At 45.7% G+C, this 120,452-nt stretch overlaps 12 protein-coding genes across 17 annotated transcripts in view; 6 read left to right on the top strand and 6 right to left on the bottom strand.

Annotated features, from left to right (window-relative positions):
• The first annotated feature begins 7,511 nt into the window (after window positions 1-7,511).
• sap30bp (SAP30 binding protein) lies at window positions 7,512-20,944 on the top strand. Its single transcript, XM_068583993.1, has 10 exons — window positions 7,512-7,628; window positions 8,230-8,342; window positions 9,656-9,700; window positions 13,070-13,109; window positions 16,469-16,557; window positions 18,021-18,112; window positions 18,337-18,449; window positions 18,547-18,605; window positions 19,206-19,296; window positions 20,083-20,944. Exons 1-10 carry the CDS (start codon window positions 7,535-7,537, stop codon window positions 20,262-20,264), a joined length of 918 nt encoding a protein of 305 aa, XP_068440094.1. The 5' UTR covers window positions 7,512-7,534; the 3' UTR covers window positions 20,265-20,944.
• A 1,842-nt stretch (window positions 20,945-22,786) lies between these two features.
• On the top strand, window positions 22,787-47,475 carry itgb4 (integrin, beta 4). Of its 3 annotated transcripts, XM_068583320.1 has the most exons (43): window positions 22,787-22,823; window positions 22,931-22,994; window positions 28,723-28,805; window positions 29,419-29,501; window positions 29,618-29,719; window positions 29,832-30,036; window positions 30,119-30,215; window positions 30,529-30,700; window positions 30,927-31,190; window positions 31,287-31,376; window positions 31,507-31,629; window positions 32,391-32,558; window positions 32,653-32,729; window positions 32,813-33,021; window positions 33,626-33,729; window positions 33,815-33,907; window positions 34,023-34,155; window positions 34,270-34,395; window positions 35,161-35,279; window positions 35,368-35,401; window positions 35,485-35,679; window positions 35,799-35,902; window positions 35,989-36,047; window positions 36,247-36,270; window positions 36,380-36,528; window positions 36,642-36,821; window positions 36,946-37,094; window positions 37,248-37,455; window positions 37,568-37,888; window positions 38,008-38,165; window positions 38,278-38,458; window positions 39,087-39,224; window positions 39,315-39,497; window positions 39,592-39,720; window positions 42,025-42,315; window positions 42,417-42,569; window positions 43,020-43,154; window positions 44,096-44,245; window positions 44,403-44,591; window positions 44,744-44,899; window positions 44,988-45,152; window positions 45,649-45,768; window positions 45,850-47,475. In XM_068583320.1, exons 3-43 carry the CDS (start codon window positions 28,730-28,732, stop codon window positions 45,978-45,980), a joined length of 5,943 nt encoding a protein of 1,980 aa, XP_068439421.1. In that variant the 5' UTR covers window positions 22,787-22,823; window positions 22,931-22,994; window positions 28,723-28,729; the 3' UTR covers window positions 45,981-47,475. The 3 variants fall into 3 exon arrangements, with proteins under 3 accessions (XP_068439421.1, XP_068439420.1, XP_068439419.1); XM_068583319.1 differs by lacking the exons at window positions 22,787-22,823; window positions 22,931-22,994 and adding an exon at window positions 26,229-26,519 and having other exon boundaries at window positions 42,420-42,569; XM_068583318.1 differs by lacking the exons at window positions 22,787-22,823; window positions 22,931-22,994 and adding an exon at window positions 26,229-26,519.
• zgc:194990 (uncharacterized protein LOC568410 homolog) lies at window positions 46,428-53,085 on the bottom strand. The gene is made up of 10 exons (XM_068583325.1): window positions 52,592-53,085; window positions 50,854-50,947; window positions 50,663-50,761; window positions 50,442-50,549; window positions 50,094-50,252; window positions 49,727-49,867; window positions 49,519-49,570; window positions 49,107-49,133; window positions 48,822-48,848; window positions 46,428-48,747 (listed from the first exon to the last, which is right to left on the bottom strand). Exons 2-10 carry the CDS (start codon window positions 50,914-50,916, stop codon window positions 48,188-48,190), a joined length of 1,236 nt encoding a protein of 411 aa, XP_068439426.1. The 5' UTR covers window positions 50,917-50,947; window positions 52,592-53,085; the 3' UTR covers window positions 46,428-48,187.
• On the top strand, window positions 52,833-57,053 carry si:ch211-250n8.1 (uncharacterized). 2 transcript variants are annotated; one of them, XM_068583323.1, is made up of 17 exons: window positions 52,833-53,012; window positions 53,357-53,560; window positions 53,800-53,910; window positions 54,082-54,157; window positions 54,296-54,452; window positions 54,623-54,668; window positions 54,757-54,815; window positions 54,930-54,965; window positions 55,101-55,153; window positions 55,264-55,396; window positions 55,839-56,053; window positions 56,133-56,178; window positions 56,289-56,354; window positions 56,437-56,496; window positions 56,565-56,650; window positions 56,784-56,878; window positions 56,964-57,053. In XM_068583323.1, the coding sequence occupies exons 2-17, from the start codon at window positions 53,524-53,526 to the stop codon at window positions 56,996-56,998; spliced, it is 1,311 nt and encodes a 436-aa protein (XP_068439424.1). In that variant the 5' UTR covers window positions 52,833-53,012; window positions 53,357-53,523; the 3' UTR covers window positions 56,999-57,053. The 2 variants fall into 2 exon arrangements, with proteins under 2 accessions (XP_068439424.1, XP_068439425.1); XM_068583324.1 differs by lacking the exon at window positions 52,833-53,012 and having other exon boundaries at window positions 53,317-53,560.
• A 63-nt stretch (window positions 57,054-57,116) lies between these two features.
• On the bottom strand, window positions 57,117-59,250 carry LOC137789606 (histone H3.3A). Its single transcript, XM_068583327.1, has 4 exons — window positions 59,118-59,250; window positions 58,172-58,312; window positions 57,896-58,049; window positions 57,117-57,818 (listed from the first exon to the last, which is right to left on the bottom strand). The coding sequence occupies exons 2-4, from the start codon at window positions 58,297-58,299 to the stop codon at window positions 57,690-57,692; spliced, it is 411 nt and encodes a 136-aa protein (XP_068439428.1). The 5' UTR covers window positions 58,300-58,312; window positions 59,118-59,250; the 3' UTR covers window positions 57,117-57,689.
• Window positions 58,911-67,865, top strand: unk (unk zinc finger). The gene is made up of 15 exons (XM_068583322.1): window positions 58,911-59,899; window positions 60,420-60,629; window positions 61,511-61,687; window positions 61,809-61,939; window positions 62,812-62,947; window positions 63,041-63,158; window positions 63,253-63,337; window positions 63,455-63,756; window positions 63,873-63,938; window positions 64,085-64,268; window positions 64,381-64,482; window positions 64,581-64,766; window positions 64,846-65,027; window positions 65,176-65,436; window positions 66,001-67,865. Exons 1-15 carry the CDS (start codon window positions 59,751-59,753, stop codon window positions 66,154-66,156), a joined length of 2,445 nt encoding a protein of 814 aa, XP_068439423.1. The 5' UTR covers window positions 58,911-59,750; the 3' UTR covers window positions 66,157-67,865.
• unc13d (unc-13 homolog D (C. elegans)) lies at window positions 67,497-78,137 on the bottom strand. Its single transcript, XM_068583321.1, has 34 exons — window positions 78,050-78,137; window positions 77,205-77,231; window positions 76,896-76,952; window positions 76,730-76,786; window positions 76,538-76,645; window positions 76,378-76,437; window positions 76,129-76,195; window positions 75,389-75,569; window positions 75,257-75,301; window positions 74,595-74,666; window positions 74,377-74,446; window positions 74,185-74,289; window positions 73,847-73,939; window positions 73,658-73,758; window positions 72,801-72,918; window positions 72,276-72,397; window positions 72,088-72,178; window positions 71,946-72,002; window positions 71,772-71,869; window positions 71,347-71,398; window positions 71,100-71,230; window positions 70,703-70,823; window positions 70,328-70,480; window positions 70,137-70,232; window positions 69,836-70,042; window positions 69,658-69,732; window positions 69,496-69,575; window positions 69,264-69,378; window positions 69,079-69,150; window positions 68,898-68,981; window positions 68,686-68,806; window positions 68,474-68,597; window positions 68,156-68,376; window positions 67,497-67,997 (listed from the first exon to the last, which is right to left on the bottom strand). Exons 1-34 carry the CDS (start codon window positions 78,107-78,109, stop codon window positions 67,885-67,887), a joined length of 3,354 nt encoding a protein of 1,117 aa, XP_068439422.1. The 5' UTR covers window positions 78,110-78,137; the 3' UTR covers window positions 67,497-67,884.
• A 2,429-nt stretch (window positions 78,138-80,566) lies between these two features.
• wbp2 (WW domain binding protein 2) lies at window positions 80,567-87,085 on the top strand. The gene is made up of 8 exons (XM_068583296.1): window positions 80,567-80,791; window positions 81,826-81,934; window positions 82,134-82,269; window positions 82,429-82,521; window positions 82,639-82,785; window positions 82,889-83,011; window positions 83,471-83,547; window positions 85,681-87,085. Exons 1-8 carry the CDS (start codon window positions 80,733-80,735, stop codon window positions 85,726-85,728), a joined length of 792 nt encoding a protein of 263 aa, XP_068439397.1. The 5' UTR covers window positions 80,567-80,732; the 3' UTR covers window positions 85,729-87,085.
• A 311-nt stretch (window positions 87,086-87,396) lies between these two features.
• On the bottom strand, window positions 87,397-93,174 carry trim65 (tripartite motif containing 65). The gene is made up of 8 exons (XM_068583295.1): window positions 93,104-93,174; window positions 92,151-92,602; window positions 91,933-92,028; window positions 91,339-91,569; window positions 90,202-90,370; window positions 89,993-90,082; window positions 89,647-89,864; window positions 87,397-89,035 (listed from the first exon to the last, which is right to left on the bottom strand). The coding sequence occupies exons 2-8, from the start codon at window positions 92,598-92,600 to the stop codon at window positions 88,727-88,729; spliced, it is 1,563 nt and encodes a 520-aa protein (XP_068439396.1). The 5' UTR covers window positions 92,601-92,602; window positions 93,104-93,174; the 3' UTR covers window positions 87,397-88,726.
• A 487-nt stretch (window positions 93,175-93,661) lies between these two features.
• mrpl38 (mitochondrial ribosomal protein L38) lies at window positions 93,662-96,909 on the top strand. The gene is made up of 9 exons (XM_068583548.1): window positions 93,662-93,752; window positions 94,100-94,288; window positions 94,376-94,507; window positions 94,608-94,810; window positions 94,977-95,049; window positions 95,157-95,202; window positions 95,875-96,033; window positions 96,405-96,541; window positions 96,691-96,909. Exons 1-9 carry the CDS (start codon window positions 93,668-93,670, stop codon window positions 96,825-96,827), a joined length of 1,161 nt encoding a protein of 386 aa, XP_068439649.1. The 5' UTR covers window positions 93,662-93,667; the 3' UTR covers window positions 96,828-96,909.
• Window positions 96,910-107,304: 10,395 nt separating this feature from the next.
• fdxr (ferredoxin reductase) lies at window positions 107,305-115,432 on the bottom strand. 2 transcript variants are annotated; one of them, XM_068583973.1, is made up of 12 exons: window positions 114,987-115,432; window positions 114,725-114,795; window positions 112,900-112,995; window positions 111,683-111,805; window positions 111,471-111,584; window positions 111,226-111,327; window positions 110,870-110,977; window positions 110,311-110,395; window positions 108,705-108,904; window positions 108,443-108,614; window positions 107,906-108,079; window positions 107,305-107,814 (listed from the first exon to the last, which is right to left on the bottom strand). In XM_068583973.1, the coding sequence occupies exons 1-12, from the start codon at window positions 115,096-115,098 to the stop codon at window positions 107,675-107,677; spliced, it is 1,497 nt and encodes a 498-aa protein (XP_068440074.1). In that variant the 5' UTR covers window positions 115,099-115,432; the 3' UTR covers window positions 107,305-107,674. The 2 variants fall into 2 exon arrangements, with proteins under 2 accessions (XP_068440074.1, XP_068440073.1); XM_068583972.1 differs by having other exon boundaries at window positions 107,306-107,814; window positions 115,017-115,432.
• Window positions 115,433-115,899: 467 nt separating this feature from the next.
• LOC137789873 (uncharacterized) overlaps window positions 115,900-120,452 on the bottom strand; it is a 5,277-nt gene continuing 724 nt past the window's right edge. Inside the window, exons 2-5 of one of the 2 annotated variants that reach the window (XM_068583728.1) lie at window positions 118,114-118,252; window positions 116,788-117,153; window positions 116,566-116,690; window positions 115,900-116,462 (exon numbers count right to left, since the gene is read on the bottom strand). In XM_068583728.1, the coding sequence (XP_068439829.1) occupies window positions 116,319-116,462; window positions 116,566-116,690; window positions 116,788-117,153; window positions 118,114-118,189 (711 nt within the window). In that variant the 5' untranslated portion in view covers window positions 118,190-118,252 and the 3' untranslated portion in view covers window positions 115,900-116,318. Of the gene's footprint in view, window positions 116,463-116,565; window positions 116,691-116,787; window positions 117,154-118,113; window positions 118,279-120,452 lie in introns of those variants that run through there. The other variant, XM_068583727.1, reaches the window with a different exon arrangement.

Below are 120,452 nucleotides of genomic sequence, written 5' to 3'. Positions count from 1 at the left end.
GGGACAAACCCACAGACAATTATCACCCAACTCTGGATTTCCTATACAGCGACTGGCTGGTGAACCAGATAATAGATAATAATAATACACCTCAGTAGTTGGTGTAGACTAAAAACTCGCATAAAAGAGCGATGATACAATGAACACTGAATGAATGATGTGGTTAATCCATCTACTCGTAACATGTCTGACACATCTGCTGACGCATCTATCTGTCTATAGATCTACTCAGTCGGGTCCAATTCGAATGCGTCCCACTTGATGACTTTGCAAAGTTTGTTCAATAAAATGCACTTCATGTTTGTAGTTCCCACGAGCTGACATACGCACAGGCTGCATGACACAACACTGTCAAGCGTAGGCGACCGTTCAAGGTGGAAAGTGTCTTTGTCAAAAAGTAGAAAAGTGGACACAGAGTGTCGGATTTTCCAATGAAAAAAATGGACCAGTTCCCAATGTCTTCACAGATGTAAATAACTGTCTGCCTACAGGCTGTTGGTTGTTTGCTTTGTGAAGGGTTTGTGGAGTGCAGCCCACTCGTCCAACAGGGCTGTTTGAACTAAAATGACCTGCAGTAAACTACAAGACAAGATACGCATAATTACTGTAGTCTTAACATCACCTTTCAACAGCTTCTACTTCAGCTCACTTCCACAACAGGAACTCTGCATGGTGTTGTAGTGATTTTTCGGGAAATGACTAATAGCCATTTGTGGATGCATGGGATTTGCTTGGAAAGTCCAAATATCCTCTTGTGCGTGTGGACGCCCGCACAATTGACTTTCATCAAAGTGCAGGCCAGAAAGGCCAGAAAACAAGCAGCTAAGAGAAAGGAACAGTCTCATTGTTCTTTCCCTCATTCTTTATGAGACCCTTTCCGTAGCGAAGGACACCCAACCTTGGGTTTAGACCTGCGAGGGGGGAAATCTGCCTCCTGACGTATTTAACCAGAGTATCTCCATTGCTGAACGTGTCTGGTGTCCAACTTCCCATGTGTGCACAACTGAGGGACAACAGGCAATCAGCAGCACATGCAAACATGCGGGGCTCTTGAGAAATAGTCAGCTGGCGGGACACCAGATGGATGCACACCCACCCCTTTACTCCTTTTAGAAGGAGCCTCGTCTCCACGGTGACTGGAGACAAAAAAAAGGGGCCCTGCTGGCACAGCTGGCCTTCAGCAAACCGAGAGAGAGAGAGAGAGAGAGAGAGAGAGAGAGAGAGAGAGAGAGAGAGAGAGAGAGGGGAGGAGAAAACAGTGAATGAGTGTTCAGATGAACAGAGGTTGAGGAGGAGTGGGGGACGGCGTAAGCAGCAGTGATCGGGTATGTTTGGGAAGTTGTTTGGAGGGAGGCTGGGTGGAGAAAAAGGGAGGGCGAAAAGAGGTGGAGGAGGAGGAGAGGTTAGGAGGAGGAGAGGTTAGGAGGAGGTCCACAAACTCCCTGAGAATAGGAGTTAGTAAGTGGGAGAAAGTGAACGCGCACCCACAGGAGGAGCAGTTTGCAGAGGGTCAGATTACCTCTGGACAGCCAGAGCTGGTCTTCTCGGTCTGAACTGGATCCGGGCTAATTAAATGAGGAGGAGGCTGAGACCAGCAGGCAGAAGAAACTTCAGAAGAGAAAAAGAAACTAAACAAGTGAGAAAAGGGGGAGTGGGTGAAAACAAGAAGAAGTCTGTGAAACATCGTGTGGACGGTTTTATGTAGAGAGCTGACTTTGGTTCTCTATGCACAGAGGAGTTGGCATGTGGAAACAGTGACGCTCTTAAAAGTGAAGCACGTTCACTTCAGAGGTAAGAGGCTGTTTTCTTTTTTACATATATTGCTTGTCAATAAAGAGTCAGACTTTTGTTTTGCATACAAAGGCAATTGTCATTTTCAGCAAGTAGAAAAAACTTCTAAGAAGGTAGTTTAATGTAGAGGAGCTTGTTTCAGGGCAAACGCTTATTTACACCACATTCAAGTTCAAGACTGGACACAAAGAAGTTGTTGTCTTCGTCATCACAGTGACAGTTCTGCAGCATGTTTTGGTCTCAATGTTCTCTGCTGATGAAGAAACTTGGTGTGGGAGTGCAGTGAAAACAAAGACAAAGACTGGGAAGAGATCACAGAGCAGTGAGGGTCAACAGAAGAGGTCAGACATTTTTCGAGTCAGCTCTGAAAAGAGGGTTCAGGTTTTCATAATCAGCATGAGAAAATGTACACACCCTTGAACAAATATACAAGTTGCATATATGCATATAGAGCTATTGTAATGCACTTTTAAAGAAACATTGAGATGTGTCTGCTGGAACTCAAACTGAGCTTCAAGAACGGTGTACCCATTGGACTCAGTATTTCTGCACTACGTTGCGATGTCAAGACATTGTGGTTGATCCTGTAAGTGCTGCAGACTCTTTCATGGACAGAAAGTGTGACAGCATGCCAACCACAAGAAATAACAATGACAAAAACAACAACTCTGAAATCAACGTGAGGAAGCCAGTCTTGTGCACACACAGCCGACGATTCCTGAACAAATTGATGACATCAAGGTACAATAAAATGTATTTAAATGATCTATTCCTGTTTAATAAAAGCATATTTAACAAAAATATATTAAAAGTACATAGCACGTACAACATGAAGATTGTGTCTTCATATGGTCTATTGATTTATTTATGAAAGTGACAATACAATTAAATCTTTAAATTAATTTGTACAGCCTAAAGTGCCTCGAGTTCCTGTACTCCACCGTAAAAAATGAAACAATAGAAGCAATAACAATGCACACAAGAGAGAATACAAGTAGGATTGTGTTAGCCTATAGTATAATATAGTGTAGCACATAATTACTACAAGCTACATTAGCCGATGCTAAACTAGCTAAAGCCTAGTGAACTGTTGCCTATAGCAACAGCAGGAATTCTGAGGTACAGTAAGACAGTAAGTAACGTTAAGTTAGCTAGCTATATTTTCTGATATTTACAAACATTAAATTAGCTATTTGGTAATGTATTTATCAGTTTGTTAATTAAACGAACAAACTGACATATATTTATTTATATTTATATATATATATATAAAATGTGTGTATATATATAAGTTATATAACAGTTAACGTTATATATATATTTTAATGACACGTCCAGCGGTATATTAATTAACGACCCGTCTGGCTGCGGGCGAGCAACACGTCAAGTGACGTTGACTTTAACGCGAGACCAGTGAACAGGTGAGACAGGAGGTGAGCCTGCGCTCAGACTTACTCATTATCTAACTACTTTAAAACGTGGTAAGTTAGTTTAACTAATCCAACAACATAACGTCGGTGAAACGAGGCAGTGACGTCAGCTGGTTAGCTTAAACTAACGGAACAAACTCTGGTTTACGAGCTGAGCGCTGCAGCAACTGGGTATTATTTTTATGTTTAGGACGCCTTTGAATCGCAAATAAAAACCGAGATGAACTGTAACATGAACTATGGACTGTGAATAATCAAGATATAGTTTATACTCTCAAATAAACTGCTGATTGCCATTCCCTGAAGATGTTTTAACAGGCCGAGTACACTGTGTTTGTTAGATACAACAGGATATATAGCACTGTTGTAAAATAATAAGCTTAAAAGGCTTAAAATTGGGCCTTATATGCTTTTTGCGTGTTTTTTTCCGGCCAGCCTGCAAACTTATACACACTTTTACCAACTTTACTGCATCTGCAGTCGCTGCTTTAACACTTTGAAGTTCAGCAGAGTACAATTTAGCATTGGTCCGACCATGACGTCTGGCAGCCATGACGAGTGGCAGCTTGACTGTGACAACTTGACAGCTTGACTGTGTCTTCGATTCACTGGGTGAATCGAAATAATCTTACTTCAGTGATTTCACTCATTTTGATCATCAGAGTTGATCATCCTGTTCCTGTTGCCACTTTACGGCCCTGTCTGTGGGGATCTCACCCACACACAGCTGCTCCAGTGATGATGACAGGCCTGGGTCTTGAAATACCAGGCCTGAAATAGTCCGCCTTGTTTCTAAATATGCTGAACATGCAGGACGGTGGCCCCCCCGTGTGCGGATACAAATGTCATGGGCGTCCGTAGCGGGGAATCACACGCAACATAGGCCCACGGTGTATCCAGCACATGCGCTCTCTGTCCCAACCCGGGTTAATCAGCAGGCTAATGAGGGGTGCTGCGAGATAATGAGTGAGTACTCAAAAAAGCGCATGGAGTATTCGGGGACGAAGGGTATATGTGCTTGCCAGACTTGAGGGGTAATTGCTGGGTGTAAGGATAAAATTGCAGAAGCGAAAGGGTGGAGCTGAAGAATGAAAATATCGTCTTTGCTTCCACAATCGGAACGTCTTTTCTCAAGCAAGCAGGCCCGCTGTGTCTTTCAGGTGTTGCTGCACGAGAAAATGGACACAAGAATAAGATTGGACTACATGCTGAAGCATAGTTTTGAGAGGGTGTGGGCCAAACTGCAGAATCTCCCACAGGCCGACCCCCTGGAGCTGGGGGCCTTCTTTGTGATCCTCCTGTTTATTGGTGAGTTGTTTTTTTCTCTCATCGTTAAAAAGTGTTTCACAAAGATGCATTTCGCAAATGAAAGAAGCTAAAAGATTTGAAGGGTGTGGACTGCAGAGTCATTTGATATTTCTCTGTGCATTTGCAGTTGACCCTTCCTCTTGTCTCCCCTCTCAGTCACGGTCCTGTTCCTCGTCATCATGTCCTGCGCCCACTGCTTCTTCTACCGAAAGACTAAATACCAGGCGTCCAGAATAAAGCCAATCTGAGGATGAGACAGAGAGCAGACTCCCCAAGTAAATTCAACCTCCGTCCTTTTCCCCCCATCTGTTTGTGTAACCATCCCACACGCACAGTTACTAATCTGGAAATGCTCCTTCACAGGTCGTTTCTTGGAGGAGAAGGTTGGGGACTATCGTTTCCAGCAACCCGGGATGATGAAGACTTGGATCCTTATCCGGAGAGCCATGCCACAAGGAATCCTTATAAATTAGCAGAGTAGCATTACTCATCAACATTCATCTCAGACCAGGACAATGAAATACTGTGTGGCGACCTTTTCCCAACAACAAAAACCTTGCAGTGGAGCGGTGGATCGAGAAGATGCAGCGAGAGAGCAAAGTAACTCAGTGAGTTATTACAAATGAATTGGTTTGTTTATCTGTTAATATTTGAAGAGAATGTGAGAGACAACATGTAAAATGTACAAACATTCCACCTTGTGTATATATAGTAACTTGCCAGTGTAAAAAAGACACAACACCCTCTGCTGGCCAAAGAAAAACCTTATCTTTTTGGGGGGGCAGGGGGTGGGGGGTATATAAGCTGTTCATTGTTTCACATACAACCTTTACAGATGTATTCTTGTTTTATTACATAGTTGTTGATTTTTCTTCGTCTGTATTTTTTACTGAGGCGTTGCAATTTTGTATTTGTGAATATAGCTGAAATGTAAACATGTTTCAATATATATAAAAAACAAAAAAATAATATGGACTTGTTTCTTATTACTCCATCAACTGTAAAGAGTGAACTATCTGCCAAAGCATCTACTTTGCTCCAAGATGAGCGGTGATCTAAATCCCACGAGCAAAATACTGCACTATTGTTTGCATATCTTATCACCAGTCAGTATATTTTGGGTAAACATTAACTCCGGGCTTTTACTTTGCCCTGCCCACACAAAGGCACGGAAGGTGTCAGAAGAATTGGAGCCACTAGAGTTTTTACGGAATGGCTCCGCGGCGCACAAACCGGCGATAAACTGTAATGTTCGGGACGGTTCCAGGCCTGGCAGTGGATCCGAAACCATAGCTGAAACCACCTGCTGTCACACTCACAGTGCACTCAGCCAGTGTCAGGGGTCACGAGCCCTAAGAGCACCACTCAGTGGGACATGACCGTCGAGAGGTGAGTTCCCAAACAGGAACTGTGATTAACTTCTGCAGATTTCTTTAGAACACGTTAATAAAAACATGTCAGCTTTTGAAAGGGCTCAGACATTTTATCAGCGGCATTTGATGTGGCTTCTCTAAAAGCATTGTTAGTGTGCAGATGATGGCATCCAACAATATTAACTCATCGGTTTAATGTCCAGATTCTCCGTTTGAGCTCTTATTTTGGTTTCCCCGCGCAGCGTTTCAGAGCATCGGATCCCCGCCGGGCCGCCCGAGGCCTGGCCGGTTTGGTTCCTGCAACGGGTGCACCAGGAGCCGTGGGCGCTGGGCGGTGTGGTGGTCATCGGGGTGTTCGTGCTGGGGATTCTGTCTCTGGTTGTCTTCGCTCTGCTGTACGGATGCTGCTGCGGCTCAGAGGACAGCCAGAAGAAGAAGAAACCGAAGAGGCGGAAGAAGAAGGGAGGGGTGATCTAAACGCTTTGAAGAGAACTGACTCACGCTGTTCAATGACCGTTTGCCAAAATTGATCCTGTCCACTTTATTTTTTTTGTTTTGTTTTGAGATGTGGTGGAAATGGGATTGATTTCTTCGCTGTTTTCCATTTCTGTATTTGTGCCGGGTGACACCATAAAGAGAGTGGGGTCGCGTCACTGTGATGAAATCTTCTAATTATTTCATTTCACATGAACTTATGTGTTATCAGTTAGCTTCATGAGCTCCAAACCATGGCAAAAAGTGATTTATCAAAAGGGTCCAGATTTAACTAAAGTATATGAAACAATATCACTTTGCTGGGTTGGTGCATGGATGGATGGATTTATTTATAAATATGACAACAGAAACTGAACATACAAAGCTCAACTAATGGCAACCAATTTGAGAAATTGGTACATATTATTGTCCTTTGGCAACCACTTTTAACATATATAAAATAAGGACAGAAAACAGCAAAAATAATAAAAATGTATAGATATTTGTTACATTCGTGATATTGAAAAAAACAACCTAAAAAGCTTCATGAGAGTTGATGCATTCACGTAAGGAGAACAACAACTTGTCAACATCAAAAACAAATATGGGAATTAGATTGACTGACGAATCGCCAGACGAGAGGAGAGCAACAGGGACATGTCAAGTATTGGGAAAAATATACTGCAAAGCATTTAGATTCCATATACATGACATCAAAATAGACTGAAAGTGGCAACAACATTCAAAAGGTAATGTTGACACCTGCAGAAAAAAATGCTTATTTTACTTAAATATGATAGTTGATTCTAGGGAGCTTTGGAGCTTCCGAAATGATGAGTTTTCTCCTCTTGTGTACTCTTTTGTGAGGTACAGTATTTTTCTATTTTGTTTGTGGAGACTAATTGTGGTGCTTTGGTTATTTCGGAGCATATTGAATGCTTAAATGTTGGTCATTCATCAAAAATATTAACATTAAAAGAATATTGATGTGTCAAGTTTAACACTTCCCCTTGTTAAGCCACACTGTAGATTTTCAGCGTCGGCAAATAAACTTAAGGACTACATCTCCCAGTACCCGACGTCTCTTCCGCGGTACGCTATCACTGACGTATTTACTTCGCGACCGGCAGTTTATGCGACGCACAAGGCGACGCAGCAATGGCGAGCGGCAAAAAGAGTGCTCTGCTTTCCTCTTTGGCAGACTATGGAGACGATTCAGAGCCCGACTCGGGGTCCGAGTCGGAAGAGATGGGTATGTTAGAACAAATGTAATAGTCTCGTGGATCCTATATGGATACGAAACGCTGCGTTATGTTGCTGTTCGACGCTTACCCCGGATGTTCATGTGGGAGCTACGGTTAGCTTGGAGCTAACTTAGCTAGTTTAGAGACAGTGTCGAATATATACAATATTTGTTGGTGAAAAACAAATAAACATTAGCCTAAATCCAGCAATAAAACGCTATTTCATTCGTTTAATTTTCATTCGTTGTATTGGTTTAGTTTTGGTCTTGTTGATGTTACATGGCACGTAATACACAAAAAAAGTGAAGTTCTGAACAAGAAAGGTATTTTTGTTTTCCCGTAAAGTTACTGGTTTCTCATCTCCGCTCTAATGCTCACAAAAGTGTTTAATGTTAGTATTAATTTATATTATATGTATTATGTATTACTGCCAGGTTTATCAATGGAGTATGCTTTGTGGTGTCAAACGGTAGCCCTGATAAACTGCTAGCTAATACCCTTCCCTGACATTTTCTGTGGGGTGACCCGTTGCTCTCTCTCTCTCTCTCTCTCTCTCTCTCTCTCTCTCTCTCTCTCTCTCTCTCTCTCTCTCTCACACACACACACCAGGGGCGCGTGGAAGTGGGCTGGTGTACAGCTACGGGGACGATGACCTGAACCGGACCGAGAATGCAGATACAGATATAAAGGTGTCAGATGAAGAAAGCAGAGAGAGCCAGTCGGTCAGTAATTGAGTTCCACATGTTTTTTGTTGACTATTCAGTTGGATTACACTGTTTTGGTTGAACGTTTTATTTAAGTTACAGAACAAGCAGAGCACTTGGTGTGTGGTGGAAGAGAATATGATGCTTTCTGACACGTTCATTATGAGGGGGATGTAATGCTACACACTTGAGTCTTTACTGAACTCTGGGAGGAATGAAAAACTTGAGAGGATCGCACTAACGCTTGTTTGGTTTTGTTATTCGCTATGTCCTGTTTCAAGATGTCTGTGCTCCCGTGACGTTAAACAGTTTTTTAAATATTAACTTTATTAAATGTATAAACTTAATTAAATATTAATCCCCAAAAAAGTACAATAATTTAAAGTCTAGCTAAAACACCATGCAGTCATTGGTCACATTTTCTTAAATTTTCTGTGTTTATATATTTGTGATGTGTATATCTTTTGGTCTTGGATTGGTTGTCAGAGAAAACAATACAGGTTTTTAAGGAAATCCTCTTGGAAATTACTCAGGCAGTGGCTTTTATGCCAGAGGGCCTACATTTCATATATTTACTTGTAGTTCGTAACTCTCATATCCTACTTGTACTTTTAAACGCATATAGTTTAACTATAACATGGTGGGTATGGCCTAAGTACTCACCCTAACCCTCTCTGCATGCCTGCTGAACTTTACACAGAGTGGGCCGAACAAATCAAAACATCGCTATGACGTAATGCTCTACACTAGTCTTACTGTAAATACGGCTTTATGTTGAATTTTTTTGTTTATTGACTCAATATATTTATAGCTGAATCTGTCGTGTGTAATTTTTAGTATTGGACTATATTATATAGACAGATGTTTTTATATTTATTCCTTGTCATTTACATATATAAAGTGGCAAAATATAAGAAGACCATGCAATATAATGCATCAATTCAACAGCATAACTTTCTTCTCAAGAAAGAAACATACAGTTGAAACTCTGACAGTTCTAGAAAGCTTCCACCAGAGCCCTAAGAAATTATACAACTGACTATCTGACTAAATTGGTGGACTGCCCCTTTTCACTTTACTTTCGAGCGATCCAAATCAGCATTGTGCCTTTTTGGGAAAATACTTAAAAGCATCAAAACCCCAAGCGTTTGTAATGTTCCTTTCACAAATACTTTGTAGGACTTTAATTAGCATAATTCATCAAATGGGTTGGACATTTTTGCAGCCTGTTGCTGGGTGTCAGCTGGTCTGTACAGCTTTGTCCCCTCTGCTCTGACCTCCTTTTGATCCTTTACTGCATTTTTAACCTTCTGCATTTTTGTTTTTTACAGGAACTAGACGACTCTGACGAGGGGAGGGACGCAGATGATGTTGAGGTATTTGAACACCCACCTGTTGTGGGATGGATTGGATTTGGGGAAGGTTCCCATTTGTATTGTGACTAACCTAAAGGAATGGCACGTGTAACGCTGTCCTCTCGTGCTATGAAGGGCCATGCTCACCAGGTGGCGCTGTTGCTTTAAGTAAGTCAGACGAATGCTTCAATATCAAATGAGTAACCAGGTAGCATAATAAGTAAGACCAGATCATCTTAATCTGAGTGTTCAACCTCTTGCGAAGTGAAGGGCTTGAACCTGCACACCATACTAACCCCACCCTGTTTGTGCATGTGAGCTGGACAGCACGCCAGCTTCCTGCAAGCACTGTTTGTTACGCGCCAGTGAGTCACAAAGTCGACAAGCAGAAACAGTACAACTCGAACCATGTTTACTCTGTCTGAGACGCTGCTTTGCAACCCGTCTTTCATTGATCACAATCTGATAGGCTGGGGTTTTGGGAGAGTTTTCTCTCTTTGAAATGCTGTGGTGTGAAGCAGAGATTACAGCGCTGGCAGTATGTGGGTTTTGTGACGCTGTGTGTCATGTGATTTCCCAATAGTGCGGGATCGCATATGTGAAGCTTTATTCTCATGAAAGAGAAGCAACATTTCAAGGGAAGAACAATGTGGTTTAATTGGAAGAAATTATACTCAACAATTAATATATTTACGAGCTTGTCATTCAACTGACTGACATCTGTGATTTGTATTGCAGCTAGGGCTTGGCAATATGGCAAAAATCTCCTATCTCGACATAGGTCATTTCCTAAAGATATCATGATATAGCATGTCTTCTCATTTAACAAAGAACTTTGGTCCAAATTAATCAGAGATGCTTTTTATAATAATTTGAAACATGATTGTGTTTCACGGTTTTGGCCCGTCAATGTAAGACTATTTTATGCCACTGATACTGGTGATATAATACCATAATGCAAGTTTACCCAAAGAGAAGTGGAATATTTAAGAATATTCAGACATTGGAATGCAAATAAATATTTAAAAGAAATTAAACGGAAAGCGAATAAATCCACATAAACCAAAACAAGGCATGAAAAAGACTCTGGCTTTGCTAATAAAATTGCCCAATGTCTATGCATTGCCTGAGTCTTATGACGGGAGGAAAAACCTCCGCTGTTTATTCTGGCATCATGTCAACACCAATATGAAGGTCAGCAAAAAATGTCAAGGTCCTCACCGTACAATAAGTAGATAAGATAAAAATGATTGAGGTCATCATGTCCATATATCGTACAAAAAGTCGAAAATGGTCAGATTCCGATCTATCTGAATGAAAGTGTGTTTATATTCGCTCTCATTCTATCCTCCCACTTTCTCTCCTCCTCGCCGTTATCTGTTGCTTGTGAATGGCAGCCTGTGTTTTGATACAGTTCTAGTTAACTGTAGATAAGGTCACCACACAATACCTGGCTCTTCAACCAGAATGAATGGATTCTTTGCAAATCTCCAACAAGTATGCATTTGACACTCTCGATTGTGTTTTCTAATTCCACTGAATCAAGTAACTGAACGAGTTGTATTGTACTCATGAGATGTATTTTTATGGCCTTCTGCCCGGTTACTTGTTCATATATTATTTACGGGTGTGTTTGTAAGCGTTTTTGTTCGCTTTGTTAAAACATTTATGCTGAAGGAGTCCTCTGCTGGATTGTGGATCGTGGTGTGTTCTCTGGGTCCTTTGTGAAGTGTTTGTCTTGTTGATATAGTTGCCGGTGTATTGTAGTTGGGCATTATAGTGAGCACTAGGGACATCTCTCTTTTAAGCTGAGTCTTGGAGTTCCTGTGTCCAAATGGCCAAGCGTCCGCCTCTTTGGACGGCAGTATCAACCCGTCGGTCCAACAACTTTTCCTGCAGCACAACGAGCAGTTTTACAATTGTGACTTTGAGTGAAACTCTTGGATGGATTGCCTAGAAATCTGCTCCAACGCTTTACTAGAATATAACTTTGGGGATCCCTCTACTTTTGGCGAATGACTGCATACCTGACATCCCCTCTAACGTTACTACTTTTATTGGTGGTGAAGTGGGTAAACGTTATACCTGCTGCTAAGCTTCAGCATGACTTTGTTAGCATTTAACTCAAAGCTGTAGAATCATCTTGTTTGAGCAAGACAACAACTGAGCTACCTTTTTTATTTATTTTTCGTCCTAAGGCCGCCTCTGTCTGCTCTTCATGGAGCTTGAGGACTTGGATGCGCTCATAGTTCTGCAAATAAAAGGTCATTTGGTGTCAAAGCATGTTTAAAGGGCTCCTGTTTTCCCTCGTGCCGGTAAAGCGTATAGTGGTTTCAGTAAAATAGATTATAACCTTGATTAGTGCTGGTTGTGTTAACAGTGTGGTCTCATTTCCAGTGTACAATCTTATTTCTGTCGTCAAAATAAGACCAAAAGCTTCTTGTCTTAATAAAGGAATCAGATTTAATTACATTTTTTAAATTTTGATGCCAACAATCAGAAGAACAGTCGATCCCCATAAACGCTCTTAACGTCTCCCTGACATGGATTGCTGTTGGTTATGGCTTGGGTTCGTACTTGGCGGCTAAGTTTGCATTTTTTAATCAGAAGAAAAGACAATAAAAACAGTGAATCACAGCAGGTCCAGTGCTGCAGTTTTTATCGCGCAATGTGACCTCTTCCTCTCCTGTGAAGGGCGGCCAAATGGGAAAGAAACTTCAGATGTGGATCGGTGAACTAAAGTGTATCTTATTGGCTCAAACAGCAGGTGCCATTTATTACATTTTTTGGGGTGGTTTGGATCTCTGCCAGCGGGCTCTGCTGTCTTTCTGTCCACCCCTCCTCTTCCTCCTCTTCCTCCTCTTCCTCCTCGTTATTTGGCCAACTTCAGGACAATTCTTTGAAGTGCCCGTGCAGTTGCTAAGTGACGACAAGTGAATACCAGCGCTGTTGCTTTGTGCTGAACCTGTGTTTTGCCCACAGAGCTGGCACAACAGGCGGCATATTTCAGAGGCTGTACAAGACTCCTCCTCCTCCTCCTGCAGAGCTCAGGCATTCCCTGGCAGCTGCCTAGATTTACTATTCTGGTTTATATTACGTCTTAGAAACTATTCCCCCGTCGGTGCCCATTCGGTGCAGTCCATTGCATTTAGCATCTGTGATTTGTAGCTTTCAGGTACTTGTGGAATGAGCTTTTGTTTCCAGCTCCACGTCTTTCACATGAACGGCCAGTTCACCCCACCAACCCACTTGTGACTCACTGTGTCCACGCTGGGAACACGGTTTGATAAGATCCTCCACTGGTGCTGTTGATGGTCACATTCTCCTGTCCAAAGAAGTTTTTAATATCCCACGTATCTCTTCTTCCCTCTTCTTCTTTTCTTTTTACAGATCCCCGAAGTAGAAAGAAAGGACCCCAATGAGTTAGTTGGTGAGTGTATACTCACGCACACGCACGCACAGAAATACACACACAAATACGCACGCATACATTTGACTAACTCCCCATGTGTTATTGTTTGTGTATCAAAAGCGCGATAGATCATATTCCTCTGTGCCACAAAGCTCCATTGTTGTCCGAACATTATTTAACACGCACACCAAAGAGCCGCACCGGCAGATGGGGTCCATCATTATGATGAACATGGGCACTGAAGATTACTGTCAATCAATCCCACAAACCAACTGTCTGGCTGTCACTAGCTAAATGTGTATCACAGGGTTTCTGCAGGTCTTGAAAAGTCTCTCCTTTTTAAAACGGCCTCAAAAGGTATTAAAACGTCTTCATTTCATACATAGATACATACATACACATACCACAACCAGCTTATCGTATAGTTGAAGCATATCTATAACCGTATGGGATGACACTCGCTTCTGCATCCGTACGCATGTTTAATGAAAATAAAAAAAGTAGTGCGCGGCGTAAGAACAAGACATTGGTATTTTATTGTGTCAGTCGGGTGTTGGTGCACCGTGAACGTATGACTCACTAACTAGACCAGGGTGAGTTATAAAAGCCTCTTTGTCCACTGGCTGACATGCGGGCTCTGACCCGGAGAGCCGGCAGCGGTTAGTGAGTAACGTCTGACCTACACAGGTGTGTAAGCCGGAGTCAGATCCGACAGGATATGAGCGATGCAGGGAGCAGCACTTCTTTTTTTTCGCACATCAGTCCGAGAAACGTCACAAACAGCTCCCGCTGCCGTTTGTTTATTACGAATGCCCGTATATGCCAACTGTGCAGATTACGCAAGGTTGCGCTCAACCTCATCCATCATTTCGCTGCCAAAATACCACCAGGAAGCCACGCAGGAATACACAGTAGCAATGTGCTGCAGTGAGGGGGGAGGACAATAATCCAAATGAACCTCACAGAGAAATGGTTTTATTTTGGAAGGGAATGCCTCAATGATGTATGAGATGATAGACGACTGCACCATGTGGCTGCAACAGTGGCCTTAGCGTTATTTCATAACGCTAATCTACTCCGGCTTGTTTTAAAATAGCGTTAAAGAGAAATTGTTACGGCTTCTGCCTTCTTGCTTGCTGCTAGTGTTTTCTAAAAGTGTACTTAAGTAAGAAGCCTTTTAGAGGGACAGCTCTCGATGGCTTCTCCCCACGGATCATCACCACTTCCACTCTTGCGGCCATAAAAAAGAGAGAAGTCTCATAGGAAATGCTCCAGAGCAATTTTTAGTTTTGAACAGTCCCCCGTCGGCTGTGACTCACAGCCCGGGCCCGGCTCCTCTGTGTCGCCTGTCAGTAAATGTCACAGTGGCTCTGGCAAAATGCCGCCCGTCAGCAGGCTGAAGACGGCTCTTTGTCCGCTCACTGAAGACATTGTCCGTCTGTCCGAAAAGTGCCCTGCGGGGCACAGACTGTGACTTTCTGTCTGTTTTTCCTCGAGCACAGATGGCCATTCTACATAATCTTTTCTCTGTCTGTGAATCTGAAATTAGAAACGGGAATATTTATCACACTTTTCTGTGATTTATTCGCACTTCTTTTGCTACTGCGCAGGCCGCAGACTTTATTCAGCTGTTTTTAAATGAGAGTTTGTCCAACAAGGCTCTTAGATTATCATCTAAATCTGCACTGCCAGTAGATTAGCGGGCTTCAGCGTCGCTGAGCTCCCTGTTGCAGCCACAGCGTGTAACTGTCTATTCTGTGAGAGAGTTTGGTGAAATACCAACCTCACAATAATGCCTCTGACTCACCAGACTTGCCATGTCAACTTTTTTATTGTTAGAGGCTGTGGTATATTCTGCGTTTTAAAATATAGGTAGTTTAGACCACTTAAAGGCATGCAACCATTCATCTCTAACTGCATATGCTATGTATACTGTATGTATACTGTGCTGTATACATGCTCATTTTTAATTTATGTTTTAATGTCCCAAAATGCGTGCATGCTTGCATGGCATGACTTGATGAGTCTCTCCAAAAAAAGACAACACCCTGCTCCTCGCAAATCACACGCCAGCCACACAATATTGCCTTCTTACAGATGTGACATATCTGCGTATGTGTCGACCGATAACTACTAAAGGATTTTCCAAGATATGTTTGAGGTTATTCAGAAAGTCTGTCGTGTTCATTTTTGTAGCTGTGCCTGCAGAACCCTCATCGTTCTCATCAGACTCAATTGGTAGAATGCTAACATGCTAAGCTAATATGTTTCACTTAGTAAACGCTAACTACTGGGCATCCGCATGTTAGTGTCAGCGAGATCTATATGGGACATACTTATTAATAGTGCGTTGTTTGTAGGGGACCCCTATTGACTGTTACACGACCGAAAGGGCATGCTGGGTACAGCTGTTAGCTGCGACGCCACATAGACACTAAACTAGTTCTCATGAGTTACAGGCTCCTTGTGAAAGAATAAATAAAATGATAATTCAATTGTATCAGTATCTTCCGTAAAACATGTCGTCGCTCTTCCCAAAAACATGAAGAAAACCCTCCGGCCCACTTCCCACCACAGATTGCTGATCCTCCACAGCGTAAGAAGACCCGACTGGAATTTTCCTCTTGTGTTTTCTAAGATGGAGTTTTCAGCAAGGCTAAGCCAAAAGAGAGAAAATGATCTTCCCGTGGCCACGTCAAGTTTTGACTTGTCGACAATCTCCCCAAGAAAACCAAGCTCCTGCGTTGTGCATGTGTGCACACACACACACACACACACACACACACACACACACACACACACACACACACACACACACACACACGCACACACACATGCACACTCAAACTTACACGCACACAAATGGCACGCACCTCGCAGCACTTATTGAGAGCGTGATTGACGGCTGCTGAATGGCTGTAAAGACTATGTGTCTGATTGGGATGTCGGGTGACACTGAAGAATGCCTGGCTCGCAGTCAGAGAAAGCGGAGTGAGGCAAGTTGAGCAGGGAGAGGAAAACAAGGGTTTAAAAGGAGGGAGGGAGGGAGGGAGGGAAGGAAGGAGGGGAGTCTCCCTTCTCCTCACAAGCCCAAACAACTGCCACTCCCTGGTATACTCCATACTCCTCACACTGCACTGCCATATCAAAACACTATCATACACATATTGCATAAGGATGAACAACTAGGATGCTCGGGAATTCGCCAGCAATGTGTTTATACCCCTCGTCTGAGAAACTGAGTTTGCCCTCCAGTGCATAGCCACATCCCACCTTCTGTTGATTCAGACGCTCCAAATCGTTTCACTTTTGTCCGAGTGCGACGAAGTGAAAACACACCAGTGCTCACTTTTTGTCTTTTCTGTCTCCCTTGCCAGCTCTGTTCTCGGAGAAGGTGAGGAACATGTCACCCGACGCCATCAGGATCCCCCCCGACCCTCCCGGACGCTGCTCAAGTGCACTGCAGGTAGACACGCCTCCACCCACTGCTGTTAAGGTTACTCAAGCACTTTCACATCGCCACCAAAAAGGCCACAGTTGTGTCTGCTCATCAGACCAGAAGGGGGAGAGAGAGGGAGTGTGAGCGTATCTCGGGGTGTGTGAGCGTAGCTCGGGGTGTGTGGGTTTTCCTGCGAGCTTGCTGGAATGGTCTCGGGTGCCACGCGTTGTGTTTTAACACGTCTGCAGGCTTGTCTTGTGCGCTGGAGAAACACTTTCCAGGTAGTAAATGTATATTACGAAAGGGTGACGACTGCTTTCATAAGCAGTCACACAGTAAACACGGTCTCTCCTCCCCTCTTTGGAGTCGGCACGAGGTCTAGAGTTGGGAGTTCACCACCACGACTTAAATTTTAGAGCTTCTTTTTGGTGTTGATGCACTCAAAATAACCCGTTCCTCCTTAGCAAGTGAGCAATTTAGAAGACGCTCCCATTGCTCACTCCAAACGGTTAGAAACGCATCCTGGTGGCGACATAATTTCTGAGTCTCTCCCCCGTCATGAAAACAGCACCCATTGTCATCTTCTGTCGATTAAGCGTCGCCCAGCGCTGCTCTCGGCTCGTCTCACTGCCATCGGGTTCATCGGTCCTCTGAGGAGCGAAGGCAGGTCGAGACACACAGCTGACTTGGCGAGCGCACAGCTAATGATTCACCTTCACCTGAGCAGCCTGGATATCCCTGCCCCGAGGGCCGCGCAGGAACGTGTGCTTTGAATGTGTTTCTCGCAGGCTTATTTTTCTGCTCCAACGTGAACCACCACTCTGTTTTTTGCGACTGTACCCTGACCCTCAGGTGACATGTCCCTTGAAGTAGAAGTGATGTGGCGCCTCGAGGACAGAGGTTCATGGAGATGGTTGTGTCAACAAAGCGCGTCCACAACCTTTTGTCGCTGTTTTTTGTTTCAATAAGCGGGTAAGAACAGATTCTCAACATACACCTGACTTGAGATCTGTTTCTTTTATTGACGCTTGTAAAGAGAAAGGCTGAATATTTCTCACTGAGCGTCGAAGCCCCCTAAACCTCACCAAATTGCTATCGCAGTGGTGGCAGATTTAATGACCTCTAACCTCCACCTGTATCCATCCTTTTTTCTTTCTTTTTTGTACCATCGTCATTGGGGGGACAGCAGTCAGAGCCTCTACTAAGAGCCACATTCCCGTCTTCCTTCTAGTTCAACGTTGGCCCTCATTTATCAGCCCTGGCAACGCCTGCCAGCTCCTTGTGGCTCAGCAGAACCTGGTTGTCAAATATTTCCCGACCGTATCAGAAAACCCTTCGACACAATAGCGCCATTCACACCGACCCTCGCATCATGTACAGCTCTGTTTATTCTGTGACGCTGCCGGCGCGTCCGGCCAAGTGTTCGGCTGTGGAGGAAACGGCGATCTGCCTTTTCGACCTTTTGTTGATTCATTTATTTGTTGCAACAGGACAAGATCCACAAGCTGTACGAGAGGAAGCTCCATGGAGATTTTGACACAAATAACCACATCCAGAAAAAGAAAGAATTTAGAAATCCGAGGTACACACACACACACACACACACACACACACACACACACACACACACACACACACACACACACACACACACACACACATGCGCACGCCATTGCTATGTACACTTGATGCCAGAAACACTTTCTGGTCTAAACACTTAAACGAGCTCCTTTGTCATTTCCGCCTACAAACACAACAATTAACCACAAAGTGTCTTATCAGCTTTTTCTTTTTTTTTCTTTTTAGCATTTACGAGAAGCTCATTCAGTTCTGCAGCATCGATGAACTGGGAACAAACTACCCGAAGGATATGTTCAACCCTCACGGCTGGTCGGAAGACTCTTACTACGAAGCCCTCGGTAAGCTGCTTTTACTTTTACTTCTCCCTCGCAGCTTGTTTGCAATAAAACTTGACAAACGTGTGTGTGTCTGTCTGTGTGTGTTTTATCCTTCCAGCCAAAGCCCAGAAAGTGGAGATGGACAAACTGGAGAAAGCCAAGAGGGAGCGGACCAAGGTGAGTCTGACAATCCCAAGAAAAAGCTGTCAGATCTCTTCTCAGTTGCGTCGAGGGCAAGTCTCCACCAGCTTCACTTAATTTCCTCTGAACCTCCTCCACCAGACACGCGCACACGGCTGCATTGCCAAGTTCACTGCAGCTCAGGCCCGAACCCGACAGCAGAGCTTTACAGCTGAGCCGTGCCCATCCGTGTTTTTCACTGTTTTTCTGTCAGAGTGCACTTTAAAAAAAAAAAAAAAACACACACACACACACAAAACAAACACCTGAGTGTGTCTTTCTTTGCTATTTCTGCTTTTGGTAGTTATGCTGAATAATCACTCCAGGGTGATGCGTGCTGCTACGATCAGCAACATCGTTCCCAGCAGCTGCGCCCTAGTTCAGAAACCGGACTTGAATGAACACGTATGCCGCAGGAGCTGCTTGATTATTCTCACGGAGACGGAGGGATCGAGTCCCCCCCTCACACCTCCACAGCTTTGCGAATACTGTCACCGCCAATGTGCCCCCTTGAGTTGAGGAGCAGCAACAGGCCGGGTTGTTTGGTTTTAAAGAGCAGCGCCGGTAAACCGTCTAACGTCCTGTGCGTTTTCACAGATTGAGTTTGTCACAGGGACTAAGAAGGGCGCCATCCCCTCCAGCACAGCCGCCTCCACCACCAGCAGCACCGCCACCACCACGGCCACAGGTAAACGTCCGCCCCAGGCGGGGGGCAGGCACTTCTAGTGGGTCATAAGTGAGGAGGAGTCATACATCGTTTTTACACGTTTTTCGCAGGGAAATTCTCAAATAATTCTACTCCCCCTTAAAGCTAAGGCTATTTAATATTTTTGGTGATTCATATAAACGTCACTTGATCATTGCAACTCCTGGTTAAATATTCCTTATGCACCATTTAAGGAACAGAGATCTATGTTTGACTGTTAAAAGCAATTTGACCTCGGGCCCTGTGGAGTTAACTTTATTTTATTAACAAAGTAAATAATAATAATTGCATGTTTGCTAGCCAGCAGTCTTTATTCACACCGCCTTTTTGGGGCATTGTTACGTTTCTTACCCCAATTGACCCTTCGCTGAGCCGACCTCTCCAGGTCACGAGTGTATTACACAATATTACACAACGTTCCCCCCGCGAGCAGCTCCAAGTTCTCCAAACTAGCCCGACGATGCAGACAATCTGAAACCGTTGCGTGAGAGCCTGTCAGGCCCTGGTTTTGAGCTTGCCCGCAGGTACGCTACGATTGGCCGTCTTGCGTTCGAGGGGCGGGTCTTAGCAAAGTGTCAGTTTCCTGGCGGAATAGTGCAGAAGCCCGACGTCGGGACTGGCTCGCCTCAAGTCTGCGATTACGTGCGCACGAGGCAGATACTAAACTAAAACGCACAAATGCTCCACGGCGCCCCCTACTGGTCCAAACGCCACTGGGGGGCCTTTAACGCACCTTTCGCTCACCGTCGCCTCGTTTACTCTCCTCAGCAGAGGCCCAGAAGCGGAAAAGCAAGTGGGACTCGGCCATCCCCGTGACCCTGGCGCAGCCCACCCTCATCACCACCACGGCCACCCTGCCGGCCGTAGTCTCCGTGACGACCACCGCCAGCGGCACCAAGACCACCGTCATCTCCGCGGTGGGCACCATCCTGAAGAAGGCCAAGCAGTGAGCCGTCTGCTTTCACGCCCGGCAATAAGAGCGAGTGAAGCGATGACCTCGCACGCAGCTGGAAGACATGTGCTCATATATATATATATATATATACATATACACATATATATATTTGTGTGTATTTATACACGTATATGTGTATGACGAAGGAAGCAGAGCGAGAGAGGGAGAGCACAAATTAACTTATGGACTCTTAGATTCAACCTACACACCTCCCTCTGCTCCACATGGACTGACCTAAAGACTTCACTGCCGTCTCATCTCGGGGATTACATCGGCTCTGTAGCTTCAGATTTGCAGTTTGGCAAAAAAAAAACTCCTTCTCTATAAAAAAACAACTGAAAGTGTGGCGCATGCAGAGCTCATGCTTATAAAACATTCATTACGTTTTTCTTTTTTTGTATATACTTGTTGGAAACAGTTGTTAGTTGGTTGAAGAGAACAATGTTTGCATAAAGGAAAGGGTCCCAAACAGATCTGGTAGATATCTGAAAGCGTGTATATAATTTTCCATCCATAGTTTTGCTTCAGTATTTCTCTGCATCCTGCAGCGGTCATATGTGCTGGGTCGACATTTTACAGTTTTTTTTCCAATCATTGGCAAATTGACCGACTATAATAAGGTAAGATATTTTTTACACTTGTACATATGTATTGATGAAAAGGGGAATAAATAGATCAGATGCTGTCTTTTCAGTTGGCCTGTTGTTCATTTTTCTTTTTACTATTTACAAAGAAAGAGTGGAGCAACCTTTCCAGCCAAATGAGGACAAAAAAAGCCTTTTTTGCAAAGCTTTAAATGAAATGAAAACTGCAGGCAGACTGAAGAATCTCTCTGACACACGCACACCGCTTGTCTTTCCTCTCAGGGTGTGCATGTGTGCACCAGGTGGAGTTTTGACTTGTGCTCTTCCTCACCTCTCCAGTCTCCACATCTGACTTCTATCGGGGGGGAAATGGGGAGGAGGGGTGCGGTAAGGTAAGAAGTCAGCGTTCTTCTGGAGCAGCACTCTCCGGGGTTAAAGTCCACAGTGGGAGTCGGCCAAAGTTCCCCACTGAGTTATCTAAAACTAAGAGCTTGACCCACTTGTTTACTGTTGCAAGCCGCGAATATTTCCACCAAGGCCCTTTCACACTGTCAGATAGAGAATGTGGGTGCAGCCACACAGAAATATAATCACAAAGAAGACTCATGAGATGAAGAAGGTTGCAACAAAAACAAAAAAAAGGGATCTAAATTCTGCAGTGAGAGGGTGTGGCACTGCAGCCTCCAGGGCTAAGGAGGGCTTAGAGAACGCATTGTGGCATCGCCCTGAGTAATTGATGACTTTGAGCTGAATCACGCCGCCGTTCGGCCGCTGAGCCACGAGGTAGTCGTGTTAGCTGCAGGAGACGAACAAAGTGCCTGTGTTTTTGTTACTTGACATGTTTCTGCAGAGCCCTGGAATTCAAGAAGAGAAACGCAGCGGCGCTTCAAGACCTCGTCTGATGCGTCGGGCCCACGGTGGCCGATTAAGGAATTTCCTCCCGGCTGGATTGATTTGAAGATGGAGAAAATACAACGTGGGTCACAGTGTGCTCGATCATTGAAGGTCAATCACAACGCACACGTATAAACTTCTCAAAAATAAACAATAAATAAGTGACATGTATATTATACTGAAGTCTGGTGCTCAATATATTATTAACGCCTGTCTGGTTGCATTGATGTGGAGCTATGAAACACTTGATACATCCACAAAGATGTAGAAACTACCGCATATCTTTCTGTATACTATTCAGGTTTGTTCGGTATTTATTTTTAATAAGTTCTCCCAAGTTGAAGTGAATAAGTTCCCCTAGAAATATGATATTATGAGCTCATAAGCTGTGACGGAGAGCGTAAACTTAACTTGTGCAACAGATACACAGGATGTCCTTGAAGGAACGCTAACTGGATGATTCAGCGTTATGAAATCTGTGTGTGTGTTTAATTAAGTTCCTGTGAGCGCGCGCACCTTTGCAGGTGAGCCCACGAGACACACCCAAATGTACAACTTGTACTGAACAGGTCGCAACTTTCCCCTCAAGAGGCTGCCGTCCATCCGCTGACATCAAGCGTCGACTCAGGTGTTTACGCAAGACTTATCCAAAAGATCTTTTTTTTACAGATCCATATCATGTAGGCAGAGTTAGCCTGCATTATGCTACTCTGCTAGTTTCATACGCAGCCCCACCAATAACTACACAAACACACTTTGTCCATTTTGTTTTTATTGTAGGCTTTAGTTATTATTCTTTTCCAGACTTTTCTTTAGGATTTGCAATAATGTGAATACTGCATACTGTTTCTTTTTTCTTTTTTTTCACCCTGAAATGTCGCTGGTGTTCCTCTGCACTGTGTCTCTGCACTGGGTCAGATTTATTGGATGGGGGAAAGAAGAAGAAGAAGAAGAAGAAAAAAAAGGGGGAGACTCCATTATATGCAATGAATGAACTCACTGATCCAAAAAAAAAGAGTGCGGTTTTTGTCTTGTAGATGGCGAGGAGTCGGGCACGGACTGGACTGCGTCTGGAAGTGAGAAGGGGAGACTTTCTTCTGGGGATTTTACTCTGTATCCAAAGACGTATACAATTCTTCTTTATTTACTTTTTTGTGTGTGCATTCTTATGGTTCTCCAACAGCTCGTGTGTCGACCGTCATTTGGGCTGACGAGGTCCGGTTCCCCGCTGCAGAACCTTGTTCACGGTAAGTGAAGAAATCCCACAGCTGTGGCTGCTGTCTGCGTGTCAAGTGGGCAATAACCGATTTAATTTCACTTGCTACATCAGATAGAACCCATCCTGTGTGGAGACAATAATAGTTTAGCTGACTAAAAATATCTCTAGCCTGAAGTGAATCTTTTATTTTGGGTAATTTACACGGTGAGGAGTTCCTCGTGGTCTGGTGGCTCCCACACAGCACTGACGTCCCAGGTTGTAAAATTCATTCATTCATTCAACGTGGAAGTTGCTCTATGTTTGAGGTTGGAAAGGAGACTTGGATATTTACGACAGTGACGGCTTTTACATTGAAACAACAAGCCATTGAATTCACATTGTTGAAGAGCCGCGGCACCATTAAAACATGGCATCAAAAGTGTCTCAATGGGCCCGTTTCCCACCAAATGTTTCCCGTCAATTGAGGACTGGGAAACCGACGTTTTAGGCGCCAGTGTGAGAGAGAGAGAGAGCATCAGTATTGATTCATTGTTAGTGCACGATTAAACATAACGAGCACTTTCAATCTGGTTTAAACGTGGCCTCATCGTCATGCAATGGTTCAAATTCAAAACAAAAAGTCATTTCTCGTGTTTCGTCCATCAGGACGCCCCTGCAGTGCAGAACCGGTTGTCAGAGAAAGATGTGGTTTGACTTCGGATGGAGTCTGTTTATTACGCCACTAAAGAGCGTGAAAATAAATGAACACCGACCTTTGCTTTTACACTAACAACCGTCTCCCGGGTGAAAGTCCTGTGTTTGCACCTCAGTTATGTGGGTTGGATTGAAATCACAGTGGTTTAAGTATAAAATAGTGAGAACAGCCTGTAATGTTTCAGCTTGACAATAATTTACTGTTGATTCATCCATATTTAGCTTTTTGGAGGTAGACCCCCTGGTATGATGCATTTTATATTATTATAAGGAATAGGTACAGAGTTCCTCTTATTTTTACCACATTTACAGTAAAGACATTTAGAATATAAGTCCCGTATTGCTCGTACTAACTGCTGAGTCATGTTTACTGAAAGCTCAAGTCCAGCCGGAAAAGTGCAGGATCTCTTCCTCGGACTAGAAAAATAATAAAGTAGGTGTGCCGCTCCCTTCAGCTCCTCCTTCAACAAGTGAAAGGGCTGTTTAGCCTGCCATCACTGCCAAAGTGTCAGCCAAGAAAGGGAGGGGGAGGGGGGAGTGGTCTCTGCAGAGGTTTTGTGTCCCCCCCCCCTCGAGAGAAGTCCGCCATTGTGTCCAACCAGATCTGGTTGCTAGGAGCTCGACTGTGTACGTCCCCGTTGGTATGTACAGTGAAGAGGGGAAAAGGTTGTTTTCCCGTCTTGAGTCACGTTAACTCCTTGAGTCCCACTTTAGTGCCACAGAGTCTGTGTGTGAGTCCAGTTGTGAGGTGTAGCGCGACCTTTTAACCCCCGATGTGTGGTCCGTTGGAGACGGGAGGAGTAAACGGCACCGCTCACACTTGCCCTCCATCTGGAAGTCCTACTGCGTCCCTCCGAGGTTGCAACACAAAGAAATTATCCAACAACCCAAATAGGTTAAGGTTTTAGTTCCAGGAAAAGGCTGGATTAAGAGAAGGCGATTAGCGAGAGGAAACAACGGGAATTTAGTTCATGAGGATCCTGGCCGAATAAAACACGTTGCCCCTTGTGCTCAGCGGGTAAAGAAGTCTGTGCAAAGTTGATTAAGTGCTAATTATTTAAGGGATAATGTGAGCATGATGTTGTATCATACACACATTTTGTATCATCAAGGCTCTGAAGCGCTTCACTAACGCGTCTGAGGCCACCAGTGGTGAAGACATGCACATCCGGGTGTCGTCTGCATGGAGATGAGTATCAGCCGGGTCGAGCAAACCGCCCGAATGGCTTCGTGAACACTCATCCTGTGGAGGAGGTTTCACAAGAGCAGTTATCAAAGCCCGAAGTAAATCACAAATGATTCACCGAAGCTCTGTATGGACGCATAATGAAGAGGAATGTGACTCGTCAAAAAACTAACTTTGAGTTTTGGGGCAATATAAAAGGCTTCAGGGTTAAGTTCAAGGTTTGGAGTTTAAATTGAGGAAATATCTGTTTATAATTGGTCTCAGTTGAACAATAAGTGTGTGTGAGTATCTGAGCTTGATGTGGGCACTGTGGTTCACGTCCAGCAACAGTTCATACAACCTGAGCTCAACCTTTCCCTAACCATATAACCATCACATGCAGTCGTGGTTGCCCAACCCGGTGGTGGAAAGCAACTAACTCAAGTTCTGTACTTCAGTACATTTTTTAAGTACTACATTTCCTGCTACTTTATACTTCTACTCTTCCTCATAGAGGGGAATATTGTCCCTTTTTTTAACCCCATGACATTTATTTGATACCTTTATTTACTCTTCAGATCGAGAATAGTAATCAACAAATACATTATTAAATCAATAATACTTTATTGATGCCCGTGTGGATGTCTAATATAAATTAACCAGATGCAATAGTGAATATTAAAGTGTAAATATTCATTTTAAACACAGAACTTTTACTTGCAATTGCAGCATAATAACTTTTACTTCAGTAGCATATCTGAGTCACTCTACCGCCGCTTCCTAAACCCAACCTGTGGTCCTTTTAGTTGTGGGCTGGTCTCCGCAAGCTCGCAAGTGGCTTTACTCCCATAAGGCGGGAGAAACGATATGTGGCAATCACGATGTTCAAACTGAAATATTTGACGAGCAGGAGACGTGCCCGCCGGTGCGAGCGCGCGATTGTGCAAGCGCGAGAGTCACAAAGCCGTTTCCCGTAGCCTGCGGGCAGTGTTCTGCTCTGCGTGCCACTCCCAAGGGCCGGGGAGGACGAGGCCACGGGGAGGCGGGGCCCGCCAACCCGGCCTCAAGCCCACACAGGTGAACTCCTGTTGGGCTGGAATGCAGCAGGGAGGGGGCCTGACACACGGAGGTGTGGAGCTGTTTCAAACTTCTAACAGGGTGGGGAGGAGACCGCGGCACAGGAAGGGAGTTAACCCTGTCCGTCACCGCCGCTCACCTGGAAAAAAGTAGGGTGTGTGTGTGTGTGTGTGTGAGTGTGTGTGTGTGTGTGTGTGTGAGAGAGAGTGTGAGCTGAAGGAGGGATCAGGTCACAGCACACAGTCATTTTCCCTCGGTTGCTCCGGGTCTCACTGTCTCTCATATCGCTCTCCCGTACACACATAAGAACTCTTGCAGACACACACACACACACACACACACACTGGGCTTAAGGACAAGTAAGTCAATATTTGACTAGACTTCAGCGGACCGTACAGGAACAGAAGCCTCTCTTCTTTTTGGAAGTTTGAACTTGAACACAAGGAGTCGGAGAAAAGTTTTTTTTTTGTTTTTTTTCGACAGGTGGATACAAATGTTTCCCAAAACTCTTGGGTCAAACAAAGCAACAAGGAATTAGTTATTCTTTTCTTATTTATTGTTGGACTCTTGGACTTGGACTGAACGAGAGAGAGAGGGAGAGAGAGAGCGCAGTAAGAGGTTTGTTTGATCACTAATCTCTTTGTGTCCGTTCCTAATGGCTCCATTGTTTTCACCTTAAATGTCTTCTTCTCAGTCTCCTCAACATCATTCCTGAGATTTGTTAAACCTTCGAGCGAGCTGGTTGCCACTTCATCTCTCGCCATGTGGCTTTAGAAATGCATGACCGAAGGCTCCGGACAGATGTATACAAATCATTTGGGAACATTATTGCGACAATATTCTGCATCACATAAAAGATCAGTCTTCAAAGCAGGTGAAAGACGACCGGAACAAACGAGGAGAGAAAACGTCACAGATTTATAGTTTGCTTTGTGTGATTTGTGTCTGTTGAGGTGGGAAGAAGCAACTGCTTCAAAGACGGGGACGTGTCTGCAGAGACAACATCTACGTCTTTGAACTCAGTCTGTCTGTCTAACTGTCTGTCTGTCTGTCTGTCTGTCTAACTATATGTCTGTCTGTCTGTCTGTCTGTCTAACTAACTGTCTGTCTGTCTGTGAGCCAGATCAAAAAGACATAAAGCAGCATGAATGACTCAGTTCTATTTTCTGTCTCTTGGTTACTGTAATTTGTGTCTCCCACATTGTTGTCAGAGTCATAAACCTGCGTGCCGATGGTGGTTTTTGTCTGGAGACGTGAGGGCAAAATTACAAAGTGCTTTTTTCTTTCTTTCTCCTCTCAGCTCATTTATTCTGTGACTGGTGGTCAACTTGTAGAGGATAGGAGCTGCTCTGTTCAAGCCATCTCAGTGATTTATGTGACACCACATTGCATGAACTCATTCACACACACACACACACACACACACACACACACACACACTCACACACACACACCTGTAGTCGGCTCACAGCGAGGTGCGATGGTGCCTTTCCCATGTGTTGACAGACTGTTTTTAAACTATTCTCTCGCCTCGAGTTGTAATTCCTCCTCTGCTGTTGTAAATCCTCACAGTACAAATCATCATTATTCATTTATCTGCCCACTGAGACAATTACTGAGGCATTTCCATGCCACACTGTGCCCTCTGTTCGCTCTCATCTCCTGGCTTCACTGGAGATCTTCTTCTTTTCTTTTTTTTTTTGCAGCTCCCTGTTTCTCAGATTGCTTTCTCTCTGAGATTCAATACAAAATTCTGACGTGGTTTTATTGTGGAGAGTCGACGCAGCGTGCTGCCCAGAATATTTCCAGGTCCCACCCTGCATTGGTCTCTTCATGTCCGTATCGGGTTGTTCATCAAGTCTCAACAGGCTCTTTATAGTTGGGCTCTATCTGAAATGAGATCCAGCAGATGGTGACCAAATAAAAACCTTCTTTGAATTAAAAAGCTTTACTTACAGCACATATATCCAGACATAGAGAGAACGGTCATATATGTATTATTTTATTTAAAGGTCTGGTGCGACCCCGTCACTGTGTTATTGACAGATATTGAACAGTTTTCAAAGCAAGTTTACTTCCATTGTACTGGAGACAGAAATCTCAACAGATGTATAAAACTCAAAAATATGAGAAGCAAATGCCTGTACATAGTACATATATATATATATATATATATATATATATATAATATGTATATATATATATATATATATATGTATATATATATATAATATGTATATATATATATATATTGTATATATATATAATATATACAATATATATATATATATATATATAGTGTATATATATATATATATAATATATACAATATATATATATATATATATATAGTGTGTGTGTATATATATATATATATATATTATATATATATATATATATATATATATTATATATATATATATATATATATATATATATATTATATATATATATATATTATATATATATATATATATATATATATATATATATTATATATATATATATATATACACACACACACACACACAAGGTATGAAAAGAATATGTATGTATTTGAGAATAGAATTGTTATATTTTTATGGAGGTTTCCAACAGTGTTATTGTTCAGCGTCTGTATGATGACATCACCACTCTGTGTGGACGGAGAGGGGAGAGTTTGGGCCTGTTCACTTCCTCCGGGGCTGTACTGAGGGAACGAGCACGTGCTTCACTTTCGGCCTTCAGTCTGCAGCGATATGACATGCCCTCTCTCACTTTGCACCACTGGGTTTTAGCGGTACACACGTGTGAATGAGAAGGTGTGTGTTTGCGTCGGCAGGAAGGAGATGGGGAGATGGACGCTGCATCTCTCAGCGGCGCTCGGGCTTCTCGCCGTCTTGCTGACCTGCTGTGATGCTCAAGGTGAGACACCCAGAATCATTTGATGAGGCTACAAGCTATTCATCCACGCGGCATTTTGCATCCAAGCAGGTCCCTGAACCCACCATATCTATTAGTTTTAGTTTCAGAGAGACAAAGTTAAGAGGGTGTTTTGCAGGAAGCGGGTCATGAACGATTAGTTTAAGTCATTTGTCACAGAAGGATCCTGAAGTCTGTGAAATGTTTACTGTTTATACAATTTGGAGACTTCCCCTCGACCTCGGGGAGGTTGTTAATGGATTTTCTCACTTCTGGAATTATGTCGACTAAATTATGAATTGATCGCAAATATAATACCATGTTATGATGTAATATAATACATAGTCAGCAATAACTATGACAATAGATGCAGCCTTAAACTTAATAAAGCTCACTTAAACCCACGATTTTAGACTGATGTGTGTGTGAGACGTCCATTCAAATATTATTGATGGCGACAGTGATTTGTATCCGTGAAAGATCTTCTCGTTTGTCTAATTGTGTGTCTTGTGTACACTCTTGTTTATACCGTATCGCTGTTGGCACCGGTTTGCTGCTGCTGCTGCAGGTGTTCTGGCTCTGCTGCGTGTGTTTGATTCTCCCTCTGATCCCGCAGTGAACCACTGCTACGCCGCCAGGACCAAGACCTGCTCCGAATGCCTGCAGATGGGGGTCGGCTGTGCCTACTGCACCAATGAGGTGAGAGCACAGCACAGTTTTGCTTCCATTTTCAAGCCCCAAAATGCATCTTCATTTTGCATAAAATGAGCGTGATTGTTCTATGAAGACTCTGATCTAACGTCCCGCCTGCTCAGAACTTCAATGGGCCTCGCTGTGACCGGTTCGAGAACTTACTCGCCCACGGCTGCAAGCAGGCAGACACTCTCCGAGCGTGGAGCGCGGCGACGAAAGAAATTGTAAGGCTTCGCCGCTCTCGCTTCTCTCCCGATCGTTCCCCCGTTCTCAAATCGCGACGTGTGAAGTGCTGACCTCAACGCTCCCTTCTCCCCTCTCTTTGTGCCTGCTCAGAGGCAACCCATCGACATGAAGCTCGAGCAGTCTCAGGTGTCTCCCGAGCAGATCACCATGAACTTTCTGCCAGGAGAGAAGAAGGAGGCGAACGTGGAGGTGTTCGCTCCAACCAAAGGCCCCCTGGACCTTTACATTCTGATGGACTTCTCCAACTCCATGGCGGACGATTTGGACAACTTGAAGAAGATGGGCTCGCAGCTGGGTGAGCGCGCTTGTATCGGTCGACTTGTTGTGCTGACCGCCGAGTGACTTGTCGGTGCTGACGGTGAATGTGTTTCCTGTAGCTACGCTGGTTAACGACCTGTCCAACGACCCCACCATCGGGTTTGGAAAGTTTGTGGACAAAGTGACCGACCCCCAGACGGACATGAGACGTTCCAAGTAAGCGCCACATGAACACGTTGAATACAGTTTAGTTATTGTTTGTCAGCCTTTATCTAACCAGGTCGGTCCAAAGTTTCAAGGTTGATGAGCTCCTTTGACTTTCGAGCTTTTGGCAGTGCATTCCAAGCATCAGGTGCCGGGAACTTAAAAACAGTGCTCGCCAAATTCAGAGTAAACTTTGGGCATATTTAATAAATAAAAGTCATAGGGACGTAAGCACAGTTGAGCACACCCAGACGGTCGATGAACCTAAAGGCCATTTCCTTGTCTCGCTCTCCGTTTTCTGTCTCTCCTCCTTCGCCCTTGTCAGGCTCGAAACGCCATGGCCCAACAGCGACCCGCCGTTCTCTTTCCAGAACGTCATCCCGTTGACCAGCGACACCGATTCCTTCACCAAGGAGCTCCAGAAGGAGAAGATTTCTGGCAACCTGGACGCTCCTGAAGGAGGTTTTGATGCCATACTGCAGGCTGCAGTTTGTGGGGTTAGTAAGCGTGTTGCTCTGGGTGGCAAAAAAAGTTCTTAAATATATAGACGTGTATATATATAAATGAGCATCTGTCACATTCAAGCCCTCGCCAATCGAGTTCAAACAATGCTTCAGCGATTATAATTGTTGCTTTTGGCCAGAATGGCGTCTGCTCAGAAAAGGTTGCTTCTCTTTTTTAATCTCTCTACTAACCACTGTTTCATTGCTATTCTCACTGTAGGATAAGATCGGCTGGCGTGACCACAGCACGCATCTCCTGGTGTTCTCCACGGAGTCAGCCTTCCACTACGAGTCCGACGGCGCCAACGTGCTGGCGGGCATCATGGCGCGCAACGACGAGCGCTGCCACCTCAACTCAGAGGGCAAATACACAAAGGATGTGGAGCAGGATTACCCTTCAATACCCACACTGGTCCGCCTGCTGGCCAAACACAACATCATCCCCATCTTCGCGGTCACCGACCACTCCTACACGTACTACGAGGTCGGTGGGCTTTCTTTGACACGAGGAGTCAGGGTGGAGGTTGAGGGTTGAGGATCCGTGGACTCATGTTTGTGTTGTGTGGGCATCTCTGTTTAGAAACTCCATAGGTACTTCCCCATTGCGGAAATCGGCCGGCTGGAAGAAGACTCAAAGAACATTCTGACTCTCATGAAGACCGCCTTCGAGGTAAAACGTCTCCGCCTCCAATTGTCCGTCGGAAGAGGATGTTTTTTTTTCCGCGGCTTTTTGCCGGAGACAATCGAGTCAAATGGCCGCGCAGACTTCTGCGTGCTGACGTTTGAATCTGTCCCCACAGAGTATCCGGAGTAAGATGAGCATCCGTGCAGAGGACAAACCCAAGGCTTTCGAGGCAGAGTTCTTTCACACCAATGGGAGCCTCGCGCAATACGGGGCCTTTGATTTCAAGCCGGGCGCAATAGTAAGAAACACAAGAAGTTAGAAGACCACTTGTTCTTTTAAACCGATGGTCCTTACTAAGATTGATATCTTGTGCTGACATCCAAAATATTAATGATTTTCTGACAGCAAATACAGAGTTTTTTCATTCACTGGTCAATTTTGAGCTTTGGGGCTCAAAATTGAAAAGAAAACTAGCAAAGAAGAAAACATCCAAATATACATATATTTAAGAGTCGTCGTTCTACTTTGTCTATTTGTGTCAGATTGTTTCAAGAAATCACCAAAAGTTATCATTAGATAATGCATACAGACAAAATAATTGTTTTCATAATGAGAAATGCAACTCTAATAACTCCACTAACTCCAACACAAAAGATAAATAATAACTTTAAAAAGGCGTGTGACATGAAATCCTTTTAAAAGCATGTCCTCTTGCAGTTCACCTCCTTATGAACAGAACCTGTCAAAAAGAATTGTCATCTAAATGTAGATCATATTCTCCCTTTTTATAACTCAACTAAATATGCCGACATTATTCGGCACAGCGATACTCAAATAGTTTTGGACTTGAATTCTAGAAATTCCCTCAAATCTCGTCATTTTGTCGCCAAAAACATTTCAATTATTGTCTGTCTGTACAATACAGACATCAAATGAATAATTAGTTCACACAAAATGTTGCCCAATTAAGTAATGATTGGCTTATATGAGTTGTTATGTCAGACAACAGTCCAATTTTGTCCTAACGTGTGTGTGTGTGTGTGTGTGTGTGCTTGCCAGGGCAAGTTCAAGATGCAGCTCACAGCTGAGCGAATGCTCAATGAGCAACCCGTCTGCCAGATGGCTCCCAACAACAAAGAGGGGACGATCAGAGTCAAACCGACAACCTTCAGCACTGCCGTCAACGTCAAGGCCTCGATTTTGTGTGAAACCTGCGAGTGTGAGAAGGTAAACGCACACAGTGACACCGACGCGACCCAAAAACGCGCCGCGCCTGTTTGTACAGCGGACTCATCGCGGTGTCTGTCACCTTCCCCTCCAGTCGGCCTCCCTGAAAGCAGACAGGTGCTTTAACAACGGAGACCTCGTGTGCGGGAGGTGCCAGTGCTACGATGGCTGGTGAGACTTCAGCTATCACTTCCTCCAAAATGATATTTCTCCCGAGCGACTGCTCCAATGAGGTCTTTGTCCGTCTCCTTCAGGGTGGGCACCTTCTGCAACTGCTCGAGAACGTCTTCAGCTCAGTTCAAGAGCCAGTGCATGGGCCCGGGGATGAAGGAAGCATGTTCGGGCAATGGCGAGTGCCTGGAGTGTGGCACCTGCCTGTGCTTCAACCCGGATCAGTACGAAGGGCGATACTGTCAGTACGACAAGACCCAATGTCAAAGATACGGCGGCTTCCTCTGCAACGGTACGACAACGCGCGCGCGTGTGTGTCTACCCGCTGATGTCTGTGTGCGGTGTCACTTTCGCCGCCGCCGTGTGTGTTCTGTTTTCTTTGCACAACCTCAAGGGCATGGTGTTGGTTTCTGAAGTGAAGGTTTGACTTGTTTCTGCTGCCCACAAGTGGCAGAAAAATGACTTTAAACACGATGAGATGTCTTGAGAGGATGTGAGGATTCTCTTGGGACGGCTCGTTCACTTTTTTTCCCCTTAAAAACAGTTTAAAATGAATCACCCGGTGGCACAAAAGCTTTTATTGTGAAGCATCAGTTTAACAATACCAAATCATGTATTCCTTGCTCATTTCCCCCCCTCCAAAAAAAAGTTTAAAAATCCCCAAAAGAAGAAAAAAATAATACTATAAATAAATGATGAATAATATTGGAAAACATGAATGACTTAAAAACAATAACATTTACAATAATTCAAAACATGCAGACAATAATGCTGCATTTTTCTTGTTTTTCAAACTGTTAGCATCTCATGGTTAGAGAACTTAATAACCCCCGCTTGCCCACACGCCACTTACCGCTCGCAAAACACGGTTCAATCTGATTCCCCCTCCTCCTCAGACCGCGGCTCCTGCATCATGGGGCAGTGTGCGTGCACTCAGGGCTGGACGGGGAACGCCTGCGAGTGTCCCGAGAGCAACCAGACCTGCCTGGACAGCAAGGGCGTGAGTAGAGCCAGACCGTCTGCGTGAGCGGATGACGCTATCGTGTCCCCCTTCAGCAGCCTGACCGTGTCTTTGTCTGCGGCAGGGCGTCTGCAATGGGCGAGGGAAATGCGTCTGCGGCCGCTGCGAGTGTTTCAGCAAGGATATAACGACTGCGACCTGTGACCTCAATTTCCAGGTGAGTGGATGCAATGCAACGACTCGATTGCCTTTTTTTTAAAAAACTTTACCCAGTGCCTCATTCATTAAGTCTTTGTGTGTGTGTGTGTGTGTGTGTGTGTGTGTGTGTGTAGGCCCAGTTGGGCGCGTGCGAGGGAACGAGGTCTTGCGTCCAGTGTCAGGCCTGGAAGACAGGAGAAAAGAAAGACAAGGAGGAATGTGCCAAGTGCGCCTTCAAAATTGTCATGGTGGATGAGCTCAAAGACGGTGTGCACACGTCTCAGTGTTTTCTTTGAATGTTAAACTTAACATACAAACTATCCGCTAGCCACCACACTGGGCCCGTCATCGTCTTTAAGGTTGTGTGTTGTGTGTCTTCAGAAAAGAAGGTGCTTGATTCGTGCAGTTTCCGCGACGAGGATGACGACTGCACGTACCACTACACTGTCGAAAACCCCAAAGATCCCAGCGTCAACAACCTGGACGTCCAGGTGCTCAAAAAGAAAGGTGAGCTGCATGTATGTGTCTCACGTGCTCAGTGCTCTCATTCCAGCAGCTGATGTGTCGTTTACTAAAACACTTGATACAACATCATTGTGTTGGTTTTCTCTGAATTAAGCTTTATTGCTTAAAGTAGATCTCAATACTTCTGCTCCTCCATTTTACGATGAGCAAGAGAGTCTGACATGGACACACATGAGTTTAATTCTGTATTGAAAGGGTGATTTCAAATGGACATTTAAATAAAAAATGTGGGGTTGTTTACTCACATTTTGAGTGTTTAACTCTCAATTCGAGATATTTTTTATGTCATGTGCACACATAACAAAGTTACTCGTACAACGAGAAGCTTATTTTGCTGCCGTCCTCCGAACCAAATTACAATAAAAGGTAAAAAAAAAAAAAAAAAATAAGGCACAAAATATATGAAAGGTACAGAATAAGACAGTATTGCAGAAACAGTGTATGAAGTGAACTATGTACAGCTGGTGTACAGCCAGTAAAACGTAGATTGGTTATCTATTAACAATATAGAGAAATATCCAACATGAGAAACGTGTTCGGGGGCTTTAAAATAATGTCCCCGCAGTGCAACGGCGTGCGCAGTGGGACGTGTACGGCCTTGTGCTCCTCCATTGTGTTGGTGGTGAAGGGTCGATATCTTAAAACCAGGACAATTAACACACAAACTATACACATAGCGAGACAGCTCTGCACAATGCGCTGACAACAGGAGTGATGGGATGTGTACTCTTTGTGCCCCACCTTCAGACTGCCCCCCCGCCAGCCTCCTGTGGCTCCTCCCATTCCTCTTGTTCCTCTTGTTGCTGCTGGCTCTTCTGCTGCTGTGCTGCTGGAAATACTGCGCCTGCTGCAAAACCTGCTGCCAGGTACAAACACTCACGTTCACCCTCCATCGACGATGAGTATTCATAAAGTCTCAGTGGAAGTGACGCCTCCTGTCTTCTCTTGCCACAGAGCTGCCTTGCCCTGCTGCCTTGCTGCCGGAGAGGTAGGACTCCCACGTGACACTTTGTCCTCTCATCTGGGCCCGCGCTGGAATTCAAGTCACCCTTTTTGTCGTGTTGTCTCCAGGTCGCATGGTTGGCTTCAAGGAAGATGAGTATTTGCTCCGCCAGTCTCTGCTCACCTCGGACCATCTGGACACGCCAATGGTGAGGACCGGCCCACTCAAGGGAACCGATGTGGTTCGCTGGAAGGTCACCGATAACGTACACCGATCGCCCAATCACCCCCAGGCTCTGATAAAGCCCAACCCCAAAGAGACCAGTGAGTGCTCAGCAGCTATAAATGTACCTGCTGCACGTGAAACAAAAAGAAGTCAGGAGAGAGAGGATGACGCTGGATTTGAAAATGATTGCTTTCATGCTTCGTCTCTCGTCTTGCAGTCCAGTTCCCGATGTCTCTCCGACTCAACAGGCTGTTCTCTGAGAACCTGTCTCGCCCCGAATCCAGAGATGCCGAACAGCTCCGCAAGGAGGTTGCCGATAACGTGAGTGTGTTGTCCGTTATCTGTGGTCACGCGAGTGTGCGAATGATGACTGCGTCACTGAGCACTTCATTTGTTCTTCTGTCCAGCTGAATGAGGTGTACAAGCAGATCCCCGGCGCCCAGAAGGTGCAAAAAACCTCTTTCAGGTGAGATGTGTGAAGCTACGCGTCTCGTTACAAACAGTATGTTCCTTAAAAACTAACATTTTGATCTGGATGCTTAATGTTGTCAACTGAAGCAATACAATCCCCAGTGTGGGCTTTATAGCACAAGACAGCTGAAACCAAAATGTAACTTAAGTGTCTGTTCTTGCACTCATCAACACCTTTTTTTTGCTTCTTGCAGAATGCAGAGAAATGCTGGGAAAAGGTAACATTCGGATTGACACTCACACAGGGCAGCACCAGAGTTTAGGGTCTTCTGAAGGACGCAGAGGTCATGCATGTCTAACCTCTCTGCCCCCTCCTTTGCTCTTCAGGCAGGACTACGCCATCATGGACACCATCCTATCTGCTCCTCGCAGCAGCTACCCCGATATCGTCAAGCTCACCGAAAAAAATGTCCAGTCTGGAAACGTACATAATCTCAAAGTGGTGCCCGGCTACTACACCGTGGCCACAGACAGAGGTGACTGTTAACTATTTCTAAATTCAAATGTTCAGGTTATGGCTGAATGAAGTGAAACGATTCCCGATCCCTCGAGATAAATCTCGTCGTCCCGTCTGCCCTTCGCTCCGCAGAGGCTGCAGGAGCCGTAGAGTTCAATGAAGGTGTGGATTCGGTAGACGTCCACGTGCCGCTCTTTGTCAAGGATGAAGACGATGACAAGAAGCAGCTGCTGGTGGAGGCCATTGATGTGCCACTGGGCATCGCCGAGATTGGAAAACGTCTGGTCAACATCACCATCATCAAAGAGCACGGTGAGAGCACTCGGACGTCGTAGATTTGCACTTAAATATCCAATTTGAAGCTTTGTGTGTCAGAAGCAGTGCATCGTCTTCACTGTGGATTGCTCTAATGGCGTCTTCTCGGCCTCTTTCCCAGCCACCAGCGTCTTCTCGTTCCTCCAGCCGGCCTACACCTACAGCAGGCACGACAAAGTGGCCAACATCCCGATCAGCAGAGAGATCATAGAAGATGGACGCTCGCAGGTCACCTACCGCACACGGGACCTCACAGCCAAGGACAAGAAGGTGAGCCGATGTCCTGCCCTCCATCTAGAGTGGTATCCTCATACCTACAACAACATTTGGGCTTGCCATCTATAGGTGGCATCTGTGACGTGAAAAGGCCGACACCAGTTTGTGATGACTATGTTCCTCGTGTGTTCTTGTTGTGCATTTCAGGACTACGTGGCTATGGAAGGAGACCTGAGCTACGATCCTGATGAGACCCAGAAAACGGTGCCTGTTCGCCTGCTGGAGCTGAGCGAGAAAGATGGCCTCCTGGACGACAAACCGGTCAAGCAGTTTGTCATGGATCTCAGCAACCCTCGGCAGGGCGCCAAGCTGGGACGCTACCCGAGAACGACTGTCACCATCTCAGACCAGCAAGGTGAAGAAAATACGCAAGAAGCTTCACATTAGCGCCGCGTTCCCTTGTTGCAACCCAAAGCACTGATTGCTAAGGTTTCTTCTCTTCCTTCACATGATCTTGTTTTACCCAGAGCCCAGTGTGATGATGTTCAAAAAGGGCGCCCAGAACTTCAGCACATCTGACCCAACCTACACCGTCCCTGTGGTCCGCACTCGCAACCTGGACAGCCCCGCCACAGTGAAGTGGCGCACCAAGAAGGCCCAACGCTTCGAATTGTCCGGCCCTCTGAAGTTCGGGCCTGGAGAGACGGAGAAGAACATCGTGATCGACCCGAGGGCCCACCCGGGCCCGGTCCAGCCAGAGACCATCCAACTGGAGCTGTTTGACCCAGGTAGCAACGCTACTATCGGAGACAGGAAGACCACCCTTGTCAATGTCACAGACGGAGGAGGTAAGATGCAGAGTCATTTGTTGCGGTGTGTCAGATTTCATATGGAGGAAGAGGACCTGTATCTGGTGAAGGTTTCATCCTGTCACTTCTTCCACTTCTCGCATGTCCCGAATCTCCAGAGATAGCCCAGATGCAGAAGATGGGCTTCGTTAACCCGAAAGCCACATCCCCCGGCGGTCGCCTTCTTGCCCCAGCAAACCTTAAGGCCAAAGCAACTGGACCCAGAAACATCCGCCTCAACTGGGACCCGGCATCTGGTAACCCCATGGGGTACAAGGTACACATCCAATGGACATGTTGAGAAGCTTCAACTCGAGCTCACGACCGTCATTCTCCATCGGTACTGTGGTCCACAAACACCGAGTCTTACCTCTCCTTGTTCGTTTTAGGTAAAGTATTGGATCTATGGCGACCCAGAGAAAGATGCCCAGATCTTAGATGCAAAGACCACTCAAGCCGAGTTGATCAACCTGTACCCCTATTGTGACTACGAGATGAAAGTGTGCAGCTACAACACAATGGGAGATGGCCAGGATTCAGACATGGTCACATGTCAAACTCTTGAGGATGGTAATTACTGACAATTCAGTCAACTGCTGTGGTTTAATGTTGCTATCTTTTAGTTAAAGAGGTTTACCCTGATCACCTCTGGTGACTTCAAAATTTATCTTTAAAGGCTCTTTAAATCCATTTGTATTATTAGACTTTGAGCCAGAAATCTCAACTCCAGTAGCACCTACAAACTCCAAACGCTCAAGTTTCATTCTTATCTATAATCTGAAGGTTTTTCCTGAGGGATTTGTTCATGTATCATTCATAGCCTGATCTATAGAGGATGTATTACTAAAAACATGGCAAAAATTGTTTGCAATGACTGTTGACAGTGTTTCTGTTCTGGAGGGTTCTGCAAATGATCACATAAGTAATAAGACATGCTTCTTAAGCATATTTAAACACCTGTTGTGTTTCATTTTTGTAAGGTTTTTGTCTTACTTTGGAACATACTGTTACATCCATACACAAGCCACACCTGGCAGTTTCCCTGTAGTAATGTTCAGTAACTCGTATCTACAACTACTTTGTGCGCTGCCACCTGTTAGAGTCCAGTGACGAGTGAAACTCATCTTCGTGAACACTTCCGTTACACCGAGGCTGAGTTTGACCTTAAAATCGCTCCCTGTTCCTTTTTCTCCTGCAGTGCCTGGTGAACCTGGACGTCTGGCCTTCAACGTCATCAGTCCGACTGTCACCCAGGTCAGCTGGGGGGAGCCTGCAGAGACCAATGGCAAGATTACGGCTTACGAGGTCATCTACATACCCATCGATGACGAAACGAGTAAGGGGCCGACTGAGGGGAAAAAAGGAAACGCTGCACAGATGTTTGCGCGATGTCATGTTCACCCTCTCGTAACGCTCTCTCTCACAGAGCCACAGGGGCCCGCGAAGAAAGTAAAGATCGACAACCCAAAGAAGCGGATGCTGTTGATCGAGAACCTCCAGAGCGCTCAGACCTACCAGTACAAGGTCCGTGCCATGAACAGCATAGGCTGGGGCCCCTTCAGAGATGCCACCATCAACCTGGCATCACAGCCTGCGAGACCTCTGTCCAGTACGTCAGTGAGGGGCTAACACACCTCTGGGACACTTCCAGTCCAGCAGTTTCATGAAAAGTTCGTCATTTCCCTCTCTTTCTGTCCCTGCAGTCCCCATCATTCCAGATATCCCTATTGTGGATGCCGAGGCAGGAGACGAGTATGACAGCTACCTGATGTACAGCAGTGAGGTGATGAAGTCCCCCACAGGCTCCAAGACACCCAGCGTCTCTGGTGAAGGTGGGTACCCAGAGCCAAAACCACAAGCTACGTATCGCAGCCGAAGGTGTGAACTCGTGGTTCTAGCGCTCGACATTTATTCGCTCTGGAAAGACGGATGCCAGAATGCCAGTGTGAGCTATCGCGACAATACGGATCCAATCAATCCACGTTCTTAGTGCTCTTGGTTACTTCTTGTGACTTCACGAGCCCACGTGTTCATTCAGTATGCGCAGCCTGCGGTGCTGTTGCTTTGGCAGAAGGACAGGGAAGGAAATGTTGGTCACAGCTGTGCTGTCGGAAATCGCCCAACTTGTGAGACTCCTTTTTTGAAAACCTCCGGATTTCTGGCTCTGTCTCATTTCTCAGTGTTTTCTCTCTGACATTAATATTCTTCTCAGGGCCAGTGTCATCTGGCGGGCATTTTGGCCCCCGGGCAACGCTCCCGCCAGGCAGCAACAAAATGTGCTTCCAATATATCCCCTCCACCCCCCAATATATTCCCTCGTCAAATCTGCTGTCACCCTCCGCTTTCTGCAGCCGTTTTGTTGTGCTCTTTTCTCGTGAAGTTCATGCAAAGACAGATTGGGCTTCTGTGACATAAAGCAAGATATATACTACTATAGTGTATTATGCAATCCCATTCATGTGTTTGATAGCTTTTTCTTGCAAAGTAATGTACAGTAAAGCCAACCCTTGACACTTCTTCGCTACATCTATCCTCCGCCTGCTTGCTTCTCCCCTATGAACCCGCAACACAAGGCTGGAAATATGTCAAGTTGGTGGGATCCAACCTGGATCTCCGTCAGGTGTCGTGGAAAAAGCAGGTGGACGTCATCTCCAGACGGCTCAGCACAGACACAGAGACGAGCTCAGAAGAGGCCCCCCACCCTGGCTACACCAAAACGCCCCTGCCAGGTGAAGACCGTTCCATCAGAGCCAGAAATAGACAGACAGGCAGCTAGCATGCCAGCTAGCATGCCAGCTATGGTGCGCGGACGGTCAGGTTCCCGGCAAGCCAACCGGCGTTTCTCTCTGCCTTTTCGGGATTTGATAATGTCAGAAAAATCCACATTTGTCTAATCGTTTCAATTTCGGGCTTCAGTCCTTGTCCCCCTTGTCCCTCGCTGGCACCTATCCCCATCTGTGTTCCCGCCAACTGCCCAGGGAGGAGCACAGGCCTCGGCTGCCGGCAGGCGGGGCCGGCTTTTCTAGGTCTGTCTGTCCTCTCTCCATCCCACTGGGGAGGTAGTGATATGGAGGCATCTTGTCGGGTGTGTGCGGAGGCTTCGTTGCTGTGCGGCTGTACGGAGCTAACGGCTTCTTCCTCAAATACAGTCTCATCACTGCAGAGCAGTTTCAACGATGGCGCCTTTCCTCACAGCTGTTGATTTGTTTTTTCCTTGCAGCTATATTCGTATTCATTTTGTGATGCAAAGCACGATGTGAAACTGGTTTGTAAAAACATCCTCATTCTCATGACAAAGTAATAGCAGCAACCGGTTAGATCTGTAGATCTAAACACGTCGATGTCGCCACCTACATGCTACGAAGGTGGAAATTTCTCCAAATTTCTCACTTGGGTCCCCGGCAGAGCAACTGCTTTTGGCGATGTCAGTTGGTAAAAAAAAGTTGGACTGAAAAATCTGTATGGACAAAAAGTCCCGGTCTCAAGTGGATGAATCCTGAAGAATTTGGTTATTTTTATCTCTTGTGTGAGGTTTACATTTGTGATGCATCAACATATGTTCGCTGGATTATTGTTCAATTCCAGACAGATATCCATGGCTTCCAATTGTCAACTTTAGTTTAGTTTATGCTAATATGGTGAACATGGCCATGCTAATAGAATTTAGTTTGAGTCGCTAATGTGGCTGTAGACTTTTAGTCATGAATTTAACCATCGATGACCCACAAGTTTGAATTATGTGGAGAAATGGTGACAACTCTAGTGAAATCGACGAGCCGAACAGTTCAGCAGCTGCAAAAAGAAAGACAAAAAAGGGCCTTTGTGTCATTCATTGGCTGCAGGTGGCGCGACTGACCAAATTCAGAAGCTAGCTACTTTCCTTGCCTGTAGACGGCACACACATCTGCCAGTCTAAAATGTTGCTGCTGTTTCCATGAGTGGCACAAGTAGGACCGGAGCTGCTGGCGCTTCCTCTGGAGATTGGCCGAGCCTGGTTTTGGGTGCTTGGCATCAATGTCTCTGTTCATTTTGTTTGTTCCAGTCAGTGTCCGAATGCTCAAATGCTAACTGCTAACTGCTACATCGCCTGTTATCCGTCTGTTGACTCTTCTGGCTCCTGTTGTGGTGTTTCACAGATTACACCATGAATGGGAAATGGGATCAGAACTTCCTCTTCCCCGGGGGATCAGGGTCACGCAACTTGTCGTCTTCGTCCTCTCCGATATCCACCCTGAGCTCAAACTACAGAGGAGGGGCAGGCAACTCCTTCATCACCGACACATCCACCACCTACATGCCGGGATCAGGGAGGAAGGACAGCAGCACCTTCTTTACCGACACATCCACCACCTACATGCCGGGGTCAGGGAGGAAGGACGGCAGCACCTTCCTCACCGAAACATCCACCACCTACATGCCGGGGTCAGGTAAGAAGGACGGCAGCAATGGCGTCGAGAGGGGAGGTGGGGGCATTGACAAAAGATCAAGATTTTACTCGTCTTCACGTGTGATCCGTCTCTGTTTCTAGCAGGAAGCTCTCGCAGAACCGACATGATCGGAGGAGGGTTACAGACATCGGATGTCATCATGAGGAAGCGCTCGGAGATCCGGGGTTACGCGGACGAGAACATCCGAGACTCCATCGCCATGGGAGACATTCCAAGCGCGTTCCCAGATCTCGGTGAGCGTCGCAGGGGTTTGAATGTATTGCAAAGTAAACGTTAGATGGGAGTGCGTCTCTCTCTGGTCGAGGAGACGCGCTCCTCCGCGTTGCAGTATCTGAGACGCCGCGGCAGGTAAACTGCTCGCGCATGGAGGCCGGCGGCTTGGACATCTGTTAGCGGGGTCGGGGCTGTTGGCTGCTCTGCAGGCTTATCCACACGGACTTTGCAGGAGCTATGCTGACTATCGCTGTTTCTCCCTCCCTCCCTCCTTTCCTCCCTCCCTCCCTCCCCCCGTCTCAACTCTGCTCTATTCGTTTTCTTTGACCTCTTTCTTCACTTCACTCCCGAAACCCGCCCACCTCTCCCTCCTACTGGGCCCCTCCCGTTCGTCTCCTGTGCCTCCTCTCCTCTCCACCCCCTTCGCCCTCCACCCTTTGCCTCCTTTCCCCTGCTCAATGCGCCATCAGGTGGGTTCGGCTACACTGGGACGCAGAGCAGCTCTCAGAGCCAGTTCAGCTACAACCTGTCCACGGGCTCGAGGGCCAGGACCGAGTCTTCAGAGGTCCATGACGCCCTGTACAATCTGGACAGGGTGCTCCAGGGTGAGTTCGTGGCACACACGCATGAAAGCAGTGGATGTGTTTGCTGGGTGTGACGCCTAATGCAACCGCCCTCCTCCTTCATCTTTGTTCCCGCCTCTGTGTTGGTCTTATACTTTCTGATCTCTCTGAACTCTTTAAAGATCTCATCTGCCGTTTTATGTGCCTCTGTCACCACAAATCACTCATTTTTACAATACCGGCAACCACTTTTCAGATCAAACCATATTTTGTCAGTAGATTTTATGCTTTCTAGATGGTCATTTGTTTTCATTCAGTCCTGTTCCTTATGAAAATGAAAGTTTTTTGTAATCCATGTTCCATGTGTTATATTACATGGTATTGCAGTGGGGTAGAAAACATCTCTGTGACTTCAGAGATGTGAGAGTAGGTCGATGAAAGCAATGCGTTCACAACATATGCCGTGGACAAACCAAACCCAAAACAGCAGGCGAACATAGTTGTTGTCCAACAGCGTCATGTTATTGTGGTTTAAGCTGACGGCACATTTTAGCATCTTTCAGCTCGTTGTTACAGAAGCCCTGAGAGTCAAGGAGATGGGAAGAAGAATCCTGGTGATCCCTTTTTCTAAATCCAATCCAAATAGTTTTGCACCGGTGCACCGCTACTGGAGAACAAAAAGCATTCACGTTTTCTTCCTTGTGAATTTGTCTTCCTACCTGCACTCACAAAACAACTCAGATCAGACTTTTAAAATAGATCAACAGCATTATTATTATTCATCTTTCCCTCCATACATTGTTCAAAAAAGAATAAAGAAGATGTTATGCTTTGGAAGATGGTTCAGAAGTATTGCAAAGTGCATTTTGTCTGAATAGTTTCAATCTAAACTCACCCCTTGTACTCAGAGTCCAAACAGAGAAAGACTCTAGTTCATAGTGCTCGTGTCCAGCAGTATTCTTACTGTCCGTGTCGCCCATCAGATGCTCGGCTGTCCCCGGGTGTACCGGACACCCCCAGCCGACTGGTGTTTTCTGCTCTCGGCCCCACTGCCCTGAAAGTCAGCTGGCAGGAGCCCCGCTGTGACAAAGACATCCAGGGCTACTGCGTCCTCTACCAGCTGCTCAATGGAGGTAAATGCAAGGCCCGTTGGTTGTTTTGAGCGTGTCTGTAATGTGGGATTTTGTTGCATTAGGATACAATGAGTAAACTTCTTTTAAATCTTTTTAGAAATATATTTTTGTGGATTATTTAATGCCGAATCTAAGCAGCCTGCGTCCTCTCCTGCAGGCGAGGGGAAGCGTATTAATGTGACGAACCCAGCGGAGAACTCTGTGATCATCCAGGACCTGCTGCCCAACCACTCCTACCTGTTCAAGGTGAAGGCTCAGAGCCAGGAGGGCTGGGGCCCAGAGAGGGAGGGGGTCATCACCATCGAGTCCGCTGTCGACCCCAAGAGTCCCCTCAGCCCGATGCCAGGTACTGGTCCTGGGATTCTGTGGGGTGTTTTTTAGTGCACTTGTTCAAGCGGTTCTGTGATGAATTGCAGAAAAATCCCGCGATTAATCAGTTGAATTTGTTTCGGTGTCTCTGTTTTTATTTTGTTCTCTTGTTTTGTCTTTCCCCGTAAGGCTCGCCGTTTACTCTGAGCACTCCCAGTGCCCCGGGCCCCCTGGTCTTCACTGCACTGAGCCCCGAATCCCTGCAGCTCAGCTGGGAGAAGCCCCGAAAACCCAACGGAGACATCCTGGGATATGTAGTCACCTGCGAACAGCTGCATGGTGGAGGTGAGGCCTCTTGTAGAAAGAAACAATCTATGGTTGCGTCGTTGATTTGTGCATTTTTACGACCTGCGTTTCTGTTCCCCTCCCACAGGAGACTTACGCTCCTTCGAGGTGAACGGAGACAGTGCCGAGACCAGTCTGACCGTCCCGAACCTGACCGAGAACGTTCCCTACAAGTTCAAAGTTCAGGCTCGGACCACACAGGGCTTCGGTCCTGAGAGGGAGGGCATCATCACCATCGAGTCTCAGGACGGAAGTAAGAAGAATCCTACCCACAAAGCCTTACCAATGACTCTAAAAGCCTCACGATGACACCAGAGGAACGACCACAGGGTCCTAAAACAAGACTGTTTATCCCACAGGAGCGTTATGTATTTAAACTATGGGAAATTACCAGCACATCTAGAACATAGCTTGTAAAGTGTGCAGGGGCCTGAATGCATTAGGTAAATTTCAAAGTAGTTGCACTTTTTAGCCCGACGTTGGCACCAGAAGAAACACCGTGGGGATCGGGCTCATTGAAAGATAAAAAATGCAACCTTAGTTCTGGGTGTTCATACACTGATAGAAGATATAGTTATGGCTTTTAACAAAAACAAACAAAAAAAGATCGCTCTAAATGCTGCAGCATACTCTAAGGTTCATCCTCTGGGAACCATGAATTTCAACAGCAAGTTCTTGAGGAATTATTTTTGTGATAATTTAGCTGACAACATTCAAAGTATTCATCTCATTTCTCTCTCTCCGCGTAGGCGCTTTGTCTCAGTACAACAGCCAAGCCATGTCGAGGAGGGAGGTTTTCCAAATGCCAGGAGAGGTCAGCACGCGGACCAACGTCTCCACCACCATGATCCAGGACCCCTTCTACTCAGGTACGGCTTGGGCTTCAGTTTCACTTCAAGCATAGATACTATACATTCACACACATTAATACCGACGGTCTTTTCTCACAGACGGCACGATGATGACCACGCAGCTCACCGAGACCAGCGGCATGGTGACCCGGCAGGTCACCAAGGAAGTGGTCCAGAGGAGCGTCATGGGAGGAACCACGGTCACAAAGAAGATGTTTTACGATTCGTAAAGGTCTCATTTCAACGACGCGCAAAAACGAACCGGCCAAAGGTCCACCGCGACGACGACAAACCGGGCCCGAGATTCTCTTTTAAAAAGAGCCGGCTTCAGATTACTGTGTGTGTGTGTGTGTGTGTGTGTGTGTGTGTGTGTGTGTTTTGATATGCGCGTGTGGATTCTGCAACCCACAAAAGATTTTATGTCAAACGGAGACGGAGAGCATGGCCACTTTCCCTCCAGAGATAAGGGTCATTTTAACATTTACATACATTTTCACGGCCGCTTTTGATTTGTTTCATTTCGGTTTTCTTTTCAAAATGGACTTACTTCGCCCGGGAGACACTTTTGCTAAAAGGACACTCATTCAGGAGCCGAAAACAAAAAAAAGTTCTATCTTGATTGGGTTTTTTAATCCTCTCTGGCACCGTATTTCCATTGAAAGCACAACGAAACAGCTGATTGTTAATCGACGTCTTTTAATTTTGAATTATAAAAACGGTCGTTTTGATACCCGCGGGCCGTAAGCTGAGTATTACTGACTAAACAAACACTTTGGTCTCAGGCTCCGCCCCTCCGTCGGTGCAGGTCTGGTAACACACTGCAGCTTTAAATCAGCGGGCCAGTAATCTGACTGGTTCAATAATCCAGAGTGACCTTTCCCCCTCGTCTCCTGTCCTCCACCTGTCTGACGTGTGTGGTCTGTGTGCGAGGCGTTTCAACTTCACCGCCTCCTGAGACGCTGGAGAGATTGTCTCGACGTCGCTCCGCATGTTTCATAAAGTCCATCATATGAGTGAACAAGAGACACATGCAAAAGTGGTGGATTTGGGTCTTTTGTTCATATATTTGTATTTTTATCAAATAGTGATTTAGGAAAAGAAGAAGAAAAAAAGTTCCAAGCATATTTAATACTTTTTAAGATTTTTACTTCAGCATACTGACGTTACATGTAATGCCAAACATCGAGGGATTCCCTCAAACACAGGATGGCGCTTGTGTCGCTCATTTATATGCATGTTTCCTTACGACGAGCATGACTTTACAACAGGCACACACATAAAAAACACTATTAGATGTAACGTTTCTCATGTTTGTTTGTTTTTGCATTTTGTATTTTATACTCAACAATGTGGTACACGCTGCTTCAAGTTGATCGTTTCATACGCTTCTTTACTCTGCAAGGCCTTTGTGTTTTTGCATTTTTGATAGATCAACATTGGAACAATCAGATCTTGATATTTTAGAGAATTAAGACAGAAAGATTGTAATTGCTTCCATGCAAGCTCTACTGTATTTTGGCTCTGCGTTTTTTTTGTGTTAATGCTTTTGCAAAATGTATTTTGAGAGGATGTTTGTCAGAAAAATCCTGATGTGGATAAGTGGATGAACCTCTCACCAAAAAACACTCGCAGTTAAGTATCCATGTACTTTTTGCTCAGCATGTATCATATCAGTTGTATTGCAGAATAAAGATTTGAAATAAATACATGTGTACAACATTTGAATATTTCTCTAGATCTGCATTTGTGACCAGTGACAACAAGTTGGAGCATTTGCAGATCATTTATTTGTTTTTTTTGGGTGAGGGGCATCTTAATATTGCAAGAGACAAAGAAGCAAACACAGCAAGACATAACTCATCACATGCATCAACCCAGACTGTAATAACGTTAGCAAGCCCACAGCTTCACCGCACACTAAGTAGCAGCTCGTCCTCTCACGCTGCCGTTTGTGAAGCTAGTTTGCAAGTTTCAGCTCTAAGTTATTTAAAAAAGTTTAAAAAATAAATAAAATACATCCATCCTGCGTTGTAGGCATGAGAACCTTTGCAAATACAGTTTTGATGTTGTGTTTTCACTTTAAATGAAAAAAAAACTTTGGGCTGATGACTTCTAAACCCTCAAAGCTCATCGGACGGTGTGGAGAAGCCTTGAAAATATTCTTTCAGTACAAATAGTCGAGCACTGCGTGTCTCCGTGAAGGCAGAGTAACAGAAAGACAAATGCAGTATGGTGGAGGTTCTTGCCCCCCAGTGGGACCTCGCATGGCAACCCCCTGCAGGGGGAGTCTGACTTTTGAGTCCAGAACCAGCACACAAGGTTCAACAACCACTATGATGGACCACAATGAAAAGCACAGACTCTCTGAGCGGCTGAGGATCAGGTGACTTGATGTGTGTGCGTGTGTGTGTGTGTGTGTGTGTTTGTGTTGAGCAGTTCAGTTCCAGAGGCAGGGCCCGGGGCAGAGGCACGGCTGTCTAACATCTGCGGGCCTTATCACCAGGTCTTTCACGACCTCCACAGTCCCGAACACGGGGTACAGTTCCTCTGTGAACTTCTCGTTGTAGGTGTACAGGTGGGAGCGCTTCTCCACGTCGTAGAACGACAGCTGGCCCAGCTCGTAGTCCAGGTACACGCCTACTTTCCTGGGCGCCAGGCTCTGCGGCAGCGAGGCGGCGGGCACCGTCAGGGCCTTCAGATCCACGCCCCTCTCCAGCCGGAGGGTCAGGTAGCCCGTGTCGGTGGTGAGCGAGCGGAAGCCCTGCCTCACCGCGGACGCCTTGGCCACGCCCAGCCTCCAGTCCCGCTCGCCCACCTCCACCTCCCAGTAGTGGCGCCCGGAGGCGAAGCCCTCCCGGCCCGCCGCGCACCACCAGCCGTCGAAGCGCCGGCGGCACGGCGGGACCTCGCGGCGCTCCAGGCCGCAGCGCATGCGCTTTTCATCGCTGGAGATGAGCAGGTCCGCGTTGGCCGAGTCCGAGTCCAGGGTGACTTCCTCTACAGGGAGGGGAGTGTGTTACAAATCTGATGACGGATCAGAGAGGAGTTTGATGGTGAAGGGTTCGTCTTACCTGCGGCTTCGCAAATCCAATTCCACACTGGAAAGAGGGAGAGAGAAACTCTTTGAGAACAAACATCAGAAGTGAGACAACACAAGAAAGGACATCCAATGCATTTTATTTAGTGTATTTTATCAAAATAAAAGGTCATAGTCATGTCCATCATCAAGGTCAAATACAATATGATGGGATGCATCGTTATGCCGGCAAAATCCTGTCATACATCGATGGCGCAACATTGCTCACTAATCAAACTTATTGTTAGTTGCCTGAATTGGTGATCTGAGGTCTACTCACCACTGTGGGGGATGTAGCGGGCAGCGTCTGAAAGCAGAAAAGTGATTCCTGTGATTACACAGAGACAACCAAGAGCTTCATTCCCTCATGCTGCTCTCCCGGCTTGCACTCAGTCACTATCCTTTAATCACGTATCGATCCTGATTAGTTCTAATGAAAGTGACTCGTCAAGTTTCAATGCTGCTAAAGAGGCTGATTAAGTTCCCCACACACACACACACACACACACATACACACACGATGCACACGCACACACTTGCTGTTGTAATCAAAAGCAGTTCACACATAGTAGTCGGCTTTTCAGCATCGTCAGGGCTGACGGACTTCTTTAGAGCTCGGTTTTATTGAATGCATGTTTTTATCTTTAAACTCTTTCCCTGAGTTAACAAGAAGTTATTTGTAACGCACTCACCGATCTTCTGGCTCCTCTGCTTTCTCACCAGCCATTGCTTCGTCACGTCCTCCTGGAAGCGCACACGCATAAAGGCAGACGAATAAAGACAATGCAGGCCAATGAATGAATTAGCACACTGCTCATCAAGGGCACGAGATTCACGTGGAGGAGAGAGTGTTCAACACCAATGCACATCAGTGTGTGTGTTGGGACGAGACATCCAGACCTTGACGGGGCTGTCGGCATTCATCACGGCCAGCATGACGAGCTCCACGGCCGGGAGCAGGTTGGCGAGACGGCCCCTCTTCCACTGGAACTCCAGGTCGTCCAGCATCATGAGCACGGGCTCGCCCGGCCACACGGTGGGCTGGAGAGAGGGAGCGAGTTGGAGACAACGATCAGTGTTTCCTCTCAGCTCCAGCACGCTCCAGAGTATGACGGGATGACCGTCAAGGGCAAGGTTTAGCGTAATCATCTTTATCAGAACTGGGTCACACTTTAATCACAGACCAGCCACGTAGGCGCAGCAGGGAGGAGGGAAGGGGGGGGGGGGAGGAGCTGGCGCACGTCACCCTCCACCATCCCACAGTCACCTGAGGTCTACTCTTGATCCTCCGCGTCCAGTCCATGATGACTCGTTTGTGGGGCCCCATGTCGCACTCCCCTCCGGCCTCCAGCATGCAGAGGAGGCGTCCCTTCCAGTCTTTCTTCCCCGGTTTATCGTACTGATATTCGGACAAGGTGATCCTCGGCTGGATAAAAACGGCGATTAGTGGATAGACACAGACATGACCGGCATCACGCTTTGAAGCATTTTGGGGTAAAAACGTCCCACAAAAAAAGTCTGTTCAGCCTCACATTAAACTGAAGGACATCCAGGAAGCACCCAGTTGGTCAACTTATTGATCATATAAACAGCACCAACTGTAGACCCCACATACCTGTACTCTCTGCTCCAACACAGCAGCCCACTCCACGATGAAATCCCGACACACACTGGCCGGCCAGATGTCCTCGCTGGTCCAGATGTGGCCGAGGAGGTTTGACCTCTAGGGGCAAAAGACACACAGAGCACAATCAAGATGAGATCGCATGCTTGTCTGTGACCCACAGAAAGGTTAGAGTAGGAGGAGGAAGAGGAGGAAGGAGGACGAGGGCTCACCTGGCAAATTTTGTTGAGTTCTCGTGCCAATTCCATGATGAATAACTGACTCTCCACCAGCGGCTCCTTCCGCTCAAGTTTCACTCGTTTACGAGACTCCTGGAGCCCAAAAGAAAGAGCGCATTTTGGAACGCGGTGTTTATAAATGTAGCACTTGCGACCACAAATGTGCCATCGGAGGAGAAGCCTACCTTGAGTCGGGTCTTGAGCTTTTTGGCCGGCTCTATGAGGAACTGTAGGCAGTCCTTCATCATGCTGGTTTAGCCAGAGAGGGAGGCGGATGCCCTGTGGTACAATAATAATGACAAATGATAATAATTTTAAAAAAAAAGAAAGCTTGAGTACGCTGGCACACACTCTGTCAAGGGCCGGAGCTGAAGTGCAGCTGACTGGGCTCGCGTTCAGCCACACAAATCGATGAGGGGGCAGAAATCTGTAATTTATGAGAGGTGGCAAAAGGTATGAGGAAAGAGAGAGAGAGAGAGAGAGAGAGAGAGAGAGAGAGAGAGAGAGAGAGAGAGAGAGAGAGAGAGAGAGAGAGAGAGAGAGAGAGAGAGAAAAGCACTGCAGAACTTTTATCACAGCTCTGCACTGGGAGTCCTTGAGCTCATTATTGGGCACTGTGAGCTATCATTAGGTAAGGAGTGTAAGAGGACCCACGCATTGGAGAGTGAAGAGACAGCACACCCACCCACTCAACACACACACACACCTGCAACGTGGGAGGCCAAATGTAAGGACCAGGGGGAGTAAACAAAGAAAAGTATTGCACAGTAACAGGATTCCTTGCTCGAATCCTCGTTGATGCTTCTCGATCATGGCCTTGCAATTGGAAATGTATCCCCAAGGAGATGCGAGACAGCAATGCAGAGCACTTTTAAATCACTGCGGAGGGTGCAGGAAGAGAGAGGAGGGGGGGGGGGGGGGGGCATTGGAACAGTTTGCTGTTGATTCAGCAGTCCACCCTTGAACGCTAGTTTGATGGCGCTGAGGGGATTTGCTGTTCCTTCTTGTGATGTAGCTGAGCCAGAGGAGGGCCAGTATCGACTACTTAGGGACTGGAGAGAGAGAGAGAGAGAGAGAGAGAGAGAGAGAGAGAGAGAGAGAGAGAGAGAGAGAGAGAGAGAGAGAGAGAGAGAGAGAGCGTGTGATGGAGAGTTTTGAGGACTTTGGCAGAGACATTGATCCAACTGAAGGACGGTCATGCAGGACAGTTATTTACCTTTTAGTGAGCAATAGACAGAGAGAGTGGTGTGTGTGGATGCAAGCGCTCCACATGAACTGAGGGCATGTGATGAACGAGATGTGCCACTGAGCCTGTTAACTGATTAAGAAGATATTGTAGGCCTATTGCTGGATTTGAAATGCATCTCAGAGTCAATAAGAGGGGAATGTACCTTACATGCACACCTTACATGCACATCAAAAGTCTCCATAGTAACTCCTGGTCAGATAGGGGGTGGGGGGGGGCATTTTTTTATGTTTGGCAGTGAAAGGAGAGCGTGCTGGAAGATTTAGAGGAAATCCAGGATTACCTCCGGCGCTATTGCTGTGCAAAGCCAGGTATACGTGTTCTATATCGGGGCTGGCGGACCAGCATGCGGGTCGGCATCAAAACAAGACTGCAACACACCGCGCGCGACCAACAATACAAGGGAATATATTGTTCTATAATATCTGACAACGTTCAATTATAATCACAGGTATACATGTCGGGGTCCGTCGTTAAAATGTGTCATTTTCAAACGCTTGTGCTAAGAATAAAAGAAGCCCTCGTGCGCATGAGACATGTTTTCCAAAGCAATACATGCAGACAATTATTATTTTATTTTATTGCGCCTACAGGCGGTGACGTTAAGACGTTGTTTTCTGCCAAAATAAACGTATTGTGAGAAGAAAAAATACATAAAATAAAGGTTTAAGTCTGACCTTGTTATGTGGAGAATTCTCCTTTCCGCGGGCAACTTTTGCGCAGCTTCTCTGTGATGATTTTTTCTCTCTCTCGCGAAACTCTGAATCCTCCGGCGCTTCTTCCCTTTCGGAGATGCACCGCTCGCGACAGCTCTCGCCCACTGAGGCGCGAGAGACGGAGCGCGCGCGCTCTTATCTGCCGCGGGGCTTGCAGCTTTAAAGAAGAGCCGCGAGAGGCCGCCGCAGCTTCGCACGAAACGGATGTCAGTGACCAGGTGGCCCCGCGGTCTCTCCGGTGTATTCATTTTTTTGAGGAGGTTATATTTGACTAAACGTAAACAGTTTGAAGCGTCGTTAGCCAGTATTGTCTACCTCGGTCCGTGTGCGTGGTCTCGTGCTAACGATGTCTCGTGACTTTGGCGGCTGGATAAAAGATTAAGTAAGTGGGTTAGATCAAAGGGTTTTTCTTAATTAGCTGTGCACGTGTAGCGAGTAGGTCTAACGTTTCTTTCCTTTTTTTTTATTTTTACAACAGTCATACATTATTGTAAAAAATAACAACCCCAAATCATATACAACAAATCGTACAACGTGTAATAAGCGGCAATTTCTCACTCTAAAATGTAATATTAGCGAACAAACCGTGGTAATTTAGATATGTACGGCATTACAGTCTCTATATCTTATACCGAGTCCCTGTGGAAGCAGAACAGCAGTCACTATTCAGCCAGTAAACACTTCACATCTCGACACTCACTAAAGTGGTTTATCTTGTCCACACAGCTGTGCGTGGCAGGTAGGCCTCCTGAGGAATGGGAGGGTGTCTCGGTATGCGAGGTGAACACGGAAGTGTGATCTCAGCGCGCGTCGCCGCGCTTTAATGACAAGAGGCTTCGTGTGCCTGTTGACAACGACAGCAGCCTCTGCTCCACAGCTGGTCCCCACCAAACATGGCACCGAAAGACCCTCTAGTCGGCACTCTCAAAGGTAAGGATCCGTCAAAGAGCGCACAATGAAACACAATACTGGATGCGTGTTTCGGAGGCACCCGATTGCTTCGTATCCTCGCGGATTATCGCCAAAATGCATGTTTACATGACATCTTCCAGGCCGTTTTATCCTTCGTCTCGCCGATGTGGGCAATGGCGACGCAGGTTGCGTGAAAAATGACCATCTTTGGTCACGCGGGCCGAGAATAGATTAATAGTTAAATTGTATGTTTACAGTGTGCGTCCTGAACCTGCAGTCGCATGGCGGAGGGGTCGTGTCGGACACCAACCCTCACCTCGCCTCCTGCTGCGAGCTGCTGGAGCTGGTCCTCAGGAAGGGGCTGCAACGTTAGTATTACTCATAATATACTTCCCTTTAAAATAAAATAAAAAAGCCACATTTGTACATATTCATTCCAACGCGATACAAATCGCTGAAATAAAAAATAAAACGTGATAATGACTCATCTAAATCACCACATGATGTGCATGTTTGCTCTCCTTTCGCTTGCTCTCCAGAACCAGTTCTCAGTCTGGTACACAGAGACTACTGGCAGTGTTTTGAGCAGCTCACTCACCTGGATGCCTGTGGCAGGTAACATCATTCTGCTTAGATTAACTGCCTTTTAACTTTATACTTTACACTGTAACAGACATCCCTTAAAAAAATAGCACCATTTCAACCAAGCTACCTGTTGTCTCTGCTGATCTTTGTGTGTGCGTGTGTGCGTAGGCTGTCTACGCTGTCCTTGGTGGTGGAGCAGACCAGAGTTTGCAAGAAGCTGCTCTCAGCTCAGGGCCGGGGCCGCTATCTGCTCAGGCTGGCCCTGAGCCGCAAGACTCTGCCTCAGTTCATCACACACCTGCTGCACACACCCAGAGTCCTAGAGGTATTGATGCCACCTTTTTCTTTTTTTTTTGGTGCTGCCCATATATGTGTTTTCTGTTAGAAGTTAGAAGCCCACTGCTGCTGAGTCTCACTAATAGACTGTCTCACTAATAGACTGTCTCACTAATAGAGTGGCGGCGCATCAGTTCACGCTGTGTCTCTCCCCTGCAGTGGTACAGCCCGGAAATGTCAATCCTCAGGAATGAGGAGTTTGTGGGTGAGGCTTTTTACTTGTTTACTTTCACGTAACGCAAAGGAAATTATTGTCACCAAAAACATCAACGCCGCCGTTCTCTCCCTTCCAGAGCCGTTCATGTCGCTGCTGCTGGTCCTCTCTCACATGGAGTTCAAACTGCACATGGAGGTCAGTGCAGCTATTTTTCGGTTTTGCCTTTAAATATAACATTAAATAGTCTTTTGATTCACTTTGATTTAAGCCGACTCTAAACTAATTACCACTTTTGGTCTCTTTATACAGAATTGCAGTTTTCTGGATGAGAGCTGGCTGCTACCGGTAAGAAAAAAAACAACCAATGATTGTTTCGTAAGATACAGCGTCACAACAATATTATGAATAATTGGAACTTTAAGAGATGATGTGATAGGCAGAATACAAGAGACGGTCGGTCAATAATTTCTATGTTTTCAGGTGTGTGAGACTTATGAAGTGGTGCCCTGTCGGGAGGTGGGGATGGTGTTGAGGTGTGTATCGTCCGCTCCACAAAGTACTTTCTATCCTTGAAGCCTACTCATGAATAGTCATTTGTCCAACCCGCTACTTCACCCTCCCTACGCCTGTGTCGGCCCCTCAGGTATCTCAGTGGGCGCGTCTTCGTCCTTGAGCTGATACCCGGCAGTCAGGCCCACGTTGACAAGTTTATCTATCCCGGTGACATCATCGATGAGATCAACGGAACCTCGCTGAGGAATTCCAAGAATAAACAGGTACCTTCACACTCTCTGCGTTGTATACTAAAGTGAGGTTCATAGACATCACATCACTGTGTTTTTTGGGAGAGAAATACCAAATACATAATGCACACAGCATCTATAAACTTGCTTTTTTACTGCATGCCTGCTCAGAACTGTACTTGATCGCTTGAGAGTAGCGATGGGCATTTTTTAGTAATTCCATTTTTCAAGCAAAACATAATTCTAATATGGTGCAGAGAAAGTAAACCAAAGGAACACTGGGAGAAGTAAATCAACTGTATTGTCTATTGATTGAACCCATGAGACACAGGCCATGCACACCTTTTGCCAAACTCATGCGTTTGCATAAATTAGGGATTAAAAAATACCCACTGCTCTCTCAAAATGTGTACATTTACTGCTGGACAAGCCATTGAAAGCTCGTTTGCTGAAAAAGATTTTCTGTTCCTCCCAGGCAGGTGTGGTTCTTTCCCGGCTGAAGGGCTGCCCTCTCGCCATCGGCATCCTGCGGTGGCGAGCTCAGGACGGGACGGTGTACCGGCCCCTCATCAAGCTCCTGCGGGCACTGAGGATGGAGAACCCCACCCTCAAGCTCGGTCCTGCTCCCTCCCAGCAGCCGGCCAGCAAGGACCAGAGAACCTCGCCGTCACAGTGTCTCAAAGAGGGAAGGCAAGTTGGTTATCAAATTTAGGGGACACTTGCCAGGTGCTCTCTTGACACAGACACTGATCTAGCTCTCCTCAAATAGGATTGTGTACATTGTGCAGTTCTTGGGAAAAGCAAACATTGGAATGGTAAATAATCGCTATTGCGTTACAATTTAACACATGCTCTATGTAGCTGTGCTGGTCTTTTCTATAACTTCTGTGTTATTTGTTGTATATCCACAATTATCCTCCCTTAGTTTGGAGGCAAAGAGGTGCTGCAGGATGCCATCAAACAAGTGTTGCAGAAAAACATACCCAGCAAGGTAATCTTATTGCACTCACCGCCCCAGAGCACATTGGTTTGCAACACGTCAATAAATGTGTTCTGAACAATTTCTCCTGTAGGACGTGCTCCTAGATATGAAGGAAACACATTTGACATGCACCGACCAAAATAGTAAATTGGTAAGCATTCAATGCCTTTCAGTCACTTGTTATTGTGAGACAGTGGTCATAAATATTTTCCCCTCCAGGAACTGTTTGAGCACCACTACCCAGAGATTTCGTGTGTAGGAAGATCTGGTCAACCAGATTACACAACATTTGCGTTCTGCACAGCGTAAGTAGTATTTATGCCACTGTTTTTGCAGTAGAATGTGATCATTCAGGTCTATACAATGAGCGATACAATACATCAAGCCAGTAGTCATTGTTTAGTTGATCTCATTCGCACATGTGATTGGCTCACACAGAGACGGCCCAGAAAATCCTCAGACCACAGGCTTTTGCTGCGTTGCACTCAAAGCAAGGACCACAAAGGAGTGTGAAGAGATTGTCTATCGTATTGGTGAGGAATAGCACTTGTGCATCAGAAAGGCTTTATAGGCAATTATCTTTTTCTATTATTGACAAATGTCTTTTCTTTCCTTCAGCTACTGGCTTCAAGCATACAGAGTGGTTTGTATGACAGTAAAAGCAAACTCTAATTTCATGTGTTGTAAATAAAGGTAATGTGTGAAACACCACACTTCATTACTGACTAAATACCCAGAAGTAGGTTTCAATTAAACTACAAAACACATGGCTTTCTACTCATAAAGACCTTTAATAGAAAGACACGCGACAACATTTTCATAAATAGTATTAAATGTAGCTGCCAAGGTTTATGTTGAAAAACATGTAAAAAGCAGTCCAGAAAAATACAGGGAGGGGTGCCATGCTCCCAGTCACACAGTGTAGAGTATCAACTGTCACAGCAAATACCCCAACACTGCAGTGAGACTGGCTGAGCAGGACATGCTGGCATTTTGTGATGAGTGGTAGGCGGGCAAAGAGACCCTGGACCCCCTCCCCAAAGAAGATGTGAAGAATTTATCCCTTCGACAACTCTCATCCCAGGTGGAGCCCAATGTCCACATTGAGCGTGAAGGGTGATATGATGGCCGGAGTAATAACCCCATGATGGAACACTAGGCAAGATACTCTTACTGCACAACATTTCCAACTACCCTAAGTGTACTCAGACTTGCGGAATGATTGATCTCGATCTAAAATACAAAATCCAAAAGAACTTGTAAAAAAAAAAATACCCAAGAAATAACATGTCCACAAAAATGGTTAAGTACGATAAATAGGATAATTTGCCACAATGTCGCTGCTTAGGCCCTCTCTCCCCTTATCCTACGAGCCAGCTGGATGTCTTTGGGCATGATGGTGACACGTTTGGCGTGGATGGCGCACAGGTTGGTGTCCTCAAACAGACCCACGAGGTAAGCCTCACTGGCTTCCTGTTGAGAGAAGAAATGTTTAGGTTCAGCGAAACTACCCCAGACACAAGTAAATACACAGAGACAAGGTTTTTTACCTGAAGAGCTCCAATAGCTGCACTCTGGAAGCGCAGATCTGTCTTGAAATCCTGTGCGATTTCCCTCACCAGGCGCTGGAAGGGCAGCTTGCGGATGAGCAACTCTGTGGACTTCTGGTAACGACGGATCTCCCTCAGAGCTACAGTTCCAGGTCTACAGAAATTAAGTTAGCACAATATTAACAACAAGCACCGACGTCAAAAACACAAGCGCAAACATTGGACAGAATGAAACTACTAAAGCAGAGTTTCCAACCTAACATTACGACAACCTACCGGTAACGATGGGGCTTCTTCACTCCTCCCGTGGACGGGGCGCTCTTCCTGGCTGCCTTGGTGGCGAGCTGCTTCCTTGGAGCCTTTCCTCCAGTGGATTTACGAGCTGTCTGCTTGGTACGTGCCATGTCGTCCTACTTGCTAAAAATGTCACAACCAGTCGAATTAAAAATTGAGACGCAAATACTTTCGTCAACTAAGCAACGGTATCAAACCGTAATGGCTCGGCATTAAACAAGCTACGGAGTTAGCCCCGCCTAGCACACAGGCTAATACGGTTCCCCTCCCCCAGGTTGCGCCACTGGGAGGCGTGGTGTTCCGGTTACGTTAAGCGCTACCGCCACAATCAATGCTACAGCAAGTAGGGCCGTAGTAACAAAAACACAATAAACATTGTCGGCGGTGGTTACACATCAGTTAAGAACGTGTGTGTTGTTTTACGTAATTGTCGCCGTGGTTAATTAACGTTACAACGATCTCCGCCACCGTTAACAGCAGAGTCAAAAACAACCACTTGGTCCCAGAAACGTTAACGGCTCAGCCAGCGAGCCTTCTCGACCTCGCCATTTTATCAGTTTCTCATTTCACCCTCAGTCGACATTGCCTCGAGACAGCTCGGGCACCATTACCGCTAGCTCGCAGATAATTAGCATAACATTACACTGTGTATGACATCTCGATTTAGTCTAGAATTATAACACTTTTACCGGGTTTAGCTTCATTTCAAGTAGCTAAATATGACGTTTAGGTCAAAACGTTTACTGAAAGATAATCCATTGTTCCGTTTCTAGCTAAAGCTAACGTTAGCATGCCGCCATGTTAGCCCGTTAGCCAAACAATAACCGTGAAGACGACCCCAATCTGCAAAAATACATCACATCACATTATCGACGCCGACTTCACGCAACGTTACAATAACGACACAGCAAACCGCTATGATAATTACCTTTAGGCCGTCGGGTCGCTGTGAGATAATCGCCGTGGCGTGTAAACGGTAACCTAGCTGGAAACGATATGTGACGGAAGCGACTCGAGTCCGAGTATAAGTACTTTGTCGTGACGTCATGGTTGTAAAACACCGCACGTTCATTGGTTCACAATCCAAAACAATTACCGTAAAGGAAATTATAAACCACAGTTTGGTCAAATATATAAGGCATATATACAGTTTTAGTATTATCGACGGAATAATCTTATTGAGATGATCTTAGTTTTTTCTTTAACCTTTTATAAATACTAGACCTTGTACCAGTTAATGGTGGTAACGTTTGTCCACCATTTTCCATTATTATTTCACTATGATTCTGTTGTCTACAACCCATGTGTATGTTATCAATTGTCACGGTAACTGATAGTATCACTTGCGTGTCTGTGAGATCTCCAAAAACTCCTGTGTTTGTGTGTCTGTGTATACACCCAGGACTCCATGCCCCACAGTTCCGTGTTGTCTTTCGCTACTACTTCCGGCTGCCTTGCGCAAGCTCACGTCGTTGCAGAATGCGGATTTAGAAGCTAGCAAGAATAGCTAGCCACTAAGCTAAAAACAAGCTTCTCGTTGTGAGGCTTCAAACGGCTAAAAATGTCCAAAACACACGCCCAGCCCCCGTCATCTTCGGCGGCGACGACGACCGGGGCACCCTCCTCGTCCTCTTCGTCTTCGCCCGCTGGGGGCTCGACATCTCCCGCAACCGTGTTGAACGTGCAGCCCGAGAAACCTCAACATTACACGTACGTAGCTAGTTTAGCTGGATTAGCTTGCCAAATGTACACAACCTCACGTGTAGCTGCAACCGCCAAAAGCCCCCAGCTAAATTGTGTTTGTGTGTGAGTGAGTTATGGACGTTGTATTCTTTGACGTGGCCTATTGGGCGATAGTGTGCTTATTAACTGCAGTAGGTCTCGAGAAAAGAGGCCTAACGTGAACGTCCTCACTGAGAGTAGCCATTCTTACAAAGCTGTGTGCCAACAGCAGCCTTTTAGGTTCTGAATGTGTGAATGTGCATGCAATTCATGCGCGTTTAGTGTCATTACATGTGAGCTTTTCTGAGGAAAACACGTTTCTCACAAGAGTGAGACAGATAGGATCACTGTATATATCACCACTCTAAATGTTATTAATCTAGGGAATAGAGTGCTGTAAATCAATATTAACACACTATTACTTGCTCAAGAAACTTTAACAGGTGGTTACACTTTCTCAAAATATATTCATTTTTTTAAAGCTCTTGTTGCTCTTCTCTCCCCACAGATATCTGAAGGAGTTCCGAACTGAGCAGTGCCCCCTGTTCGTACAGCACAAATGTACACAACACAGGCCTTTTTCCTGTTTTCACTGGCACTTCCTGAACCAGCGGCGGCGCAGACCCATCCGCAGGCGGGACGGCACCTTCAACTACAGCCCAGATGTGTACTGCACTAAATATGACGAGGGGACGGGCACCTGCCTGGATGGAGATGAGTGAGTGTGATGTACTCTGGCCACTTCACGTCAACACCGGTTTTGCTCATCAAGATAGGCCCCTCAATAGAGCGTTGCATTTAGCTTAAACAAGCTGAGTTTGTGTGTGGCATGAGAGTACACGGGAAGATGAAAGTGATAAACGTCTGGGTGAATTACTCACTGCTTTAATTTTTCGTAAATTACGATGAACTCCTTGCTCTTTCGTTAAAAGCCTCATCTCACAATCTCTTTTGGCGGTTCGCGGAAGCCAGTTTACCTCTAAATTGTTCAATCTGGCTGCTATCTAAGTTATTGTCTATGTATCATCATTAACATTTGTCAGCTTTGACATTTAAGTCTCTCAATTGCTAGAGTAAATCACCAGACTGGGTGGGAAATTGCATGTCAAAGGACCGTTTGGGGAGGGGAAAGACTGTGAAGGGGTGACTGACGATGCACCCTGTCCTCAATTATACTTCATGTTGGAGGACAGTCTTCAATGTGAGCAGTGAGCATCGAAACAAAGCTTTTCTCCCACTTTGTGTGAGAATGCTCACAGAGTGGATTGTGCAGGTCCGTTGTGATCTGTTTGACACCCTGTTGGTGACAAATGCAGACAAGGGGAATGTAAATCTAGTGTGAGGGGAACTGGGATGCCTTCAATATGTGCTAATGAACCACTTGGTGGATCGCTAAGTGAACATGTGAAACAATTCCTCTTTACCATTTCACAGAGTTGAGAATTTTATCCATAGACTTTAATGAAGGAAAAGTTAAGCTAGTAAAATTGTACTCTGTTTAAAAAAACAATCTAATTCTGGTAAGAACATACTTTATTTTGTGTTTGTGTACTGTAATTTGCCTCAAAAGATATGTGTGTCTTTATGTTTGTGTCCCAGATGCCCATTTCTACATCGGACAGCCGGTGACACAGAGCGACGATACCACCTCCGCTACTACAAGACGGGATCGTGTATTCATGAAACGGACGCAAAAGGCCACTGTAGCAAAAACGGCTCCCACTGTGCCTTTGCCCACGGATCACATGACCTGCGCAGCCCCGTTTATGACATCAGGTACCAAAATAACTCAATTTTGCCGCTTAACCAATCAACCTTTGACCTCCCTCCAGTTTCTGTTTTTGTGTGTTTGGTGGCTCAGTTGTTTAGAGTCTCTTCACGCTGCATGTTTTCACAGAGAAGTGCAGGTCATGGAGTCTCAGGGAGGCTCGGGGCCCACGGAGGGAGGTGGAGGAGACGGACAGTCGGGACAGGCAGCCAGCACAGCCCTCATCGAGAAGATACTGAGTGAGGAACCACGCTGGCAAGGTAAATCTATGTTGCAGCACTCTAACGCTCACATGGGAGAGAAAATACCCAGTGTTATGTTGCTTATGGGTACGGTGACACATGAAATATAATCCAGGGAGTCGAGTTTGAGTAACTGATCCATGAGTTTGGAGGCTTATCTGGTGCTTAAGAATGACAAAGATATCTAATACTCTTGAGAACAGTAAAACTATGGCGTTTGTGTTACAAATTAATTCACCAGGAATGCAAAAGTTTGAATCAACTTTTTGTTTGTTTGTTGTTTTTGCTGGAGTCTTCTGTGTTGGCACCTCCTGGTGCATTGCAGGACTGGCATACTTAAAAAAATCATACATTGGATTTCCGTGGTCTGAGACAGCTTAAAAATATTAGTAGACATGAACAACTCTCTCCTAAATGAGAAACTGAAGTGTGTTGTCATAAATGTGAAGTGCGGGACGTTTTGAGAAACAAAACGATGAACTCAGAGAGGATTTTAAAGATGACATTGAGAGCGCCCTGTCGGAATGTTCTCAGTACATGGTACATTTTCTGTTTCACACTTTAGTAGAATAAAGCTCTTTTATATTTATATGAAATAATCAAACATTCTGTGGGCGTCCCATTCCTCCATGGAGCAGCTCCACACTTTATACTCGGTGGCCTCGCAAGTTTGAAACTTGAGAGAGAGTCGCTCGTGCTCACAGCTGTTGATGCAACCTTTCTGGGGCATGAAATTACAATGTAATGATTAATTGAGATGATCTTCCCCAGTAACCCATTAAATGCCGTTAACCCCCCCGTTTTACTGTCACTTATCTTGACCTGGTGGCTCTTGACAATCTGTTCGCCTCATTGTCTCCTTCTGCATTTCTTGTGTTTTAACTCTGCAGATAACAACTACGTGCTGTCCCACTACAAGACTGAACTATGTAAGAAGCCCCCCCGCCTGTGCCGCCAGGGCTACGCGTGTCCGTACTACCACAACAGTAAAGACAGGAGGCGCAGCCCGCACAAACACAAATACAGGTGCTCCCTAAGAACATTGTGGTGGTGTTTTGGCCCAACTGTGAATGGGTTTAACCCAAAAAACAATGTGTTGTTTGCCCTTGCCCGCCGCAGAGCGTTGCCATGTCCAGCCGTGAAACAGAGTGAGGAGTGGGGCGATCCCAGTAAATGTGAGGGAGCAGAGGGATGTCAGTATTGCCACACAAGAACAGAACAGCAGTTCCACCCAGAGGTTTGTGTTGTTGTTTTAGCCCCAGAAGTCGCGGAGGATGTGCCTCGACGTGTGTTGACTTAGACGTGTGTTGACTTGTCACTGTTTGTCCCAGATTTATAAATCCACCAAGTGTAATGACATGCAGCAATGCGGCAGCTGTCCCAGAGGGCCCTTCTGTGCCTTTGCTCACATTGAAAGTAAGTCCTCGTGATGCGTTTCTAAGCACCTCTCAAGTCTGATGATTCATTTTGTTCAACTCCCCGTTCTATTTTGATTGATATCTTTGCTTTTAACCCCCCCCCCTCCCACTCCAGGGCCCTTTGTTCCAGAGGAGCCACCATTCCCCACACCAAGCTCCCCTCCACCCCCCAGACCTCCAGACCCTCTTCCCGTCCAAGAAGCGTGTTCAAGCCCCATCAGACACAACATGGGGCACGGTCCGGGTTCTGTCTCGGACCCCTTCTCCCCGCCTGCGGGGTCGTGCGTGGCGGAGCACGGCCTGCTGGGTAGTGTTCTGTCTCTGTGCGAGGAAATGAGTGAAAGAGCGGAGCCTCTGTCTCCTTGGGCCGGGGAGGGCGGTTACGGCAGGGCACCGGGGTTCGAGAGGGAGGATCAGGTGAGAAAGGCAGACGGAGAAATGAGATCATGTTAAAGGACAGAGAAGGAAAAATTCAGCCCATAAATGATGTCAAAGTTCAAACGTGAATTTCCATCTATTGCTTGTGGTTTCAGGCGAAGCAAAGAAGTTTTGCTCTCGAGCAGCGCAACAGGGAATTTGCGACAGTACAAAGCAAACAGGTAAAACGCCAATCTCAAACTTTTCTATAAAAAAAATGATGCTGTCTAAAAGGTCTGCATACTTTCAGCTCGTTGCCAATAGTCCTGCTGCAATTCAACACTCATTACGCCGAAAAACCACGTTGAATATTTAACCCTCCTTTTAGGACTTGTTAGTGTTTCTGCCCGTGGGGAGCCCCCTGAGTCTGTCCTCCAGCATCCCTTCCAGTCTGGCCGCCACCCCGCCCAGCCCCGCCCCTCTCGGACCCCCGGGATCCGGCATCTCCTCGGGCATGAACGCCAACGCCTTGCCCTTTTACCCCACCAGTGAGACTGTGGAGTCAGTTGTTGGTAGGTGAAGATGGACAGAAACATTTGCGACAATGCAAATCTAAAATCACTGAAAGTCTGACTAATAGTTATTGTGTGTGTGTGTGTGTGTGTGTGTGTGTGTGTCTTATAGAGTCAGCCCTGGACGATCTGGACCTGAACGATTTTGGCGTGTCAGTGTTGGAGAGGAGCTTGGAGAGCACCTCTGCTCTGCCCGGTGTGGGAGTTATGCTGGGTATTTAAAGGACATGGGAATGAAAATATGAATGCAACATTTCCCAGTGTTCACCCTGTGCGTCAACATAACTCCTAATTATTTGTCTCTATTTACAGGAGGAAGTCAGTTTCAGAGCTCCGCCCCGGTCAACATCCCCGGTTCCTTCAGCAGCTCTGCTCCTTTTAGCTCCCCGTCGCCGTCTCCCCCAATCAGGCCGCACACATCACCGTTTTTTTCCAGTCACCTTTCACAACCGGGTCAATCAGAAAGCACCTTCTTGGGACCATCTCACAGCTCTTTAGGTTGGCGCAGTTACATTTGATGACGTAGGAGTAGCGAGGGCGAGTATGATTTTGCTTACAGGGGTTCTTTTCTTCGCAGGTCTGAATGGTATGAGCACAAATATCTGGGAGCACTTTCCATCGGGCCAGGGTTCCCCTGGTACACCCCCCACCCTCCTGCCCTCTGGCCCCGGCGCAGAGACCTCCAGGCTCAAGCAGGAGCTGGAGGAAGCTCACAGGGCCCTGAAGCAGTGGGGCCACAGCTGGAGACACACAGCTCAGGTAGGTAGGTAGCGGGGTTATGTGTGCACACTTGTCTGTGACAGTGCAGTTAAGTGTTACACCTCCGTGCGTTGGTACGCGTTTCAATGACCGGGGTACAACCGATTTACAGTTTTCCGATTTAACTGGGAACAATTCACTCTTGCAGTCGTGGGCCGCGCTGAAAGCCGACGCGGAGGAGTCGCGAGCCCACGCAGCGCGGTTAACCGCCGAGGCGGAGAGAGCCCGGCAGGCCGAGGAGGAGGCACAGAGGCAGGCGTCTCTCCTGCAGGAGGCGCTGGAGAGCCTACGGAGCGGAGACAACCCCCACCTAGCGCTGCATCAACTCCAGCTGCTCCACCGGCTGCCCTTGGAGTCAGTCCTCAGTTTGCAGGCTCAGCTGTGCAGCTGCTTACACGCTGTGGAACAGGTAACGTTACAGACGCACTCCAGACCCGAGCATTTCCTGTCTCTACATGCAGTGTTCCGAAATCCATTGTTTCCTCGTCCGTCCGTCCATAGCATGGTGGCTAGGTAGCTAACTAATACACCACAACTCCTTAATCTCCCATGATCACCCTCATTATGTTTTTTTTGGGTATATTGGTACATATTGTATATTATCTATAGAGCAATAATGTATTTTTTATTTTTTTTACCTTAAATTTCAGAGCACCCACGTGTTGCATTAGCATGGTGGCTAGGTAGCTAATTAATACACCACAACTCCTTAATCTCCCATGATCACCCTCATTATGTTTTTTTTGGGTATATTGGTACATATTCTATATTATCTATTGAGCAATAATGTATTTTTTTTTTTTTTACCTTACATTTCAGAGCACCCACGTGTTGCATTTAAGTTGCTGATATATTCATTGGTCGTTAGTGACTTGGATTGTTATTTTTACTTTACTTTGTGCGTGACCCCCTAAATCGTCCAGCGTTCTCCAGGTCAAGAGGTCTAAATGTCTCGCTCTGCGTGTTTCACCAGGTGGTGTACAGGAAACAGAGACAGTGCTGTGTGACGTGTGGCGAGCCGGGCTCAGTGTCCCTGTCCTGCGGCCACGGACTGCAGTGTGAGAGCTGCTCCGCCTCGACAGAGTGCCCGCTCTGCCCCGAACAGACCCCCGAGCCGCAGCTCTCCTGACCCCCGACCCACTCGGACCCCCCACAGATTCCAAACCAGTCGATCCTGATTCCACAGACACCAGCCTTGGATCTCTACCGCCATTCAAAATCATGTCGGGGTCATTTTATATCGTGGCGACGACACAGGCGCTGATTTGGTATTTTGTATTTTTAAGATGACGTTTACTGATGAATGACCGGCACACGACAGGTCGCCAAGTGAAAGCTCTTAATGTGGTATTTAGAATTAATAATTTTTCTATTGGTAACCTGCGGAATACCAGTCCTTTTTTTTTACTAATGCTCTTGACCAGCAACACTGTTCTTTAACCCTGTTCTGGATTTGTGAAAACAACTTCAAGATCTGGTGTTATCTCTCCTCCAACCCCTAGCTATAAATCATTTACAGACATTGTTCTGAATCATATTTTCATACGTTTGAAAGTATAAGCTCACCCTTAAGGATATTCCCAGAGTGTTATCGAGCTTCTAGATAGCTTCAGTGGGATTTTTTGAGGTTTAAAAATGTTTGCTGGCACTTTGTTACAACAAGGGTCAATGGCATTCCTAAATATTTTACGTAACTTTTTTCTTTTTTCTGAAATCATGACAGTTACTCCTTAGTCCTTATTAACCGCAGTCCTCCTAAACCACAATAATCCAGAGTTTGGAGCAAAACATTACAAGCTATGTTCTACTCGAGCAAGCCCGCTGACTGTGCATGCCGTATAGAATGATGTAAACCAGTATCGATGGATGACATGATTATCCTTTGTGATAACACACATGAATGTAACACTGCAGTGGTTTTAATGGTCGGTGGCCGGGCTATATCACCGTGGCACTCTGCTGTGTGTTTACATCCTATTTAGGGCACAATGAGCAACTGTGTTATGATTTTAGAAAAGAGGCAAATTGAGTTGTGTGACATCAAAGATCTCAAAATGTTCTAGATGGATGGATGACACGGCAGATCAGCATTTATGGGTTATGAGCGGCTTTCACAAAATCAAGAAGTCAGACTGAAAACATTGAAAGTGCATATTCAGCATCGTCCAGACAATGATCTTATATTGCGACAGCCAAAAGAGGGGCCGCCATACCAGTCTGCTGGAAACGCTCGTCTCGGTTACAATTATCATTTCTTGTTTCATTTCTTGTTTTTTTCTCTAGCAAAATAAATTGAACATGGTCAATTACTGTTGAATGACATATTTAAAAATCTAGTAAAAATGTTTAAATTTACAACAAATGGCCTCTTTTAAAACTCTCAGGTTTTCTCTAATATTCTGGAAGAGAAAAGCATGTTAACACAATCAAATGTATTCAGTCAACTTGTGTAGTCTTTGAAATTATTTTAATTTTTTTTTACTTAAAAGCTTTTCATGTCAACTCAGACATTCAAACTTTTTTTAAAATCAATGTCACATTTTTTTTTTTTACATTTGTAGTAAACTTTGACACACACACACACAGTTAGGTGATGCCATACTTATCTCTTGCACTGATTAGACCAAGCATCAGGAAGTGTGAAGTACACGAGGTTTAAATGCAGGTGTGAAAGTGTTCATGATCACTGTGATGGTCTTTGGTAAACCCACGCTGAGCACACTGTCCACACACACACGCACATAACTCATCCGACACCAGTGTTTCTTTCTGAGTGGATATTTCTTTGTTTTTTTGGTACAGATCATTAAAAAATAAATTGTATATTTTTGGAAGGAAGGAGTTGTCCGTGTGTTTGTTAGGGTTGAATCCCGTCCCGGGACTGTTTCTCCCTCTGTCTTCGCTTCTTCACGTAGGCCTGAGCCTCTCGCTCTCCTCTCCTGGACTCCAGTAACGTCAGAATGCTGTCCTCTGGGAAATGAGAAACAGGTTCAAGATTAGCTTGTGTCTTTGCAACTATCTCACATCTGGGGTCAGAAAGGGTCAAAAGCGGCGTTAAATAAGTTTGGTTACGAGGTTGATCAAATGAAAACCTGTTTCAGTGGTCTAAACACACTGAGGGAGCGTACCATTAGGTTTAGGATGCATGAGCGGCAGTCGGATCTGAGCAGGGACGGCTTCTGGCTGTGAGCTGAGTCCGTCTCCTTTGCATTCCCCGGCGACTCCCGGTATGGCTTTGAGGGCCAGGAAAGCTTCGCCTTCAAAGTCATCTGTCGTCAAGGTGTCGTGGTCCAGAACCGTCAGCACCAGGCAAGCCCCCGGAGCCTGGCACTGACCCTGGGACACCAGACTGAAGTGGGGGGAAGCAGAGAGCAAAAGGTGTGAGGGGATGAGGGAGGTAGAACCCAACGACAACCTGTACGCGCTCACGGAGACCGACGGCTTACAATTCAAAGGTCTCCTCAAAAAGTGGATTGAGATCGCAGTTCTTGATGCGCGTGCAGCGAGGCTCCACCTCGGGAAAAGTGTGGCTCGGCTCCAGACACAGCTGCACAAACGGGTCGCTGAGACCTGGCAAAAGCACCGAGAGCGTTAGGCCTCTACAGGAGAGGTTGCACAGCAATGCACGCTGCCCTGTAATGGATCTGCAGGGTCTCACCGTTGGAGTCCATTGGTAGGAGGTTGACCGCGTTCAACACCTCAACTCTGAGCCTTTGGTCTGACCTGCTGTAGGACGCCAGGAGGGTGACTGCACCGTACTTCTCCGTGCTGTTCACGTTCTGTCTCGCACACATAGGGGAGAAATGGTGAACAACCATCATGAAATGGTGAACAACCATCGGAGCCGGAGAAGCGTCTTGAATCTCTCACCTGCTCCCATATTTTCCTCTCGAGGAACTTCTCCATAAGCTGCCAGCTGCTCAGGGAGTTGTGGGTCAGGTGGGCTTTGAGAGCCTGGACACAAGAGGAAAAAAAGCATAATACCACACAGTTTTCAATTAATACAACAAACATATACGGCTGATTGAAATGTGGTCTTTCAGCTCCTCACCTTGTACACATCGGAGTGGAGCGTGTCCGTTGGGAGCCCGTTTCCCTCAGCGGAGAAGCACTGCTCCAGGCACTGAAATACACACCGGACGTAAAATGTCCAATGAGGCTTTTGCAACATGTTGTCTTTGCACAGATTCGAGAAATAAGATATATAGATTGTTAATCTGTGAACTCCAGACCGACCTGCAGCGTGTAGAGCAGTCTCTGGCAGAACACCATGAGCCCTCCTTGCTGGGGATGCTGAGTAGCCACCTGGTAGAGGATCTTCACGGAGTTATTCCACAGAGGAGTCAGGAGACTGGCGAGGAAAGGTTCAAAGTCAATAAAAATGAACAATGAGGGAATTGATTGAGGGAGAAGCTGGATTGACTCAACATGGTTGAAGCCAGAACTGTGACACGTGTAGCCCGAGCACCTGTTGAAGTTCTCTTGAACCAGGTTCTCGTTCATATAGTGCAGCTCCTTCTCCAGGTAGCGCATCAGAGGGTCTGCGGCCTGAGGAAAGAGAAGAGGCTGGACATCAGGCATCCATCAAAGGGTCTCTATTTGTGTTGCACTGGCAGGGATGGCCGCCTACATCCTCCGTGGACTTGGAAGGAATCCTCCGCCTGGTGGACATGTTCCGGACATGGCTCTCGATGTCTGTGTTTAACTGGGAAGAGGAAGACAAGAAGGCAGATCGGAGAGGTCACATTTTGAAGGGGTTTCTCTCTACTCCAGATCACCTTTTCGTTGCCACGTTTTCAACGTTGTACCTTTTTCCCGAGCGTGTCTAAAGCGGAGCGAATCTCTCGGCCGAGGACGCTCTGGGCCTGCTGCAGCTGCGAGGGCAGAGTGTTGTGGAACTGGCTCTCCCCGATCACAGTCTGGGTCCGATCCCTGAGCCCTGCCCAGTTCAGCTGTGTAGGAAGCTTGCTCAGCACCGACCTCAAGTGCTCCAGGTCATTCACCACCACGCACAACTACGGAGAGAAGAGGGGAAGGGTTAGAGATGGGTATCAAGCATACCATGCAAAATGTTTCTTTTTCTTTTCATCCTGGCCCGCCCCTTTTTACCATGTTGATGGCCCTGCCGTGGTCGGAGTTCTCGGACAGCACCCTGACCCTCTCCTTCAGGGTGTGACAGTAGTTCACCACAATCTTGCACACGTCCTGGAAGCACACAGAAGAAAAAGATGCCCAATGTTTGGATGATCTGACCGGACTAGCGCGTGATCAGGGACCTCGGCGGGGGCTGCGTGCTGTACCTCGGTGAGTTTGACCATGAGCATGAAGGCCTCCTCGGGGTCAGGCCAGGACAGCTGCTCCCACAGCTGGCAGACGGGTTGGATGCATGCCACCAGGTCCACTGCCGAGGAGCTGTGTTTTATGGGCACTGCGCCAGACTGCAGGGGCTGGAGCTGAGGGGAGAGTTAGGAACACTTCATGAGGATATTGTCTGTGGATGAAATAAACTATGGGGCTCATTTAGTTATTCTCGGCCTTTTTGTAGCTGTTTTTTGTCTCCCTGTAGTCATTTTGAGTCTCTTTGTCTTTGTTTTCTGTCTCCCTTTGGCTATTTTGTGTGACAAATAAACTATATGTTCATCATGATTAGAAAGCATCAACATCCCGAGTGTTACCTGGTCCACCTGCACAGCCCTCTCCACCCTGTCCTGAGTTGTGCTGAAGGCCTGGTTCAGCCAGTAGGGCAGAGCCTCCCTGAAGCCCTCTTGAAAGTTTGTCAACTGGATCAGCGATCCCCTGAAACAACAGTGAGAACGGCAGACATTTTGATTGTTTGTCTGGTTTGAAACTCCGGCAGCTTCGTCTGGCCAAAGGGAGACGGGCCCACAGAAGTGGAGACAGAGTCCCGTACAAGACGACCAAAAAAAACACACTGATGCAGGAGATCAGGGAAGAAAAGTTCAGACGGGTGGTGCCAGTGCAAGTGGTGCTGATCATATCCGTCATAGCTATCAGGAAAGAAAAAGGTCGGGAATAAGTGCTCTAGATTCGGGTGCGAGTATGATGGCTGACCTCTTCTGTAAGAAGGCCTTCTCTTTGTGGATGGCCTGCAGGCTCAGGTACACAGGGAACAGGCTGTTGGCGAGAGCCTGCTCCATCTGACCCTCGATCAGGGATAAGGTTTCCCTCACTTCTTTTGCGAGCTGTGGAGGAGAGACAAGGAGGCGAGCGGATATGAGAAGAGACCAAATGACTGAAAGGGAGTTTGTCAAGAAGAGCGGCGATTGAAGGGAGTCAGGCGGCTCCGTCCACCACGTACCAGAGAGTCAAGCTGCTTGTAGACGACAGTGAACACGTCCACTTGCACGGCACTACAGCGATGAGAGAAAAGCACATTAATGACACTTCACACACTCGGTTTGCTTGTTTTTTTTTTTTTTGGAAGAAGATTTTTAAAATACCCAAAGCTCTCTCATGCATCAAAAACCCCAATGTGACAGTGTGACGTGCCAGGGCAGGAAAAGCACAGGTTAACTAATAAGATTAACGATGGCCTCGTTCCATTTCAGTGGTCCAGTGAGCCGCTCCAGCCGCCACATGAAAACTGGCACCCTGGGACTGGCCGACCTGAATGGAACGCAGCCATCACCGATGCGTATTAGTCACACCGGGTCAAAAAATATCCATCTCATGATGGAGAAAAGTCAACGCAGGTACTTCCAGTAGTCCAAGTGCCCCACTCACCTGACAAACACCCGATTCCAGGTGACCTTGTTGTGTTTTACGTCTTCCTGCACCTCCCCAATCAACCTGGAGAGGGCGCTTACGATCTCTGACAGGTCCTGTTGCGCAAACACAACCTTTAGTGACTTCAAATGCAATGAAGAGACCACATCGCCCTCCATGATGTGTCCTCACCTTAGTCATCGGCTGATGCAAACCCTTTTTGATGGTGAACCACTCCTGTGTGCCTGTCTGATATAGAAGCCGTATTATTACGAGTAATGAGAGACTTCTAATGCCCACCAATGGTAATGGTCTCGTTAGTGTTGTTACTGACCTGTAAGGCATCGGTGACCTCGTCGTGTAACTCAAACTGAGCTGGGTTCAGTTTCTGAAACGCCTTAGTCTTGCAGATCTGGACCAAGATTCTGAGAGCAAAAGCACATCCCCTCGCGTTGCTGAATCTGTGCATTTAATCCCGACAGTCATGTCGACTACAACAACTTGAACGTAAACCACGTGTACCTGAGCAACGTGTGGAGTTTGGGCGTGGCGCTGGGAGTCGGGGGGAAGATGTCTCTGTATTTGGCCACCAGACACAGTCCGTACTGCAGGAAGCCATGAAGAGAGTCCCCGAGTTCCTGTTTCTGGTAACAGAGTGCAACACCTTCATCGAACCCTCTCGTCTGCCTCCATATCACCTCCTGGTTTCTCTTGTGTTTTTTAACGGTTAAGTGAAAGGAACTGGGAACGTGTGGTTTGAAAGAGCTGTCAAAAAGTTATACTAAATGTATGAACAGCAACATGTACACTTCTTGTAATGTTAATGAGGGTCAAGGTCATATTTGAACTAATCGGAGTCAAGTAAAATGTAAAAAGGATCCTAAATGTCAAATAAATGTAGGAGAATACAATATTTGCCCCTGAACTGTTGAACTGCTGTAGAAAAAGCCTTAAAATGGAGGCTCTGTTCTCCAGGATCAAGATCAGGATCAAACTACTTGAGTGAACGTGCTTTGCTACTTCGTCCGGGGAAGTGAGCGCTCATACCTGCTGGTACGGCAGCTCCTGCTGATGCCAGTGGTACTCTACGCTGGTCAGCTGCTGGAACAGCACAGACGAGTCCACCTCCAGGCTCTGGTACAGCTTGCTGTACGCCACCCACTTCCTGTCGAGGTGCACACATCCACACACGTACTGAGAAGCGCTACATGCACAGGACTTGAACGATATCTCTATATATATTTATACTGCGTTCTCTTATTGTGCTTTACATCAAGCAGAACATCTCAAATGTGTAAAAAAAGCAACAACCGAAGCTTATAGCTGCAGTTTTTAACTTTAGTGACGAGAATGTTTTGTGATATTGGCTCAAACTGTCTGTATATCCTGCCAGCAGGACGTGAGACAAATAATCGGTGAAAAGATCTTGTTTCTCTGTTTCCTTTCGGTGCTCTTGATGATAATTTGCAAGATTCCACTCTGCCCACAGAAAAACAGCCAATCAGAGCCGGGGGAGTCTCTAACGCAGCTGTCAATCACCACTTGTGAACACTCAATTAAGGCCTGCGGCTCTGATTAGCTGTTTTTCTCCGGGAGCGCCGGAATTTTGCTAATGCCATTAGGAACATTTCGGGGGAGCATTAGTAGCTTTAAGTTATTGAATTTGTTTTTATCTATGATGGCATATATTTGGACAGCAGGACTCATACAATACAACTGAAAGCTGATCAATTATATTATAGAATAGTAAAAAGCAATATAAAGCCAGTTGACATTGCTGTTTAGACGTTTTCTATTCTTCCCGGTGTGTCGGGCTCACAAACTGGTCTTAAGTTTCGGTGTAAACACTGGCATAGTCTCACGTATTCTGTTATAAATCTGCAAGCGGTAAACGTGGAGCTTACGCGAGGTCCTGGAGAAAAGGTGAGAGGTCATTCTGCGTGGCGTAGAGCTCCAGCAGAGTCTGAGCCTCGCCGCACAGAGCCCCTTTCCACGGAGCGGCTCTCTGGAAGAGATGGTTGAGAAGAGAGAACGAAAAGTGAGCGGTTCGAATGGGATTATTTGGGAAAAGAAAGAGCGTGCTCGTCCTTTACCTGCTGCTTGGAGATGTAAGCCTGAACAAACTGCTGCAGAATCCCACAGTAGTTGATGTACGCACTGCGACCGGCACTCAGCGTCCCGTCTCTCTGTCACCAAACACACAAACACAGCTTCAGTATTGCTCCAGACTGGATCTGTCACTTGACCACTGGTGTCATTAACCTCACTGGAGGCCACACGTTCCAGTTCCTCCTCCAGTTGTGCACAGTTCACCATGAAAGACCAGCATTTTTCTTCATTTATTCTATCAAATGTTTTCATGCCTAAATGTTCCACACACTTGCGTAAAACCAACAAAGCGCTGCAGGACGGTCATGCATTTTTTCTTTACCTCTTTATGGATGAACTTGAGGTTCAGGTGGCACTGGCCGCGGTTGGGATACGTCTCTGTTCTGGGCTCCAGATTGTACCAGTTGTCTTCGGTACAGTGGAGATCCTGAAGTGAGACGGTTGCAAAGAAGCGTTGGACTGGGAAGAACGTGACAATTATATAAGCAGATGTACAAATGTGAGCGTTTACTACCTGTAGTTTTATGACCACGTTTCCCAAAAAGTCATCTGTGCCTTTCTCCTTTTTGGCCTCCTTGATCATCCTGAACAGGCACAAGTGAAAAGGTTGACCTCCATCGCTTGCTTATCTGTGTGTGTGTGTGTGTGTGTGTGTGTGTGTGTGTGTGTGTGTGTGTGTGTGTGTGTGTGTGTGTGTGTGTGTGTTTGTATGTGTGTCAGTGTAGTTCCTACCTTTTCAAACTACTAAAGTTGGTTTTGATCTCCTCCAGTTTCTGAGTGAGTGAAACCTCTTCGTCCTTATCCCTGAAACGGGGAAAACAGCGTGAGGGTTTTATAGTTATTCAGCCTCTTTTTCTTGTTTTTTTTCTGTCTCTTTGTATTCTTTAAATCCATTTGTTGTCATTTCTTCTGTTGTAGTTTTATTTTGTACCACTTTCTAATTGGTTTGGTAGTTTTGTAGTTTTACCTGTAGAGGTTTTGCTAATGTTTGCAATTGTTTTGTCTCTTTTAGATTTTTTTTTATGTTTGTCTGTAGTTTTGAGTCTATTTTTAGTTGCGTTGTGTCACATTGTGGTCATTTTGTGTGTTTTTGTAGTTGTATTGTGTCACTTCGTAATTGTTTTGGTCTTTTGTAGTTGTTTTGCCCGTGACTGTTTTGTTCCTTTCTGTAGTTGTCTTGTGTCTCTCTATAGATGTGCTCTGTTTCTTTGTGGTTAGTTTTCATGTTTTTGTCTCGTCCCGCTTTGTGAGTGTCTCTTTGATTGACATTTTGAAGGTCAAGGTCAGGGTGGCCCCAACGTTTTGGGGCCACCTTCAGTAATTCGTTCACGATGAAGACACATGCAGTGAAGAGCAAGCTTTCAAAGCAGAAAAATGACATATGCTTTCCTCACCACATCTCAAGATGGAAACTGGCACCGGCGATGTCTTCAAACTCTCTAAAACCAAAAAGAAAAACACGATGAGGAAATCAAACTTTGACCCGGTTCACTGGACATACAGCAAACACACACGTTTAGACTCACAGGATGAAGGTTTGGTTCCAGATGGGGTTCAGAGTCTGCTTCTTTATGTCTGACTGGTAGATTTTGTCGTTGGATACTGCTTCCTTAACAATAGATTTGGAGGGTTTGGCTCTGGACCGGCGGGTTCGACTCTCCTCCTCGTCCTCCATTACAGTCAGCAGGCAGTACGGGTCACTGAAACCTGTTCAACACACAACAGAATCAGCTACGGGAATATCTCAAGCGCTTACATTTCAACGCCAGAGTCACTTTCAAAATGGGATCTTGTAACAATTTACGTGCTATACGCTAATTTCAACATTCTAAATGCTAGCATGGACAATGCTAACATGATTATTCTTAGCAGGTACAATCTTTACTCCCATTTTAGTTTCACATGTTAGCATGCTAACATTTGCTAGTTAGCACTGAACACAAGGTTTCATCTAAATGTGTAAACGTCATTAGTTCTGCAGGTCATCCTCAGGGGAACATGAATGTCTGCTATAAAGCTCATTGGCAGTCAATCTGAAGGTTGTCGCAACATCTCGCCGTGGAGCAAAATATTTAAATCGGGTGGCGCTAGATGAGAAATCAGCGGGTCACTGAGGTTATCGGGGTACATCATCAGGGAACCATGAACGTCTGCACCACGACGTTGTGCCGATCCACTGAGTAGATGTTGATGTAATTGTGACTAAGTGAAAACTTTGAAGCGCCTGTTTTTCAGTGTCGCCAAAGTAATCAGGGGTCGTCCTCACCACTGATGTCTTTTCCCAGGATTTCCTTGGCTTCCTTTACAGTGGCCATGAGGCAGTATGCTGGAGGCTGTAAGGGTCAGACGGTTATTTAGACACGTTGGTACTCAGGCAGCCACTTATTGAGGCCTCAAACATGCAGATGACAAGGTGGCGGAAAGTGAAGATGCTCGGTATGAATGCTACAGTTAGATGTTAGGGGTCGGAGGAGGCGCAGCAGTTGGAACAAACACGCTGACATCCTTTTCTCACCTTCGTGCTCTGCACTCTCTCTGCCAGGCTGCTGTGCTCTGACTCCGTCATTGTGAAAGTCTGGTGGATAGGACACATGGAGCGAGAGAATCTGCGTGAACAGTCATACAAACAGCACGGCGGCGGTGTTATGTGCAACGTGTGAAGCCAAAGTGTCAACCTCCTGAATATACTGGTGCAGCTGGCTATCCGTGAAGACCTCAGCCGATGAGGGTTTACCCATCTTGTGAGCGATGGTGTACAGCAGCTCTCTATACAGAGGCTTCAGCTTGAAACAGAAATAGACAGAGTGTGAGCTCGATTCGGGGAAACAAAAAAACAAGTGCACAAGTACAGCACAGGATGGTGATACCTCCAGCTCCTTGTGTCTCCGCGCCTTCTCTTCTGGGTTTTCATCTTCCTTGAGATCCTAACGGAGAAGAACAGGACCTTTTCTACATCATTCTGTCAGATGCAACGAGCAATTTCAAGATATTCTGAGGTTTCATTTGAGTTGGAGGTCACGGTGTGTGGCCTACCCTCCTTTCTCTCGTTTTCCTCGTCAACCCCAGTTTACGTACATGGCCAGGCGACAACTAACGAAGAGAAATACGGAAAAAAAACTACGTCAGCCAGAACAAAGCACTTCGGACCGTAACATTGCCTACCAATCATTACTGTGGACTATTTTCCAAACCACACTCTAGTTTAAATGCATCCCCCCCTTTTTAAATAAAAGGCCAGTCATTAGGGTCTTTTGCTCAACCCTTCCCTGCGACAATTATACCTCTTCTGTAAGACACACAGACAAAAACCACCTCTTGAAAAGCAACGCTGATGTGTTTTACCTGTCGGAGTCTTGATGAGCCATGTTCCTGGAAGACAGACAGTAACAGGTGTTTAAAACACAGGGAGTCGAGTCATGGTGTCAAAGTGCATTGTTGAGTGAAACTGGTATTTAAAGGGGACCTCGTTCTCATCATCTCAGCTCTTTATAATGCAAGAAACCTTAAAATACTTCCACTTGCAAAAAATAGAAAAGGCAGCATTAGGTTTTGATCGCTGATAAGGCCTTGCTCTGTAAGGGACTTCCTCTCTTGCTGATAATAACAGTGACTGAGAAGCAACAAGCCACCTAATATCAAGCTAGGGGAATTTACTTTAAAGGACATATCACTCGTCAACCATCACCCATCCTACAAATAGAAATACCCCCGTAATATCACACACATTTCCACACAATTCCCATAATTCTTGCATATAGCAGCAAACCGACTGTGTGCTTGTTGACCGTCACACGAACACGCTCTATGTATTGTATCTTCCGTGATAAAATACTTGTGATCCAAGGCAGTTATGAATCATAGTCACAGCATCTTGAAATAGCCATTTGGAAAACATGACTCAGTGTCTCTGTGTGATTTTAACTCTGTTGTAGCTCGTTTGATAAGTTTAGTTTTTTTTTGAGGGGGTATTTCACAATAAAGAAAAGAAAATGATCAGCTGAAAGCGTGAAAAACACAAAACCCATCGAGAAAAACACTTTGAGGACAAAAGAAGTTCATGGAATATATTTGACAGCATCGTCAGTTGGCGAGGCGGTTAGCAACTGGCAGTCAGAGAGCCAAAAATGAAACAAAAATGTAATATAATTCATACAAATCAACACACACAAGTGCACCGTAGTCCATACCTGTTCAGGTGTTTGCAGTAGATTGTCTCCTGAGCTGGTGGGCTCGCTTTCACTCGACATGATGATGCTAATGTGTGACAGCCAGACTCCTGCCTGCTGCTCTGTGTGTGTGGATGTGTCTGTGTGTGTTTGTGTGTGATATGGGGAAGCTGCGTGCACAATGTGTTTCGATGAAGTGTCACACAGCAGCCGGAAGCCATCACTTCCTGTAGAAGGTGGTAACGTCAATAACTGTGACTTGTGGCTTTTTCTTCATCTTGGTACCCGAAATGTTGTGTGTCTGCATGCAAAATAACAGACATCAAAAGCTGATGCACAATCCTTTTTATTATAATTATTATTATCGATTCACTGTTGGGGTTATCATGGATCCCACGGCAAACCTATAAGTCCACGGTGGAAGCGTCACATGACACATGATGAACTGCAGCTGAGAGGTTATTAAACAGCATGTAACATGAGACGGTCCATCTGCGGGTTGTGTGTTGTTAGCTTACCTGTGTTCCAATGTGTGTTTACACCATTGAACTGTTACGCTCTCTGCACCAGGAGGTCATGTCTCTCAATACTCCAAGACACACCTCCACACACACATCTCTACCCGAAGGCTTTCAATAGTTTTTCTTCATTTATTTACTGACCGTTGGACCAACCACATATATGAGACCCTTTTGATTATTATAGTTTTTGTTGCCTTTACACTACCCCAAACAAACTAAATGCAGCACGCATTGAAGTAAAAGGATATAGATAGAAGATATATACTGCAAATGTAAAGTGGGAATTATTGGCTGTATAGAGCAGGATAATAAATACATTGCTATGGGATACATTATTTATTTTTTATGTTTGGCGCCAATTAGCGATTTTCATTATTTAATAATCTGTTGATTATTTTCCTGATTCATTGATTTATTGTTTGATTTATCAGATTTTTGTTATGCCCGTCACAATCTTCCACTGAAAGGGAAAAAAACAAAACCAGCCAATATTTGCATTTGCAGAGCAAAGGTTTTTTTTTTTTTTTTACATCAACAAGTAAATTAGCAAAATAGTTTAATTTTAAAATTTCAATATACAAATTAATTAATTAACTAACATTTTCAGCTCTAATTTTGAGCACAAATCAACCTGTGTACAGTGCAATGATACTAAAAGTTATGATGTCATTGACAGACGGCCTCCTCTACTTTGGGCTCATCCACGGTTGCATCACGTCCTGTATGATCACATGACAGTGAAGAGTTACCAGATTTTAACAGCAAAATTTGACAACCTAATCTACATTTTTAACATATTTTTACACCAAAAAGAGCTCTGTTTCATTCAGTCCCACTTTGTGGTTGGGATCGTGTGTGTGTGTGTGTGTGTGTGTGTGTGTGTGTGTGTGTATGTGTGTGTGTGTGTGTGTGTGTGTGTGTCAGATAGTGACAAAGAGAGGGCCAAACAGACAAAGACCTCCACGATTGCCAACCCACACCATGAAGTTGCATCTTCTTGCATCTTTCACAAGCAGGCGGATACTTTTGCAACCTGACCGCTCTCCTTCCCTAGACTCATTCCGAGAAGAGCTGTTTCTTACTGTAAGAGGCAAAGGCTTTCTACTGGATATGCACAAAACATCACATCTACAGTAAATAACTGTTCTGCACCTGCACCGATATTTTTCAAACTTCAAAAAGATGCGTTTACACACACATACAGCAAAGAAAGGTTTGGGAGATAGGAATGTAAGTATGTAGAGGCAATACAAGGAACCATTTTGTGTAATATTTGAATGTGTTAACATGAAATGTAAGTTAACACAGTATACAACAATTTGCCTCTCTTTTTTCCTGTTCGATTAACAGAATGTAAAGCACATGCCTACATTCAACATACTGTGAGTACTTTTAGTAGTACTGACAGTACTTTTAATGCTTAAAAATCTGACTGCGGTGTCACAGCCAATAATTTCTTTTGAGTAATGTGGATTACATTCTTTTAATCTATATATATATATATATATATATATATATATATATATATATATATATATATATATATATATATATATATATATATATATATATATATGCATATGTGTGTGTGTGTGTGTGTGTGTGTGTGTGTGTGTGTGTGTGTGTGTGCGTGTTTCATTATTTATCCAGGATAGTCCTATTTTAAACTAGTAGCAGTAGTAGTAGTAGTCTTAACAAATGCGCAAAAATAAATAAATACAATTGTTCATATCTTTTTTGAAATATCCCTCGAAAATATAAAGTGTATCTGTAAAGATTACTGCTATAGTCGGTGAAACGTCATCTTATTATCACATTATTTCACACCATTCCTTCAATAATTGTTGCACTGACTCAATATTTATCCTATAAACCTGATATGCACTTTTTCAGAAACATAAAAAAAGAAATCCCCCCATTAAACAACATATACTGTGACCTCCCCCCTAAAAAAAACAGGTACACGCTTTAAATGTTTAAGGACGCGTGACGTCACATTGTGGGCGTTTCAACGCGAATGGCGGAAGAGCAGGTGTAACGTCCAAACCGAGCCGCAATTTCCCCAAACAACCGTTATCAACGCGCACAGAGAGAGGACAGACAAGGCCCGGAGTTACGTTTGCCCGGCAGAGGGACACGACCGTTCGTCTTTTAGCTGTCGGAGAGTCCGCAGGCCGGTCGACATGACTCTGAACCAGAACCAGTCGGAGTCCGGCGGAGTCATCATCAACAACAGTGAAAGGTAGCGGCGGCGGGCGCAGCGGGCTAGCTAGCGGTTACCGTTAACGAGACCGACAAGTTTCACGCTCTCTCCGGGGGGTGACACGTCACACTCCTTTAGAAATAAAGACCAAAACGTGCCTCTGCTAACTTCAATGGAGCGAGATGCTTTAACGTTATAACGTCACATGCCAGCCAGCAGCTTGCGAAATGGACATTTAACACCCAGTGACGTTGAAACAACTGACATGGCAACTTTTAGCTTCGGCTAGCTTGTGTTTCACACACAACCTCGTATAATACTGTCAAACACACGTTGTGTTCCGACAGCGAAGTCATTGGACTTGTCATTTCGACAAAGTGCTTTACGGTATATGACACACAACCCGAATTAAAGAGTGCAAAACCCCGACACCAAATACACACGTTATTTGTGACCTTACATGTTACGTTAATTGTGACAGCAGCATTGTTTGTTGATGGATTATTCGGGTTGTCGGAACCAGGTCTCGGACTGTGAGCCCGGACCGTGGCCTTCAACCTGCTCCATCCTCGCCGCAGTGACCCGGTGAAGGCTCCGCGTGATCGCGGGCATGTTTGTTTGTCTTTAACGTCATATTTAGACGCACTCATCGAGGGCATTTCATCTCTCTGTAACTGTAAGGCAGCGCTGCTGACCGTGGTCGCCATCTGGCTGCTCTACTATAAATCGTGTGTTTTTGTTTTGCACCACCCGGGATCCAGTCATAGCGATGTACACGAATTCACAACAATGACAGGTTCTTCTCGAACATACTGGAGCGCAACGATAAACCCATTACAGCTAAACGCAGAACTTGTAAGCCTAATCCTTTTACTGTGTTTTTTTTTTTTTACTGAATCCAACCGGTGGGCCATGTGTAGCAACTGGGCAGTTGCACCCAGTGATCTCCTTTTTTTTATATTAAAAAAAGAAGCTGTTTAAAGTGAAAGATTATGGTGATGTGGTTTGAGTCATCCTGTTTATCAAGTCATTCTGTCGTGTGATCAGCTGATTGTGTCTATTTCTGTCACCAGCGTGTTGATGAACTATGATAACGTGGAGCTTGTCTTCTGCGATGCGGACAGTCTGCCCGAAGCCTTCAGAAAGAGCAAGAAGGGCAGCATCTACCTAACTCCGTACAGGGTGAGAGACATGACCCAGATGTCCTATTTGTTATTCAGCCACGGCCTCAGGCTGACAAAATACTGACAGCGAGTACAAAACAATCTGTAGAACTCTGATGTTTCTAATAAGACGTATTTGGTTTGAGCTTTTCCCAAAGGCTCATAAAGGATTTCATGTGAGTGGCCAAGTGATGTTAGCTGCTGTGGTTTTCTCCCAGGTGATCTTTCTGGCTAAAGGGCGGGACGCACTGCAGTCCTTCATGATGCCCTTCTACCTAATAAAGGGCTGTGAGATCAAGCAACCTGTATTGGGAGCCAATTACATCAAGGGTACCGTCAACTCAGAGCCCGGAGGTAGGTGTATATGTGCGTGGGTGTATGTGTGCACCCACAGTGTGCATACAGGAATGTGTGTTTCACTTTGCTTCCATGTGATTGCAGAGTATTCTGTGGCTGTTAGTTTGTTGGGCACACAGTAACTCCAGGGATCTCTCCTTGTGTTATTGCTTCCAGGCGGCTGGGAGGGCAGCGCTATGTTCAAGCTCGTCTTTGCTGCTGGAGGAGCGATAGAGTTCGGCCAGTACATGCTGCAGGTCGCGGCTCAGGGTATGGTTTACAAAGCCACATGACCAGCATTGTCAAATTCTCGTTCGTTATAGCGCCGGCCGGCCGATTGGCCCCCATTGTTTCTTCATCGCTCGCTCCCTGCTTTGTGTCTTGCAGCGTCAAGAGGTCAGCCTGTGACTGCTGGGTTTGGTGGATGCCCCTACATGGCCAACGGGGCCTATGCTTACCCTCCTCCCCCTGCTAACGGGATGTACCCTGCTGGACCTCCGCCCGGCTACTCCTATCCCAACCCTCCTCCACCAGGTAGTAATAATCGCATCCCGATTATCACAGGGATTTTTTTCAATTTGGAAAATCTCTGTTGTTCAGCTGGTCTGACCTGCAGCTCTGTGCGTCTGCTATCCAGGTGGATTCTACCCCAACCCTCCAGCGTTTGAAGCGTCTGCGGCCTACATACCTCCGCCTCCTTACTCTGCTCCTCTCGGCCAGCAGCCCCCACATGACCCTGACCTCCCTTCCTCAGCAGCAGGTGAGGCTCTCTGACTGAGTTGTTGCTCCAATTCACTCCAGGTGTTGATGCTTTATTCAGCCAATGATCATTGAAAAGAAAGTAATGGCTCTGCGTTGCTGTAGGAGGGTTACGTTGGGAGTGGATTACCTTTGACTTGTGTAAGTGAGTTTTATGTTTAGTTTTCAGTGGAACATCGTGAAGTGTAAAACTTGAAAACAGTAAAAAAAACAGTAAAAAAAAAACGTCAACCACATCTCTTGTGGTCGAAGGGTGGACCTTAGTCTTGGCTTGTTTGCACATTTAAAGAACTTCAGAAGAAAATGCAGCTCACGTTGTAGCAGGTCTATTAGCTCAAAGTTGACATCCTCCCCCTTACATTGGACCAGCCTTTGTACCTCAGGCTTGATCAGCTTCTGTCAGCTCTTCTATCCCAGCTGTTAAAGACAAACCCCTCCTCTCTCTCTCTCTCTGTCCCAGCGGAGGCCAAAGCAGCCGAGGCAGCGGCGAGTGCGAGCGGTGCCGCTCTTCCTCCCACACATGTGTACCTGCCACAGGTGGGTCCTCCATCCCTCTGCTACACGTCTGATGTTGCTTTGACGTGTCTACCAGCTGCCTGAGATGTTTACTTTTATCACAAGTGTGAGCGAGTGAGCGTCACTTACATTTTGTACAGGATCTGTAGAATCGGCACTTGTGAGTAACCAGTATTTATGTTTCTATGCTCAGTTATTTATGTTTTCTGATATTATTCAAATATCAGAGTGGAACAGGGAGTTTTATTGACTTTTTGTTTCTAACTCTTTAAGAGTTCCATCTTTTGCACGCAATTTTTTAATATTTCTCTGAATTTTACCTGAAACAGTTCATCAAATAATTGGCTATTAGGGAAAGCAATAAATTCTATTTTGTTTCCAGCAAACAAAGTTCTGTTTCTAGCTTCAAATATGAGAGGATTTTATGCTTTTCTTTTATATGCAACAGTAAACTGAATAACTTTTGCTCCGCTAAAACAAGAAATCTTAAGACGTCACCGTGAGCTTTGGGGAGTTGGAGTTTTCACGACACCCTGAAGCAGACTTCATCGTCTATTTCCCTCTGAATGGAGCATAACTTACTAAATGATCATCATGCTCACAGACTTCTAGACAGTTGAACTTCTTTTTGCAACCAGAGCAGTCGCCCTCTGCTGGCTCATTGGAAACAGTGCAGGTTTAAGGAACTTCCGCATTGGCTTCACTTTCAACCCGGAGGTTGCCGCCTGATTGATAAAGAAAGCAACGTATTAATATGGATGAGTTATCTATTCCAATGGAGTGATGCGAGGATATTATGGATATATTATATATTATTTCCTGTCTTTATTCAAGAGGATGGTTCAATTTAAGAGTCAGACTCATTTCAAGATTTTGTAACTCTTTCCTTCAAAACCTTCTCACATCAAATAGCTCCTCTTGTGCTTAAACTTTCTCTGCTTCTGCCCAAACTGAATGCACTCAAATATATTGTCGTTTGCATCGATCTCCACGCTCCGGTTTTAGACCTTCTCCTCACACTCGGATAGATATTATATTATAAAATGCCTCTTAAGAATTTTGGTTTATACCATTTTTTTGAATAGGGCTGAATGTAGTTTTTAATATTCAAAGCTTTAGTTGATTTGTTTTTGCAATGAAGCTTTAAATGTCCTTTATATTTAGTGAAGTTATCGCCCTAAATGTGGGGAAAATATGATTATGTTTGCAGTGGCGGGCCGTGGATTTCATACCTACGCCTTCAGTCTGAGTCGACAGACACTCGATACACAGACGCCCGCTCCACCGCATCAACAAGAGCCACACTCAGTTGTAACATGACAAAACAATCCATGATGAAACAAACAGTACACAAAAAGCTACCAACCTATCCTTGTTGTACAGTTTATCGATGTGCTGTCGTTCCAGCAACAGGACGCCAGTGAGAACATTAAATTATAAAATAGCTCTAACTTTGTGATTGTTTAGGCCATCACTGGTTGTTTGTTATTTTAGTTGTATAAATGTTATTTAATTAAAGACAGGTGTGTTAAACGTTTGACTGCAATGAAAAAGATGCCAACAAATATAGATTGAAGCAGAATATTTAGTTGGATAAAAACATGTTGTTGCTTTCGGAAATGTATACATCTAAAGTGATTTATAAAATATGTGCAATGAGCAAGTTGGGACTTAAGATGGAAACACCAAAAGTCTCTACCATCTTAAAACTCAGCAAACACACACACTTTTTCAAAGCCCCCTTTGTGGCCACTTATGGATATTGCAACAGATGCATCTCCAGTCCATAGATATTAATATCTGTGCATTTCTCTTGAGCTTTTTCGGGGGAGTTGATCATTTTGTATCTTTTGTTTCTCATATTAATATTGTAGGTGTTATGTAAATTTCAAAATAATGATCTTTCCAATAATTGCCTGGTGGTGCAGACTAGATTTTACTCAGCAGGTCTTGTTTTCTCTTAACTTTCCTGTTCACAAAACGACGGCGTCTTCATGATGAGGTTGATCAAATCCTGCAAAGTGACGGCTCCTTGCACCCTAAAATGTTGTTAAAATGTAGTGAACTAACGTTGAGGACCTGTCTGAAATTTGATCTGCAGTAGACTTAAATCCTTTTGATGGATGACTGGACATCCCTCTCCTCTCTCCACAGGACAAGCCTCCTCCCTACTCTCCTCCAGAAGACAAGAAGAACCAGTAGACCTGCTCCGTCTGACCCTCATAGCTCTCTGTCTTGTTTCCATCCTACTGGATCACCGTGTTTTTCATTCCACTAAACGGACATCAGGAAGGCCGACGGTTTCCTTTTTAACGTGGATCCCTTTGTCTCATCTTCCTCATCCCCTTCTAACTCATTCCTCGTGGTTTCACCTCATTCCGTTGCCTTCCCACCTCGGCCTAAACCTTTCACATTCCTTTGAATTACTCCTGTCTTGTAATGAGTTTCCTTCTCTTCACTAGCCCCTTTGCTTGATGGAAAAAATAAGTATTTATTGCGATCGATAATAGGAAACAAGAAGATCGTTCAAGCCAAAGTTATCTGGATTTAGAGGCTTTTTTTCAATGTGGTTGATAAAACCGTTGTAACCTGCCGAGCTGTTTTAGCTTTCAATTTCCCGTACCGCCATCCTAAACTTCAGATTCAGCCGAGTTGTGACCCTCACTTATAATTTTTCTATCAAACTGGAATGAATTTGATGATGTTAATCTCTTTGCTAGTCTACTCAGAGGCGAGCTTGAATGCAGTGTTTTATTTTTCTATTATTTGTGTGTACAGGCTTTTAATATGTAGACTTTTAAAAATGAGATATTTTCTCAAGAACACTAACCTAAAGAAAAAAATAACTTTTTGTAAAGGGAGCGGTCTGCAGTGAGGCCTGGTCTGCTGTGGCGTGTTTCAGTGGACCACAAAGATTAGAGCGGCATCGAGCCCCCGCACTGAATCCTGATCCTGGATTAGAGCAGAGAGAGTGAGGGCGAACCAGGGCCTGTAGGGATGTACTGCCAGACGGGATTATCTTTACAATGGGCAAGAGCAGAGCAGTTACCCAATGATGTCACTTCCTGTTTTGTCATGTCCCCGAACATTCTAGAAAACAAACGGTCAGACTCAACCGCCAGCCGGCTTCACCTTTCACTCTCCTCGTGTGCTTTTCCCCTCTGACATCGTAGAAGCCAACCAGACCATTAGATGATTTCCCCTCACCGTTTCTACTTTTCTGTGGTCGTGACCTTGACTCCCCAGTTTGAGGTCGGTCTCTAAATCTGATCTGAGTCTCTACTCGTCCCTCCTCTGTAGTCACTTATCTATATTCTGTATCTGTGGCACATCCGTGGCTGATTCTTTGCACTCTCAGAATGCTATGCATCGGGCTCCTGTTGGCTCTGTCATGGCTGTGTGTATAATAATAATAAAGCTCTGTATTTATTTCAAACTAATTTATTGAATAATTCATGTACAATGGCTCAAGTAAGGAAAACAAAGCATGATCTCAACTGATGCATGTATGCATTGGATTGGATTTTATTAAATGGATCTTGATTCATGTGAAAAACTATTTTCTTTGCCTTTTTATTTCTACGCCGAGCATCGCTCAGTCACAAATTGATGGGTGTTCCACTTAAAACACAGCGTAGTGCATGAGCGTACTTAACATACACATATTCTAGAGTCTGCGCAAAGGGTTATGTTTCATGTCATGAAGCTAGAACAGCCCTGGAAATGTGCTTTTCCCTTTTCTCAGAGTCAATCTGCGTTCGAGGACAACTTGTGCAAATCCACAGCAGCTTCCCAAATACTGATGCATGATGTCCTGACCCTCGAGTGTCTCAAGGTCACAGCTATTCACTTTTAAGTGCTCATGATTTCTTTAAAAAAAAAACATTTGTACAGTACAGCAGATTCCATCACAACAGTCAGCATCAAAGGTTTAAAACTGTACAGGCCAAAGCGTGTGCATTCATGCTAAAATCCCAAGATGAGAAAAAGTTATTCCCCTTATCAGTTCTGTATCCCAGTAGTAATGTTCAGCCTACAGTGCTCACGGTACCACGAGGAGAGGGAGGGAGGGGGGGGGGGGCTATTACAATGAACTAAATTCACTACATCCTGCAGCGGCTTATTGTCCCGTACGCACAGCATGATGAACTGGCTCATGTCCTTCGGGGGGTGAATTCTGCCCAGAAATGACAAAGGTTGTGAGAGCGAAAAGAAATAAAAGGTTTGTGCACACACAAGCATCTTTTTCCTCCACTTGAAGGCCAGTACTTGAACATAACATTTTCAAAATTCAAGTATAACCAGAATTTCCAGACAGCAAGGGCGATGTATTAAGTTATTATTTGTTCTCAACAAAGGGCTTTTAACAGCAATGCAGATAAAGGTCTCTGGCTTTTTCTTATAGTGCTACGACTGTTTGTCCGTCCAACATAAATGAACAGCAATCAGACGTCAGCTTATCTCAGCTTCTGACTGGAAACAGCCTTTCTGTCCAAACGGGTAACAAGTCATCAACCAGCCTCTCTAAAGCTCACTGATTTTAATCCATGGTGTAAAACAAGTGTTAAAAATAACAGGTTGTAGTTTTATGGAAGGTTGTGGACTATTTATTGTACTTCCTGTAGTCCCCACTGGTTGCCATCAAACACGTTAATTCCCTATGAGCAGAGCCAGTGTTGCCATTTCCAGTCTTTATGCTAAGCTAGGCTAACCGGCTGAAGCTTCTTGTCCACCTGGTCTTGATCATCTCGTCTAACTCCCAGCAAGAAAGCCAATCTCCCAAAACATAACTACTTCTACCGAGGGGTCAGGCACAGTAAAATCGGACGTAAGTGCAACACAAGTCTCGCGGTCACAGTCACGTGAAAAGACGAGCCAAATGTCACTTATTCAGCAGTCGAGGGTTTAAGGAAACTAACGCGTAGCTGGTCCAGCACTCTAAAAGCAACACAAAGGATAAACTGATTCCACCGAACTCATTCGCTCCTCAGAGACTCTTTGTAGGGAATCTACTCGCTCAAAAATGTGCTTTGTGTTGGGTGTGAACGCAGCATTAGGCTCTTTCGGACCCGAGTTTGAGGCCAGTTCCTGCGCTGTTGTTGGTGTGTGGTCAGTAAATGTGTAATAAATCAAAGCCTTTGTTTGATAGTGTGTTGTATTACTGAGCCCCCTCCTAAACATTCCCTTTTTGTGAGTCGGCTTATGTGGAGCGCAGGGTGACGCTGACCCCCTCGCCTATCCAGCAGGCGGGGAACAGCTCCCGGCTGAAGGCACAGTGGAACGCGTGGAGCCGGGTCTGCCCGTCCCCGTAGTAGGTGAGAGTGCCGGCCTCGTAGTCCAGCAGCATGCCGATGCGGCTGTGCCGCGAGGATCCCGCCAGAATCTCCCGCCGGCCGTTGTGCCAGGCGCTCAGCTGATGCTCGTCCAGCTGCAGGCTCCAGGACAGCTCGTTCATACCCACCATGCACCGCTTGCCCTTCTCCTTCCTGGGGATGGTCTCGTAGGTCACCTGATGAGAAGCACAGGGCGGGAGGGGGAGGGGGAGGACAGTGAATTGTGTGCGAAGGAAGCAGACCCTGGAGGAAAAGTAAGAGGATCACCAAAGATATTTCTCTATTTAACTGGAACAATGTTGTATTGTCAAACTTTCCCCTGTTCATCCATGACCAGCAGCCCGTCAAATCAAATCATGCAATCCACATATATGCATGCACATATATGCATGCACATATATGCATGCATGTAGGGATTTTTGCAAAGTTCGTGCTCGATGCTCGGCATGTGAACATTAACGACACTCCACCTAACGCGTGGATGCCAGCTGATTTCTGGAAAGAGACATTGCTTCCGGCGCTTTGATCTCCACATGCCGAGCGCCGTGTAGTCCCGTTATGTTTCAGAGACGGTGGACATTTCTGCAGACACATTTGGCAACTCACGCCGAGATAATCTAGATTGATACATGGCACTACAGGTAAGAGGATGGACATTTGATTTTCGAGTTTAAGGTGGACTGTTCCTTTAAGATCGCATCGTGATTCCTATTGGCCCCGGCTGGTTTTCCTGAATATGTGAACTTTAATGAACATGAATGATGAGCGACACGCAGCGGTTCTTTACCCCGAGGTAGGCCCAGGGCTTGGACACCTCCAGCTCCCAGTAGTGCTGTCCACGAGTGAAGCCCTGAAAGCAGAGCACCTGCCACGTGTGATCGAAGCGCGCTTCATGGTCCGGGACGAGGCGCGGCCCGGAGGTCAGGTGCTCCGCCCTCCGGTTCTCCTGGGACAGAGACAGGTGCATGTTGGCCGTGCGGGGGTCAAAGGTCAGAGAGCACCGGTCTGTTACGCGGAAGAAAGAAACAAAGACATCCACAGTGTTAGCATCTGCTTCTGTGCCCTTTGCTCTTATTAATTACATTCAGAAGAACCAGAGAATCACCGTTAAATACTTTGAACAGAGGACTTACAAGCGCTGAGGCCCTCCTTCCCACCCGGGTGGCACGGAGCGGCTGGGCTGGGAACCACAGCTAAGACCGGCCTCTTATCCTGAGGAGAACCTGGAGACCAATGACAAGCTTGAGAACACAGAGCAAAGAAAAGGGAGGGGGGGGACAAACTGCCGGCAATTCAAGCTAAACTGCCACAAATGGAGACGGTACTCTCAAAGGCATATTACCTTCTTCGTCCGGACCCACAGCGGCGCTCACAACTTTCTCCAGGTCCTCAAACACCAGCTTAGAGACTCTGGACAGGACGTCGGTGACGCCGTTCAGACGGTCTTGAAACTTCGGCGTGACGTCAGTGGGGATATCTTTGAAACGTGGAACTTCGAGGATCATCGATTCCTGTGAATAGAATATATTCTTCCCTCCTTATCAGAATCAGAAACTTTTTATTGCCACGTGAGTTTGTACAAACGAGGAATTTGTCCTGGCGGAAGGTGCATCACAACACGACGACAACAACAACAACAACAACAACAACAAACAACAGCAGCAACAACAGAGAACATTTATCTATACAAGAGAAAGTATAAAATAAAATTTGGACAAACAAGTAATAAGTAAGTACAAAGTAAGTAAATAAGTAAGGTGCAGTAAATATGCAGTAAATAATTAGCGATGCAATTAAAAAATAAGAAATAAAAGGTAGCGATCAGTAATAATAACAATAATAAGAGTAAAGGTAAAGTAAAGTGCACGGAATGAGGTTGTGATTGTTGAAAGTGACAGGTGATGGGTAAAGTGGCGAATGACTTTGAATGTGTGGAGCGATGTGCAGCAGAGAGAAGAGAGAGAGAGAGAGAGAGAGAGAAGAGAGAGAAGGGAAGGTCCTGGGGGAGACAGAGTCAGTCAGTGGGGGACCCGGGCTCTATTGATGAGCGAGACTGCTGCTGGGTAAAAACTGTTTGTGTGGCGGGAGGTCCTGGTCCTGATGGACCTCAGCCTCCTGCCAGAGGGAAGGGATTCAAAGAGCTTGTGCCCGGTGTGAGAGGGGTCGGCCGCAATCTTCCCTGCCCGCTTCAAGGTCCTGGAAGCAAACAAGTCCTGGAGGGACGGCAGATTGCAGCCAATCACCCTTTCGGCACAGCGGATGATGCGCTGCAGCCTTGCCTTGTCCTTGGCAGTGGCTGCAGCGTGCCAGACGGTGATGGAGGAGCAGAGGATGGACTCAATGATGGCGGTGTAGAAGTGCACCATCATTGTCTTATGTTTGTAGATAGGGGGCATCTCACTGTGTGTGTCTAGTGCGATATAGTTGTTACATCACAGTCTTTCCGGGTGAGCCAAACAATCGTGTAGAAGGTACAAACCTTGATGAGATCTGTATCAGAGAGGTCATGCACAGCTGTCATCTGTCCCTGGCTCTCTCGGAGTATCCGGGAGCGCTCCTCGAGTTCAGCCAGACGCACCTCGGCCTCGGCGACGGTAGCTTCTCTCTGCTCCTCAATAAAGTGCTCTGTAGCCTCCTGCTTCTCAGCCAGTATTTTAATCAAGGAGGAGAACTTGACACTGACCCAGGTGGAAGTCTGCTGAAGAGTCACCTGTGATGGAAAGTACAAAAGCATTGCTTAAGCATGTTTTGAGGTTAACATGTCCCAAGTCTTTTTTTATTCATCTACAATAGCAAACTTCACCTAGGACCTGATCATTTCATATTTTACTTCCAAGTCTTATGGGCGCACACGGAAAATAAGCGATTGTTCCTTTTCTCGTTTTTAAATGTGTGTGAGGGACGGCAGCAGAAGGTGCTGAGTGACGCCAGCGCGTGATTGGCTAGGATCCCTAAAACACAGCAGGAGTTGGATTAAGTCACCTTTCTGACAGGTTTGGGAGGGTGGGGGGGGTGGGCGTGCTTGTCTGAAGCACAGTACCGACTCTCACGGAGGGAAAGTTTGTGGTTTTACCTTAGCTTGGTCGATATTCTCAGCCAAATCCACAATACTTTTTTGCGTCTCCTCAGTGAGTTTCCACACCTCCTTTTTCTTCCTCTCCAGCAGCAGCTGCAAAGGACACACATCAACGTCAGATTGAACACTTCACATAGTCGCAATCACAATCGTTGCTCCCCCCTCCCCACTTTGATCCATGTCACAATACCAGTGGTGTCCTCGTGTCACTTTACCTCTTGGTTTTCCCTTTCTGCCTCCAGCAGGACCTTTTCGTGGTTCACACATTCAGAGATGCCACACTCGCAGCACACGGACATCTTGTCCTGCCTGCAGTAATAAACCAGTGGCTTTTTATGGCGGTCACACAGCCCCATGGGTCGAGTCCCTTCGGCCCCCCTCGTGAGCGGCTCTCGGCAGGAGGGGCCCGTGCTGTTCGCAGCCTCGGTCAGGACCGACATGGACACGTTGCGCTTGAGAACGGGCCGGGTGGTGAACTTCTCATTGCAGATTGGGCAGTGGGGTCCGATGTCGGACTTGCTCTTGGTGTCCCAGTGGGTAGTGATGCACTTTTGACAGAAGGTGTGGCCGCAGGGGATGGTCACCGGGATCCGGAAACGCTCCAGGCATATGATGCAGTTCAGGGTTGAATTCTGGGACTCCATCTCTGAAGACAGAGCAGACATCTCTGTGGAAAAGGGGCAGAGCAGAAGGAGGAGGTTGATCGGGACGGGACAAATTTGTATCATATGCACCATGACGGTTATGTCACATAACTATTTATTAGATCTGTATTAAGAGGTTAGCATTATATTTTAAGCGCTTTATATAGAAGCAGTTTCCCCGAAGGGCTACAAACAAACAAACACACACAATTTAAAAGGCCCAATTTTGTGCTAATGCCAGTTATTAAATAGCAGAGCCGCGGTTCAGCGACACCAGGCTCAGTCCACACGGTGACGTTAACTACCACACATGAAGTTTGCCAAGTGAAAGAGGAAGAAAAAAAGCTAACGTCTGCTAACATTAGCCTGGATTCAAGTCAGTTAACGTTAGCTGCTGTAGGACGTCGGGACAAACAATAGCAGTCAACATATTACTCTAGTCTGGTGACTTGGCTCTAAGGAAGCGCTCACTTTTAATCCCAACCCCGATATAATATATAAAATGACACAATGTGATGTCTTACCCACTCAGCGGATAAATACATTCGTGCACGGCATCTGTGTGAGTGCTGGATATCGTCAGGCGAAGCTTCCCTGATGACGACAGACGCAAAAAAACAGTGATGCCTTCAAGTACAGTTGGGAAAATGTTAGAATTGCTTTTACGAGATCGTTACTACCACGTAATTAACGGAGATGAATGTTAGCCACTTTTTTCACTTCTGCCGCCATTAATTTGCTGTATTGCAACATTGCAGATAAGTCCTGTTTGGTGTAACAGTAACTGATTACTCAAAAACCCAAAACTGTAACGCTCAGTTTTTCATTAACACTAAAATACAAGAATCATATATATATATATATATATATATATATATATATATATATATATATATATATATATATATATATATATATATATATATATATATATATATATATATATATATATATATATACAATTATAATAAGTTATATTATTGAATATGGTATACATCAAATCTACAGAAGACCCCTAAAGCTACATTTGCACAAACTCGTTTTGTTCCTCTCGGCCACCGTATCTTCAAGAAAAAAATCAGTCCAAGATGGCGCTGCGCGCAGTTTGCGGTGCTGCTCTGCGAACTGGGACAGATTTAGGGGTCAATAATGCCAGGACGTTTGTCTCGACAGGTATTGTAACGACCTTGCAAACTTTTATTGTGTTCACATACAGGTATTCGCGCCCAGGCTTCAGCCAGTATTGCGTGTATATGATTGCTCTCCTCCAACGCGGAGAAAGACGTTTCGCTAAATTGCGTTGAAGAATGTAACAACTTAATGTGGTGTATTGTTCGGAAAGGGAAACGTAAGGACAACATACGATAATATGACATCAGTAAGGGTAGGGTTACAAATCTCACGTGTCAGTTACTCACAACCAACAAGAAAATGGCATCCTATTGTCGGTGATAACAAACTGTGTGTGTGTGTGTGTGTGTGTGTGTGTGTGTGTGTGTGTGCCCATGCCCATGCGACAGCGTTCCTCTGCAAACGGGTAGCACCTTTGGGTGCGATGCCGAACGATGAGATTGATGTCCAAAACCTGGAGTCAGTCGAGAAGTATCGCAGCTACACGCGTTACTTGAAACGAGCGGAGGAGGCGAAGATCCAACCCGCCTGGTGGAAGACCTACAGGGGCTACGTGGACAGCAGTGACCCCGAGCACGGTGAGACACGTGAAGGAGGATCTTCTAGTGTGCAATGTCCTGTCACAAAAACACATTGGTTGTAAGAATTGTATTGCGTTGTTGCAGGTGCAGAGAAAGTGGACATTGGACTTCCATTCTGTCAACCCAGCAGGATCAAAGTGGCCAGGGAGAGGAAGGAGGTGATGAAGGAGAACAAGAAGAGCGTCGAGCTGGAGAGGGCTTGTCGCCTGCGCACTTGTGAGCGGACCTACTTTCACCATGAAGGGAATGCCGGCGTGTTTTTAACTGTCAAGTGAATATATTATATATTGACTATGCTCCTTCTCTACCCCACCAGTTAAGATTTCCCTGGATGAAGTGCAGAAAACCTGGGAGAAGAGCAGCGGCATGTTCCACATAAAGAGACTGGCCGACCACTACGGGGTCTTCAGGGACCTCTTCCACATGGCATATTTCCTACCTCAGGTCCCGCTCCAGATCTGCTATAGCCAAGACAACAGCAGTCAAGTGTATTATGGGAATCGGCTGACCCCAACGGAAGTACGTAAAAGGACTGGAGGTTTTTCCTGATTTAGCCTTTTTTTATTGATATTCTAAAGGTCAAGGCCACCCAAAGTGCTGTTTCTGTATCTCATGATGTTCTCCTTTCTGCTCTGTACCTTTTGCATCTGTCTTTTCTGACTGTGTGCTGTGTCTTTCTGTCTAGACAGCTTCTGTCCCTCAAATCGCCTTTGAGGCGGAGGAGGGCTCCCTGTGGACCCTTCTGCTCACCTGTCCAGGTCAGCATCCGCTCCCACAGGAGGCCGTTCTAGGATGAGTGAACACAGTTCATTCATGGATTCTGGGCATTTACATAAATAATGTAAAAATGTATTGTCTTTTTCAGATGAGCATCTTCTGGACAACGAGGCAGAATACGTCCACTGGCTAGTGTGAGTACTTAAAGTCAACTGTGCTTTCATTTGTGCGGCACAAGTTTTAGACGGATTTATAGATGACCTTAAATAATTGATGAGAAACGTAAATTACAGTTGCCAATTTAAATTAAAATTCATGCCTAATTGTGGATTTCAGTTAAAATAAAAGTCCATTTAAACATATGTTGAGTTTATTCAATTCAGTTTATTTTGTACGGCCCAAAATCACAAATACCCAAATTTGCCTTGGAAGGCTTCACAGTCTGCACACATAACATCTCTGTCCCCGGACCTTTCACTTTCTGCAGAATGATTGAAGTGCCAAAGTTTAAAAAAAGTTAGAAACTAGAAGGCCGTTTTTCGCAGTTGTCTGTGGAAAGTGGGAACTTCACTGCGTTCACCTTCCAGCGCCGCTTAAAACATGTAGGCGTGAAAGCGTGACTCTGTGACATCACAGCTAGTTTGGCGCTGCTCGTGGTTCAGTGTGTAACTGACGCTGTGATCAGAGTGACGTGGAGACCTGAAAACGTCCAAGAGTGGACTTTTCTGTGACTCAGGAGACAACTTGTTGTGTCCCGCAGTGAGACTCCAACACAAAGTTGCATATTCACTGATTTACTACAAAATAAAATGCAATTTTAAAGAATTTTCAACCGCTCCAGCCTCACACAACCTGTGTTTCTGTAGAGGGAACATACCGGGCGGAGCCGTGCAGGCCGGGGAAGAGCTGTGCCACTACCTGCCCCCCTTCCCCGCCAGAGGAACGGGCTTCCACCGCTACGTTTATGTCCTTTTCAAGCAAGAGAGGACCATCAACTTCCAGGAGGATGTCAGGCCGTCGCCATGGTAAGCAACACGAAAACATATGAAATACAGCCTCAACGCTTTAAAATTTGAGATTTTCCTTTTTCTAGTCGTGCAAATATCTACCTTTTTTATTTTTAAGGAATAGGTCGCCCACAAAATGTCTGTCAGTCACTCGGCCCGTGTTTTTCCTACAGCAAAACCGTATCAAAACGTCCTCACAACTCGTGTTGCATAATCTCAAGTCTCATTTCTCCGTGCTCGCATATAGATGCATACATTTAGTTTTGCTCTTGTTAAACGTGGCTCTCATGTACTTCAGCTGGAGGCGTGGGTTTTGTATTTTATATAAAAAATGGTTATTTTGTGGGTTGTTACTGCTTTAATACACCTTGCTGCCCCCCCCCCTGTAGCCATTCCCTGGTGGATCGCTCATTTAAGACGACGGCCTTCTACAGGAAGCACCAGGACAACATGACACCGGCAGGTTTGGCCTTTTTTCAGTGCCAGTGGGACGAGTCTGTCACCGAGACTTTTCACACCACACTCGGTGAGTCGCGTCAACGCTCACGGACGCGAGCGCAACCTTTGGGGCTTGTGACGTTTTCCTTTTCTTTCCCGAGGTTTCGGGGCAACAAAGATTGTGTGTGTGCTCGTGGAGTGACCGTTAAGCCTGTGTGTTGTTTGTGCTTCCCGTAGACATGAGGGAGCCGGTGTTCGAGTTCATCCGGCCTCCAGTGTACCACCCTCCACAGGTCAAGTACCCTCATCGACAGCCCCTTCGCTACCTGGACAGATACAGGGATGGAAAGAAGCACAGCTATGGGATTTATTGATGTGTTGAGAAAACACATTTCCTTGCAAATGGCACGTTTAGCATATTTATGTGAAAAATAAATGTTTTTTTTCTTTTTCCAACTGTGCTGAGATTTAATTATATTAAGAGCTGTTATGTTGAGGAGGTTATGTTTTTAGTCCGATTGGATCTTAAGTCTTTTTGTTGCTGTTGGAAACTGACAACCGATATTTGGGATTTGAAGGAAGTCCTTCATCGTAGTCCTTGAAAGTAGAACATAAGACACAATCACACGGTATGGTAAGCTGTCAGGACAACGAAATCTAACATCAATTATCTGGTGCAGTCTGCTTTGACAATTCTAGAGGTCAAAGGTTAATCACCTCGTCAACGTCTTAAGTGTGTTCAATGGATGCTCTTATGTTTTTGAATCACCATAGCCCTGTTCCTCGTATCTGGTTTATTGAGTTTTCAGGTTAAGATGACTCAGGTCAGGCTTTCCGGTTCCTCAAAGCCACATTGGAAAAAATCATAAGCAACACATCGAAATCCCTTAACCTGGCCCAGTACAGGTTTAGTGAAATTCACTGGATATGCTGGCCACTCCCACCAGACTGATGGAGCGATATTAGTTGTATGCAGACTAGATCACATACTGTATGCAGACTGGATCACAATTTGAAAAAAAGGCCTTCAAATCAGAATAAATAGTTTGGCCAGACTGTCCACTTGTACAAGGTCATCAGTGTGTGTTGTGTTAGAAGTTGTTTATGTTTTATAGTCATTCACCCAAATACAACCTTTATTGCAACTCACTGTCTGAAGAGGAGGGGATCGTAACATTATGAGCCCTTTATGAACCCTTTCCGTAAGTCAACATTAGATGCTGACTTTGCCTAAGGGAATGACCCATGATGCATTGCAACGTCATGGATGACATGCAGTTCCCAATGGAAGAATGGAGACTTAAAAAAAAGGTAAACAAAGAGGCACATGGGCATTTAGCCCGATAAAATACCTTTACAACATGATGGAACATAAAAACACATGAATGAGAGGAATGCAAGCATACTACATATATATATATATATATACATATATATATATATATATATATATACATATATATATATATATATATATATATACATATATATATATATATATATATATATATATATACATATATATATATATATATATATATATATATATATATATATATATATATATACATATATATATATATATATACATATGTATATATGTGTGTATGTGTATGTATGTGTATATATATGTATGTACATATGTATATACATATGTATATATATATATACATATGTATATACATATGTACATACATATATATACACATACATACACATACACACATATATATATATATATATATATATATATATATATATATATATATATATATATATATATATATATATATATATATATATATATATATATATGTTCAAACCAGTGAATAAAAAGAATGAAATAAATACATAGTTGTACACAATATTTTTTTAATGTAGTCATGTGAGCAGCGAAGTGCTGTCCCATTCATATTCACACCATCAAGCCCTCACAGCCTCTCACACTCAACCTCTCAGCAGCTGACGTCAGTGAGTCCCTGCGGGTTCAGGGCTTGAGGGTTTAGGGTGGAGATTGGGATTAGGCCTGTGTAACATTTGTCACAGGAAGGAATGAATCTTTTTCTTCTGTAAATTTGACTGGCGGATCGCAACCATCTTTCCTAGGTGCAGATTCATGACTATCTACTCTACCTAACTAGGAAACAAAACAACAAAACAGAACCAAAAATACTACTAATACAAACAAACCTACTCACCACTAAATCCTGCAGCCTAGCCGCGTATCTTTAGCAAATCACAACAGAGCCCTGCATCCCTCACGCTCCCTCCAGACTCCACCTCCTTTCCAGCTGACAAATGTTTGACTTTAGAAGTTTCCTATCCGAGTTGTATTTACGACACTTCATTATAACGTGCTCCACATCCTCTGTCTCATTACAAAAATGACACTTATGTTTCCACTTTTGCCATGTTAAGAACAGAGTTGCATTTACACCAGTGTGTCCAAATCTTAGCCTTGAAATGATGACCTCCGCTATCCGACACTTCCCTTTAAATAACTTCATATTTATGGATTTTTGGATGATGTGGTAGTGCCTTCCTTTGCAGTTTTTATCCCACTCCCTCTTCCATAACTCCCTCACTGCCTCTCTGATAACCGCTTTCGCTTCCCCTTCCCCTTTGCCGAGAGGAATACTCAGTATTTTGTCCTTTTTGAGTTTCAGAGCCTTCTTAGCAATCTTATCTGCTCTGCTCTCTCGTTCCCCTCCACACCTACATGAGCAGGAAGCCAGCAAAAGTGCACACTGGTACCCGGCGTTTGGAGCCTCAACATTATCATAGATATCTCCAGCAATAGGTCCTCTCTTATAGATCTTATCACTGCAGCAGAGTCTGAGCAGATAATCACTCTCAAAGGCAACGAATGAATCTAAACGAGCTCCAAGAGAGAGCCAATTAGAGCTGATGAGCAACAGCTGGGACACCTGCTCAATGGGCTTATTAACCTGCCATGTGGCTCAGGCAACATCTTCTGTTGCTGACTGAAGCCATGGCAGCTTTTTGGGCCTTGCTTGTTTGTGCGCTGACTGTGTTGCTTACCAAAGGTATTTATCTTCATTCTGTTTGAAGCTTGTTGTATTGAAACATGTTATGCTGGAGTATAGCAAATGGTAGTTATGCAATTCCTGTATTGCTCTTTAGCTGCAACAAGTTTGTCTCATGTGACATCAACCAGAAGAAACATGTGCTTAAATGCAACTGCTCTGTCCACAGGCTCTTGTTTGCCTGCTGGTGGCACAAATGAAAGGAGCAACCAGACATCCAGTGACGGTGTGGGCGGCAACATCATGGCTTATGACAGCCTCCCCGGCAACGCGACGGCCTCCGACGTGGGCAACGCCACGGCCTCCGACGTGGGCAACGCCACGGCCTCTGGCAGCCTCCCCCTTGCTGGTGGCAACGCCACGGCCTCTGACGTGGGCAACGCCACGGCCTCTGACGTGGGCAACGCCACGGCCTCTGACGTGGGCAACGCCACGGCCTCTGACGTGGGCAACGCCACGGCCTCTGACGTGGGCAACGCGACGGCCTCTGACGTGGGCAACGCGACGGCCTCTGACGTGGGCAACGCGACGGCCTCTGACGTGGGCAACGCGACGGCCTCTGACGTGGGCAACGCGACGGCCTCTGACGTGGGCAACGCGACGGCCTCTGACGTGGGCAACGCGACGGCCTCCGACGTGGGCAACGCCACGGCCTCTGGCAGCCTCCCCCTTGCTGGTGGCAACGCCACGGCCTCTGACGTGGGCAACGCCACGGCCTCTGACGTGGGCAACGCCACGGCCTCTGACGTGGGCAACGCGACGGCCTCTGACGTGGGCAACGCGACGGCCTCTGACGTGGGCAACGCCACGGCCTCTGACGTGGGCAACGCCACGGCCTCTGACGTGGGCAACGCCACGGCCTCTGACGTGGGCAACGCCACGGCCTCTGACGTGGGCAACGCCACGGCCTCTGACGTGGGCAACGCCACGGCCTCTGACGTGGGCAACGCCACGGCCTCTGACGTGGGCAACGCCACGGCCTCTGACGTGGGCAACGCCACGGCCTCTGACGTGGGCAACGCCACGGCCTCTGACGTGGGCAACGCCACGGCCTCTGACGTGGGCAACGCCACGGCCTCTGACGTGGGCAACGCCACGGCCTCTGACGTGGGCAACGCCACGGCCTCTGACGTGGGCAACGCCACGGCCTCTGACGTGGGCAACGCCACGGCCTCTGACGTGGGCAACGCCACGGCCTCTGACGTGGGCAACGCCACGGCCTCTGACGTGGGCAACGCCACGGCCTCTGACGTGGGCAACGCCACGGCCTCTGACGTGGGCAACGCCACGGCCTCTGACGTGGGCAACGCCACGGCCTCTGACGTGGGCAACGCCACGGCCTCTAGGGCCAATAGCGACTAGAAATGGGTGTGAGGGGCCGTGCGAGAGTTGCATTGTGTTTTCTGTGTCTACCTACTTTATTAAATAAAACTGTTTCCTGACATTTTGTTTTCCCTATGTTTATTTTGGGAGTGGGCTATGACCAAGTTTATCCTGTGATTTGCTTGGCGTCTTAACTGGATACTATTTACCACAATATCTGACTCTTATTCCAATAGTTGTAGATAAATGTCGGCGCCAAAGAAATAAGTAGTTTTCCTCAACACTTACATTTGACCTCAATTGAATTATTAATTGACAACCAAATAAATTGCAATGACAAATTATTTACTTGTGCAAATATATGCAATCTTAAACTCCCTCTTAACATTGTGATCTCGTTTGAAATTGAACAGGATATAGTCTGTAATGGGCATCATTCAGTGTTTATCTTCCAACATTATCATTGTCTTTGATCAGAACTTGTGAAAAACAGAAGCTGCAATTGCACTTTATTTGAACCAGCAATAACTTCTTCAATATACTATAACCCTTTTTTGATTTACCAGAGGTATTGCATTTCAGCAAGGTCCAGTGAGAATTTCCTCATGCTGTGATTTAGAGCGATATGTTTTGAAGTAGAAAACTGTATCAACATCTGTAAGTCAAACGCTGACTGTTGAATAAAATATCAATTTGGATGAATTGAAAGCTGCTGCATGCAGTGTCATTTGTAATGTTTAGAGCCTAAACTTATGGCTGTGTTGAAATCACTCATATGACTAAGTACACCATAACTATTACTGAAGGAAAGTGGACTCATAACAATACAGAGAATCACACATTGTTTTTCACTCAATGGAATTTCAGATTATGAATATATATATTCAGTTTATTTTGAAGAGCCCAAAACCACAAATACAAGATCTTTACAATCTGTACACTTTACATCGGATCAGGAAAATCTCCCCAAATAAAGATAGTAAAACCGATTCAACCGGGGAAAAGGGGAAGAAGTCTTAAGGAGAGCAACAGAGGTGGATCCCTCCCCCTGGATGGACAGAAGCAATAGATGTCATGTGACCAGAATGAGCAACGTAAGTGAGTTACAGCACATTACACAAATATGACAGAAATAATTTATATGAGCAGTAGGCATGGACCACGATCCAAATAGTCACAGTCCATGTCAGCGGAAGAGGTGGAGAGGACGGGCATCAGCAGGGCCATGACCACGGAGGCCAGACCAGCTCCAGACACAGCCAGGATCCATGGAAACTTGAGGCGAGGAAGCACAGAGGCTCCCGGAAAGGACTAGAGTTCGTAATGTGCATTGAAAAGACAGTAATATAACCAGAAGGAGAGAAAGAAGAAGAGAGATGATTAAAAGAAGAAGAGAAGAGGAGGGAGGAGCCCCCCAGCAGTCTAGGCCTATAGCAGCATGTCTCGGGGCTGGAGCAGGGCTAACCTGAGCCAGCTCTAACTATAAGCTCTGTCAAAGAGGAAAGTCTTATAGATATTTATGGAGCTTGTTGCAATAAAAAAACACAACATTCTCAGAGTTGTATGATTGGATCGATTGTATAACATTTGTCACAGGAAGGAATGAATCTAAACGAGCTCCAAGAGAGAGACAATTAGAGCTGATGAGCAACAGCTGGGACACCTGCTCAATGGGCTTATTAACCTGCCATGTGGCTCAGGCAACATCTTCTGTTGCTGACTGAAGCCATGGCAGCTTTTTGGGCCTTGCTTGTTTGTGTGCTGACTGTCTTGCTTACCAAAGGTATTTATCTTCATTCTGTTTGAAGCTTGTTGTATTGAAACATGTGATGCTGGAGTATAGCAAATGGTAGTTATGCAATTCCTGTATTGCTCTTTAGCTGCAACAAGTTTGTCTCATGTGACATCAACCAGAAGAAACATGTGATTAAATGCAACTTCTCTGTCCACAGGCTCTTGTTTGCCTGCTGGTGGCACAAATGAAAGGAGCAACCTGACATCCAGTGACGGTGTGGGCGGCAACATCACGGCTTATGACAGCCTCCCTGGTGCCAACGCCACGGCGTCCGACAGCGCCAACGCCACGGCGTCCGACAGCGCCAACGCCACGGCGTCCGACAGCGCCAACGCCACGGCGTCCGACAGCGCCAACGCCACGGCGTCCGACAGCGCCAACGCCACGGCGTCCGACAGCGCCAACGCCACGGCGTCCGACAGCGCCAACGCCACGGCGTCCGACAGCGCCAACGCCACGGCGTCCGACAGCGCCAACGCCACGGCGTCCGACAGCGCCAACGCCACGGCGTCCGACAGCGCCAACGCCACGGCGTCCGACAACGCCCGCAACCCCAGGGCCTTCGGCAATGCCGCTGTCTCTAACGGGCGCATCCCCGGGGCCAACGCCACGGCGTCCGACGCCACGGCGTCCGACGCCACGGCGTCCGACGCCACGGCGTCCGACAGCGCCAACATCATAGCTTATGACAGCCTCCCCAGCAAAGGCGCCAGCGCCACGTTCTCCGGCAGCGGCAGGACCTCTGGCAGTGGCAGCGCCACGTTCTCCGGCAGCGGCAGGACCTCTGGCAGTGGCAGCGCCACGTTCTCCGGCAGCGGCAGGACCTCTGGCAGTGGCAGCGCCACGTTCTCCGGCAGCGGCAGGACCTCTGGCAGTGGCAGCGCCACGTTCTCCGGCAGCGGCAGGACCTCTGGCAGTGGCAGCGCCACGTTCTCCGGCAGCGCCGTGGCGTCTGATTAGCCTCCAGGTCCAATAATAGGTGTGAGGCATGATGCAAGAGTTGCATTTTAGTTTCTGTGTCTACTTATTTCTGTGTTTTTAAATAAAACGGTTTACATGTAATTTGGTTTCCTCGTTTCTATTTGGGAGGGAGTGCAGCGCTTCAAGAAGGTCCCGATTACCAGCACAGTAGTCCAATGTTTATTCTGTGTATGGACTTTCTTTTAGTATCCATTACTACTTTTTTAAATGGGACGTCAGTGCCGATATCGGTAAAGGCACAAACTCAAGGTTTGACACCTCTCAGCATGTGGTAGCACAAACTCAAAATATTAAATCACAACTGGGTGGGACCCACAAGTGTTGACTTGATATATTTAAATAGTTTATTCAAAAGATGATCAGAAATATGAGTTAAAAAAGGAACCAGCATTACTGCAATCAATGCCACATTCCTCTTCCATTAAAGAGCTAGTCCAGTTGAACCACGTCAGGAATAGGGCCCAAGTGTCACTATGCTTACTGACTTTAAAAAGTGCAGCTTCAAATCTTTTTAGGACTGACAAAGCCCAAAAGCTTTGTACAAACAGGACTACACATATGAAGGTTGCTGACCTCACATGAATCCCAGAACAGCTTTGTGCTCCATGGAATTAGCTTCACATATCCAGATACGTTCTAATGACATAACTCAAAGGACTATTTTGTATAGCTGGAAATGCCTCAGAGGGCTGTACAATTTGTACACATTCAACTTCCTCTGTCCTGGGACCATCACATCAGTGCAGAGAACCAGTGCAGCATTTTAAGTTATTCAAATTAGAATAATCCTCCTGAATACAACCTTTATTGCTACTGGCTGTCTGAGGATGGTATAGTTGAAATCTTCCATTTCTTCCATTCATGGAGCTTTAAGTGATACGATTCAAAAACACAACATTCTCAGAGTTGTGTGATTGGATCGATTGTATAACATTTGTCACAGGAAGGAATGAATGAATCTAAACGAGCTCCAAGAGAGAGACAATTAGAGCTGATGAGCAACAGCTGGGACACCTGCTCAATGGGCTTATTAACCTGCCATGTGGCTCAGGCAACATCTTCTGTTGCTGACTGAAGCCATGGCAGCTTTTTGGGCCTTGCTTGTTTGTGCGCTGACTGTATTGCTTACCAAAGGTATTTATCTTCATTCTGTTTGAAGCTTGTTGTATTGAAACATGTGATGCTGGAGTATAGCAAATGGTAGTTATGCAATTCCTGTGTTGCTCTTTAGCTGCAACAAGTTTGTCTCATGTGACATCAACCAGAAGAAACATGTGATTAAATGCAACTTCTCTGTCCACAGGCTCTTGTTGGCCTGTTGGGAGCACAAATGAAGGAATTGATAATGTCATGCAAAGAAAACTGAAAGGTATGGGTATTAGTACATTTATTTTTTACTATAGCTCTGTCTCCCAATGAGCTCTCCATAAAGAAAGCCCTTACTCATCATCATGTGGTTAACGAAGCTTTTTTTTTAAAATTATTCTTTTGCTTTCTCAGCTAAGTTACATTAACCAAAATTTCAGGTATAAAGTTTGTTATTGCCTAGGAAAGAGTATTTCTACATACTGTATTGGAGAGTTAAATATATTCTGCTGTAGTAAATTAAATGTATTTTAGGACTTGTGCTTGGACACAACTCAGCCTTAAACACATTTTTGCTTAAAGTCTTGTAACGGCATTCTCGCAGCATTGTCAAAGTTGAACATCACTTAATTTTTTTTATTTTTAAATATTTTTTTATTTCAGTGGTCTTTGAAACAAATAGACTGGAGGGTAAGCCATCAGTTGTCCGGTTCAAAGTTTCAGACTACCTGAAAGGACCATGGGACCTACAAGATGTGAAACATGACTATGCTCCACATATGGGCACGAGCAACGAGTCCTCCTCTGACAGCCTCCTCTCCGGGGGCGGGGTCAACGTCACGGTCTCCGAACGCCTCGTTTCCGGGGGCGGGGTCAACGTCACGGTCTCCGAACGCCTCGTTTCCGGGGGCGGGGTCAACGTCACGGTCTCCGAACGCCTCGTTCCCGGGGGCGGGGTCAACCTCGCGGTCTCCGAACGCCTCGTTCCCGGGGGCGGGGTCAACGTCACCTTCTCCGAACGCCTCGTTCCCGGGGGCGGGGTCAACGTCACCTTCTCCGAACGCCTGGTTCCCGGGGGCGGGGTCAACGTCACCTTCTCCGAACGCCTGGTTCCCGGGGGCGGGGTCAACGTCACCTTCTCCGAACGCCTGGTTCCCGGGGGCGGGGTCAACGTCACCTTCTCCGAACGCCTGGTTCCCGGGGGCGGGGTCAACGTCACCTTCTCCGAACGCCTGGTTCCCGGGGGCGGGGTCAACGTCACCTTCTCCGAACGCCTCGTTCCCGGGGGCGGGGTCAACGTCACCTTCTCCGACCGTCTCCTCCCCGGGGGCGGGGTCGACGTCACCTTCTCCGACCGTCTCCTCCCCGGGGGCGGGGTCAACGTCACGGTCTCCAACAGCTGAATTCAGCCAATACACAGCTGAAGCAGTGTATTGGTGCAGGGGACTGTGCAAGACTTCATTTGCATGTTTCTGCTTGTACATACTTTTGGTTTTGCTTTAAATACAATTGTTCACTAATATTATTGGTTTCCTTTGGTCGGGAGGGGCACTATTAAATGAAGCTCCAGCACTAATATGTGTGATGCATTTAGATTGTAATACACAGCTGAAGCAGTGTATTGGTGCAGGGAACCGTGCAAGACTTCATTTGCATGTTTCTGCTTGTACATACTTTTGGTTTTGCTTTAAATACAACTGTTCACTGATATTTTTGGTTTCCTTTGGTCGGGAGAGGCACCATTAAATGAAGCTCCAGCACCAATATGTGTGATGCATTTAGATTGTAAGTGTGAAAGCTTTCTGTCAAAATGCACAAAGTCCTTGCAGGTGACATGTTTTATAAGTGTTGTTCCCTAATGAAGTCATGACAACTGTGCAGGGTTTCTGTTCGGTTCCTGTCATCTGCAGCATTAATGGTGTGTATTGACTTGATTACAGTATCAATTTCTGCTTGGGTGAAACTACATTCCAGCTAGATGGTGTAAATATTGACTTTAAATGCTGCATAATTGACATGGGAGGTAAATTTACAAGCAGAAGTGAGTCTGCCACAGTGCGTGGAGAAGCGACAGACTGGACAGCTGGTTCTCTGGTGTGGTCAGCACCAGCTCAAAACCATGATTACAGTCCCAGGTTTGGTTCCTGGTCTGGGCGGTCGTTCTGTGTGGAGCTTCCATGTTCTTCCCGTGTCAGCGTGGGATGGACTGAATATCTAATTGGCATTCGCAATGGAAGTTTTTCGTTTTTTATATATATATATTTTTTTCCCCATCAAGAACACATTTCAGAAGTCTTGCTCACCATTGTATTGTCATTTGAATTAATATCTGAGGTTACATTTAGTTTTATTTTGTATTAAGATGATATAACTATATGTCATCCCTGTAGTGTACATATTCTAATTGCCCAGTTTGTCCTGAAATAAGTAACGAGCATAGATTTTCTTCACAATTTAGCTTAAAGTGTTTTTATTTTTTTTTTAGTATATTTTAAGAAATTGACTTTGGATGTAAAAGCCTCTGGGTCCTGGTTTAGTTATACTGCAGCAGTAGGAAAGGCTACTCCAAGAGGAATAAAAGGATGAAACTTTTTTTATTTTGTAGAAAAGATTCAAATATTTATATTAAGTGAGTAAAATACACATTCCAGCCACCTTAGTTTTTAATCTTCAACATGCATAGAATATAATACAATGCACATGAGCTCATTATCAATAGCATCCATTAGAGAGTGCTGTTGGTTTTTAAAATGATGTCACAATAAACCACAGCTCAGTCTGTCTGTTTAGAGTGACACACTTGGGGTCAACCACAGCACCTGTCTGCTTTTAAAGTCTCCAAAATCAATTAAATCCATGTCGAGTGCTTCATAATGCCATTTCTTGTCTGTGCTCATTGTGGTCCGGCACTGATCCTTATCAGTACGGTCCAGGTTGTGTTATACTGCAGCAGTCGCTCAAGAGTAGTGTTGATCAGTGTACTACTGTGTTAACAGTGGTAACTTCGAGCCACCTGCAGCATTTCCTCCACAGTCAGCAGTTTTTCTCTGGGTTTCCCAACGGCCTCCCCTCTCCTCGTCTCCACACCGTCAATCTTCTCCCACTCTGGAAAAGTCACTGGTTTCACTCCTGCAGGTAAGAAAACACAAAGGTTTCATGCAGGCTGCACATTCATTTTGACCTATTGATGTAAACCTCCAGGTCAGACAAAGTAGCCTACCTCTCTTTTCCAGCAGGGCGCCGACGCTTTGCGAGCCGGGCTTCGCAGCAGACACGTCCAACGTTCCCGACTCCATGTCCTCCACCAGGGATCGAGCGGTGTCAAAACTATTGTTCATAGTGGTGGCGATCACCCCAGTGGGGCCTGTTTTCAGCCAGCCACTGCAATACAGACCTATGCAGAGAGAGGAGTTCACTACAGAGGCTTCCTAAGCGCAGCGTTCGCACACATTCTGACTCATGGATTTCCATGACTAAACATTTTGTGAAATCTGTGTGTAAACATGAAAAAGTGAGAATGTATTAAACTACCAATGAGGATTCAAAGCATACAGTAAACATTAAATGACACAAAGGAATGAGACTGTTTGATTAAAGAATAAACATTTATAAAGATGACTGCTTATATTTTGAGCGTCTTTCTTTTAGAAGCATATTTATTATTTCAAACTCAGCATAAATGAACACATGAAAATTCCATGACTTTTCCATGACGGTGAGAACCCTGTAAGTGGTCTTCGTGGTATTTACTGAGTACCTGCGGCTCGTTGAACGCGGCCCATGTTGTTCGGGACGATGGCTTTGCGGGAGTCAAACGGCAGCGATGGGTGGATGGGGAGGCTCTTGTAGCCTATACTGCTAATGATCAGGCCACAGGTCACATCCTCCAGCTCTCCAGTGAGCACCGCCCGGGCTCCCTCGCCTGAGCCCTGGTCACACAGGCGAAGCCACCTTTAACCCCAGGCAACAAACTCCACAGCCACAGGAGAGACTTTTAAATAAATAAATGACGTTTTTACCTCCAGTCTAGTAACCGCCAGGCGGATGCCGGCTGTCCTGCTGCGTTCGGGGTCGGCCAGGATTTCGACGGGGCTCCGGAAGAATCGGAAACCCCAGGAAAGGGAGGCCCCGTCCCGCCTCTGCTGCTCCTCGACTCCCGGGACCTCCAGGGCCGTCTTCAACATCAGCTCCGTCAGCCGCTTCCTGGGCCTCGGCAAATCTGACACAGCACGAGAGGACGGTGCTTAAAATGGACGCATGTCATTTAGGTTCTTCCTTTTGTGTAAAGAAGCTACATTTATGGAGAGTGTGTGTGTGTGTGTGTGTGTGTGTGTGTGTGTGTGTGTGTGGTCTGGTCTGGTGGATCTCTTCACGACCAGTATTGATAGGAAGAACAATCAGTCCTGTGAGTACTGTTTTAAGACAAACTTGGGACAGAAAGAAACAAAATTGTGAGTTTTATCCTTTTTTTATATTCAACTAGTCATCTATTTCTTTCAAAATTCAAACAATAAAATAAAAAAAATCATTAACCGAAAATCAATTTCACAGTGCAGCAAGAGACAAAAAGCTCATTTGAAGCCTCCACCTATATAATATTTAAAATTTTACAAAAATGACAAACATAAAATGAAACATGCATAAGATAAACAAAAGAAAAATCAGACTAATATTGAAGCAGACTTCAGATCTCGGGGCTAAGACTAAATCTAAAGACTCGTTGGTAAAAATGAACACGAGCATACACATATCTATATGTATGTGGGCGTGCATATGTGCATTTTCATCTGCGTACGGTTTAATGTAGATGCGTGCACGGTGTCTGAAAACAGTGCGCAGGTGTGTCTGAGAAAAAGTGTTGTCTCAAAAAACACAGAAGAGCCGACACTCGAGCTTGCGAGACGGCTGCAGGGACTAACCGGGCCTCATGTGTTTCCTGTCAGCGCTGCGGTAACCACGAGCCAGCCGCCCGCCGCAGCGCTGCTAATAATTACTGCTGGCGTGTGCAGCGAGACGGACGGACGGACGCAGACCACCACTTCAAAAAGCGTCCTTCACTTGCTGCTTATCACCGTCAACACACACACACACACACACGGGGTCAAGGTTGTCACAATAACAGGAGGCCGCAAGGACGAAGACCGGCCGAGGGGCCGAGGACGGCGTTGCACAACTGCAGCTTCTTACGCCAGCAGAAATAAAACCAGAGGAACCACAGAGCAGCTGCCAACCAGCTGGGTTCACTGGTTACCGGGTTCTGTTCCCCTCTTTGGGCTGCAGGCCTCAGCGCAGTGTGCCGTGGCTGCAAACCACAGCACACTTTCCTCCTTGTGACATTTTCAGCAGCCCACGCATTAGTCAAGTCACATTTTCTCTTGCACAAACACTCCTGTGTGTAGTATAAGTATATTTGGGCTTTTTGTATTCTGCATGTACTGCAGAGGAAGCATATATCACCGTGTGTCTGAGGCTGTGTCGCACTGAATTGTGAGAATGTGCTCATTCTTGGGCTCTGGTCTCCACCGCCGGGTTAAGAAACGAGCAGCGTGACGGCGAGGCAGCCAAACAGGAAGTGCTCGAAAAAAAATACTGGAAATATTTAAAAAGTACAATTTAGTTTCTTACCTTTGAGAGCCTCTGCGACGCCCTCAAAATCTGCCGCCATCATCTCAGGTCTGGTGTTGGGCAGCTTCACCATTTCTCTAACCTCCTGAACACAAAGGAGAAGATCGCAGCGTTGGCTGAGCTGCACGAGGAAATCCCATAAAGCTGCATTTCTAGACACGTGTCGAAATGATTAATGGGCCCAACATGAGAACATGAGTGAGAACTCTGCCATTCGTTTTGTTGGTTCACAGCTGTGAGAGAGGAATACCGTGTCTGAGAACCAAGGACTTAAAAGTTCAGCTTTGTGTCGTACATTTGAATGCCGAGGCTGAATATTTTGCTGATTTTGACCTCTCCTCCTCGAGGCCGTCGAGGCCGACGAGGCAGCGGATTGGACTTAAAAGCTTCTAAGTTCACGACTGAGATATTTACTGACTTGTTCTGTTCATTAGAACAAAACGTTGCTAAAGTAAGACGATTACCACAGCTGAAGGATTTGTCTTTTTTCTTCTTTTGTTTTTTTTAAAGCAGCAGTCACACGCTTTTACTCTCGAAAAAACTGTCTTCTGACGCACACCTTGATTGTGCAAGCGACCTGTGTGGGTCCTCTCCTGCCAACAATCAGCACCCTGCGGACCTGGCTCTCTGCCAGGGCCTCCAGGGCCGGCTGGGTGATGTCAGTCTTCTGCGGAAAAAAAAAACACGAGACGAAGAACAGTGACTCCTTTTTTTTTTTTGCTTCTTCTATACATTTAACCTGATGCTGGATACCCACAGTTATGTTAAGTTTAGTTCTGTAAGTTCTGAGGGCGGGGGGCTATTAAGTCAAGCTTAAGTGGCCTTTATACACAATATATCATGCTGAGAGTTGATTTTATTTCACTATACTCTATATTCTATGTTCTTCCAATAGAAGGCGTTGTGCTTTCTCACCTTTAGAAAGTCAAGCGGGGACAACAGGACTCTCGCTACGTCCAAGGCCACGTTCCCTTGTCCCAGGATGACGGCCGTTTCACAGCTCAGGTCCGGCCGAATCTTTCATGGGAAAGATGACAGAGAAACTGAGACGTCGATGACTAAAAAGGAGCGACTTATCTCGTGGTCATGCTTGCCAGCAGCATCCGCTGGACCGATTGGGAACGTTCCCTCGTGGATAACTCGCGGTGCTGGAGGCGTACCTGTCGGCAGCTGGGCAGCCCGTTGTACCAGCCCACAAAGTCTTTGGCGGCGTGCACCCCGGCCAAGTCTTCTCCCGGCACGCCCATGGTCCTGTTTCCCTCGGCCCCGTAACTCTACCATCAAATAAATAATGCACGGGGATGCTTATAAACACACACACACACATCACAAAATGCACGTTATTTTCGTGCCCTTCTCCCCCCGCGCTCACCAGTACGACTGCGTGGTAGGCTTGCCGCAGCTCCTCGACGCTCACGTCCGTCCCCACGTCCACGTTGCCGTAGAAACTACAGCGCGACTGTCGGGCCGTCTGTGTGAACGTGTTGATGACGTTCTGAGGAGAGACGTATTCACACAGAAAAGACTGAGAAGGGTTTCATTGCTCCAGTTAAGCTCCAATAAGACAGACGCAGGCTGTCGGTATGAGACAGAGTACAGGCTCATGTATCTTACGAATATGAGGGGGAATTGGGTGAAGATCCTTTGTCTGTGAGGACACCATTAAAAGACTGTTTGTCAGACGAGGACAGTGTGAGGTCACGTGAGCTTTTAGCTGCTTAATAACGTGCAATGGACTTATCACAATATGACTTTAAAGCTGAAGAAAAACGTAGACGCGTGGTGCTTCTGAGGCAAGGTCTGGAGTTAGAATGACTCGTGTGCGAGTCAAAAGTATTTGGACTGATGGCTCAGTGAGAGAACAGCTTGTCCTCATTCCCACCACAAGCAGTTGAAACCGAGTTACTTGGACTTCCACCTTAATGTCCATTTCGGTTTGAGTCAGACTTTATATTAAATGACATTGTTATATGAGGATGTAAGGATCCTTCCTTTCCTCTGCTGCCATACTGGCACTTTTCCTGCTACTTTTTCTTGTGTGTGGTGGCGTCTGTATCAACAGACACTTCCTTCTTTATGGTGTATTCGGGATGTTTTTGGGTCAAAAATGCCGACACCAAGAAAACTACAAGCAGCCGGCAGGGCGCCACGCTCTTCTAGTAGGTCAAAAGTGATTTGAATTACTCCTTGCATCACGGAGCTTAGATTGCTTTATTGCCCAATACTACGCCATTGTTCGCGGGATACAATCACTGCAGGTGTGTTCGGAGCTGAACAAACCGCCACCGCACATCTCAAACAATTACAGTTACCCTCCCTTTGTTGATACTATCAAGTGTTTTCCAGAGGACGCGCCAGGCTAAATGCTTGTTTGGGGAGAAACGAAAAGTAAAACTGAGCTTCCATAGTTCACAGCTATGAGGCATGATGTAAACAGGTTCTCTGGAACAAAGACCCATCTACACAGCGTACCACAAACCCTGCACTAACCCGCCCAAAGCCCCGTTCTTATGCCACACACACACACACACACTGAAACAGTGCAGGACAACCATCTGTTCTCTCACACGACCATTTAGGGTCACACACCTTGACTTCGGGGTGATCGGGCGCCACCCCGAACCGGACCAGGCCGAAGGGGACGGGCAGCCGCTCATAGATGTCCACCTGGACATCTGGGCGCGCCTGCGAGGACGGAGAGTGAAGAGAGACACAATGTGAAAGAGAAACCCTTTCGATTACATTGTTGGAAACATGCAGTGCTTTTAAAGAGAAGTCTCCTCCGAAAGGCCGGGCCCTTTAAAGGGAGCGACAGGATTTCACTGTCTTTAAAATGTATTTATCAGGTTGTCGAACATGTCTTTTTTTTTGGAGCCACACTTCCAGCCAATGCTGGAAGTGTGGCTCGATCAGTGGACATCAGGGAACGTATGGTGGTGAAATGGTCAAATTTACAAAGTACAAAATGATATACAGGTATTATTATCCATCAGTTACACTGTAAAACTAAATAAACAAGATGTGTTCCTTCATTTGTCTTATATATTTTATTGGAATGAGCTCGTCCAGGAGCCCAGACTCACTCTGTTCTTTACCGATTCAAATGTTTTGTTTTGTGTTACATTTTATTTGTCAGAGAACTACCAGGCTGCCCTAAACATGAATGGAAACATGCAGCGGCGCACGCTTTAGAATAAATAGTAGCGTGTGCTAGCCTGGTGACATCAGCTTTGGTCTTTACACGAAGCGGCCTGCAACTTGTTTCCTGTCCTAATAATAAACGCGGCCGTGAGCATCTATTTTAAAAAAGCACCCGCTGAAGTAAAAACGGTTCAACTAGTTTGAGTATGAAGAGGGTGAGCTGGGAGGTGCACAGACAATTATCTTTCAGTTATTTGTTCACGAATGTCGAAACCACATGCAGATCATGTTTTGTGGCCCACCTTTTTACAAATTAACCCTTTGTGTCCGAAATATCAAAACGTCAGAATGCACTGTCTCAAGCTTCACTGGCTTTTAAAAGAAGAGTGAATCAATCCTGAAAAAAAGAAGTGCACTGCAATTTTGATCTTTATCCACAAAACCAACAATTGACAATCCAAGTAGATAACACTGTGCAATATATATATATATATATATATATATATATATATACATATATATATATATATATATATATATATATATATACATATACATATATATATATATATATATGTCTAGAGAAATGTTCAATTCTTTTGCAAGATCTCGCATGGAATAGCCTTTACGTCTATGAACAAGAATAGACTGGCAAGTTCTCTTTTTCTGGCCATTTTGAGAATACAATCGAACCCACAAGTGTGATGCTGCAGATACTCAACTCGCTGAAAGGAAAAAGGAAGGCCGGTTTTACAGCTTCTCTCACCAACAAACCTGTTTTCCACCTGGAGTAGTCTTTTACCACATTAACAATGCATAGAGTGTCTTTCTGATTAATTTTAGGTTATCTTCATATAAAAAAAGTGCCTTTCTTCAAAAAATAAGGACATTTCTAAATGACCCCAAACCTTTGAATGGTGGGGTATATATTTTATATTTAAAATCATAAACACACATCACTGAACTGTGAACAGTCACTTGTGACCTCATGTCACAAGTACGATACATAATATACTTGTAGCCATGCATAGTGAACTTTACACACCCATTGAAACTGTTTGTGCAATACTGTCAAATTTATAGGAATGTTTTTTTGGTATTAATTCTATTCTAAATATACCATCAAATTCTGTCATTGTGAGATTTTTGCCCCCCTATTCACAACGCGTGTGTGTGTGTGTGTGTGTGTGTGTGTCCTCTCATTAAAATATTTGCCTGTATGAGGCAATTGTAGGACATGTTTACACTTCAACGTTACCGAAACAGGAAATACCTTGATCAACTGCTGTGCCGTGTAGAAACCTGCTGGACCGCTTCCGACTATGCACACCTTCGGGTTGCAACCTGCGGAATCAGTGCAGTAAAAAACAACAACAACACACACATCCACTTACGAAGTGAAACAAACGCCAAAGCAGCGACGAGGGCACTTCATGCCGAACTGCTGAGTTCAGACACATTGACGCAGGCGTCGCATGTTTACACGTGAGCACGTTGCTTGGTCGAAATGCAACGTCGACAACCAAACAGTTGACACGATGTTGCGTTGGGGTTTGGTGCCTCACCGTCATGAAGTCGGCTCATCCATCGACCGCGTCCCGGACGCCACAGCTTCAGCCCAGAAAACAGCATTTTATGGCCGCTCATTCTCCAACTCCTGGCTTTCAAGATGGAGAAACAGTGGAAGCCACTGTGTTTGCTTGTTCCTGGTGTTGTGTTAATCGGCTTCACATAACTGAGTGTGCTTGGACAGTCAGGGGGGCTGAGAGCAAAAGCCAAGGTGAACAATGTTAATCTTTCCTGGGCTGCGTGTTGCCAGTGAGCTAACTGACACTAATGTGGTTAATTACATGTAGATAACTAGCACTAATAGTTAACTACATGTAACTAACCAGTACTACTAGTTAACTACATGCGCGCGTTTCTTTATTTTACAAATATGCACTTTATTCCATCCGCGTTGTAGTCAGAACAGACTGTTTTCAAGGCTGCACCTTGTGTTACACTCACAGCTGTCCGTGGAACAACGAGTATTCAGCACGGAACCTTTGTACACCGGATACTTTTTACATTTTAATAAAAAAATAATTATCGGCTCTTTTCCTCCCTGGGAACTATCATCGGCTGACAATTTGCATTGCCGAAAAACTGTATTTTCCATTTAAGTTTGTGTGCGAATAATTAAATTATTATATTATTTGACAAATCCTGGTGTTTCAGCCTACTGTTAAAAAAAAATTGTCACCCATCAAGACGAGAAGTCAGCATGGTGCAATACTAAGAAATATGTTGTGAATGCCATTTTGAGATGTATTTTCTTTTCTTCCACAAAACAGAAGCAAAAAAAATACAAAAAAATATTAGTACTTTAACATTCTTCAAAAACACTTCAACAAAATGAAACAAAATTGGAACAAGTTCAGATTTAATGTACATATCGATTAAGACAAACTGTGGGTCACATTCGTTTGAAAGTTCAAAGGAACCACGTACAACGAGCATACGGCAAAAGTCAACAGAACAACACCACATTTTAAATTCAACACACGGTACAACAAAAATGCTTTGTATCCACGAACGCCCGTTCACACGCGTCGGCACCTTTACACCGCACACCGGCCAGGATGTGGGTAGCTCAATCGCTTTTCTGCAAACAAAACACAAATTTCTACTTGAAAAGGAAGCGGCAAGCAGCAGGACGTGAGACACCTTCACGTCAGACGAGCTGCTTACTCAAATGAGATCTTAATCACCTGTAACGCAACCCCTTTGCTTCATACATCCTCCGCACAGTCGACAGTTACAAATGAGTCGTCATTTCTTATCATCATCATCATAATTATGACCATTATTATCGACTCTCGGCCTTACAGGATGCCTCTGTAATCCAAAGAGGCGACAGATGTGATTAAGTACGGATAGTGTCGGACTCTCTGCTGAAGACAGACGTGCGGCGGCCTGTTGGGGCTACGTGGTTTTGCGGCTCTGGCTGGTCTGAAGCTCTTCTTGAACTGTAGAAACATAAAAAAAAAGCACATTCATTGGAGTCTTTGCACAAATGAGATGGATCGATCGCGAGGGGGAAGCTCCATCCGCTCCCGGTCGTGTACTCACTCGTTTGTACTTCACGATCAGCACTGTGACGCAGAGGCCCACGACCATGACGAAGGCCGTCACGCTCAAGGTGATTAGGACGAGATCCAAGATGTGTTCCCTGCATTGTTCCTGGGGGTCTCTCTCTGCGAGGGAGGAAGGGGCAGGAGGAGTAGGTTCAGGGACAAAAAGGCCTTTTTTATATGAACGTATGTTTGAACTCAAGAGACCGGCGCCTCTCACCTCTGACAATTATGACGGTGCCGGTCGTGAACAGCGTCTCGCTCGACAACGTCGCCACGTTATAGAAGTTCCAGCTGCAGTAATACAGGTTCGTGTCCCCCAGCCCGAGCACAGACATCTGAAAGGTGAACCCGTGGGCCTGCCCGGTCCGCTGGTGCGGAGCGACGTGGAGGCGGCCCGCAAACTCGGAGGCCGGTGTATTCTTGGCCACCAGTCCGCCGTCCAGAACCAGGAACACAATCATACTTTTACTCGGAAAGCCCCTGTACAGGGTCAAGCCCAGCGGGTCGGAGCGCGACGTGGAGCAGGTGATCCTGGCGGAGGAGTTGACGCTCGTCAGAGAGATGGACGCGGGGTCCTGAGAAACTGTCAGGGAGAGATTGGATTGTTACTGACCGCCTCACCTGAAGACCCTATTTATGGAAGAGAAAAAAACAAGCAGGTCTTCAGGGGAAACTTTCAAGAAGTCACTTTAGATGATCAATGTATGAAAACAAAGCTATAATAGATGGTTTCCGACAGTGGAAAGGTACTAAGCCTATGTACAACTGTGCGGTATTCACTTTACTTTGTTCCATGTCATGCCCTTCTACCTCAGTTCAGAGGGGAAAGGCTGTATTGCTTAGCTGCTGGTTACTCTTCATGTTGATATGTCACATTCAAAATCCCCCAGAATGAGTTGACAACATGCAACGCATCGTTAAAGATACTTAAGGTTGGGCAGCAGTCGTGCCCGACCTTTTTTGCCACACAAAACATAGTTTCTTCTCTTTTTTTTTTACATTTCAGATGCATATGCAATTCCTCTAAGATGGTTTCCGTTTAATTAATTGTTTCAAGGCCAATGTCGACTTAATTATTCGATATTTCACAAAAACCTAAAATTAAAGAATAGTTAAAAACGTCTTTCCTGCCACACGAATCCTCTCACAGAACCTCAGATTTATGTTGTGACCCACTGGAGGAACCTTCAGACGGAGCTACTTACAATATGAGTATATATAAACTAGCAAAAACAGACTTCCCCATGACCTGGTACAAGAGTAAAACGCTTCATTTAAGTTGCAGAAATAGTACTCTTGGTACCTGAAGTACATTTTGCTGAAAATCACTTTGAATTCAGTTAGAATTATGAACAAAGGCCTTTTTTTTTTATTATTTCCTTGGTACTGAGTGCTTTCAGACGCTGTAGAAACAGAACGAGGCTGCAAACAAACAGGAAAGATGACTCATCGCACTTTTCAAGACATCTTCATCGTTTGAAATCCAGAAGAAAGCACATCCATCCTTTCTCTCTTTTACACACACACACACACACACACTCACCTGGAGAGGTGCTGAGCAGGACCCCAGCAGGCACGCAGAGTAACCCCAACACGCAGCACCACCCGTGGGCCTTCATCCTGCCAGCTGGGCTGCAGGCGGTCGACCGCTGACTCCACCCGAGACGCAGACGCCTGACTGACTGACAGAAGAAATGTGACTCTTGTCACTTAGAGTTGTGTGTGTGTGTGTGTGTGTGTGTGTGTGTGTGTGTGTGTGAAGACGTGGAAGCACTTGCAGAGCCATCTTTTTTTTCTTTCTTTCTTTTTTCTTTATTTCATCACCCACAGCTGCCATGGTTTATGTACAGAGGGTGAGTTAACCTACACATCACACACAGTATGTCAGTCACTATAAATATAATTACACGTTTATGTTCGATTCCCACTCTGCTGGTTTTTAACAGACAACAAAGTAAGCCTTTGTTTTTTGCACTTCTATAACATTGTGGCACCTGAACAGAGAGGTTCGGTTCTCCTGATTTTGAATCCTTAGGTCAAGATCCTTGAAAACGCTGGAGACAGTTCCCACAATGCAACTCACCGGCGTCTCTTATTAGACTAATGAATGCCCAATGTTTTTCAAAAGACCACGACAAAGCTTGTAATGCAAGCTTTCAATTATACAGTAGTCTCAAGCCTCGGGTGTTAGTTCCTCACAATGTAAAAGGCCAACCGATTACAAAGTACCCCACCCACACACACACACACACACACACACACACCCCTTTTAATCAGATCTTTGTATTTACATCTGCACCGAGACCTCAAAAAGAATTTAGAAAAAAAGGAATTCAGAAAAAAACCGTCACTATGATTGTTTTCAGAGACAGGAAGCTCCACAGCCAGCCGTGGCAGATATCTACATATATTATACATGTTTAAAGAAAACACACACACACACACACACGTTTCAGACTGAGGCAGTGAGCGAGTCTCTGCTCCCCTGAGCGGCGTTGTTGTCACTGGGTTTCCTTGAGTCTTCTCCTTCCTGATCGCGTTCATTATTGTTTTGTCTGCAAGTTCTGAACAGGAAGCAGAAGATGCCCAAAGCAATGATGGGGATGAAAATACACAAGAAGATAGACGACTGGAGCTTGGTGGATGGCTCCTCTACAACTGGTTCTGTATGAAACAGAGAATAATAATAATAATAATAATGATAATAATGATGAGGCACTCAAACATTAATTCCCATAATGCATTCAAGACTCTGGAAGCTACTCACCGCCACGCCGGATAAGTTGTACTTTGATAAATGAGTTGGCGCGACCAACGATTCCCATAATGCTGACGCTGTACTGATTCTCTTCCTTAACATTGGAGATGGTCAACGACACACGTGTCGTCTCATCCCCTTCGCAGGCAAATTCCCTCGGTTCACCACAGCTTATGTTTTTGAGTGGGCATTCACGCCACAGGCACTGTGACCCAACAAAGTCCCCATTTGTAGAATTTATAGAGCAGTTTAGTGTCACTGTCTCTGCAGCCGCTACTGCCACTGTTGGGTCGCAGTGCAGGAACACTTCTGGGGGGGGGAAAAGTACAATAAATGATATGATTTCTCTTTAAATAACGAAAGAAATGAACTTCGTAATGTGTTTGGAATACACAGTACATATCTTTGGTACAAGAGATATCAATACTTGTACCTGGTGAGGCCTTCCTCAGTAGAAAAACAATAATGAGCAGAATCAACCACTGGATGAACATTCTGCAAGTGTCACTGCTTTCAGAGAGAGAGAGAGAGTAATTAAAAACAAAGATATTCAGACCGGCCCTCCGTTCTGTTGCTCCTCTCCTGGGAGGCCTGAGCAGGCTCAGCATCAACGCTGCTGAGGATCGGGAACGCGGACCGGTAAGACGACCTGGACGGGTTGGTGCATGTTCTTTACCTTGTAGCTTTCTGATCAAAGTGATTAAAGGAAAACGTCCACATTTTTGTGATCGGGTAAAACAATTCTTACCCGATGCAAACTTTTACTTTTTGCATTTCTTTGTCACTGTTGGGTAACTCTTTCAATCTGTGCTGCATGAAGAATATCCACTGACGCTTTAATGGGAGACGCCGCAGCTGACTCGGGGAACATTTCCCCAGTTTAATAACACAAATCAATAAATGTGTCACTGTTAGCTGGAGAGATCTTTTTTTTTCCCCATCTGCGAGTTCTTACAAATGAAGTGGCCTCACATCTTTATAATGCTGACAACACTGTACAGCACAATGCCACACCAAACAATAAAACACACAAATACAGAACCAAAGTAGCAGTTAGAAAAACATCGAGAGAATATAGCGTATTATTCATGTATGAATACATGAATAATCATGGTTATTACATG

Source organism: Clinocottus analis, unplaced genomic scaffold (assembly GCF_023055335.1).
Source record: "Clinocottus analis isolate CAN_PGR_092001 unplaced genomic scaffold, fCliAna1.0.p SCAF_19, whole genome shotgun sequence".
NCBI classification, from domain to species: Eukaryota; Metazoa; Chordata; class Actinopteri; order Perciformes; family Cottidae; genus Clinocottus; species Clinocottus analis.
Note: the sequence above shows the minus strand (reverse complement) of the source record. Positions and strands in the feature narration are given on the sequence as shown.

Excerpts from the sequence above, each read along its gene's own strand:
- mrpl38 (XM_068583548.1), top strand. The coding sequence starts at position 93,668 with ATGGCGCTGCGCGCAGTTTGCGGTGCTGCTCTGCGAACTGGGACAGAT. Across the intron at positions 95,203-95,874 it reads GAATACGTCCACTGGCTAGT|AGGGAACATACCGGGCGGAG; the intron begins GTGAGTACTTAA and ends GTGTTTCTGTAG. Across the intron at positions 96,542-96,690 it reads GACTTTTCACACCACACTCG|ACATGAGGGAGCCGGTGTTC; the intron begins GTGAGTCGCGTC and ends TGCTTCCCGTAG.
- fdxr (XM_068583973.1), bottom strand. The coding sequence starts at position 115,098 with ATGAGCGGCCATAAAATGCTGTTTTCTGGGCTGAAGCTGTGGCGTCCG. Across the intron at positions 114,796-114,986 it reads AAACCCCAACGCAACATCGT|GTTGCAACCCGAAGGTGTGC; the intron begins GTCAACTGTTTG and ends CTGATTCCGCAG. Across the intron at positions 111,806-112,899 it reads CCGATCACCCCGAAGTCAAG|AACGTCATCAACACGTTCAC; the intron begins GTGTGTGACCCT and ends GTCTCTCCTCAG.
- trim65 (XM_068583295.1), bottom strand. The coding sequence starts at position 92,600 with ATGTCTGCTCTGTCTTCAGAGATGGAGTCCCAGAATTCAACCCTGAAC. Across the intron at positions 91,570-91,932 it reads AGAATATCGACCAAGCTAAG|GTGACTCTTCAGCAGACTTC; the intron begins GTAAAACCACAA and ends TTTCCATCACAG. Across the intron at positions 89,865-89,992 it reads GAAGGAGGGCCTCAGCGCTT|ACCGGTGCTCTCTGACCTTT; the intron begins GTAAGTCCTCTG and ends TCCGCGTAACAG.
- LOC137789606 (XM_068583327.1), bottom strand. The coding sequence starts at position 58,299 with ATGGCACGTACCAAGCAGACAGCTCGTAAATCCACTGGAGGAAAGGCT. Across the intron at positions 58,050-58,171 it reads AAGAAGCCCCATCGTTACCG|ACCTGGAACTGTAGCTCTGA; the intron begins GTAGGTTGTCGT and ends TAATTTCTGTAG. Across the intron at positions 57,819-57,895 it reads CAGCTATTGGAGCTCTTCAG|GAAGCCAGTGAGGCTTACCT; the intron begins GTAAAAAACCTT and ends TTCTCTCAACAG.
- zgc:194990 (XM_068583325.1), bottom strand. The coding sequence starts at position 50,916 with ATGATGAAGGACTGCCTACAGTTCCTCATAGAGCCGGCCAAAAAGCTC. Across the intron at positions 50,550-50,662 it reads AACTCAACAAAATTTGCCAG|AGGTCAAACCTCCTCGGCCA; the intron begins GTGAGCCCTCGT and ends TTTTGCCCCTAG. Across the intron at positions 48,748-48,821 it reads TTGGATTTGCGAAGCCGCAG|AGGAAGTCACCCTGGACTCG; the intron begins GTAAGACGAACC and ends CCCTCCCTGTAG.
- unk (XM_068583322.1), top strand. The coding sequence starts at position 59,751 with ATGTCCAAAACACACGCCCAGCCCCCGTCATCTTCGGCGGCGACGACG. Across the intron at positions 63,338-63,454 it reads TGCCTTTGCTCACATTGAAA|GGCCCTTTGTTCCAGAGGAG; the intron begins GTAAGTCCTCGT and ends CTCCCACTCCAG. Across the intron at positions 64,269-64,380 it reads GACTGTGGAGTCAGTTGTTG|AGTCAGCCCTGGACGATCTG; the intron begins GTAGGTGAAGAT and ends TGTGTCTTATAG.
- wbp2 (XM_068583296.1), top strand. The coding sequence starts at position 80,733 with ATGACTCTGAACCAGAACCAGTCGGAGTCCGGCGGAGTCATCATCAAC. Across the intron at positions 82,522-82,638 it reads GCTGCAGGTCGCGGCTCAGG|CGTCAAGAGGTCAGCCTGTG; the intron begins GTATGGTTTACA and ends TGTGTCTTGCAG. Across the intron at positions 82,786-82,888 it reads TCCCAACCCTCCTCCACCAG|GTGGATTCTACCCCAACCCT; the intron begins GTAGTAATAATC and ends TCTGCTATCCAG.
- unc13d (XM_068583321.1), bottom strand. The coding sequence starts at position 78,109 with ATGTCGAGTGAAAGCGAGCCCACCAGCTCAGGAGACAATCTACTGCAA. Across the intron at positions 76,196-76,377 it reads AGAGAGTGCAGAGCACGAAG|CCTCCAGCATACTGCCTCAT; the intron begins GTGAGAAAAGGA and ends TGACCCTTACAG. Across the intron at positions 72,179-72,275 it reads AAACTCCACACGTTGCTCAG|AATCTTGGTCCAGATCTGCA; the intron begins GTACACGTGGTT and ends TTTTGCTCTCAG.
- itgb4 (XM_068583320.1), top strand. The coding sequence starts at position 28,730 with ATGGGGAGATGGACGCTGCATCTCTCAGCGGCGCTCGGGCTTCTCGCC. Across the intron at positions 32,559-32,652 it reads AAACCTGCGAGTGTGAGAAG|TCGGCCTCCCTGAAAGCAGA; the intron begins GTAAACGCACAC and ends CTTCCCCTCCAG. Across the intron at positions 32,730-32,812 it reads TGCCAGTGCTACGATGGCTG|GGTGGGCACCTTCTGCAACT; the intron begins GTGAGACTTCAG and ends CGTCTCCTTCAG.
- sap30bp (XM_068583993.1), top strand. The coding sequence starts at position 7,535 with ATGGCGAGCGGCAAAAAGAGTGCTCTGCTTTCCTCTTTGGCAGACTAT. Across the intron at positions 7,629-8,229 it reads GTCCGAGTCGGAAGAGATGG|GGGCGCGTGGAAGTGGGCTG; the intron begins GTATGTTAGAAC and ends CACACACACCAG. Across the intron at positions 19,297-20,082 it reads CGCCACCACCACGGCCACAG|CAGAGGCCCAGAAGCGGAAA; the intron begins GTAAACGTCCGC and ends TACTCTCCTCAG.
- si:ch211-250n8.1 (XM_068583323.1), top strand. The coding sequence starts at position 53,524 with ATGGCACCGAAAGACCCTCTAGTCGGCACTCTCAAAG. Across the intron at positions 56,179-56,288 it reads GAAAAGCAAACATTGGAATG|TTTGGAGGCAAAGAGGTGCT; the intron begins GTAAATAATCGC and ends ATCCTCCCTTAG. Across the intron at positions 56,879-56,963 it reads AGAGATTGTCTATCGTATTG|CTACTGGCTTCAAGCATACA; the intron begins GTGAGGAATAGC and ends TCTTTCCTTCAG.